Source organism: Xiphophorus maculatus, chromosome 14 (assembly GCF_002775205.1).
Source record: "Xiphophorus maculatus strain JP 163 A chromosome 14, X_maculatus-5.0-male, whole genome shotgun sequence".
NCBI lineage: Eukaryota > Metazoa > Chordata > Actinopteri > Cyprinodontiformes > Poeciliidae > Xiphophorus > Xiphophorus maculatus.
Genome location: NC_036456.1, coordinates 20,810,800 through 20,926,912, shown reverse-complemented (window position 1 = coordinate 20,926,912; position 116,113 = coordinate 20,810,800). Strand labels below are relative to the sequence as shown.

Sequence of the window (116,113 nt, the reverse complement as noted above, 5' to 3'; positions counted from 1 at the left end):
ATATTTAAAGTTTCTTCCAGCTCCAGTGTTAAACTTTCATTTTCAAAAATTGTTTTTTAGTAACTTCTGGAACAAATTATCATCCTGCAAAATTTGTAATCATGACCGGCTTATAGATTATAGATTATTGGTTTTTCAGTTAAATCCTAATTAGAACCAGGTCTTTGCTGGGTCACACCCAGTGCCGGCCCAAAGCATAACTGAACTAAGCAGCTTGAGGCCTAACAGACAGAACTTCATCCAGTGAAAATATCTGCAGTAGAATCATATTTTAATACAATCAGTGATGAGAAAATATCTGTAAACCTGGAAGGAAAAGAAAAAGATTTTAAAATAAAAACAGGAACCAGGAACCTGAGTGAGTCGGAGACGGCGTTGAGAAACCCGGAGGGTTTGTGGGCTGGACGCCGAGGCGGGGTGTGTGTGTGAATGTGTGTGTGTGTGAAAACTTGCTGCCTCAGAATGTTGTAATGTATCGTCTCTCTGATCTTCCAGCTCTGAAGTTTCGTTTTGACGCCTCGGCTGCTGCTGACCACCAAGACCAGCGGCGTTCAGAAAGACAGGAAGAGGAAATCTGCTTGCTGAGACCATGCAACGCTTTCACACGTTGCTTCAATGAGCAACGGCTCTTCATCTACAGGGTGGAGTCGTCCAGAACCCGGCTCATCCAGAACCCGTCTACAGGGTGGAGTCGTCCAGAACCCGGCTCATCCAGAACCCGTCTACAGGGTGGACTCGTCCAGAACCCGGCTCATCCAGAACCCGTCTACAGGGTGGACTCGTCCAGAACCCGGCTCATCCAGAACCCGTCTACAGGGTGGAGTCGTCCAGAACCCGGCTCATCCAGAACCCGTCTACAGGGTGGAGTCGTCCAGAACCCGGCTCATCCAGAACCCGTCTACAGGGTGGAGTCGTCCAGAACCCGGCTCATCCAGAACCCGTCTACAGGGTGGAGTCGTCCAGAACCCGGCTCATCCAGAACCTGTCTACAGGGTGGAGTCGTCCAGAACCCGGCTCATCCAGAACCCGTCTACAGGGTGGAGTCGTCCAGAACCCGGCTCATCCAGAACCCGTCTACAGGGTGGAGTCGTCCAGAACCCGGCTCATCCAGAACCCGTCTACAGGGTGGAGTCGTCCAGAACCCGGCTCATCCAGAACCTGTCTACAGGGTGGAGTCGTCCAGAACCCTGCAGCGGTACCTGCAGTCCTGCGAGGTTCATCACTCTGATGGGTTCATTGCTCCTCTTCTTAACTTCTGGGTTGATTCCTGCAAACAGCTGATTTCAGATCACTGAGAATAATCAGAGGAAGCTTTCAGGAAAACACAGAACCACAGATCTATGATCAGGTCCGGTTCTGATCCTACTGATATCTCCACTGCAACCATCATACAGAAACACAGAAACCTGAGGCTGAACAATCATTATTTTGACTGGTTTTAGTGAGACAACAGGAAACAGAGCAGCAGAGCCTCAGTTCACACTTTGACCATAAACTCAACATTTATGAGAAAAACATCAGATGGAGGTGAAGTGAACAAAAAACCAAAACCAAACATGCAGCTAAACACAGGAGACACTTTAAATGAAACTTTGAACCACAGAAACACAAAAACACTTTATAAACCATCAGGTGAAAAGTTTGAGTTACCTTCAGGTTTTCTGCAGAGGCGCCGAGTCAGCAGAAAACCAACAAGATAAATAAACCCAGAGAGGAGAGAGGAGGAGGAAGGAGGAGTGGAAGAGGAAGGAGGAGTGGAGGAGGATGGAGGAGTGGAGGAGGAAGGAGGAGTGGAGGAGATTCTCTCTGAAATGAATCAAAGGTAATAATTTATTTCTTGTCTCCTGATGAAGGTTGAAGCAGACAGAGAAGCTGCTGACCTCTGACCTTTGACAGAGATCCTGCTGGATGGAGACTCTCCATGACGGCTGATGTTACATTTATAGAGGCCTTCATCAGAGCTGGAAACATGGAGGAGGGTCATGTGACCTGATGGTCCATCACCAATGAAGGAGCCATCTTTATAGAAAGCAGCTGGGAGGTTGTGGGTTGGATTCTTTGCTCTGCAGCTCAGAGTGACGTCACCTTGTTTCTTTATGTCGCAGTGACGGCAGCCATCTTGTTTCTTTATGTCGCAGTGACGGCAGCCATCTTGTTTCTTTGTGTCGCAGTGACAGCAGCCATCTTCAATCAATCAATCAATCAAATTTTATTTGTATATCACATTTCAGCAGCAAGACATTTCAAAGTGCTTTACATCATTACAAACACAGAAACACAAAGCAATATAGAATCAATAATCAAAACACAGCATTAAGTCAAGTTCCATCAATAAATTTGTAATTGATTACATTTCAAATACAATTCTAAACAGGTGGGTTTTTAGTCGAGATTTAAAGGAAGTCAGTGTTTCAGCTGTTTTGCAGTTTTCTGGAAGTTTGTTCCAGATTTGTGGTGCATAGATGCTGAAAGCTGCTTCTCCTCATTTGGTTCTGGTTCTGGGGATGCAGAGCAGAACCAGAACCAGAACCTGAGAGGTCTGGAAGGTTGATACAACAACAGCAGATCTTTAATGTATTGTGGTGCTAAGCCGTTCATTGATTTATAAACTAACAACAGTATTTTAAAGTCTATTCTTTGAGATTCTTTGTTTCTTTGTGTCGCAGTGACGGCAGCCATCTTGTTTCTTTGTGTCGCAGTGACGGCAGCCATCTTGTTTCTTTGTGTCGCAGTGACGGCAGCCATCTTGTTTCTTTGTGTCGCAGTGACGGCAGCCATCTTGTCAAAAAGCGACGCTCAGCATGTGCGGACGGCTGCTGGGAGAATCCCGTTGAGGTTTAGTAGTTCTTGGATCCATCGCTGCTCCGTGGCATCATGACGCTGAAATTCCCTCTTTCTGATTTCAGCAGGTTTTTCTCGTCATTAACATTCATTTGATTCAGGAGTTTTTTTTAGCAGGAATGAATCCAAACACAGAAGGAAAGAGAGACTAAAGGAGGTTTTGGTTATTGTTTGCTACATGCAGGCAGCGGACGGCCATCTTTATCTGACTTTAGACTAAATCACTTGCATGTCTTTGTCTTGAAGTTTGCTGCTGCCTGACCTGCAGGCCCAGTTTTCCCCTCTAACCTGCTGGAAGCCATCATGAAACCTCCAGGTTATTCCAGCTCTCTGCTCCTCAGGCTCCTCCAGAATAAAAGCAGAAACTAAAGAAAGATTTTTAACGTTTTCAGATGGTTTTTCAGACAAAACTGTCTGCAAAATGTCCGTTAGTAGGTTTGACCTCAGCCTGTGTGTATGATCTACTGATGGAGAGTTTAATATGTCAAATGTTGTGAAAGGAGGATTTATATTTGATCTATTTGGATCCTTCAGGTTAAAAATATTTCAATAAGTGAAAAATGGTTACTGCTCAGATCTTGGCAAACAACACAGTTTGTTTCAGTGGAAATGTTAATATTATTTCTCCAGAATGTCTTTAATCATATCATTAAACAATCAGGATTGTCTCTGCAGCTCTTCAGTCTGAAGGTTTAGTGCATGGAAAAACTCCCAAACATCCAAAACTACAACAAACTACAACTAACTACAACTAACTACAACACTTCACTGAAAACAACAAATCAAAAACTTAGACATTTCCAGGCGTTTGGTTGTAAAACACAACAAAATGTCCAACATGCTGAGACAAAGACATGAAATGGGAACAGAGTTTATCACTGTAATGAAAATAAAAGATTAAAATAAAAAATTTAAACATTTGTTAAATTGTTAAATATGTTTTCACAAGCTTTTTCCAGTATTTATTCTCCTCCAGGTGTTGATTCACATAAATCCATTGTTTTATTTAACTGACTAAAGTTTGGACAGTAGAAAATAAAAACACCTGGAAATGATATGATGTCTATGGCCACCAGGTGGCGCCATCATCCCTGTTAGATGAAGACGGATGAAGCAAACATTCATTAAACTGTTGTTGATTTTAACTCTGGAGAGAAATGTGGTCAGATATACAGAAACATGTTGCTTTTTATTTCATCTTTAGGTTTTAAAAAGCATCAACCATTCAGAGGTCAAAGGCCAGAGTTCAGCCATGACCCCTTCTTCCTGACCCCACATAGCTAAAGGGTTCTGGGCCGGATGTGGCCCACAGCTGGTACTAACATCTGGTCCTCATGGTGCAATGAACGATGGGCCCCCATGGAGCAGGGCTGGTTTACCAGATGGGGCCCATGTGCCACCAAACTATATATACAGTATATAATTTATGATTTACATATATATATACAGTATATATACAGTATATACACACACTGTTGTATATGTATAGACCTTAAAGTCTCCTCCATGCTGGACGCTCAGACTTTCCTTCTTTTCCTCCTTTCGTTTCTCCCTCCGTTGCGATCGGCGGCGTTCTGCAGCCATTTGGTGATTCTCACATCGATCTCCTTGTCGGTCGCTGCTGAGGTGAGCCGATTGCGCCGCACAGCCACTGAAACAAAACAAGATGAATGAATGAATGAAACGTTGGAGCCTGGTCACAGTCCTTGGCAGTGGTGTCAGAACCTGTATTTTGTTTTTGAAAAAGTTCATTGGCATTTCAAGACTTAAACTTGAAGTATTGTTATAAAATCTTCAGTTTTGGTTGATTGTGTTGTCAAGTGTTTTTCTTGCTGTCCATTATAAAGAAGCGGCTGCAGATGTCTGGTGTTGTATAGAAAAGTTATTTCTGTTGTTGGAGGGACGTCAGACTGCAACCATTAAAGTGTGGATTCTAACATCAGTGGTGTGATTATTGGATTACCATTTTATTGATAATATATTCCAACATATATCCAAGCCTAAGACCAGGTAGAGACCAGAGGTGGCAGCATGCAGACTGCTGAGTCGGTAGTTTAATTCCAGACTGAAAACACAAATTGTCCCAGGCCTTCAGCACTAGTTCAAAATAATACTACATAAATAAATAACTGCGATGGCCTGGCGACCAGGGTGACCCCGTCTGTCGCTCGGTGACCCCTGGGTCAACAAGACCCCTCCCAGTCCCACTGGGAACCAGTGGGTGAGATATGGATGGAAATAAACAAATAAAGGAATAAAGAAATACGAAAGGCTCATATTAGTAATTTATTCATTCCAGTTCTTAAGGACTCAGAGCTGAAATTAAGTGTCTCAGTTTTTATTAATCTTAGTTTTTATTTCCACCAACTTTATAATTGTCTTATTTTTTTCTTTTTACTAGACTTAATTTTATTTTCTGTTCCATCATTAATCTACCTGTGATTGATCTGAATCGATTTGGTCGCCTGAAGTTAATATTATATATTAATGTGTTATTTAAATAAACTTTGATTTCACTAATTTAACAATCATTTCCTGTCGTTGGTGGAACTTTTTCAATATCAACTTTAATTCAGTCGTTTTTTTCTGGCAGTTCTTCTTATTTTTGATCAAAGTTTAAATGTGTAGCACATTCCAGCCTCTAGGTGGCGTCCAAGATGACAGGAGATGAAAACATTATAAAGAAAACACTGGATTGTGATGAGTGCCATCAAATGTTTCATTTTTTATCTAAATCTAAACAACAGCTTTTATAGCTACATTTTTAAAAATCAGTGTTTTGGCTGTTTTTCAGTTTTCTGGAAGTTTGTTCCAGATTTGTAGGAGCTGAACGCTGCTTCTGCTCGTTTGGTTCTGGTTCTGGGGGTGCAGACCAGAACCAGAACCAGATCCAGAACCAGAACCAGAACCAGAACTAGAACCAGAACCAGAACCAGATCCAGAACCAGAACCAGAACCAGATCCAGAAGCAGATCCAGAACTAGAACCAGAACCAGAACCAGATCCAGAACCAGAACCAGAACCAGATCCAGAACCAGATCCAGAACCAGAACCAGATCCAGAACCAGATCCAGAACCAGAACCAGATCTAGAACCAGATCCAGATCCAGAACCAGAACTAGAACCAGAACCAGATCCAGAACCAGATCCAGAACCAGAACCAGAACCAGATCCAGAACCAGATCCAGAACTAGAACCAGAACCAGATCCAGATCCAGAACCAGATCCAGATCCAGATCCAGAACCAGAACCAGAACTAGAACCAGAACCATGCTGTTGTCATGAATGACCCTGCCTCCAGGGGGCGCCCTTCAAGAGTAGGAATGTGATAGTTAACCAATTTCAACATTGTCTGAAAACAAGAAAAATAGACAACTGAAAATGAGATGCAGCTTATTGAACAAAATAGTTTTTATTAAAAATACCAACATAAACTGAAAACTGGATTATCTTTACATCAAAGCAGCTCCAGCATCCAACCAAAACTACGAAGACTGTAGTGTTTATTATCTGCTATTGTAGCAGATTATGTTTTTATCTACATGAAAATATTCCAAAATGTTTCCGTCCCAATATTGTATAATAATTCTTTATATATTAAGGAGGCATTGTTCTGGTACCACAGGTCCAGAAGTCTTAAAAAGATGGAGGCTGACATGGCGCTCATGGATGCAATAAATGTGAAATTGTTAAATATAAATTGTTAAACATTTATATGTAACAATTAATGTTAAATATTAAAACTGAAAGCTACAATTTACTGAGAAGATTTGGCCTTTACATTTTTATTGACAAATCAGAAGCATAAACAGATCTGCACAGGAAAAGCGTTGGCTTCGTTTGTTACATGTAGACAACTGGACTCCTCACACACAACCTTTTAACACCTTACACACCCCATGACTCCAGAACCAGGAAGGTCCAATCACATAAGAAGAGGCTTAGATTACAAACGGTACTAAAGTAACTCTGGACTCCAGTGAAAACTGAAAGCTCTGCATTGTGGAAAACGTCAAACTCTCTGACTCTGTTTTTGTTTGTAATAAAATAATCTGTGCTGCAGGTGTAAACATGCTGTTGGTGACTGTCAGTAGAAAATCTCATGTCTGGACCATCACTAAATGTTTTAGTACTTTCTGAGGCCAGTTGAACCAAACCTGCAGTGTATGAACAGAAGAGATGAAATCCTGAACTCACCAGTCACAAGTTTTTTAATTTGAAGATGCTGGAATCCGATCTTCCCGTTCACACCGCGCCAGTTAATCTGCTTGCTGAGTGAGTGTGTGAAGAGCGCTGCCATAATCCTTCCAACACACTCCGTCAGTGATCCTCCACCCTTTAAAGCCAGAGCTGTGATCTGTAAGCACAACAACATTTCTTCAATATTCAATCATGTGTTAATGTATCAAGGAACAATTTATTAGTCCAACAATCTTGGACTGTGATTAGTAAAGAAACAGAAATCTTAGAACTGAACTTTTTCTCAGGTCTGAGTTACTGTAGCTGTTCTTTAGGTCCATATTCAGGCCAGGACTCATTCCTACACTGAGCTTTTATTTATGTCAATAAAATACTGATACTGAATGTCCTGAACTTGAAATAAGATCATGAATGTAAGTTATTTATAACCATTTAGTGAAGAGAGCAGGTTCATGTCAGGATAAGTGAGAGTAAAAACGTTTCCAAATAAATGCAGGATGTTAGTTGCTGCTTATTCTAATATTATTTAGTATTTTCCACATATTGTGTTTCTGCTCCAGTGCAGAGGATAAATCTGAGAGTTTATGTTGAGATGCTTTAAGAAAACATCAAACCTGGATTAAAACATGAATATAGACCTTTTTATGTGTTACATGCAGGTCAACAGGCTCACTACATTTACTATATATTCCCTCCAGTTTTATTCTCATGCTTACCAGATGCTTGTGAAGTTCAGGGTTGTCATGAAGTTCAGCTTCCATCTCTTCAACAGATTGTTGATCGTTTAGAGGGAAAGAGGAAAGTAAGAACTCATCTTCAGACGGAGTTTCTAATCCTTGGATTGTTTTGTAAATTATTTTAATCTGATCCATCATAACTTCCTGGTTTATTAAAATATTTTTGAGGAGTGCTGTGAAATAAAAGAATATTATCAATGATTATTTTAACCACAACAACATTATGACTCTAAAACATGACCATCGTAGAAAACTTACAGAGATGAAGACGGGAAGAACAACGGAGGATTCCTGGAGACGGTGGAGCGTTATGCTGCGTCACTGGAGATGGTGTAGAAGGGTGGTGGCTCGATGGTGATGGAGCAGAACTACGGTGGCTTGAAGGTCGATAGCTTGATGGTGATGGAGCAGAACTACAGTGGCTTGAAGGTCGATAGCTTGATGGTGATGGAGCAGAACTACGGTGGCTTGAAGGTCGATAGCTTGATGGTGATGGAGCAGAGCTATGGTGGCTTGATGGTCGATAGCTTGATGGTGATGGAGCAGAGCTATGGTTGCTCAATGGTCGATAGCTCGATGGTGATGGAGCAGAGCTATGGTTGCTCAATGGTCGATAGCTCGATGGTGATGGAGCAGAACTACGGTGGCTCAATGGTCGATAGCTCGATGGTGATGGAGCAGAGCTATGGTTGCTCAATGGTCGATAGCTCGATGGTGATGGAGCAGAACTACGGTGGCTCGATGGTGATGGAGCAGAACTACGGTGGCTCGATGGTCGATAGCTCGATGGTGATGGAGCAGAGCTATGGTTGCTCGATGGTGATGGAGCAGAGCTATGGTTGCTCGATGGTCGATAGCTCGATGGTGATGGAGCAGAGCTATGGTTGCTCGATGGTGATGGAGCAGAGCTATGGTTGCTCGATGGTGATGGAGCAGAGCTATGGTTGCTCGATGGTCGATAGCTTGATGGTGATGGAGCAGAACTACGGTGGCTCGATGGTCGATAGCTTGATGGTGATGGAGCAGAGCTACGGTGGCTCGATGGTCGATAGCTCGATGGTGATGGAGCAGAGCTATGGTGGTTGAGATGTACAGGATAAGACATTCTTGGTGCTGGTGGTAATGCAGCATGTGTGCAAGTAAAGTTATAACTTTATGCATTAATACAATTCAATTAGTTTTTCATTCTGATTTAAAACAGAATAAAATAGAAACAGCTTCTATTGTCCCACAAAGGGACAATTTGGATGCAACAGCAACCTCAGTATAAAGGTTCACACTAGTTCACCCATTTTAATCCCAGGTTGGAATATTAACTGAGAATGAGAAAACCAAACCAGACTAAGTGATAAACTAACTCTAGATTATGCAACAGAACCAAGTCAGAACAGAACTGAACAGATTCTCTAAACATCTTCACAGGGAGAGAAAGTTTTTTCTATTAAAAGTGTTTTAAGAAAAATAACATCAAAATCACAAACACAAAGCATCAGTGATAATTGTGTATTACCAAACATGTAAAAATAAACTCACCATTTTCTTCTTTTGTGTTTGATTGGAGAATCATCATCTGTTCCAGCATCGCTGCTTCTCACGGCTGCAGGACGTTTCCACCTTGTCTCATGGTAATCATCTACATTTCATCACAAGAGCAACGATTTCTAACTATTCTGTCATTACTGCTTCACAAGTTACTAAAACATTTTTACGTTACCCAAACTTTTCCATGTGTGAATGAGCAAGTGAGCATATAAAGTGAGGGAAACCATTTAAACCAGTGGAGCCCAAATGGGTCCTGGAGGCCCGGCATCCTGCAGGTTCTGGTTCCCTCCCTGCTGGTACCAACAACATTTCAGCAGGTCAAAGTTCATCTTAGGCCTCTAATGATCATCATTGGATCCAGGTGAGTTAAACCAGGGAGAGACTAAAACATCAAAATGTACCTGGAGTGTTGCTTTGATTATTTCATGCATGTTTGAGAAATTATTTCATCTCCTGTGGCAACCATTCAACAAAAACCTTGTGGGACCAGTGTGGGACCAGTGTGGGACCAGTGTGGGACCAATGTGGGACCAATGTGGGACCAGCTCCTCCTTGGAGCTGAAGGTTTTAAGCTTCACTCCTCCCTCGTAACCCCCCACCCACACACACACACACACACACACACACACACTCAGCTCCTTCAGACTAGCCAGCAGCCATTAGCTGGTGGAATTGAACATCTGCTGAGCTCATTACACAAACTCAGCATAATGCAGGTAAAGCATTTTAAATGGAGCAATATTATGGTTTTCCTGGCACATAGTGCAGTAATCTATGTTACCTTCAGTTGTTATTAAAATGCTGTACGTGTCAAATATTACCTGAAAGAAATTTGAGTTCACAATGTAACGTCTTTGTCTCTTTAAGAAGCTCCTGCTCTGTCTGTCCCTTCAGCACTTTATCACTAAATCATTAGCAACTGTTGTTAGGAGAGTTTCACTGAGACGTTGCTCCTCTGGGCTCATTTGTTCATTGCTGCTGCCGCTAGTCTGGAGGAACTGGGTGAAGAGCAGCACAGAGGAGCAGCTTTGAAGAAACAGAGACGTTCTTCAACATCCTGTTGCTGCCATGCAAACATGAATGAATGAATCAAGAAAACACTCCAGGTGTGTTTCTGATGAGGGAATAACATTATAACATAAAGAGAAGCTCAAAACAGCTGCTTTTTATAAACCGAACCCCTGATGATTAATTATTGATCAATTGATTCTGACCACTGTATTATTTTATTGTTGAATCAAGTTGAATGTCAACAAATGTTTGGAAAAAAATGAATGAACTTTTGAAACCAGTAATGTGTGTTGATGTGTCACTGGAAACAACACAAACATAAAAGTACTTACTGGATGTGAAGGTCGTTGTGACGCAGCCTGCAGCTGCTGAAGGCCACATGCTTCTTTCCTCAACCCACTTCACTGCAGCCACCTCAACTTCATTTGTTTTTGGAAAACAATAATGTGGTACATCGCCTACATAGTATACAATTTTAAAAAAGTAATTAACACAAAACAATAAAGAACTTGGTCATCAAGAACAACATGTGAAGAAAACTGAACATTTCTTTTGGAAGCCTGGAGCTCAGCAGCATCTACAGCAGCTGGTTAGATGATAGCTACAGTCTGACCTTTAAACCTGCTGCAGGTTCATTTCTCTCCCTGGTGGAGGAAACTTCAATCTCCTGCACAGACCAGCAAGAAATCATCTGATCCAAAACTCAAACATGTAGGATGCCAGTTCCTGACCTACTGACCATCACTTCATGAAGTACAGGGACAGCAAACTATTTTTATATTCAGTCAGATGTTTTTTTAGATGTTTCTCAGTGACTAAATATTTAACATTGATGGCCAGCTGAGAAACTTTTAAAATTCTCAGCTCTCTGGACTCAAACAGGTTTGTAAAGAACGCTGTCTTACATTTACGTTCCCTCCCTGCAGCAAACAAAAAAATTTCAACAAGAACCACTTCATCTTTAATCTAATGCAGAAATCTCTGTTTGTAGTTTTGGTGATGAAACCAAAACTACTTTAAACTGTTTTTCATCTCCTGTTGAAAGCGACTCTGGTCCATCAAGGTCGGACAATTCAAATCAGTTTAGAACTTCCTCCACAAAAAGCTGCAGACGTACAAGCAGACAAAGGCACCATGTCGACTGCTATCGACGATACACACACTAACATACAGCTGCCAGACAGAAAGTCCTGTAAAACCATGTGACTTCAGAATAAATAAACTCTTCCGATGAGGAAGAAGCAACGGCGACAGTTTGTGGAGTAAGTGAGAAAAAAATGATACAAAAACGTTGGTGGGTAAAAAAGTTCTAATAGGGCGAACAAAGGATCTGAGACACTATGAAGTGTGGAGGTGCTGCTCTGTCTTTCTCTTGGAAATGATTGTTACTGCGTACAGATTGTTCTCTGTTCTGACGCTTCATTAAGCTATAAACTCACATATACTGAGCAGTTCTCCAACTTTTTCTTTCATCTCAGATATTCACCTTATTTCCAGTTGCGTCATGACTGTCCTGAATGCTACCTGCTACCTGAATGCTACCTGCTACCTGAATGCTACCTGCTACCTGAATGCTACCTGTTACCTGAATGCTACCTGCTACCTGAATGCTACCTGCTACCTGAATGCTACCTGCTACCTGAATGCTACCTGAATGCTACCTGCTACCTGAATGCTACCTGCTACCTGAATGCTACCTGTTACCTGAATGCTACCTGCTACCTGTTACCTGAATGCTACCTGTTACCTGAATGCTACCTGCTACCTGAATGCTACCTGCTACCTGAATGCTACCTGCTACCTGAATGCTACCTGAATGCTACCTGCTACCTGAATGCTACCTGCTACCTGAATGCTACCTGCTACCTGCTACCTGCTACCTGAATGCTACCTGTTACCTGAATGCTACCTGTTACCTGAATGCTACCTGCTACCTGAATGCTACCTGTTACCTGAATGCTACCTGCTACCTGAATGCTACCTGTTACCTGAATGCTACCTGTTACCTGAATGCTACCTGCTACCTGAATGCTACCTGTTACCTGAATGCTACCTGCTACCTGCTACCTGAATGCTACCTGTTACCTGAATGCTACCTGCTACCTGAATGCTACCTGTTACCTGAATGCTACCTGCTACCTGAATGCTACCTGCTACCTGAATGCTACCTGCTACCTGAATGCTACCTGTTACCTGAATGCTAGTCTGAACAGACTTAAGGATCACCACATTCATCTTCAGCAGCTTTATTAAAGACACAAATAGGTCCATAGAAAGATAATTTAAGAAAATTTAAAAAAATAATATACATGACAGGTAAATCTCTTAAAGTGCAATAGCCATGTAGACCATCAAATAGCCAGCATCATATATATATATATATATATATATATATATATATATATATATATATATATATATATATACTTAATTTTTTTTAATGTGTAAAGTATAGACACAAACTTGGGGCAAGTGAAGTAAGTTTACTTCTGCCTGCCTTCTTTTCAAACAAATAGTTATCTAAATATATGTAAAACTATTTCAATTGTGATAAATATTGTCGTATATTTATCTGTTGTGAATTAGGCATTAGCTAAGTATTTTCAACAATATACATTGTAAAATATTTCTAAAGGTTATTGGAAATTAATGTCAATACTTACTGGTAGTCAGAAAAGCTATGTAGACTAAAATGAATAATTTATTTGAGATTAAAAACAAATAAGATGTAAAAAAAAAAATAAAAATACAGTTTGAGGTCGACGTTCAGCCAAGACCAGAGAGCGACAGTCGCCATAGTAACGAGTCCGTTACTATGGAGACGGAGCAGAAGGCTGCAGTTTGTCACGTACGCCACCAGGAGCAGAGAAGCTCCTTTACCAGCAGGCTGATCATTTTATTGACAATCTTAAACTCCACATTAACATATTGATCAGTATTAAAAATGATATTTCAACCTGAACAATGCTGAACATCTGGAATCAATCTGACCAACAGCCAAAAGCTAAAGGCTCAATGCTAACATCTGAATGCTAACGGCTCAATGCTAACGGCTCGAGGCTATCGGCTCAATGCTAACGGCTTAATGCTAACGGCTCGAGGCTAACAGCTAAGTTACATTTAATGCTGAATAATATTCACACTAATAGTTAAAAATGACATTTTAAAACTATAGACATACAACAGCAGCCAAATAATGTCAGTGAAAACATTTAATTACTAAAATAATTATTAATAATTAACTAAACTAAAACCCGTTTTATACGAGTCTTAGCTAATTTTTCAACAGCACTTTAAAGGACAATAAAGGACATTGTAAATTAAATATTTCCAACCGTTGTTGAATAAATAACACTTATAGGTGGTGGGAAAAACACAACTATGAATAGATTAAAATTATTCATTTATTTGGGCTACAAAAACAAACCAAGAAGATAGATATAGTATAAATCATTTAGCCTGCAATGATTTATTTAATTTCCTTCGGGATCAATTTTGAATGTTGAATTTGTACAATCTTGGAAAACAAAAAATAAACAAAAATATATATATTTAATGAAGTTGATAGTTATTGTCCATAAACTGGCCATGTTATTGTTTTGGTTTTCTTTTGATGGTTTTTTTTTTTTTTTTAACTGTCCTTTCAAACGGTAAATATACATATCACCACTTTTCCACTTATGAGAAATGATTGTCACATGGATGACATCGCTACTTCCATAACTATCCCTCATGTTGCCGTCATGGCCCAGGTACGTCATGCCTCGTGTGACCGGTACCGGATGCGGGCCGGTGGGGAGGAGGGACCGAGAACTGGGTGGCCGCAGCAGGTCGCCTCTCCTCGGGCTTCCTGGATTCTCCTCCAGCTGCTCGGCTGCAGATGCGAAGGCAGAAGAATTAGGAGCTGAAAGTCCGGAAACATGAGGAAGATAAAATAAGATAAGATAAGATAAATGCTGCAGACATGGGCAGAGGGAGTCAACACGTGGTGGTCTGTTCTGGTTCTGTTCGGTTCTGGTTCTGGTTCTGGTTTCTGTTCTGGTTAACTTTGATTAGTTCTGTTTGTCCTTTTTTTAAATTCTGTGGGTTTAATCTTCACTTCTTGTTAGAAATATTTCAGCTCTATGTTCTCTAAGTGTTTCCGGTCCAAATCTCTCCTGTTGTTATTGATCGGATCGATAATCTCATCACGGTTGAAATGATCTAATGTGATCATCTGATGGTTTAAATCCATTTTGAAATGACTGAATGAACTCTGGAGCTGGAGGCTTTGCACACGGCGCCATCTTGGTCAGGTCCCGCCTCTCCGCCCTTCCTCAGATCAGAACAACAAACCGAACCAAAACAACCCGATCTGTCTGCAGGTTCTGGAAGTTTCCTGAAAATGTCTCCTCTCTGGGTTTTCCTCTCCTTCCTCCTGTCTGCAGTTTATTCAGAAACTCTCGGTAAGCTGCGTGTCGGGGAGGATCGGCCCGTTTTAATGACTGTTAATAATGTGAACATGCATAAATAGACCGATGTTGCATCGTGCAAAATGTAAACAGTTTAATATGCATCTTATTCGAATAAAAAAGTTGAACCTGTAGTTTTAATTTCCTGATCGATTCTTTGTGGATTTACTGTGCAAGAGGAAATGAAAGCAGGTCGAAGAGCCTTTAGAAGAACTGTTCATGTTCAAACCTGCTCATTGAGACTGTTTTTAATTTGCAGCTAAATATTTGAACTTGTTTTGTCTCTGCGGTTCTGGACCCGCCCCGTTCAGAACTTCCTGCTGCTGTTTCCTGAACCTCCTCTGACTCTATATGAATTTACCCAACATGTTTGTTGTTTATGTGTCATATTAGTTTTGCAATAATCTCAGATCATGACATCATTTCATCACAGCTGATGTGCAACATTTGTGAAATACTCAGTTTTTTTCTAATATGATGAAGAAACTGTAAAGTTAAAGATATAAACTTACAGTTAATAACAGCAGAACTGATTAAACGCGACTGGAATTAATTTTTCATCATGTTTGTAGAATCACTTCCTTGTTTTCAAAACATAATTATGTTTTTTTTTCCTTTGATGTTTTGAGTTTTATCCTCCTACTAAATTTTCTTTCTTTAAATCTGTTGGTGCATTTGTTATAAATTATTCACTTATGCATCTATGATGGTATAAACACTCAAACAAAAATTATTATTAATAATAATAATACATAATCCTGCAACATTAGAAGCATTCTGCAGACCGGCGGTTCATCTGTCCCATAAAAAGAGTTTTTATTTCTCTGAAATGAAACTCGTGGTTCTGCTCTGGGTTTCCAGTTATCAGTTATCTCCGGTTTTGGATCAGCAGCTGCTCAGGTCGGGTCCAATCAGACCTGGTTCTGTTTTCTGGCTCTTCCAGGTCAGCAGCAGGTGAACGTGAAGCTGGGACAGAACGTCTCTCTGGAGTGTCTCGGACCGTCGGATGAAGAAGTTCTGCTCTTCACCTGGACCAAAGTCGGTCTGGACTCGGATCACGTGTTTTTCTACCGTAACGGTCGCTCATACGAGTCGTACCAACACGAGTCCTTCAGAGGACGAGTGGACCTGAGGAGCTCCCTGAAGGACGGAGACTTCTCTGTGGTTCTGCACAACGTCAGCAAGATGGATGAAGGGACGTATCACTGTGTGATCATCACCCAGAGGTCAGGAGGTCATGATGGGAACCGTCACTCGTTTGTCAACCTGACGGTCTCAGGTGAGTTTCCAGCTGTGGATCCATCAGGTCAGACGGTGAAGACCGCCTAGATTCAGATTCTAAATCCTTCCAGATGCTGATGTTACTCACAGTTTTATGGTTAAAACAGTAACTGTGTGTCCTCTGGTCTGTCTGTCTGTCTGTCTCTCTGTCTGTCTCTCTGTATGTCTGTCTGTCTGTCTCTCTGTCTGTCTCTCTGTCTGTCTCTCTGTATGTCTGTCTCTCTTCCTTCGGGAGCCGAAGGATCAGGTGATCAACGTCTGTCTGGTTTCTGATCTGCAGGAAGTGATGAGGAGCAACACCAGGATGAAGACCAGACTAGGAGAACTGGAGAACTGAGCCATGAAAACGATTCACTTCCATTTGTTGTCGTCGTTGGATCTGTGCTGCTTCTTCTCATCTTGATTATTATTATTGGTTGTTTTCTCAGGAGATCTGCAGTTTTGTCAAAGTTCAGGTTGGGATCAGAGCAACAACCTAAAGATGAGCAGCAGGTGATTTGATTCTTCTCAGCCTGAATGTAGAAAAGATGATTTTTATTAAACACATTCCTGATCACAAGCGCAACTTAGTGACACGTTTAGCTTTAGGTAAATAACTCACATGTAGGCCTGTCGCGATAAACGATAAATCGATTAATCGTATGATAAATTAAAACTATCGACGTCATTTTAATTATCGGCATTATCGTCTCTTCTGGCCTTTTCCTCTTTCTGTTGATGACACTGAATGAAAAAAGGCTCAACTCCGGTGCTCTCCACTGACCTCTGACCTCATTTCCTTAGTGTAATGCCCAGCGCACACGACACGATCTTAGAGCTGTCGGACGATTGTCGGCCCATTTTCAAAACCTGACAGGCCACACATTAGCCGACAGAAATCCTAGGTATAACGGTTCCATCGGGTTCGGTCCTGCCGTGTGGTGTCCAACAATGGGCACAAAATAATGGCTACAAGTTCAGTGAACTAATTTTAAAACCAGGCATTAATCAATGCTTTACTACAATCTACCTGCAATGCATGTGGCTAGTGTCAGCGTAAAGTCCTGACTGAATGAAAATCATTAGAACCTGTTTACGTCACGTTAACGAAGAACAGCTGAAAAGCAGTGTTGTATAAAGTACTGAAATCTCAGAGTCAAGTAAAAGTACAAGTACCTCTCCAAAATATGACTTTGGTAAAAGTCCAAGTCACTGACTGAAATGTTACTTGAGTAAAAGTCTTAAAGTATCTGAAACTTCTTGTACTTAAGTATGGAAATTACTGTAAAAATGGATGTACTCAAGTAATGTAATGAAAAGTACAAGTAAAAAGTAAAACAAAGCAAATGCAGTTTGAATGACATTTTTTATATTTTGGTAAACTTGTCAAATACACTTAAAATAATGTACCCAACCAAGTGCAGGCAAAATTAAACCTGCTAATAGATATACCTGCAGGCATCATTTAGTTAAGAAAATTAGGTGCTTTACCTATAGCACAAGGTTAACTTAACCTGCTTTACAACTGAACCAGCTTCTTAGTAAACCCTCCAGGACAGAAAATACAAAGTTTTTGTAAGCCTTAAGTTTTCCCTTCAAGTAAGGTCAGTGCTGAAAATGAGAAAAATAAATAGTACAGAAAATGCGGCCAACATGAAGAAAAAGAGCTGTTACGATTACTCTACTTCACAAATCAGTGAATCAGTCAATGCTACAGTCAGTAGGTGGTGCACACAACTGGTCATTATGCAAAAGAAAAAAAGAATTGGGAGGGAAATGCAGCTTATTGGCATCTGTAAACCTGGTTTTGAACTTGCATGCCTTTCCTATATTCGTTAAATTTAGTCTAAATTGCTATCGCTATGGCTTCTGTCCCCCCTTGAACAGAGGAGTCTAGGTAGCCTGCTACAGTCAACATTAGGCCTAAGCTAAATACACCACGTATGGAACTGAAACAATGCCAAACAAAGTTCATTTATGGTCAAGATTTCACAATAGTGCCTAGCGACCAAGCTATAGTTACTGAAACAGGAGGATTATAACCATTTCATAAGAAGTTACCTCGATGTGTTTCTTCAAGTTGGACGGGGAGTTTTTGTAAGATAGAATTTCCATGTGACCGCTACTGATTGCGAGACTTGCTTTGTGTTTAATGGGAGAAGCGAAACAGGTGTATCCTAATTAAAAGTAAAGAAATCAAGAAATGGCAAAAAATGTGGAATGAAGATAAGAAAGGAAGAAGATTATATGAAGTACAAAAGTCAGTTTGAATTCGAAGCATTAATGAAAGAAACAGAAGAAAAGAAATAATAATTAGTAGATTAAGAGTAGGTCATACCTACTTAAATGACATGCTTTATAAAATAGGGAGGAAAAATAATGATAAATGTGAGAGATGTGGAGAGAAAGAAAATGTAGAACACATATTGATGAAATGTAAGTCAAATGAACTCGAAAGGGAAGAATTAAAGAGAATAGTTAGAAATATGGGGCATGAATGGAATCTTAAAGGTATATTAGGAAATGAAGGAAACATAACAGATATTCACAAATTAAGGAAAGCATTGTTTATTTATCTTAAGAATACAAAATTAAAAAGTAGAATTTAATAGATGTGAAGTAATGCTTCTACACACTCATGTACAGTAGGTGGCGGTATGCACCTTAAAGTTGCTTGTGATCCGCCATAATAGAAAAGAAGAAGAAGAAGTATCCTATTGGTGGTGATGAACAAGCCCAGGCAAGCAGGCTACGGACTTTGTTCGGTAGCCTACTTGCTACTTGCTAATCAGTAGGTGGGATCAAAACACTTTGTTTCTCTCTCTCGCTTTTTTGTAACGAGTAACTAAACCACACATTGAAAATGTATCGGAGTAAAAGTACGCAATTAAGTTCGGAAATATAGTGAAGTAAAAGTGAAAGTTATCAAAAAATTTCATACTCCAGGAAAGTATGAAGTACTCCAAAATATACTTAAGTAAAGTAGTGAAGTATTTTTACTTCGTTACTTTACAACACTGCTGAAAAGTTACCGGGTTTATCAACTGCGGTAGCAATTTCGCTCCAACTCCTCCTCTTGTCATTTCTATATTCTTTGCATGTTGAATAAACATTAATGTTGTTTCCACATATCATCTCCAATGTCCGCTGGACTTCGGGTTGCGCCGTATCAGCTGTTTGGGATTCCCATCGGTAATTTACCCTCAGAAAACACTGAGGAGAATCCGCGCTTTCTGATTGGCTGCCTGTCACATTCAACAGGCTGTGTTAAGATCCCAGTGGGGAAAAACCTGATTTAGATCGGAGCGGCAACGATGATCTACCGTAACACACCACACAATCTTAGAAAGACCAACGTTTTAAGATTGTCATAAGGGGAAAAATAGGAGCAAAAAATCATGTAGTGTGAATTATTGCATCAGGTAGTCGATGTGCCCATCTTCTCTATTTAAATCTAATTATTACTGAAGGGCAACATAATATACAGACTTCATAATCTGCATTCTTGGTTGAATGCAGTATTTATTTCCACTTTGGCTTTATGTTGTTTAGTTTTTATCAAGTACATTTTTTATTAATGGAGACTGAGAATCCATTTTATTTTTGTTTTTGGTTGTTTTGTTTATTTAGTTTATCAGTTCCAGTGTTTAGTGTTCTTTTGAAAATAAAGTGTATTTATCTTTGGCAGGAAATCGCCTGCATTATTACGTCATTTCCATTAAATCAGTGTAAAAATGTCTTCAGACAATATTATCGTTTATTGCAATAATTTTTGAGACAATTAATCGTTCAGCAAAATTTGCTATCGTGACAGGCCTACTCACATGATTTACCAACTTACAGTTGTGGTCAAAAGTTTACATACACTTGTAAAAAACATAATGTCATGGCTGTCTTGAGTTTCCAATAAGTTCTACAACTCTTATTTTTCTGTGATAGAGTGATCGGAACACAAACCTGTTTGTCACAAAAAACAGTCATAAAGTTTGGTTCTTTCATAAATTTATTATGGGTCTGCTGAAAATGTCACCAAATCTGCCGGGTCAAAAATATACATACAGCAACATTAGTATTTGGTTGCATGTCCCTTGGCCATTTTCACGGCAACTAGGCGCTTTTGGTAGCCATCCACAAGCTCCTGGCAAGCTTCAGGTCGAATGTTTGACCACTCTTCTTGACAGAATTGGTGCAGTTCAGCTAAATGTGATGGTTTTCTTGCATGAACCTGTTTCTTTAGCACTGTCCACATGTTCTCAATGGGGTTTAAGTCAGGACTTTGGGAAGGCCATTCTAAAACCTTAATTCTAGCCTGGTTTAGCCATTCCTTTACCACTGTTGATGTGTGTTTTGGGTCATTGTCCTGTTGGAACACCCAGCTGCGCCCAAGACCCAACCTTCGGGCTGATGGTTTTAAGTTTTCCTGCAGAATTTGGAGGTAATCCTCCTTCTTCATTATCCCATTTACTTTCTGCAAAGAACCAGTTCCACTGGCAGCAAAACAGCCCCAGAGCATAATACTACCACCACCATGCTTGACAGTAGGCATGGTGTTCCTGGGATTAAAGGCCTCACCTTTTCTCCTCCAAACATATTGCTGGGTGTTGTGGCCAAACAGCTCAATTTTTGTTTCGTCTGACCACAGAACTTTCCTCCAGAAGGTTTTATCTTTGTCCATGTGATCAGCAGCAAACTTCAGCCGAGTCTTTAGGTGCCTTTTCTGTAGCAAGGGCTTCTTTCTTGCACGGCAGCCTCTCAGTCCATGGCGATGTAAAACACGCTTGACTGTGGAGAATGACACCTGTGTTCCATCAGCTTCCAAATCCTTGCAGACCTGCTTTTTGGTGATTCTTGGTTGACTCTTGACCATCCTGACCAATCTCCTCTCGGCAGCATGTGATAGCTTGCGTTTTCTTCCTGATCGTGGCAGTGACACAACTGTTCCATGCACTTTATACTTGCGAATAATTGTCTGCAGTTGCTCTTGGGACCTGTAGCTGCTTTGAAATGGCTCCAAGTGACTTCCCTGACTTGTTCAAGTCAATAATTCGCTTTTTCAGATCCACACTGAGTTCCTTTGACTTTCCCATTGTAGCTTTTGTGGCTGAGTCTAATCACTGGGTCAAATGAGCCCTATTTAAATGGGCTCATGAGAAGTCAACAGCTGTAGTCAATCAGAATCACTTACAAGAAGTGAAGAGGCCATGACATGAAGCTAATTTGATTGACACAACTCTCTACATCACCAAAATTGACAATTTATGTTGCTGTATGTATATTTTTGACCCAGCAGATTTGGTGACATTTTCAGCAGACCCATAATAAATTTATGAAAGAACCAAACTTTATGACTGTTTTTTGTGACAAACAGGTTTGTGTTCCAATCACTCTATCACAGAAAAATAAGAGTTGTAGAACTTATTGGAAACTTAAGACAGCCATGACATTATGTTTTTTACAAGTGTATGTAAACTTTTGACCACAACTGTATGTAGCTTTTGGTGTAAGCTAAATAATTCCTGAAGGTTTTTTGTTCATTATATATAAACACCATCAACCCACCGGGTCCCAGTGGGTCAGGAGGTTCTGCTGCCTCTCCAGCTAACGTTCTGGATGAGAGGCGGGGTCACCTGGAGGCGGGGTCACCTGGACAGGTAGACAGTCTGTTGCAGGGCAACACAGAGACGGATGGGACACACACACACACACACACACACCTAGGGAGAATTTAGAGACCAATTAGCCTGACAGTCATGTTTTTAGAGTGTAGGAGGAAGCCGGAGAACCAGAGAGAACCCAGCATGCACAGGGAGAACATGCAGACTCTGTACAGAAAGACCCCGGGCCGGGAATCGAACCCAGAACCTTCTTGTTGCAAGGCAACAGAGCTACCCACTGCTCCACTGTGCAGCCAGATTATATATAACATTTTTCTCTATAACCTTGTGCCTGCAGAACCTTTTAGACATAATAATGTAAAAACAACAGCTGGACCTTTTCTCTCTCCACTGCTGCCAGATTCAGTCGACCAGGTCAGACACTGGGCTGCATCACTTGCTGCAGCACAGTGTCTCCGTGGTGCTGCAGCACAGTGTCTTCGTGGTGCTGCAGCACAGTGTCTTCGTGGTGCTGCAGCACAGTGTCTTCATGGTGCTGCAGCACAGTGTCTTCATGGTGCTGCAGCCCAGTGTCTTCGTGGTGCTGCAGCCCAGTGTCTTCTTGGTGCTGCAGCACAGTGTCTTCGTGGTGCTGCAGCCCAGTGTCTTCGTGGTGCTGCAGCACAGTGTCTTCTTGGTGCTGCAGCCCAGTGTCCGTATACATTAATTTGTTCACAGCATCATTATTTTATTTTTATTTTTTCTTCCCTCCAGGGTCTTTTTTCTCTTTTTTCCCTTATATGAAACTAGGCTGACAGGAAACGGGGAAGACATGCAGTAAATGTTGCCGGGTTCGGGAATCGAACCCGTGACGGCCGTGTTGAGGACTCAAGGCCTCCAAACGTGGGTCGCGCTAACCGCTACGCCACCACAGCATCATTTTAAAGTGATTGTGAATAAATGTGGAATATAATGTTTCTGCAGACCAAATAAAGCATTAAATCATTTTTCATGTGTTTATTTGTGTTAATGAAACTGAAGCTCTAATGAATGTTTTTATTCCTGTTTTATCTTTTAATGTTATAAGTCACAGGAAGTGGTTAAATCACTTCCTGTTGGTCATTTTTACCAACTGGATCAGAAACTGCTTCATGTTTTCATCTCATCTGAAACAAAATGATTTAGTTTTACATCAAATAACTTATGATTCCATCAGCAGTTTTCAGGAGTCGATGTTTGGTGTCGATTCCTGCAGGATTATGGAAACATGAAATATGAAAACATGGAAACATGAAATATGAAAACATGAAACATAAAAACATGAAATATGAAAACATGAAACATGAAAACATAAAAACATCCAGAAACATCTAAACGGATCAAAACGGTTCAATAAAACATCTGCAGCTCAGTTCTGCCTCCCAGAGCAGCAAAGTTCCTCTTATTGATGAAATATTGGATCAATAATTAATAATCGGCCAGCTGATGTTGCCAAACGTCTGAATGATGATCACAGGAAGCAGTGATGAAGTGACCCGGTCAGCAGTAGGTCAGTGATTGTTTCTTCTTGTTTTCATCATATTTAATATTAATGTCCAACTTTTACATTTTTAATTTTCTGCAAACTTCCACGTTTCTTTAAAGCTGTTTTTAACAGTCATTTATTTATGATGCCATAAATTTACTGCAGCCTGTTATTCTCCCTTTTTGCTTCCATATTTTTATCTTGGTGATGAATCCTCCTCTCGTCTGTCAGTTTGTGTGAATTTCCAATCATTTCCATTAAAGTTATTAATATTCTGTCATAAATCATCTAAGGAAACATTTAAAGTTTTTTCCACAATTTAATATTTTATTTCAGAGAAAATAAAACCAGTTGATGTTTGTTGGAGCTTCTGACACCTGGATGATTTTTAATGAACCCAAACATTTATGAATTAAACAAATCAAAATCACAGAAACTCATATGAACGTTATTAACTAATTAATGTCTTCATTAATAAAACCATCTGTTTCTAAACACACTAATGTAATAAATTTCTGTTCACCTGAAATGATCCAGACTGATTTTAGGTTTTACTTTCTTTAAAATGAAACCAAAATGAAACGTTAATCTGAGCTCAACGAGTTTCAGCTCCACTGTTTATATCTGAGACATAAATCTGTCCGTGGTCAGAGGACGGGATGTGACCCAGTCAGGCGGTTCTGGTGCCGGTTCATAACGGCTGAGCTCAACGCTCAGAGAAACTAAATCAATCATGAACTCATTTAATCTGTTGATTCAATTCTGAGTCAAAATGTGAAGCAAAGAGAAAAACGACACAAACCTTCAATTTGATTTTAGTAAGTAAAATATATAAAAACATTTTCACACATTGTAGTTTTAACTAAAGTAAAATGACTCTAATGTAGTGATTTTAGTTTACAGAACATTATAAACATAGAAATATTAATTTACATTACAAGCTGTAAAAACAATAGAGCAAACCTGTTTAAACCCACATGAGCTGAACACACACACACACACACCCACACACACACACACACCCACACACACACTGTTTACACTGAACATTTACATAAATACACTCTGATCATGACTCAGCTAACTAGAGATTCACAAATCAGATAAAACTGCAAAACAAACGTTTTAAACAGTTTCTGAAAAACCTTTTGAACTAATAAGATGATTTTCTTGTTCTCAGTTTCATACGACTTCTGTCGTCTGATGTGAACTTTTCTTTTTTCTCCTGTACAGATAAAAACCAACAACAACAACAGCAGAAACACAAAGCATGAAAACTCCAACAAGGACAAAAACGTTTGGACCTGCTGCTCCGTCTGTGACGACGCTCTGGACGTTTCCTGCTTCATTTCCTGCTTCGTTTCCTGCTTCGTTTCCTGCTTCGTTTCCTGCGTCGTTTCCTGCTTCGTTTCCTGTTTCGTTTCCTGCGTCGTTTCCTGCGTCGTTTCCTGCTTCGTTTCCTGCAGATCGGATCGGATCAGTTTCCTGCCAGCTGAAGAGGAACCACTGTGACCTGAACGTACCTGAACGCAGCGCGACCTTCAGCCTGCTGACCTGAAGGTGTTCCTTGGCCTCGGACCCAGAGCTGCTCATCAGAACCCGACACCGGAACGTCCCCCTGTCCTCCACGGAGACGTTCTTCAGGACCAGAGAGACGTCCCCGCTGCCGGCGCCGGACCGGTTCTTCAGCGCCACTCGGCCTCTGAAGGCCTGGTGCTGGTACTTGTCGTACGGCCGGCCGTTGCGGTAGAAGAAGACGTATTCGTTGGCCGGCAGGTCGTCTTTGGTCCACTCCACCACGGTGGCCGCCGCGGCGCCGGGAATCTGGCACTGCAGGTCAGCGTCTCCCCCTGGTGTCACCATCACTGGACCGGACCGCAGAACCAGACATTAGTTACTACAGAGACTCATACTGCTGAGGGACAATATGGGACACTGATATATTGTATTATAATATATTATATTATATTATATTATATTATATTATATTATATTATATTATATTATATTATATTATATTATATGCAGTGCTAGAATGATGAAGAAGCTCTGTCAGGTCTTCATTTAGTTTCAGGATGTGAGGATATAAAATTATATTAATTATAATAGAACAGGTGAGACTGATGTCAGGTTGATTTCTGTCAACGTTTCAATATTTTTTCATTATTTCCACACTGTAAGGTTATTGGTTAGGAGACGATAAGAAAAGTGTTTGAGGTTTAATAATTAATGAGTGAAAAGTTTTGCTATCAGAAACAATTTAAACAGTAAATAGAGTTGAGATGTATAATAATGTTTCCATCTGAATATTGTTAAGTTGTTTAAATTCTCATTCTGTTTGATAAAATCATATTATTTTATCTTTAGTTAATTCATATTCTGATGCTGTTCATCACTGCAGTGTCTGTTGTGAATCCATGAATCCATGAATCCATGAATCCATGAATCCATGAATCCATGCAGGAGCATCAGGCTGCAGAGGCAGAAACACAATCAGTGGATATTTTAGTTTAATGTTTGTGGCTGAAAATGACAGGAGAGAAAATCATTTATTGTTTTTATGGCTCATGGTTGGTAAGTTACTGAAAGCAGAGAGACGGAGTTAGTAGTTAGTAGTTAGTAGTTAGTAGTTAGTAGTTATCAGTGAGGAGCTAAATGTCTGTTAGACTTTATTTATTTTGTAGATCAAACTGTTGAACTGTTTGTTCAAGAACAAAACTTATTTAGATTTTATTTTTGTTGGTCAAACTGCTGGACTGAGTTTAAAACTGCTGAGTCTTATTTTATGAGCTGTTTTTAATTTAAGGTTTTAGAAAAAGGCAGAAACTGTTCAGTTACCAGGCAACTTACATTAATGCATTTTGACCAATGAAACATCAGAATCTGCTGGCCTGTTTGTGCAGCAGAGGATTTATCTGGCTGAGATAAAGTTTAGTGTTCAGTCCTGGAATAACAGTCATTTTGCTACATGGATTCATAACTTTAATCTGATTATTGGATTATAAATAGTAACGTGTTAGAACACTTGTTACTGAAACAAGGAGCCAGATAAGAGCAACGAGTTAATGACGTGGTGATGGGACGAATGTTTGACGTTTCTGCTCGAGTTATTTCCTGATCCGTCAGGTTTCTGTCCACAGACAGACAGACAGACAGAGAGAGAGACTGACTGACAGACAGACAGAGACAGACACACAGACAGACAGACAGACAGACAGAGAGAGAGACTGACTGACAGACAGACAGAGACAGACAGACAGACTCCCTCCCTCCCTACCTACTTACTTACTGAGCCCCTGCTGGTTAAAGCAGCAGAACCAACCAGCTCCAGCCTGCTCTGCTCTGCTTGGTTGATCATTTTTTAGATTTGAAGGAAAACTTTAAAATGAAGCTAAGATTATGTTTCTGTACTAAAAGATGAATAATAAATAAAACATTAGACGTCCTGCTAACATCTGTTCAGAAGTTCAGACTGTTTATCATGAAGATCCGTCAGATATTCAAACCATAATCTCACCAACATAAAGCAAACTTCATGTTTCTGAACATAAAACCTACAAACTTCATGTTTCTGAACATAAAACCTACAAACTTAATGTTTCTGAACATAAAACCTACAAACTCACCGTCAGCAGCAGAAACCTGAAGGAAACAGGCGACGAAAAGCAACACGATCATTTCTGCAGCAGAAAAATATCGAGTTACTGCAGAGAATCAGCTGCACGATCATCCAGAGAAACTGAAACTGAAGAAACGGAGTAAACAAGATACCAAGATGGCGGCTTCCGCCCCCTGGTGGACAAACAGAGGAGCAACAACCTCCAATTATTCTGCTGTTCTTCAAAAATTGATCATAAAGTTTCTGTCAGGTTGAATTAATCAGGACTTTTTATAAATCAAACAAACTGGAACTAAACGAGAAACTGAAGATGAAACCGATTCAGTGAGACTTTTATTCATCATTTTCTGTTTCATTCTTTTTATCATCTTTAACCTTCTGATTAAAAGATTCATGGATTTATTTACTGATGGATAAAAACACACAAAAGGAAATAAATGTAAAAAAGTTCATTCAGCTGATGAACCGGGACGGAAACAAGGAGGAAAATCCTGAACCTAATGAACCAAAATGAACGCAACACCTGGTATGGCAAGACATTAACAACAATAATACTGGACCCAGAAACGAGATGCAGTAACCTGTTGGCACCAGCAGGGGGAGCTCAACACACACCGTCCTGCCTCCATCTTTCCCTCCAATATTTACTGTCTAATAATCATAAAAGATCCGCATTTAGTTTCAGTTTCTACCTTCATTCATCTTAATCTTTATTCTGTATTTTGATGTATTTGATTCAAACTCCAGAAGTTTGTGACATGAATGAGGATCATCAATAAGTCCTGAGAATGGCTGAGCCGGTGATGAGGTTAGCAGTGCTAACGTTGCTAACGTTGCTAACTGTCTGGTTTTTCTGACAGGCTGAGCTGAAGAAGTGAGGCTCAGATCTGCTTCCTGTTAAAGTTTTGTAACCACAGGACAGAGGAAGGGGAGGGTTCACCTCGATGGAAATGCAAACTTCATCTAGATTTCACAGAAACTGAGAGAAACGATGAGAGGAGCATCATGGCTGATCTGTGAGTTTAATCCGATTTAACCTGCAGGTTGACCTTCATTAAATCAGCTGTTTACCAGACAAACTGAAAAATATGACAGGATGAGAAATTCACTCATTTTTATTTAGCATTTCATATTTATTTCTGTTTGTCTGGAAACCAGAGAGAAGCAGCCAGTCAGCCTGCTGGCGAAGATTTGAACTTTTTCTAAACTTCTAGATCAGGTGAACAACTCTGGGCCTGGAGGGCCTAAAAGTTTCCTGCAACTTTTAGATGTTTCTTTACTTCAACACACCTGGGTCAAATAATGAGGTCATCAGCAGAACCTGGGGAACCTGACGGCACCAGGAGGAGATTCAGCTGTTGGATTCAGGTGTGTTGGACCAGAGAGATGTTTAAGAGCTGCAGGACACCGGACCTCCAGGACCAGGACCACCGCTGGTCTAGAAACTCGTATCAAGCTGCGTTTATGAACTTTCAGTAAATATGATTAACATTTAGTATTTCTGCTGCTTGATGAGGAAGTAAGTGGTTAGAGTCTCCTGGTTGGTCTCTGCATGTTGGTTCTGTCTGGTCCCACCGAGCAAAACACAGTTAACTGCTCTCCTTACACGGTTCTTCAGTGTGGGTGTGTGTGTGTGTGTGTGTGACCCATCCAGATGGACATTGATCTCTTCCAGTGACTCTAAGAGACAGAAACTAAAATCAGACTCAGATTATTTACCACCAGTAACTGAAACATTAAACTTTTTCTCTTCGTTCTCACTGAAGGAAAATGCGACAAAAATCTGATTTTTTCACGGCGATCTGATCGGCCCGATTCTGATCGGCCCGATTCCGATCTTTTGAACCTCTAAACATCGGATCAGTTCTGCCTCCACATGTGGAACCAAACCGTATCGTCTGCAGTCTGAAGGCTTTTATAAGACTTTAATTTTTGTCATAATTCTGCAGCAGAAGAATCCAGACGGTAAAAAACGACTGAAAAGTTTTTCACACACAAATCTGACTGCGTCACATTTCATTAGCAGAAAAAATCCGATTTGAGCTTCTAGAATGAAACTGCTGTAAAACTCTGGAGGGCCTCCGAACCATCACCCTAATATTTATCTGATGTGACTCAAAGCTGGACTGCAGGATGTAACACTGACCCTGCAGGACAGCGAACGTCTCACTCATGTCTAACGTTTCGTCTCTGTTCTTTTCTTTATTCTCTCTTTAACATGTTTCTTGTTATTGTTTTTGATTTTTTATAAATTTTATTGATTTTTCAGTGCTGACATCAGAACTTCTCTGGCCATCAAGCCCAGGTGAGTAAATTCACCACAGATCTAGAATCTCAGATGTCACAGTCAGTAAATCGCTCTTCAGTTAAACACTGTTATCCTGTTTACTGCCCCCTGCTGGACATGGAGGAACGGTTCAATAATAATGTAACGTTTCTACATCTTGTTTGTGTTAAATCTAAAGTTGTACATGTTTTATTTTCTGGACCAGAACAAATCGAAGAGTTTTCACTCTGAGACGGAAACATGAAATAAATCCAAACTCTGGGTCGTTCTGACATCAACGCCTCCATATGCTGATGGTTTAACAGCTTGAGGAATTCAATAAAGTGTAAAATAATTCATAAAATATCTGTTTTCATGTTCATTTAAATCTCCACCAAAAATATTCCACAAACAAACACAAACATCTGGTTAACAGATCGATTTGAAACCAACTTTCTGAAGTAAATAATTATTAAACTGTTCTTTATGTCCAGCAGGGGGCGCTGTGTGTAGTGACGTCTCAGTTAGTGAAAGCTAAAACATGACACTCCTGGTTTGTGACGTTAAATAAATGTTTTAATGTATTTTTCTGAATTTCCAGTCCTCCCAGTTCCTCTGACTGTGAGTCCCAGCAGATCTCAGTTCTTTAAGGATGAATCAGTGACTCTGATCTGTGAGGATGAAAACGGATCTGATGGATGGACTGTGAGGAGAAACACAACCAGAGACACCAGAGCTGAGTGTGAGGACTGGGGTCAACCAGCGAACTCTTCATGTACTTTAACTGGTCTTGTCCCATTAGACACTGGTCTGTACTGGTGTGAGTCCATCAGTGGATCCTCCAGCAGCATGAACCTCACTGTTGGTAAGATCAGACTGTGGAGTTAGTGTTGCTGAAGCTGTGTGGAAATGGATGAAATGCTGTAGTTTGTCTCTGTGTTGAGGTGGATCAGTGATCCTGCAGAGTCCTGTCCTCCCTGTGATGGAGGGAGATGACGTCACTCTGAGCTGCAGAGCAAAGAATCCAACCCACAACCTCCCAGCTGCTTTCTATAAAGATGGCTCCTTCATTGGTGATGGACCATCAGGTCACATGACCCTCCTCCATGTTTCCAGCTCTGATGAAGGCCTCTATAAATGTAACATCAGCCGTCATGGAGAGTCTCCATCCAGCAGGATCTCTGTCAAAGGTCAGAGGTCAGCAGCTTCTCTGTCTGCTTCAACCTTCATCAGGAGACAAGAAATAAATTATTACCTTTGATTCATTTCAGAGAGACTCTCCTCCACTCCTCCTCCACCTTCCTCCTCTCCTCTTCCTCTCTCCATGGTCCTCTCTCTCTCCTCTCTCGGTTTTCTGCTTTTCTTCCTGTTCCTGGTTCTGCTGACTCGGCGCCTCTGCAGGAAGCCAGCAGGTAACTCTTCATCAGGTTTCTTCCTCCAGCAGCTTCCTGAGCTCCTCCTCTGTTTATCCGCTTTGTGTCTTACTGCCGGTTTATATAATGTGGCTTTTATTTTTAGCAGCAGAGTCGGGGGGGCTTCAGGCTTCATCAGCAGCTTTTGGCTCAATATTATGTTTGTGGTCAAAGTGTGAGAGAAGCTGTGGAGTTTGTTCTGCTTCCTGTCTTCTGGGCTCTACTTTCGGTTTTCACCTCAGTGACACAAACATGATTTAACGCCTGAAGCTTCTGATCTCATCATGTTTGGTTAGAAATGATTTTATTGAGGTTTTGATGTTTAAACTGTTTAATCAGCAAAAGAACCAGAATCAGCTGAAGTGATTTTAGATTTTCAGTGGCAATGAGCTGCTCTAGATTTTATTCAGTGGTCTAAACAAAGCACACGACATCTTCAGGGTTTTATTGGTAAAGAAACTGCAACATTTTCCTTCTGCTTCACCGCTAGCTGCTAGCTGTTGCTGATTTCTCCTTCCTCTAATCTGCAGCCAGAGACGCTGCAGCTCTTCATTTATCCATGAGGAGAGCAGCAAACAGGAAGGTTTGCATCAGGATGCTAACGTAGCGATAGCTGCTCAGAAACAGGATATTTCAATCAGAGGATGTCTGACTAAAATCAGACTGAGGTTGGAGCTGAAACAGAAATGTGTTTGTGTTTAAGGCTGAGGCTGTAGATGGAGCAGCTCTGTTATTTATTCTGATCTTCATTTATTGCTTCACTTCTTACATTTTGGGAAATTTATTCTTTCTGCTTTTAGTTGCTGTGCAGCATTTTTCCTTTTACCCAGTGGTGGGAACTGCTAACTAAAACGTTAGCTATGCTAACCACAAAGCTCTAACCATAAACATTAGTTCTGCTAGCAGGCTAAGGCTAAAGTGCTAACTTCAACCACGTTGATAAACATCGTTTCATTTAGCATGTCGCCCTCTACTGGATGAAACGTGTCATGGCGCCCCCGCTCTTCCTGAACTGAAACTGTTCAGGTTTCAGGAGATTTCAAACTGTTTCGCAATGCATTCTGGGAACAGGATAAACATCTTTTGCTGCAGGTGAAAAAGGTAAGGAGAGGAAATGAAACTGCTGCGTTAACAGACTTCCTCCACTTCAAAATAAGAGCATGAATATAAACGTCCAACCACCTGAAGAACCAAACCAGAGGAAATTAGCATTTCAGAATTTATCCGTAAGAATTAATTTAGGTGAAGCTAAGTGCGCTAAACTTTTCCTGCATTAACAAAAATGCTAACGTGCTAAATGAATAATTTGCTCACCTTTCAGCAGATTAGCAAAGTGTTCCCACCACTGATCTCACCCTTTTTACCTTTGAGCAGTTGTTTATAATGTGTTGCCATAGCAACAAGGAGGACTGTTCCTATAAAACTGGGATCAGCTGATTAGCTTTTCAAAAACTCAAATAACATTTTAACTACTAACTGAAATCCAGAGGAGTTTAAATGGAGCTTCATGGATGTTAGCTAGGATTAGCAGAGCTAGCTAGCAGCTGACGCAGGTCATGAATATCATCTCTGCTGCCTGGGCGTTGAGCTGTTAGCATGTTAGCATGGGGCAGTCATGCTAACATGCTAACAGTCAGATTCTTCCAGCTGTGGGAAACAATTTCACTGAATATTCATAATTATCTCCTGATCGATTATTAAGGTGAACCGATCAGAATAACTTGAGCTAAGCTAAGCTAGCTGCTGTAACGTCTGATAACCTTCGTCATGTTTTACGTTTTATTTCATTTTCTCTCAACCTGTTTGGTTTGCAGGCAGAAACTCAGCAGCTGTTTATTCACCAGACAGAACCGGGTCAGTCACTGCTGCAGGTCAGTTCCTGGGTCAGAACCACTGATCTGAAACCAGCTGACACCAGAACACAGAACCAATAACTAATCGATCATCTGATCTGACTGGATCTGAAACAGTTCAGGTTCACAAACACTCAGAAGATTTGATCAAACAGTTTGATTATTTAAACCTCAAATATAAAAATATTCATCATGTTTTATTCTCTGTATTTTTTCTCCTAAACTGTTTAGACTCAGCAGCTGATTATTCATCCACACCAGAAGCTCCAGACACAACAGGTACTGGAACATTCAGACCAGGTTGATCCAGATCAGTTTAATCCAGATCAGGTTAATCCAGATCAGTTTAATCCAGATCAGGTTAATCCAGATCAGGTTATTCCAGATCAGGTTAAATCTAGATCAGTTTAATTCAGATCAGTTTAATCCAGACCAGGTTAATCCAGATCAGTTTAATAAAGATCAGGTTAAATTCAGACCAGGTTGATCCAGATCAGTTTAATCCAGATCTGGTTCAGTGTTTCTGGGTTTGACCTCAGATCCGGTGGTTTCTCTCTCATCCTGTGAACGGTGGCAGCATCATGCAGAGGAACTTTGAGTTTCATCCTGATGGTCCAGAACCTCTGATGGTCCAGAACCTCTGATGGTTCTGAACCTCTGATGGTTTCCACCAGAACCAGCAGCTCTCCAGTTCCTGTCACTTCTAGAAACACAGATCTATGTTCCGCTCAGCATCTGGAAGCGTTTCAGTGACGGACTCTGTTCTGCTGCAGAACCCGGTCCAGAACCCGTTTACTCATCGGTGAGGAGAGAGAGAGACGTGACGTACGGGCCGGTCAGCATCAGGACCAGGAGAGGTGAGGCCGCTGCTCCGGGTGACCTTTGACCTCTCGTCCTTACCGCATCAGAATCTGATTATTTATGAAACGCAGTGAAATGTTTACAAACACAAATCCTGATTTTATTGCTCAGAATCAAATCAATTTTGTTCCAATTTGCCTAAAAAATTATAATTTTTTTAAAGGAAAATCTGAAAAACATTTTAAAGTTTGGATCTGAAATAATTAACATTTTATTTCATTAATGTTATGGAAAACAGTTTTACGTCTCGCTGCAGATGTTTGCAGCTGCGTTGCCATGGTAACAGGTGAAGACGTGAGAGCAGCTCCTGATTGGTCAGATGTTGGTCAACCCAGTTGATCCCATTAAACTTCTGAACGATAAACCAGTCTGACAGACTGGAGACGGAACGTCGTCTCCATGGAAACGGTTCCTAACCCGGGTTCTGTTTCCCTCCAGAACCAGCGGCGGTACCAGAACAACACGTGGTTTACTCCCTGCTGAAGTGGAGAGTGACCCAACCGGACCCGGCCGACCCGTCCAGCTGCTGACCTGACCTCTGACCTCTGACCTCTGGACAGCTGCGGTCCGAACCCAGAGCCCGACCAGAACCATCTGGTTCTGTTGATCTGGGTTCTGTCCTGCTGACTCATCATTTAAATTCATTATAACCTGAAAAAAATGTTAATATTTATAGAGAGAAAATATTTATGTTACCAAACCAGAGATTTCAGTAAAATTCAGTTTTTATTTTTTTCATGACTTTGTTTATTCTTCAGGTTGTTGCAGGAATTTAAAGTTGATTATAAAAGTTTAAAGCTGATTATAAAAGTTTAAAGCTGATTATAAAAGTTTAAAGCTGATTATAAAAGTTTAAAGCTGATTCTAAAAGTTTAAAGCTGATCTGGGAAGATCTTTGTGTCACATCTACTTTATGAAGTTCTAGTTGAATCAGAAAAATCAGCTTTGATTATTTATTGATGCTGAGAGAAAATCAGCAAACTGAAGAGAGACGAAGAGGAGCCAGACGAACCTCTGGAAAGACACAAAACATCTGGATTCCTGCCCCTCCACTGGGCAGCAGGGCAACAGGGAGGGGCAATAAATCCTGTTGGGGTAAAAAAGAGAGGGAAAGAAATGAATAAAAGATTTTTATTGATGTTTTGCTTCATGAAGATTTCATGTTTGGAAAATCTGGATGTTTTTTGTTGATGCTTCTTGTGATGTCAGCACCGCAGGGCGGCCATCTTGTTTTACTGCCTCTGTTTGGACTTCATGACAGAATTAGAGGCTGATTGTTTACATGATTAAATAATCATTACATTAATTAAGTCATAATGAATACAGTCGTAATATTAGAAGGATGAAATATTCATTTTGTGAGAACTCAACACAATAAATCCAAACTTTCTGTTCAATAAAATGACTTTCTCATAATTTTAATAATTAATTCAGGTAAAATTATTGAAACTTAATTTTATGTCTATATTCTGATAAATAGAGACAAACCCTTCCAGCCCGGCCCTGATGGAACCAAAAGATACTTTTTGAAAATGTTTTCTGTCATTTGCAATTTCTTATTTTAGAAAAGAAAGAAAAATTAAAACAGGATCTGGTGTCAGGTTTCATTTTTATGGCGTATCGTCCAGCTTCCCTCATGTCTTCAAACTCACTATAGTTCAATCATTTGAACTATAACAGATCGTTGCCTCGGTAACAGGAACCCTGATTGGTCCCAGGCTGCAGGTATTGGACCTCTGGTGTCGTCGGCTCCATGTGGGAAGATCCTGCCGGCTCAGCATCAGCCCTGCTGAGGTTCCCTGGGTCAGTTGCACCAGGAGCTGCGTTGTTGCTGCCGCTGGCGACGGGAGTCCAGCAGCCGGTCTGTGGAAAACCGTTTCCTTCAGGAACATTAAAGTCTGAAGCTGCAGGTCGACGTCCTGCAGCAGAACGTGTCCTGTCCTGTCTCCTGTCCTGTCTCCTGTCCCGTCTCCTGTCCTGTCTCCTGTCCTGTCTCCTGTCCTGTCTCCTGTCCCGTGTCCTGTCCTGTCTCCTGTCCTGTCTCCTGTCCTGTCTCCTGTTCTGTCTCCTGTCCTGTCTCCTGTCATGTCTCCTGTCCTGTCTCCTGTCCTGTCTCTTGTCCTGTCTCCTGTCCTGTCTCCTGTCATGTCTCTTGTCCTGTCTCCTGTCCTGTCTCCTGTCCTGTCTCCTGTCCTGTCTCTTGTCATGTCTCTTGTCCTGTCTCCTGTCCTGTCTCCTGTCATGTCTCTTGTCCTGTCTCCTGTCCTGTCTCCTGTCCTGTGGCAGGAGACAGGATCATGTTTCTGAACCGTCTTCGCTCTAAAACGGTGGGTTTTATTTAGCAGATGAATTTAAATAAATAGCATTTAACACATAGTGTTTTATAGTGTTAACAAATAAACGTACAAAAGTTGGTTCCAGTCTCACATCTAGTAAATATTCATGACTTAGTTAATAAGAATTATGTTTTCTGTGTTGCCAACACTTTTCTACTGTGGGCTGAAAAATACAACTCACCTCTACAGCAGTTTCCACAGACTGGCACCGAGTTCAGGGGCCAGCAGGGCCGCTGCCAGGAACCTGGGGCCCCATGACAAAAAATTAAATTGGCCCCCAGCAGCTGCTGTTACAGTTTCCTGAGTTTATCTGAACCATCAAAAGTGTCACAATTTTAAAGCCTTTGGTCCAATACTGATAACTAGCACAATATTTACATATTTACTGCTCATCAGTTTTACATTCTGCACACAGTTTGTAAATAAGTTGATTAATTTTTCCACCAACATATAACTTTTCCCGTTTGTCTTTGTTTTTGTCTTGCTTTATGTGCCATATTCTACCCAATGTTGTCTTTTCATCCAACTTTTTCTTCTTTTGCTCTTTACTTTGGTTTTATTTGTGTTTCCGTTTCCTGTAAAGCATTTTGTTTTGTCTTGTTGTTTAAAATGTGTTACATAAATAAAATTAGTTTTACTCAAAACTAAAATTGAGATATTTTGAATTTACTTTGTGACTAGTCATAATTTAAATGTAGATAATTCAGTAATTCATTGTAGATGTATATGACGTCATTTAGACTAATAATTAGAGATATTTTAAATTACTAAAACGTTTAGTCATAAAACAATTTGAGATATCTGGACTCTGTCCGAATTTATGTTAAAACGGCTTGCCATAGATCATCGCGGTTCTGCTCCGTTCAGCCGCTCCAGTCCTGGTTCTGATCCAAGTCCACGGTTCGGCCATGAGGTCGGCTCCAGGGGACCTGGAGAGGTTTGTCCCGCCTTCCAGACCCGGACCGGTTCTGGTACCAATCAATCAAACAACCAATAAATCAATCAATCAATCAGTCAAATAGACCAACGAGCTCTGATGATGTAACTCACCAGAACCGGTTCGGGTTCTTCTTAAACTCAGTTGCACATTTCTCTAGACTGAAGTAGTTTTTTCATAACTACATGATAGTTTTGACTAAATTTTGTTATTAATGTTTAGACTTTTATTTTATTTTTATATTTGTGAGAATTTGCTGTAATTCTTCTGCTGCTGCACAGAAAGACAAAACTTAAACATGTAAAGATTAAAAAGGAAAATAAAAATGCATTTCTGTGTTTTTACTGTTTTTACTGAATTTCTAAAAATCGCCTCTTTCATTTTTTTTTTTCATTTAAATCTAAAAAGCGACCAATGACTTCTGCACAAATGTCTCCCTTAGAGAAATATTTAATGTTCTGAATTCATCTGCGGTGCTATATTTAAATATTTTATATATTTATATATTTTATATGTTTTATATGTTTTATATGTTCATGATCAATAGATGAATTATTCCCTTTAACTAAACCGGAAGTTGCCGTTCCTACTTTCCTCAGTCGCCACCAGGTGGCGCCATGTCCTCTCCATGTTGCATTGATGACGTCATTTTGTCTTCCTGTTGCCTGCGCTCTGATTGGCTCAGTTTCTGTGTTTATTATGGATCCATGGTTTTTATTTTCCCAAAGCGCGGCTGCTGGTCACGTGACTGGCTGTGTGCGCTCTGATTGGTCCATTCCTCAGGTGTCTGACTCACCTGCAGCGTCGCTGATGTTTGATTTATGACACATTTATGAAAGTTTTCATGTTTCCAAACTAAACTCTGGACTGTCTGTTTGGACTGAAATGTTTTATTGATTTTATATTTTATTTTATTTTATTATTATTTAATTCCTAAAGATTTTCAAAATTATTTACAATTATTTTGTATTAATGTGTTTTATATTATAAATTACACAGATTTTTAAAATTTTGGTCATTTTTATGCTTATTTTAATATTTTTTGTTTATTTTTGTTTTGTATTGTTTTTTTTGTTTTTTTTATTGTTATGTTGTGTTTTGATGTACAGCACTTTGTATCAGCTGTGGTTGTTTTAAAGTGCTTTATAAATAAAGTTGGTATGGTATGGTATTATTTATATTTTATTTCAGTTTTTTTCAGTAATTTTTTTACCTCCGTTTTGTTTCATTTCATTTTGTAATATTCAGTTAATAATGTATTTATGTTTTATTTCTATTTATTCATATTTTTCATTATTTCTATTTTTATTTTTGATTTTATTTTTTAAAATCTCTTAATTTTGATTCTGCATCATTTATTCATTATTACTTTGTTTTATTTTTATTTTTGTTTTTGAATTTTACTGTATTAATTTTGATCCTTTAATTTGATGTTTGATGATAAATTTTTTTATTAGTTAAATTATATTAATTTACTGAAGTTCTGCAGTGAAAACATAATTCATCTCTTCTACAGATTCTCTGTTTTGTTTTGTTGTTTTTGTCTCATTAATGTTTCATATCAACCAAAACCAACCAGAGGATCATAAACAGCAGCTTCTGGGTTATTTGATCCATTTATTGAGATTAAAATAACAGTTTGATTTGGTGAACTGGGTGAACTGGGTGAACTGGGAATCTCCCAGTCCCTGCTGAGTCTTGCTGGTTTCCAGTCTAGTTGTTTACTCTTCATGGTTTCTGGGTACATTTTTAAATATGAGCTGTTATGTAACTTTATTTGTTTCCATGTTGAACAACTGAAGGAATGAATCACTTAATGAACGTCGTTCCGCCCAGTCCGGTTCTTGTGAACCGGTTCTTTCCCCTCAGGCTGCTGGAAACCTGCCGCTGTTGTTGTTATTATTATTATTATTATTATTATTATTATTATTATTATTATTGTTGTTGTTATTGTTATTGTTTATTATTATTATATTATTCTTTATTATTATTATTATTATTATTATTATTATTTATTATTATTATTTTGGCCTCCAGCGCCAACCTGAGGTTATCTATGACGTCACCAGTGCACACCCCTCGCCGCTCAGAGGAACCGAACTGGATCAGGAAGAACCGGACAGAAACCCGGAGTTCCCAGGAATCGGAGCTCCGCGGCTCCACGCCCGACCAGAACACGCCCCTTTCACGGAACCACTTCACTCCGGGATCCGAACCGACACCCAGAGGGCTGCGAGCGCTGCTGCTGATCGGACCGGACCGGGACTGATGGCCGGAGCGGACCGGAACCGGACCGGTACCTGGATGAAGGAGCTGCAGGCGGAACCCGCTGCGAGGCTGGAGGGTGAGAAAATCTAGATAGAAACAATCTGCACTTCTAGTATTATTATCTATGTTCAGATCCTAGAGCAAATATTTATCTGCAGATTCAATTTAGAGATTCACTGTGGAGGATTATTATTATTATTATTATTATTATTATTATTATTATTATTATTATTATTATTATTATTATTATTATTATTATTATTTTGTGCATTTATTCAAACTTTCAGAAAGAAACAACATAATAATAAACTTTACAACAGAATTAAAATGTTTCCATTCAATATTAAAGCTCAAAAGAAATCATGTTAAGTTCAAAGTAACTTTATTTTAAAGCATTTTTAGGTTAAAGGTCAAAGTGCAAACATATGGGAACTAATAACAGCAGAAATTAATATTAAACACATCAAAACATATTTTGATTAAACATATTTAACAAATAAAATGCTTAAGTTAAACATAAAATGGCTTAGAAATGAAAATGTCTTATTAAACTTATGAAGTCATGCTCAACAACAGGGACATGGAATGGGATAGTTTTTGGGACTCATTGAAAAGAACTATGGCTTCGAGTAACGTATCTGGATCAAGTCTGATTTTCCCGGACAATTACCTTTTTCTCAACTACTGAATGTTTTTGAATTGACACTGTAATATACATATAATATATGACTGTACCCTGGGTATTGGGGGGGGGGGGTGGTGCACCAGCCTTTTTTGTTTTTTTTGTTCTGTATTTGTGTTTTATGTGAGATAATTTTCAGAAAATCAATAAAAAATTTGAATTACAAAAAAAAATGTCTTATTAAAAAATATTAGAATTAAACAATATTTTGCTCTAAAATAAGAAAACAACAAAAATAAAAGTAAAAAAGTAAAAACTTGAATGACGGATTGAAATTTTCTAAAAAAGTTCATATTAATGAATAATTTAAAGGAATATAAAGACCAACCAGCTGGTTTGATTCGTCTGTTTCTGAGCTGCTGGACGGTTAAAGGTCAGTTAACTAAACTCTAAACAGCTCAGAGCCGGGGTCAGAGGTCACAGCCTCAGGTCCAGAGAAACATCATTTTATTAATGATGATCTGATTCTGATTCATTTAGAGATTATTAACCAAATAAAGGCAGAAAGCCCTGATTAGCATAAAATCAGCCCACAGCTGAACCTGAACGCAGCACAGTCCGTCAGAGCTGAACCTGAACGCATCACAGTCCGTCAGAGCTGAACCTGAACACATCACAGTCCATCAGAGCTGAACCTGAACGCATCACAGTCCGTCAGAGCCGAACCTGAACGCATCACGGTCCGTCAGAGCCGAACCTGAACGCATCACAGTCCGTCAGAGCCGAACCTGAACGCATCACAGTCCATCAGAGCCGAACCTGAACGCATCACAGTCCGTCAGAGCTGAACCTGAACGCATCACAGTCCATCAGAGCTGAACCTGAACGCATCACAGTCCGTCAGAGCTGAACCTGAACACATCACAGTCCATCAGAGCTGAACCTGAACACATCACAGTCCATCAGAGCTGAACCTGAACGCATCACAGTCCGTCAGAGCCGAACCTGAACGCATCACCATTCATTTCCATTTTATAATCCAGCTGATGAACCGTCATTCAAATCCAGAGTCCAGAACAAACCGTCTGTTTTCCTCGATGCTCTGCCAATAAAAGCTGCCTTGTTCCAACAGGCTGACCTGTTTGAACAACACACACCCACACACACACACACACCTACACACACACACACGCGCGCGCACACACACACACTCTGACACGCCAGCAGTCGTTTCCTGTCGCTTCCTGGTTCACATTTCTATTCCAGATCTTTTATCAGTTTTTCTATCTTTGCTCTGTCAAAACTAAATCTGGACCGGTTCCTGGTTCTGTTCCTTCATGTCAGAACCTGAACAGAACTATGACCTGTATCAACAGGCACATGCAGAGAGGGGGGGCGATGGGGGCCTTGAGCCCCTGCTCCTTTTATCCTTGATGCCCCTACTGGCCTTTTGAGTTGTTTTTTTTTTAATTTATGTTTAATCTGTATGTCAGAAGGCCTGCTTGTTCCCCTCAGCAATAATATTTCTCTAAATATAATAATGTAGTAAAATAAACTAGTCTGGCTGCCCTCAGGCTAATAATGACTCTCAGAGCCTCCATGTTGTTCAGACTCCATGGTGAGGAGGAGGAGGATCTGTTCCTCTATCTATCTAATTATGGGCAAGAATATTTTCATTAACTGGTTTGTGAATAAAAACGTAGGTCTGATGTTGACGTTAGAAAAACTGTTTCTATTTATATTTTTATAATCGTCCTGCAATAGTGGGACAAAACCCGCCTCACCACTAAACTCAGAAATGCTGCAGAGAAACTTCTGACTTTAACTTCATCATTCTGCTAAAAGCCCGGTTCACTACAGGCAGTCTATCAAGATGATTCTTTAAACTTTTACAGGGTAAACGTCCTAGTTAAATCCTAAATGTACTATTTATTTTTTCTCGGCTGATGCATTAAATAAAATGTAATAACATTGTTATTCTCTATAAATGATGCTACAGGTTTAGATCTATGGTCTGTGGTACAATTAGACCATTTCTAGGGGCCCCTGAATGTCTGGAGGCCCCTGAATGTCTGGAGGCCCCTGAGTGTCTGGAGGCCCCTGAGTGTCTGGAGGCCCCTGAATGTCTGGAGGCCCTTGAATGTCTGGAGGCCCCTGAGTGTCTGGAGGCCCCTGAATGTCTGGAGGCCCCTGAGTGTCTGGAGGCCCCTGAGTGTCTGGAGGCCCCTGAATGTCTGGAGGCCCCTGAATGTCTGGAGGCCCCTGAATGTCTGGAGGCCCCTGAGTGTCTGGAGGCCCCTGAGTGTCTGGAGGCCCCTGAGTCTCTGGAGGCCCCTGAATGTCTGGAGGCCCCTGAATGTCTGGAGGCCCCTGAATGTCTGGAGGCCCCTGAGTGTCTGGAGGCCCCTGAATGTCTGGAGGCCCCTGAATGTCTGGAGGCCCCTGAGTGTCTGGAGGCCCCTGAGTGTCTGGAGGCCCCTGAATGTCTGGAGGCCCCTGAGTGTCTGGAGGCCCCTGAGTGTCTGGAGGCCCCTGAATGTCTGGTGGCCCCTGAATGTCTGGAGGCCCCTGAATGTCTGGAGGCCCCTGAGTGTCTGGAGGCCCCTGAGTGTCTGGAGGCCCCTGAATGGCCCCTACCAGCAGCTACAGTTTTCTTTGCCTTGATATTCCAGTCTTATAATTCTAGATCTAGAGGTTTAACATCAAACTATTATATAGTTTTAACCCCTTTGAGTTTCTGATCTATAAATCAGTCTGCAGCCAGGTTGTTCTAGAGGTTAAATAGATATTATTAGGGCTTCATTAGTAAAATGGCAGCAAATTAGCTTATTTCATAACTTCATGACCTTTGACCTTCTCTCCTCTGGTCTGTTTAACAGCTACAGTCTCAGATCAGCTCAGCCCTCCAGGACTGTCAGCAGCAGAAACAGAAACTTTTTACCTGTTGGGGAAAATAGAGACTAGATTTGCTTTGCATTTCCTGCATGATGGCGATGATCCAGTAGGATCCAGTTAGATTCTTGGTTCATGTGGGTTGTTGCTGTGTTGTTGTACGGAGATTTTGTTCAATGGGGCCTTTTTTAATTTGAGCCCCTGACCCTCCAAAGGTCTCTGCACGGCCCTGTGCAGCAAAGTTTACAGAACAGTCCACTCAGAGGAGAAGCTGCCACTCCCCTGCTGGAAGTTTATTTACCAAGGAGACAAACAAGAAGCCTCAACGGAGCTCAAACAGTTCAGCTGGTTTCACTCTGAATGTCAGTGTTAATCTGGATCAAACACCAGATTAATCTGTTAATCTGCAGTTTACAATCCACAGCTGCACCAAATGATTCCTCCCTAAAGTCTCGTTCTGTTATTTCCACTGAAATGATGTAAATATTTGAGTTTATCTGAATCGTCCAGCTGCTGCAGTGTAAATAAGAAAGGTTGTTTTAGTGAGAAACCTGCAGAAACTGACATTAAAACTTAGATAAAATATTAAAACTGAGCTGCTTCAGTTCCTGGCCGTGTGTTTCTGGTTGTCAGACGGTTCTGTAGTTTGTAAAAGTCTGGCAGGAATCAGATGTCTGTGAAACCTGGAGAGTTAAAACCTTTTCTCATCGCGTCACGTTTGTTTGTGTCTTTATCCTCATTAAATGAAATATTTATTTAAACTAGTGGTTAAAACTTTGAGTTAATTTCAGGGTCTGTAATTAAACTATCACTGAAATGATCAACTTCTTTATTCCAAAATCTATTTTTGCTGCTAAATTATTGAATAAACAGACATTTGAACTTAATAATAAAGATATTTATAGTTTTTAATCTTCAGCCATCAGATGAATGATCAGAGTTTGATCATGGAGTTTCTTTAGAAATCTGGATGCTGACATTAGCATTAGCTGCTACATGTTAGCATTAATATGCTATTCTATACTGATAGGCTAACTGCTTTTAGCACAACAAAACTGTTGTTACTGGATGTTGCTGGAACCTTTTAATGTAAGGAAAATCTGATTAATCAAAATTTATGTAATTAATGAATCTAATTATCACTTTAGATTAACAAATGAAAACGTTAACAACATGACGACAAAAACTATTTATTGTCTTATAAAACAGAACCAATGATATGATGAGCATTTGTGACATCACTGACAGGAAGTGACATCACGGACAGGAAGTGACGGGATGTGACATCACGAGAGTAAAGCAGAAGTTTCACTGAGAAACAGTTTGAATCCTGACTGACAGAAACAGCCTGGATGTTGAAGCAGCTGGAATCGATCCGACAACCCGGCGCCTTGCTGAGGAACGGAGCTCACTGTGTTCAGGACAGAGATGAACTCAGACTGACAGAATCCCAGAGAATGCAAACATTTCATTTCAGCTTCATGCTAACAGCTGTTAGCTCCAGCCTAGAGTCTGGTAGACAGGACAAACTCTCATGGATGCTGATAAGATGAACTCTGATCATCTTTCTTGACCTTTTCCTCCATGGTTTCTGTGTGTGGATGTTTTCCAGATTGGCTGGCCGGCAACACGACCGCCCCAAACAGCAGCATCAACACGCGGACCTGTCCCCATGACGACGACGAATTCAAATACAATGCCTACATCTTGACCTACTTCCTGGTGTTCCCCGTGGCGTTCCTCTGCAACATCTTAGCACTGGTGGTCTTCTTCAGGCAGAAGAAACGCAGGTTTGACCCTGAAACACTTTAATCATAAACACATGGCCGTGGTGGCGCCGCTAACGAAAACGTTAGCTGCACTTACCGTAAAGCACTAAACATCAGTTCCACTAAAGCTACAGCACTATACCAACATGGTATTTAGCATTAGCTAGTGCTATACCAACATGGTATTTAGCATTAGCTAATGCTATACCAACATGGTATTTAGCATTAGCTAGTGCTATACCAACATGGTATTTAGCATTAGCTAGTGCTATACCAACATGGTATTTAGCATTAGCTAATGCTATACCAACATGGTATTTAGCATTAGCTAATGCTATACCAACATGGTATTTAGCATTAGCTAGTGCTATACCAACATGGTATTTAGCATTAGCTAATGCTATACCAACATGGTATTTAGCATTAGCTAGTGCTATACCAACATGGAATTTAGCATTAGCTAGTGCTATACCAACATGGTATTTAGCATTAGCTAATGCTATACCAACATGGTATTTAGCATTAGCTAGTGCTATACCAACATGGTATTTAGCATTAGCTAGTGCTATACCAACATGGTATTTAGCATTAGCTAATGCTATACCAACATGGTATTTAGCATTAGCTATTGCTATACCAACATGGTATTTAGCATTAGCTAATGCTATACCAACATGGTATTTAGCATTAGCTATTGCTATACCAACATGGTATTTACCATTAGCTAATGCTATACCAACATGGTACTTAGCATTAGCTAATGCTATACCAACATGGTATTTAGCATTAGCTAATGCTATACCAACATGGTACTTAGCATTAGCTAATGCTATACCAACATGGTATTTAGCATTAGCTAATGCTATACCAACATGGTATTTAGCATTAGCTAATGCTATACCAACATGGTATTTAGCATTAGCTAATGCTATACCAACATGGTACTTAGCATTAGCTAATGCTATACCAACATGGTACTTAGCATTAGCTAATGCTATACCAACATGGTATTTAGCATTAGCTAATGCTATACCAACATGGTGTTTAGTGGAACCTAGTGCTAAACCGTTGATTTCAGTAAGGTTGCTAATGTGTCAACGACAACACATGAGCAACATAGTATATTGCCAACAACAGGATCAGATTTGTTCTCTCTCTCCTGCCTGTTTGCACTTCAGGAAGTGATTCTTTTATTCTGGTTTCAGTTTTATAATTATTGCGTTTTGCTAACTTTCTGATTCTGCCTAATGGACCAGGATAGGAAAACAACAGGAAGTCTGTAGATTTTAAACCATTCACTGCAGTGATGCATTCTGGGTACAGAATAAATGTCATTTGTGGCAACAAACTGAGTTCACCTACTTCAAAATAAGAGCATCAATAAAAACGACTAAATAACCAGAACTTCAACACAGAGGTTGAACTTTATTCACCTGAAAGTTTACAAAACAGCCAAGCAAATTAGAACTTTAAAATGATCTGGAGAAATGGATTTAAGGAAAGCTAAGTGCGCTAAATGTTTTCAGTGCTAACATTAGCTCTGCTGTTAGCACATTTTTAGTTCCATAGGTGAAGATCACTGTTTCTGTTCGTTGCTGTTTGGAATCTAACATGAGAAAATGTTGTTAGATTTAAATATTCACACAGGCTGAAAAGGAAACGTCACCATGAAACTGCTGCAGTAAAAATTTACATCGTCATAAACAAATTACTTTTACAGTGCTAATAACACTGTATAAACTGTTAGCAGCTGTTCCTGGTCGCCATAAACCAGCAGAGCTGGAGCGCAGACATGAAGCAACCAGATACTGAAAGTGTTTTCTAGGACAGTCAAGGTCAACTCAACAAACTAAACGACCCTGAACAGAAACAGCCCGTGACCCCGTGACCTCTCCACTGACGGAAAACACTCCAGATCTCTGCGCCGACCTCCTGACCTCCTGTTGCTCTGGTTGGTGGTGCAGAGGGAGACTCCAGCCTGGATCAGCTGAGCTGAAACAAACTGAGGAACCTCATGGTTTCTGTTTGGATGTTTCTACAAACTGCTGAATAATTTTAATCTGAGTGTAGAGAAAACCTCTGGGATTCTGTTACATTCCTAGATAAAGGATGCTAACTGCCTAGCTTTATTATAGTGTCCTGTTTGCATCTCTGTGAAGAACCTTATCGGTTCTGTGATCCTCAGTGGTTCTGTTAAAAAGTCATTTCTTCCAGGTTTATATTTCCCAGATTTCTCTAGCGAGTCGTTTAGCCAATCAGGTCAGATTTTAATCCAGACGGTTCAGAATGCATTGAAATTTTTAGATAAAGAAAATAAAACGTGATTAACTGGATCTATGCTGCCAATTAGAGATTACTAAGAAATGTTTCCTTCAGCTGCCACACCTTGTTCTGATGAGCAGCTGTCTAAATGTGAACAGCTAATGAACAGCTAATGAACAGCCAATGAACAGCTAATGAACAGCCAATGAACAGCCAATGAACAGCTAATGAACAGCCAATGAACAGCTAATGAACAGCAAATGAACAGCCAATGAACAGCCAATGAACAGCCAATGAACAGCCAATGAACAGCTAATGAACAGCCAATGAACAGCCAATGAACAGCTAATGAACAGCCAATGAACAGCTAATGAACAGCTAATGAACAGCCAATGAACAGCCAATGAACAGCTAATGAACAGCCAATGAACAGCTAATGAACAGCTGTCTAATTACAGGAGCTGAAGGAACGCATCATCAGTAGGAGCTGAGTCGGAGAGTTGACGGGTCGGTCTGGTTCTGGTTAAACTGTTGGTTCCTCTGAAACAACAACATGTTGGAATAAAGGTCGTCTTTAATCCTGGAACCTGTTTGAAACCAGCTGGGATCGGACCGAATGATTCTGAAGAACCGCTTCCTAAAGTTACATTATGATCCACTGAATAAAGGCAAAGCAACACGATGGACAGATCCGGCTGGTCCTGGGGTTCATGATGTTGCCTTAGCAATGGTTATGCTGTTTCCCCCTGATGGTCCGGTCGACCCGGTTCTACTGGAACCAGAACATCTGCTCCACCTCCAGCTGCTGTGGTTCTGAGTCAAACCAACCTGTTCCCCTCCAGGCCTGTGGGGGCGCTGCACCAAGAACCACTGAAGGAAACGACACAAAAACCTCTGAAGACACTGAGAGCAACTTCCTGTTTCACCAGATGGAAACAAGATGGAGGCGTCAGATTTTAGTGTTGGAGGATTTCTCTTTAGTCTTTGGCTAAAGACCAGGAGCCATTTCTGCTGCTAGTGCTAGGCTAGCATGTTAGCTTCGGTTGGATTTACCCAGAATGCCCTGCGCTGTAGTCCACTTCCTACTTTTGGAGCGGAGTCTGGTCCGCTCGGTGTTCACATTCACATTCAAACCAACCAGAGTTCAGTTCAACCGAACCCAGACTGAGGTCTGGAGGACCAGAGTTTGATTTTTTGGTCCACATAAATGTTCGTTTACACATTCACACCTGCACAAAGGAACCAGACTTTGACTAGGCAGACGGACAGGAGTTGGATTAAAGTGGAATAAGTGTGAATGGCGCAGCCTTAAACTCCTGGGATAACCTGTCCCTGAATCAGACCAAGAAGAAACATTAAATAAATGAATCTGAAAAGGCGTAAAAACTTTGACTTTCTCCTCATTAAATAGTAAAATCCACTTTCACTGTGTTTATGGGATGCCTGTGATGAGGAGGATGATGGGCATCTTCGGCATGTGGGTGGAATCCTCATTGTGTCACATAATCATCAGGAACATAAAGAGAAACACGTTTGGTTGCATTTTAAGTTTTGCTGAATCATCAGTGAATCTTCTCCCTAAAACCTGAGAAACATCCAGCTGAAGTTTCCCTCAAGCAGCAGGAGTTTCTGCTTCTGCTTCTGTTTCTGCTTCTGTTTCTGCTTCTGTTTCTGCTTCAGTCTGACGCTGGAGGCTGGAGGCTTATTTGATTCTCGGTCATTTGTTTACCACGCTGCAGGAAACCAGGAAATGAAGCCATTAAATTATCCCAGCAGCTGATCAGATCGGAGATAAACACAGAAACATGCAGGTGTGTCAACAATGAAAGCCTTGTGGAGCCAGAGGGCAGTTTGAGCTGAACCGCATAGTTACAGGAGGATCCAGATCTGGAGGATCCAGATCACTAGGGTCCAGATAAGGAGGATCCAGATCTGGAGGATCCAGATCACTAGGATCCAGATCTGGAGGATCCAGATCCGGCGGCCGCTGTGCAGCGTTGAAACAAATGGGACTGAAACTCAAATCTCTCATTTTAACAAGAAAAACAGTCAGAAACATGTTGTACTCTGCTATACAACCACCCACAGTCGTCCTTAATCACGGTCAGACTATCTTTTGATTCCTGAAACGGATCCTGATCCGGATCTCCAGGATTTCTGGAGTCATTTCAAGGTTTTTCCAGGTGTTTTCTGTTTCCATGTCCTGTAAAACTTTTCCACAGTTTGTTACAACTTGACTGTTTTATTTGGATTCAACACAAAGTGACTCCATCCAACCTCAGTCAGGTTGAACATCGGTTTTCAAGTCTTCCCTCAGATTCCCAGTTGGATTTAGGTCTTAACTTTAACTAGGCCATTCTAACTCATGAAGCCACAAATTAAACTCACATCTCCTCATTGCATTGCTGACAATCTGAGGCTTCATTCCCTCCTTCCTGTTCAGTCGCTTTAATCCAACTCCACTCCGTCTGTGTAGAAAGTCCGGTTCGTTTTTTGGAGATGTGAATGCTAAGCTAACTCTGGTCCTCCAAACCTCAGTCTGGGTTTGGTTGAAGTGAACTCTGGCTTAGTTTGAATGTGAACACCAAGGGGACCAGAAAGTGCTCCAAACTCAGGAAGTGGACTACAGCGCCGGGCATTCTGGGTAAATACAGCCAAAGCTAACATGCTAGCCTAGCGCTAGCAGCAGAAATGTCTCCTGATCTTCAGCCAAAGACTAAAGAGAAATCCTTCAACACTAAAATCTGACGCCTCCATCTTGTTTCCATCTGGTGAAACAGGAAGTTGCTCTCAGTGTCTTCAGAGTTTTTGTGTCGTTTCCTTCAGTGGTTCTTGGTGCAGCGCCCCCACAGGCCAGGAGGGGAACAGGTTGGTTTGGGTCAGAGCCACAGCAGCTGGAGGTGGAACAGATGTTCTGGTTCCAGTAGAACCGGGTCGACCGGACCATCAAGGGGAAACAGTCTCAGTCACATGACCTTAACACCCCTCTGGGTGACAGGACAAACATCTACCGTTTTCTTTTTGCTAAAGTTCAGACTTGTGTGGTGGAAGTGAGACGGTTCTCCTTTTCATAGATTCTCCCACCTGAGCTGTGGATCTCTGCAGCTCCCCCAGAGTTTAATGCTCTCCTTGCCCAGACTGTCAGTGCAGGTGGACTCTGATTACTGAGTAACTTCTGAAGGAGGCTGGGTTTTATTTAGGTGAATTAGAGTAAAAGGGGAAAGTTAAAACCTGCTGTCCTCTGCAGCCCTTTGTGCTGGTCTGACCCAGAATCCGGCTCTTTGAGGTCAGACAGCAGATTGTGGTAGATCCTATCTTTACCCGGAAAATGATTTGGCAGCGGGATTTTTTGGAGCATTTACATGTCGACCAGCGTTGGACTGGGTGTGTCGTCTCCCAGCAGGTGACACTGTGGACAGGTGTTCAGGTCACCGCAGGGTCAAAACACCAGAACAGAACCGTTTCTCACTCAGCCCTCGGTTTGGTGTCACGTCTCCTCTGTTTTCATAGCCTTGATCAGTTTGGACTCTGAGAAAACTGGAGAACTTCCAGCAGGTGGACTTTACTGGAACCAGTCACTGCTCCTCTGTGTTGTCCTCTGTCCCAATGTCCAACAGGAAGACAAATGTCTTACAAACAGAGGTTCCTGCTACTGAGGGAAGAGATCAGGCTGTGAATTCCTACATTGCCCTGATTTTCCATCTCCTCTTCCATCCACAGGAGGAAGCCTGCCTATGTGATCATGGTGAACCTCGCGCTGTCTGACGGCAGCTTCTCCCTCACCCTGCCTCTGCGACTGGCGTACTACATGAACAAGGGCCACTGGTCCTTTCCTGACTGGGTCTGCAGACTCTGTGTCTACACCTTCTACGTCAATCTCTACTCCAGGTGGGACAGGAGACGTCCTCATGCCATAAGTTTCCCTTTGGTTTGGGGAATATTTCAGTTTCATTCCCGCTCTCTCTGCCTTTCAGCATCCTGTTCCTCACGTTCCTGAGCCTCCTCCGCTGGTTTTCCATCGTCTATCCACTACATCATAAGAAAGTGAAAAGCTTCAAGTTAGCCTTACTGACGTGTCTGGGAATCTGGCTGTTTGTGGCCGTGTCCTCTCTGCCCTTCCTAGGCAGCGGCGTTAATAAAAGGTAAGAGTCAGAGCACCAGTGATGCATCTTTGTTTGTTGCTGCCTGGGATCAAGCAGATGATCAGGGGATGCTGAAGTTTCTCTTCTGCTTCCTTCCAGAGGTGGAATACCTCGCTGCTTTGAGCCGGCGACTCCACAGTCTTGGTCCCGCATCCTCAGCATGAACTACGTGGCGTTGATTTTTGGATTTGTGCTGCCGTTCTTCACCATCATCCTGTGTTGCACCAAGATCATCCACTGTCTGACACACCCACATTATTCTCAGGACCCGAAAACGCGCATGAAGTTAAGGAAGAAAAACCAGCGCTCAGTGCACCTGCTCATCATGGTGATAGCGACCTTCCTGCTCTGCTTCCTGCCCTACCACGTGATCCGGACCCTGCACCTTTACGCCGTGAACGGCGGCTGGAACTGTGGCGTCACCAACCTGCTGCAGAGAGCCGTGGCGATAACGCTGTGCATGGCGGCGTCCAACAGCGTGGTCAACCCGCTGCTGTACTACTACTCCACCAAGAACTTCAAGGAAGACATTGAGCACACTCGCTTACATATCAGTAAACGGCTGTCTTTCAGAAGTGGCTCTTTAAGATCCACTGGACGGGCTGGGTCGTTGAAAGTTAAAACTCAACAGGGTCTGTCCATTAAAGCAGAGGATATGGAGCAGAGTCCGTTAAAAACACAACATCCTGCTACAGACCAGCAGATCCAAATGACTGAGAAACCTTTGGGATTGGAGGAGACCTGTGACTGAAATGTGCTCAGTTTTCATCCAAAATTAGAAAACTTTCAGGAGAAACTGCTGCAGACGATGGCCATTGAGTCACACCACCACAGATTGATCTCTGTCATTTTTCCATTTTCTTTGGTAATGTCCAGTTTGATGAAGGTTGAGATCAGATTATAATCCAGAGGAAGCAGGAAGGAGTCACATGTTCTCCTTCATGGTTTTCCTCCATACGGGTGCTGTTCAGGTAAAACATGTTGTACAGCAAGACAGGATCCAGTTCTGCAGGTGAACTTATAGCGCCCTCTTCAGGCTGCTTCCTGACTGGACGCCCCAGACTGAACAGGAACAGGAAACCTTCTTTGTTTCCAGGGTTTTGATAGTTTCCATTGACCTGAAGCACCACTGCTCCCTGTGCCTCCCAATCACCCGTTTATAGGGAGATAATCCCTGCAGTAATTTCCTCCTGGTGATTTTTAAACTTTGTTTATCGTCTAACCATGAAGCGTCAGAGTGAAGCACTGAAACACTTTTGGGTGGGATCTGAACATGAGGTTCATGTTCAGCTGATCCTGTTTATTTAACTGTCTTTATTATTTTATAATATGTTGGGATACAGTTCGGCTATGTAAACAGGAAGCTTAGAAATGAAGGTCCAGCTGGAAGGGTCGACCCTTCTGCTCAATGTTTATGTGGATTTTTATATAAATCATTCACTCCTACAAACTCTGTCACTGTCTGTTTATATCCTGCTGTTTAATTTAATGTTTAATTATAATGCGACTCAGAGGATGTTATTGAAAACATCAAGTGAGGAATTTAGTTCAAATTTTAATGGTTTACATTCAGTTCACTTCAGACAAATTTAGATCCATTTATAACTTGATCAGTTTGAAGTCTCTATACAGTCATTCCTCAACGCCAGATATTAAATCACACTTTTCCTTTTTTTTCTCAGTTATGACTATTATATTATTTTCATTTACTAAATGTTAAATTTTTGATAGATTTTTTTTAAAAAACTATTCAGTTGAGCTTCACCTACAATCAGCGTTTACATCCATTTCCTGGTTATTTGGGTAGGGCTGCCCTTTAAACTGCCTGACTGTATTGGGTTTCCTTCCTAATAGCAGGTTTCTGGAGTTCTGGCCCATTCCTCCCAACAGAACCAGTTGAACTGGGTCAGGTTTGTAGACCGCCTCGCTTACACACCATTTTGTAAAGTTGCATAGTACAAAATTAAGAAGAGTTATTTGGGTCATTCAGCCTGTTATAGGAGGAAAATTACATTTTATATAAAGATTCACTTTCCAAAGTCATATTTTGACCATTTTATTCATTCATTTGCAAATGTTTTAAAATAAATATTTAATCAACAAACTATTTAGCTTATAAACTATTAGCTCCAACCAACAACATTCTGTAAACAAGCTAACTATTTACCTCCTAGCTAGGTAAACACTTCGTTGGTAATTTAGCTGTGATTAGCTCTGGGCTAACTAAATGTTTAACACGCAGTATGTAGCTAGCTCACCGCTAAATATTAAACTAATCCGCAAATTCACTAGCCGATATGCGGAAGTGGGCTACCAAAGTAGCGAACATCCGTCTAATCTTGTGCTGGTGAGAAACCTTCAGTGCTGCTGTGGAGCCACTGGAAAACATCTGGATTGCTTTTAAAACGAGCCAACTTTTGTTTAAAGCTGAAATGTTGAACAAGAAAAGAGGGAAAGAAATGATAAATAGTTGACACGAAGCAACAGTTTATAAAGAGATTTACAAGACGGCTTTTAAATATTTGGCTCTGAGCTACATATTTAGCTCCAAACTAAATGCTTAGCCTGCTAACTGTGTGCTTAGTTGGGAGCTAAGCTAATTAGCCCATATCGCCTCAGCTCCCTACATTATCTATAGAAGTGAGATCTTTGTGATGCTCACTCCAACACGTTGACTTCGTTGTCCTTAAATCACTTTCTAACTAATCTGCTGGGGGACATCGTCCATCTGGACAACCGTCTGTGTCCGAGATTTAACTTCCTCGCTGATATGTTCTGATGTTGCTTTACTATTTCTACATAATCTTTTCTCCTGATGCCATTCATTTTGTGAAGTGCACCAGTTCCTCCTGAAGCAAAGCGACCCCAGAACATGATGCTTTTGGGACGGGATTCGTCCAGAATGTCAGGTTTTTGTACCAGAGTTCGTTTGCAGGCTCTAATCTGGGGTTTTAGATGCTTTTCCACCAATGGCTTCTTTCTCTGTGTGGCCTTTCATCCACTGTTGGTACCTGAATGGTTTCCCATGAAGTTTGACTCTTCTACACAAACTCTTTAGCTTTTGTTCTGCAGTTGTTTTACACCAGAACCTTTTCCCGTCTAGGACCCAGAACCTCCTTCCTGGATGTTCCTGTCCTGTTTACAGCTACAACTCAACCAGGAACCTTCAGACATCTAGAAATGAGGCTCTGAGACGAATCAGACTGGTGGAGGAAATCTTCCTGATTTTCTTTTAATTTCCATGACAAGGCAGCAATGTGTCTGAGATCTCCGTCTGGACTTTTAAAACTGTTTCAAGGAATATTAATTTTATGAATGTAAAGTCTTGAATCTGAAGAAAGTCTCATTATTCTGACCAAAGATGAATAACTTTGGTAACCCAGCAGACAATAAATCAGGAAATATTTACATATTTGTGGATAAAAGGTCCAGAGTTGTTGTTCTCGTTAACAATCCTGTAGAACCAGAACCAGAACCTTCAAACCAAGCCCTGTTAAAATGTCTTTATTCTGTTTTTACCTGTGAAAAACACTTCAGCAGACATGAGACTGTTTCCTTCAGCTCTAAGGTCTGTCAGCATCTGGTTTGAGATTATCTTTAGTCTCCATGTCTTTAGTTTGATTTATGGCTCAAATGCGCCACCTACTGGAGAAAGAGAGCTAAGAACCAGATGAAATAGTTTCCTTTCTATAGATATATAACAGATAGAAACATCCGATCCAGGAAGCATCGAAAACTTAACCGCAGTTTTTAAATTTCTTCAAACAAAATGGAAAATTAATCGCTTCATAAAATTCTCCTCTACAGTTTGTCAGAAATATTAAGCAGCAACATATTTTCTCTAAAATGTAAAACACTTAAATTATTTTTGAATGGATAAAATCCATTTGGACCACAGGTCAAAGGTCAATCTGATGAAAGATCAGTAAAATTCCCCTCACAGGGGGTTGCTGTGGTGGCGCAGGGGCAAAGCACGACCCACGTATTGAGGCCTTCGTCCTCGTGGCGGTGGTCGCTGGTTCGATTCCTGGCCTGGCGACATTTGCTGCATGTCTTCCCCCTGTCTCATTACCCTGTTTCCTGTTGAACTACTTTAAAATAAAGGCCACTAGAGCCAACAAAACCTTTTAAAAAAATTCCCCTCACATCAACCATCCAGAAATAAAAATAAACAGAAATAAAATTCAGATTAATTAATGTCAGTGCAGTAATGTGTGTTCATGACCAGCAGGGGGAGCTGCAGAGGGAGTTTCCCAAACCCCGCCCCAAGGAGCTGTGAGGACCAATCAGCACGCAGCCCAGAGGCAGCTCACATGGAGGTCAAAGGTCAGGAGCAACAGCCTTTAAAGTGAACGGGCACAACTGAAATAAGTTTTATTTGTTTTACAGCTGGGTGAGTGTGTGTGTGTGCATGTGTGTGTGTGTGTGGGTGGGTGTGTGTGTGTGTGCATGTGTGTGTGTGTGTGGGCGTGTGTGGGTGTGGGTGTGTGTGTGTGTGTGTGTGTGGGTGTGTGTGTGTTTCCTGACCTCCAGGTGTTTCCTGGCCCCTCCCTCCCTTGTTTCCACACTCACAGAACCGTCTTTGTGCCGCCGTGTTCTGGCAGAAACAAAGAGAGGCAGATCATGGGACTGGAGCTTTGATCCGGGCTTAGACCTGGTTCTGTTCACCAGGTTCTGTTCATCAGGTTCTGTTTACCTGGTTCTGTTCACCTGATGGACAGGTTCTGTTCATGAGGTTCTGTTCACTAGGTTCTGTTCACCTGGTTCTGTTCATCAGGAGCCTCATGTCTCTTAGAGGAGAGCACCTGGAACAGGTTCTCTCCAGGATCTGGATCCGGTTTCAGATCCAGATCCTGGTTCTGCTTCTAGTCCCATTCTTGGTTCTGGTCCAGGTTCTGGTTCTGGTCCAGTTTCAGGTCCAGAAATCCATCAGTTTTCTTCATCCTCAGCGCTCTGTTAGCTGTTCCCTCCATCCTGCAGCTTTTTGGGCCTCTGGCTCTCTGCCCAGGGCGGCATGCTGCCACAGGGCGTCTCTAATGTTTTAAAAACATTAACGTCTGTTTGGTCCCAAGAAATTCACCTTGTTGCTCCTGTTGTTGCAGTTTAAAGACTCTAAGAAAACTTTAGGAGCTGGTTTTGGATTTATAGATTCCTTCCTGGCTGTAAATGAAAGTCGTATTTGTAAGATGGCCGACGGGTGGGAATGTGCAGCTAGCGGCCAAATGAGCTGCAAACACATGAATGATGCAACTCCAAAAAATAAAAGCAGCAGAAAAGCAAAAAGGGAAAAACAACAAATAGCAAAAACAAAAGCAAGTATGAAACTCTGAAAACTGGCTCCAAATGTTCGACCTCCAGACCACCAGGGGGAGTCGACCGCCAGCTCTGGAGCCAGAAGACAGGGTTTGTGTTTGTAGTTCTATATTTTACTCTTTTAAATTGATCTGAAAACATTTTGGTCTTTTCAGGTTCAAAATAAAATATGGAACTGTCAGATTTAATGAACAGCTAGATTTTTGTTTTTGAGTAAAAACAAAAAGAGCAGATCCATTCAGAAAGTTACATATTATGTTAAAGTAGATTTATTCTTATGCCCTTGATTTTAGTAGCTTATTTAATGAGTTAAATGGTTTAATCACCTGTTACTGAGTTTGTAATTTTCTGTTAGTTTTTGGTTCATTAAACCAGGTAATTCCTGTAAATATAGAACAACCTGAATAAATATAAATAAATATAAGTTAAATGTAAAATATTTACAGTACGCAACCTATCGTCATATTAATGAAAACAGGAACAGCAGACCTGTGGCTCTGAAGCCACATTTAGCTCCTGATCTGTGGATCCTCGTAACTTTGGCTGGAATGAATGAATGAATGAATGAATGAATGAATGAATGAATGAATGAAGGTAAAAGGAGGGAAATGACAAAAAGCACCTCAGCAAAGGAGAGCAGATAGGTTAGGGAGCAGGAGATGAAAAAAGCACCAGCTAAATAATTAAACCTTTTCATATAAACCAGGGGGTCCAAAGTGGGTTCTGGAGGTTCTGGAGGTTCTGGAGGTCCGGCATCCTGCATGTTTTAGTCTCTGGTTTAACTCACCTGGATCCAATGATGATCATTAGAGGCCTAAGATTAACTTTGACCTGCTGAAAGGTTGTTGGTACCAGCAGGGAGGGAACCAGAACCTGCAGGATGCCGGGCCTCCAGGACCCACTTTGGGCTCCACTGATATAAAAGTATCTTAAAAATGCCACAGCAGTTCTTCCAAGATGTTTTCATCCAAAAATCCAAAATATTTTTATTTTTATTTTATTCTTTAATCTCATTAAAAGAATGAGATTAATAGTGTCAAAACGTTCTGGGTGCTTTTTGTATGCCTAACAACAAAATCCTTAACTTCCTTGATACTCTGCTGCTGTGGAGCTCTACGGAGGAATCTTCATCAGAGTGAGACCTCTGTCAGTGCAGCAGCTCTGAGAGTTGGCCCGCCGCAGGAGGAGCGGGGCGGAGCGGGTCTGACGCGGGGCGGAGCGGGCCTGACGCGGGGCGGAGCGGGCCTGACGCGGGGCGGAGCGGGCCTGACGCGGGGCGGAGCCGCCCGGCTCTCCGCTCCACGGGGACGCGCCCGCGCTCTCCTCACGCACTCACCGCCGCGCGGCCAGGCCACCGGCCAGCCTCTCAGCCTCTCAGCCTCTCTCCCCTCTCTGCTTCTCCTTCTCCTCCGTTCGGGCCCGGTTCTCCTTGACTAGTCCCCCTCCCGGTCGGACCGGACCGGACCCGCGGACCCCGGCCGGACCCGCTGACGGATCACCGACTTCCAGCCGCTTCTGTCCCGGGACCCGCCGTGATTCGCCGCCCGGCCTGCCTGGCTCCAGGTCCGGGCCTAACTTTCCCTCAGCCCGGCCCTCCGGCTTCCGGTCCCTCTGACGGCCTCCAGAACCGGGCAGTGACGTCACCCGGGAAAAGTCGGCCCGGATCCTCCGTTAGATCCGGTCGGAGTGGGAATAAAGTTTTATTCTGAGCCGGACCCCCGCTGCACCGCCCGGCTGCCCCGGTACCGACAGGCCCGAACCCAATCGGAACCAGAACCAGGATTGTTTGTTTACTTGTTTTGCTGCTGGAGGACATCATGTGGACCGAGTGAACCGACCCACGGCACTGCGGGTTTCCTCCGGTACAGGTGAGGCAAGCTCCGGTCCGGGTCCAATCGAACCGGAACAAGTTAGAAGTAATACCTTCAGGATTAATAATCAGAGGTTTAGTAAAGACAGTTTCCATAATTAGATATGAATAATTATTTCTGTAAACAGTGAAAACATTCAGAAAATAAAATCATCCGGTTATTATTTATATTTATTTATATTTATTTTCTTTATCAGACACAAAAATCAAAATCCTGCCAACATTTTTATTATTTTCTCATAAAGAAAAGTTTGATGTCAAGTAGACAGAGGACAGGAGATGAACCGGTTCTGATCCGATGTGTTGGTCCAGTCAGTCTGAATGTTCTCTGGGTTCTGTCCCGGTTCTGTCCCGGTTCTCTGGGTTCTGTCCCGGTTCTCTGGGTTCTGTCCTGGTTCTCTGGGTTCTGTCCCGGTTCTCCTTGTTGGCTGACTGACAGTTCACTGTCTCTGTTCTCTGATGGATGTTTTTATATTGTATGAAAAACAGAAACTGATTCTGGAAAAATGTTTGTTTTTCTGGATTTTTCACTTTTTTATTAATTAAAGGACCTAAAAATCCTAATAATGTAAATAACAGATCTTAGATTCACCAAATCGCCTGATTTAAAGTTTGTTTTCTTTAGTTTTGTTTTTTTTTAAACTCCTTTCTGGAAACATTTTTCTCCAGAAATCAGATTTCCAAACTTTCTGGACTTTATTAACATTTGAAATCATATTTCATGGGATTCTTGGAAAAGGAAAATAAAAGCAGAATTTATTGACGAGACGTCTTCATCGCCATGACGACATCAATCACTGTTATCAGAATATTGACATATTTCTGATAAGCCTGATCAGCTCAGACTCAGCTTCTGCAGCAGCTTTTTAAATAAAGAAGGAAAAAGTTCAATAAAATATTAAATATTTATCAACTTTATATCAGTTCAGTGATGAAAAACGTTGGTTGTTACTTCCTGTCAGGAAGTTTAAAAACAGGTTGAGGTTTAATCTGCTGCTGCTGAGCACTGCCGGTCAGCTGGCTGAAACCAGTTGGATACAGATAGGAAATATTTCCACTCTAGTTGTTATTTTTCTTTAGGAGCATGTTAAAATCCTAATAATCAATCAGATCCAGTGGTCGTGTATTAATGTCTATTTAATCATTAATATGTTTTTCTGCTGCAGCAGGAAAATTAATATTTTTCTGTTTTTAGTCATTTGATCATTTTAGACGTTTTAGTTTAAAACTTTAGTGTAAATAATGTGAGAAAGTAAAACTTTTGTATTTAATCCAGTTTATCCAGCGATCAGAACCTGATCAGAACCCGGAGCGCTGACCCGGTTCTGCTCTGAAATCATGAAAAATAATCTAATGAATAATCTGTGAAAAACTCTGAGCTCCAGCAGCTGGAATGTTAATAAAATCACATCCAGCCTGATTTTAAGAACAGCTTGTTTCTCTATGCTGTGATGTCATCAGTGATGTCATCTTCCTGCAGAATAATTCACTTCCCATCCAGTCTGCAGATTTCTCTTCAGATGGAGTTTTTCAGAGTGAACTCTGCAGTCAGCTGCTTCCACTTAGCAATAATGAGCTTCCTGATCCATCTGCTGCTTCCCGCCTCATTCCTGAGGTTTACTGAGGTTCTGAGGTTTCACCGGTTCTCTGACGTTCTGAGGTTCTCTAAGGTTCTGAGGTTCTCTGTGTTCTGAGGTTCTCTGACATTCTGAGGTTTCACCGGTTCTCTAACGTTCTGAGGTTCTCTGACGTTCTCTGACGTTCTGAGGTTCTCTGACGTTCTGAGGTTCTCTGCGTTCCTCCACCTCCTGCTGCAGAGAACCAGGTGAATCTGGAAACCCTCAGCAGAACCAGCAGTGCTTTCCTCTTTCTCTGTTCCATCATCATGAGAAAGAAACTCAGAATGTGAGAACTGCCCCTCCCTGGTTTCTGCCCTGACCTGGTTTCTGCCCCTCTCTCCTTTCTGCCCCACCCTCCTGTCCCACTGGGACGTTTCCACTCAGGTGGAGTTTCCACACCTGCAGGATCAGGTGGAGTCACTGTGGCTGCACCCGGATCACTCTGGATCAGAGCAACAGGTTTAATCCTGATTCCTGATCCGGTTCTGGTTGCTGGTCCGATCACAGCCGGTACCGTCTGCTGTTCACCTGAGCAGCTGGTGAGACTCCGAGTCCCTCCAGGTCCGGACCGGGACTCTGAGACTCGGAGCGTCTCTAAAGTTAGCTGGCATCTCAGCTGTCGGGGTGTGTGTGTGTGTGTGTGTGTGTGTGTGTGTGTGTGTGCGTGTGTGTGTGTGTGTGTGTATTTATAGCTGCATGTTGTTTGGATTCTGCTCCAGTGTTATCAGGCAACAGCTCAACACCTCTGACCAGACCTGACTGAGAGGGAGGACCAGTCGGAACTGGGACCAGTACAGTGAACTGGGAACCAGTCGTAGCTGGGACCAGTACGGTGAACTGGGGACCAGTCGTAGCTGGGACCAGTACGGTGAACTGGTCTCCTCTTGCTGTTTCCAGAGGACAGCAGGCTGCTGTGGTTATTTTCTGATGTTTATTAGTAAAAGTTTCACGTTTTCACCTGGAATCTGCTGCAGTTTCCATGCCAGGCCACCAGACGGCGCTGTTATTGTAGCATGAGGTGGAACATGCCTGCAGTTTTGACCCTTAGCTTCCAGCTCATTTATAAATCAGTAACCGATTAACAAAGTGCTCCTGTAGCAGATGGATATTCCACATCAGACGTGTGAAACCGAACAGGCTAAGCAGCTCATGTCGTTGTCCGCCATGTTTTTACGTTTGTCTGCCAAGTGAAGAATAAATCCTGGAGCGTTCTGCACATGTTCAGGAAGTTCTTCACACTCTGAGGGGGGACGTTCCCACAGCGGTTCTCTGATCTGGTGTCAAAACGGGCCGCTGGAGGCGTGTAGCGTCTGGATCGCTACAGGTTAGCATTCAGCCTTCATTAGCGGGAAAAGGTTCGTTCTGTCAGGGAACATCAGGGAACGACAGGGATCATCAGGGAACGACAGGGATCATCAGGGAACGACAGGGAACATCTGCTTATTTCAGACCTGCTGACGTTCCTGCAGCCAGAGATTGACCAATCAGACAGATTTAAACCCAGAGTTCTGATGTTAGCGTCTGATTCTAGACGAACCAGAATCGCTGAAACGTTTATTCTAATGTATTGAATATGACTGTAAACACAAAACATAGTTTTATTTTTAGGACTTTTTGGGTTTGCTTTTGAGTAAAAGTCTGTAGATTTTGTGGTTGTAGACAAATGGAGAAATAATAAATTTTTTGTACCACAAAATCCTTCAGAGGGCCACAAATGGGCCCCGAGCCGCACTTTGGACACCGCTGACCTGGAGCCTTAGCTTAGCACTGGACTTCCAGCTGCCATCATCAGAACATCAAGCAGAGGCTTGTCCAGCCTTCCTGTTCTCTGCTGGAACGTCCTGCTCTCTCTCGCTCTCCTGCAGCCTCAATGAACAGGTGCTGGTTGAAACCAGTTTATTGAAACCAGTTTATTGAAACCAGTTTGTTGAAACCAGTTTCAGTTTGATTGTCTTCGCTGCTAAACGTCCAGGCGTTCTCTGGGATCGTCAGCAAATTAGCTGAACATTTGGCCTGCAGCTGAAAATAACGCTGCTGTTTCCTACTGCACACGAAGGCAACACGGTGTCCTGTAAGCAGAGACACGGAGCTGCAGACTGGGACCAGCGGACTGGGACTGGGACCAGCGGACTGGGACTGGGACCAGCGGACTGGGACTAGGACCAGCGGACTGGGAGCTGCAGACTGGGACCAGCGGACAGGGACCAGTCGACTGGGACCAGCGGACTGGGACCAGTGGACTGGGACCAGTGGACTGGGAGCTGCAGACTGGGACTGGGTAGCTACACGCAGCAGCAGTCTGGGCGTTGCAGCGCGGCATCTATCTTTAGCAGAGTGTGTGTGTGTGTGTGTGTGTGTGTGTGTGTGTGTGTGTGTGTGTGTGTGAGGCATGAAGACCGTTCATTATCACATTCCTGCAGAAGCCTGAGCATGAGAACCAGCCGGTTCTGTTAGAACAAGAACCGATCAGAACCAGAACCAGAACTTGTCCACATCTGAAACTGATGTCAGATTAATGAACATAAATCTGATCAGATTATAATTTAATCCAGCTGTTCATCATCACCTCAAAACCCTGTTTTGGTTCTGATCCAGTTTGGACCAGCTACCAGGACAGAAAAGTTACTAATTATGACGTCAAATAACTCCTGCTGGATTATATCTGATTTTCACTAATTAATGCATAAAAACCAAAATTAGAGATTAACAAACAGATAATCATCTATAATACAGTCAGTTAGATAATTAGCTAATAGTAAAATAAACATATAAAACATCATTAACATATTTATTATAAAGACCAAACAACGAAACCAAATGGTGTCAATAAAAATGAAACTTTAACATTTATGGATTAGGATGTTCTTTAATCTGGGCAGTTATTCCCTGATTTGCATTATTATTATTTTACTTTTCCCTAATATTCCTTGTTTTGACTAATCTGGGTCACAGATATTTTGTGTAGACGTGAAAGAACAGGAGAAAAATAAAAGCCTATAATCTCTGAGTTACAGTAAAATCTGAATTACTGGAGTTCTAATAAATAATAATGATTCTCAGTTGATGCCTTGCAGGATAAAATCCTCCGTTTGGTTCCTGCAGACGATTCAGCAAAACGACAGAAAAATCACCAAAACAAACAAAAACATTTTTATAAGATAAAGAAGATCAAGAATCAGCTGCAGTCGCGCTAAAGTGGAACAAACTTTCAGTGTCCTTTAGTCTGGCGCTGGTTCTGCTCACCTCAGACCGGGTCTCTGGGTACCGGTCCAAACTCGTTCCTCCCTGGTCCTGATCTGTATCTGGGCCCACGGGTCAGAATGCAGACGGACCGGATCCCAGAACTTTTCCCTCTGGCTGTTTTCACCAAGTCAGAGCGGAGAGACGCTGACCTCACTGCAGACGACCAGAGCTCCACCCTGACCTCCACCTCAGCTCCACCCTGACCTCCATCTCAGCTCCACCCTAACCTCCACCTCAGCTCCACCCTGACCTCCACCTCAGCTCCACCCTGACCTCCACCTCAGCTCCACACTTTCTCAGACACCTGGAGCCTAAAGCCTGCTGCTAAATACCATGGTAATATAGCCTTTAGCTTTAGCTTATGCTAAATACCATGGTGGTATAGCCTTTAGCTTTAGCTTATGCTAAGTTTCTCACTGACATTGAGCTCTACCAGAACTGGGATGCTTGATTAGCGCTTTAGGGTTAGCGCAGCTAGCTTTTTAACTAGCGCTGCCCAACATTGACTTCTAGTCTAAAATCAGGGATTTAATCTCCAGTCTGTAAAGTTTGCAGCAACAGTCAGCAGGCCTGTGTTAGCATGCTAAATGCTAACCTGGTTGCTGCGTCCTGTAGATCAGTGTTTCCCAGCCCTGGTCCTCAGGCTCACTGCCCTGCAGGCTCCAGGTGTTTCCTGCTTCAGGTGATTTCAGTAAACTAGTGGTTAGTGAACTGCTGAGTCAGGCGTATTAAAGCAGGAAACACCTGAAACGGGCAGAGCAGTGAGAATCACTGGAACATCTGAACCCTGAGAAGCTGCTGGTTGTTCACCTGGATCAGACAGTGGGACGAGTTCGGCTCACGTTCAGATCTAATCAGCTCATCATGGAGCCATAAACCTTCAGATCAGCTGCAGGTCATGTGGCGGCAGCATAAAGCAGAGCGAATCAAAGCAGCTCTGATCTCTGATCTGCTGCTCAGGAGGATTCAGACGAGATAAAGAAACGTTATAGTGGAGAAAACTGATTTCCCTCAGGGAAACACGTCTCAACGGTCAGAGAAAACCTGCAGCTCCTCTTTAGTTCCAGTAAAAACTGCTGAGAAAAAAGCAGCAGATCATTTAGCTCAGACACCGAGGAAAAAACTACAGGCTGCAGCTCAGCTGATGGGTTCAGGTTGGAGAAACTGACTAATTCCTGCTGTGTTAGGGTCTGGTGTAATTCCTGCTGTGTTAGGGTCTGGTGTAATTCCTGCTGTGTTAGGGTCTGGTGTAATTCCTGCTGTGTTAGGGTCTGGTGTAATTCCTGCTGTGTTTGAGTCTGGTGTAATTCCTGGCTGCATGCAGGAATGTGATTGGCCGCCGTCTTACATCTCTGAGCCGCCACAACAACGAGGAGAACGACTGGAACGTTTCCCTAGAAGCTGTTGTCTCCAGTCTGAACAGCTGATGATTGCAGTGGTTGAACTGGGCCGACCAGTTCAGCTGCTGGGAGCTGCAGCGGTTTGTGTGTGTGTTTGCGTAGGGGTGTGTGTGTGTGTGTGTGTTGGGATGCCTGGGGGATGAAGTCAGCGCTGGGTCTGCTCGCTCACCTAAACACACACTCACAATGAGGCCGGTATCTGCTTCCACCATCTTGTCTGTGTGTTCCTGCTGTTGCCGTGTTGACAGAGCAAACACGCTCTGTGGACGGAGCGTTAGCGCTGCTAGCAACATTAGCGCAGTTAGCGCTGCTAGCAACATTAGCGCAGTTAGCGCTGCTAGCAACATTAGCGCTGTGTCAGCAGAAACGTCTCCAGGAGGGAATTTTGCTCCGGCGTTCCAGGAATCTGATCCCAGATCGGCTCTCTGCTCTGGTTTCCAAAGCGCAGCGCCAACATCGGGTGCAACAGAGATAAATGTCCTGCTGAAACGTTCACTCTCCTCCAGACGTCTGTTGTTGCCTCACTGCTTCAGATCAAACTGATTTCAACTCAAAGTGAAGATAAAAACAGACAGCCGATATTTCAGGCATTAATTAACCAACCTGACGCTGTGTGTTTGTGATTATTGATAATGATTCTTTACTGTGGAGGATTATTGATCTGACAGTTTATCTGTGTGATTTAACCATTAATCAGAGGATTATCTGACTGGACCCGAATGTTTACAGTTCTGGTCCAAATGCAACAGATTCATCTGTAGTAATAAAATATATACAACAAACAGCAATAGTTTCTTTTAGTAGTGTGTTTTATTTAGTTATTCTATATGAAGTCCACTTCATATAGAATAAATATGAAGTAAAGCAAAGTGCTTTACTCACTTTGCTGATAAAAATGACAGTTTATACGATGTAATAACAAAAACTCAAACTGTTAATAAATCATTAAAGTGTGAATAAAAGTATTAGAGCAAGTAATCAGGAACAAAAAGATAAATAATATCTTCAAACTTATAAACTTATAAGATGCTAATAATTTAAAAATGTCTTCAGAAATTGTTGAATTTTAAAAACACAATTATTGTTATTGTGGACAGATGCATCAGAACCAGAACCGATGGGGAGCCGATCCTGCTGTCCCTCACTGTCAATGTTTCCCCCGACCTCTGCGTGTCGCTCTGTAATGTTTCCCCCGACCTCTGCGTGTCGCTCTGTAATGTTTCCCCCGACCTCTGTGTCGCTCTGTAATGTTTCCCCCGACCTCTGCGTGTCGCTCTGTAATGTTTCCCCCGACCCCTGCGTGTCGCTCTGTAATGTTTCCCCCGACCCCTGCGTGTCGCTCTGTAATGTTTCCCCTGACCTCTGTGTGTCGCTCTGTAATGTTTCCCCCGACCTCTGCGTGTCGCTCTGTAATGTTTCCCCCGACCTCTGTGTGTCGCTCTGTAATGTTTCCCCCGACCCCTGCGTGTCACTCTGTAATGTTTCCCCTGACCTCTGTGTCGCTCTGTAATGTTTCCCCTGACCTCTGTGTCGCTCTGTAATGTTTCCCCTGACCTCTGTGTCGCTCTGTAATGTTTCCCCTGACCTCTGTGTCGCTCTGTAATGTTTCCCCTGACCTCTGTGTCGCTCTGTAATGTTTCCCCTGACCTGTGCGTGTCGCTCTGTAATGTTTCCCCTGACCTCTGTGTCGCTCTGTAATGTTTCCCCTGACCTGTGCGTGTCGCTCTGTAATGTTTCCCCCGACCTCTGTGTGTCGCTCTGTAATGTTTCCCCCGACCCCTGCGTGTCACTCTGTAATGTTTCCCCTGACCTCTGTGTCGCTCTGTAATGTTTCCCCTGACCTCTGTGTCGCTCTGTAATGTTTCCCCTGACCTCTGTGTCGCTCTGTAATGTTTCCCCTGACCTGTGCGTGTCGCTCTGTAATGTTTCCCCTGACCTCTGTGTCGCTCTGTAATGTTTCCCCTGACCTGTGCGTGTCGCTCTGTAATGAGTCCTACCTGGTTGGACATTAACACATTCAGTTCCACTGGCTGATCTCTGTCCTCCTTGCTGGATCTCATGTTTGGATCAGTTCAGTATTTTCTGACGGATCAAACTTCCAGCTGCTGTCAGGTCATGATAATAAATGTTGCTGGACGATAAATCGTCCCAGAAATTATTATGATAAACAATAATATAGTTGTTTTGACACCATTTTTATGTAATATAGTAATAATGTCATAAATAATACAATAACACCTTATCAAATGTCAATAAACTTTAAATTCTAAAGAACAATTAATACTGGAAATGGAAGACATTTTAAATATATAAAATCAAAAAAAGGAAACAACAAATAAAATGAATCATAAAGTCTGTAAAAAAATTATCCTTCATAAAGAAATGGCAAGTTGAGACCAAAACACCAAACTGAAAACGGTGGAAAGAGAAAAATAATAAATCATGCAAATGGGAATTATTGAGTTTGTTTTAATTTATTGTGCAGTTTATTATTTATTGTGACAGGCTTGGTGCTGATTGAAACATCCGAGTGTGTGTGTGTGTGTGTGTCTGGGTGTGTGTGTGGGGTTGGGTGTGTGTGTGTGTGTGTGCTCAGGTCTCTTCCAGAGAAACCCGCTCCCTGTGCAGACTGACTATATAACCATAGCAACACGTCTGTTTTCCGTGGAAATGAAATCAAAAGCAGAATAAATTAAATTTGCCCCAAGAATGTAGATCTTCCAGATTAGAGAGATCTGACTGCAGCAGCAACCAGCAACTATCAGCAGCAACCAGCAGCAACTCTGCTTCTGCTCACCATCAGACGGCTGAAGTGTTGGTCAGAGAAACTGATGATTAGAGACCACTCACCTGCTGCTGCTGGTTGCTGGTTTCTGCTAGTTGCTGCTGCTGGTTGCTGGTTGCTCCATCATTGCCGACCAGCTGCTTCATTTGGATGCGTTTGCATGCTGGGTGAGTTTCTCTCCTCTCTCACTGCAGCTGTAATCAGAGACAATCACTTTATATGGACCCTTTGTTACCATGGTGATGAACTCAGACACACTGGCTGCTCCGCTCCGTGTTTCCTGCTCCGCTCCGTGTTTTCTGCTCCGTGTTTTCTGCTCCGCTCCGTGTTTTCTGTTCCGTGTTTTCTGCTCCGTGTTTTCTGCTCCGCTCCGTGTTTTCTGCTCCGCTCCGTGTTTCCTGCTCCGCTCCGTGTTTCCTGCTCCGCTCCGTGTTTCCTGCTCCGCTCCGTGTTTCCTGCTCCGCTCCGTGTTTTCTGCTCCGCTCCATGTTTCGTGCTCCGCTCCGTGTTTTCTGCTCCGCTCCGTGTTTTCTGCTCCGCTCCATGTTTTCTGCTCCGCTCCGTGTCTTCTGCTCCGCTCCATGTTTTCTGGTACAAGTTACTTTGTTTCTGCTGAATAAGCAATATTTTGTTTGATTAATGAATAATTATTAGTAATTATCAATATTTACTTTTTGTTTTTAACATTTTGTGTTTGGCAGTTTGGAGATCAGAATTGTCTGAGTGTCAAAGTGAAACCAACAGATTTACTTTCATAAGTGAAGCATTGCAGCTTCACCATGAGGCTCCACTTGATCAATATATGAAACTTTATTAGAAAAGCCTTCAGATGTAATGGAGACAAATAGAAAGAGAGAAAAGTGGGAAAAGGTTTAAAGGGAACAGAAACTAACACCTTTAATCTGCGGCTACAGGAAGAGACAAAATTAAAGTCTGATTATTCATACAGAGCTGACATCTCATTAAATTATTTCCATCATTTTTATGCTCATTTTGAAGTAATGAATTAGAAATGGTTGATGGGAACATTTGAAAAGATTTGATCAATTCTGTAACTAAGTTTTTACTCTGAGGTGAATTTAGAGTTAAAGCGTTGAAGAAGTAGACGGGAAACGTTTGGTGAATAATTTGTGACGTAGCGAACGTCCCCATCCACTGGTCTGTGCCTTACCAGAGGAACCAAACTGGAGGGGAGGGCTCTCTGCTCCATGTCAGTTTACAACCTTTACTTCCTGTTTGTTCCAGCCGTGGGTGATGACAACATCTGGCAAAATCACACTGATCCACATTTTAAAATTAGCCTGACATCTGGATGGAATCATAGCTTATTTATTTCCTGTAAAACAGTTTTACAAAAACTTTCCAACATTTCCCAACTCAAGCGGTTTTTAGCATGCTATGTTAGCGATTAGCATGACTAGCATTAATAAAGCAACGGTACATGAATCCCGTAACTCAGATTTCCTAAAAGGTGGCAACATTTCTAAAACCTGAGTTTTCCATGACTGACAGGCTGAACGCTCCGACAGAGTGACTTCCTGTTATCAGATCAAACGTTCGCTCTCTCTCACAGCCTGAATGAACAGCAACAAACCCCAGCTTGAAAACCATCAGGGAGAGTTTGCAGGTCAGAGGTCATCAGGCTGGTCAGACTGGAAACCATGAATACTGGTGCTTTTCTAACAGAAACACAGAACTGGTTAAAAACAGGAGATATTTAATTAACAAAGATCAAACCAAAATCAAAAAGCTATAAAAAAAATCCAAGTTCGCCTTCTGAAACATCCAACATCTGTAAAAACGGCAATTTAAAGGGACAGGACTCCATTTATAACTGCAGTAATTAATTTTATTTTCTTTAACTTGTTCAAAGTATTCAAAACTCAAAAACAATAATCCTTAAGTTCAAAGAGGAGTGGAGGAGTGAGACATCTTCTGTTTAGAGGATCTCAGCACAGGTCAACGTAACGCTCAGATTTATTCACATCAGATCAATCAGAAGCAGTTTAAAGGTGAGGAGGTCAGATGTTCCTCCAGAGCCGATCAATAATCAATATCAGCTCAATATCATCAGCTGAGTATCAACGTCCCGATGTGGACAGAGACACCAGAGACAGAAAACAGAGGTGAAAGGAGACCAGGCGGTTTCCACGGCGACGTAACAGAGAGCAGGATGTAAAGAAAGAAGAAATGGAAACATGGAGGAGTTCAGGAGAGAGAGAGAGAGAGGATCTGACAGGAAAAGAGAAGAAAAACTAGAGAGGAAAAAACTGAGTAAAAAGAGGAACAAGGATGAAAGAATCAAAGTCTGAACAGAAAAGAGAGATGGAAATATAACAGCTTAGTTTAGAAAGAAGGAAAACAAGACGAGGGAGGAGAAAATGAATGAAAGAGGTAAAGAAAAGAGAAAAAGGGAAGGAAAGAATGTGGGAGGAGGAAAAGTTCAGCCTGGAAAAATAGGAGGAGAGAAGAAGGAGGGCTGGAAACAACCAGGGATTACAGAGGAGAGAAGAAGAAAGCAGGTCAAAGGTCAGAACAAGCTGCTGACTCTGATTGGCTGTCTGCAGGAGGAGTGGGCGGAGCTAAACCATGGCGGGCGCCTCGGTGAAGGTGGCGGTGCGAGTCCGGCCGTTCAACTCCCGAGAGCTGGGACGCAACGCCAGGAGTGTGATCCAGATGCAGGGGAACAGCACCTGTAAGACACACACACACACACACACACTGTAACACACACCCTGTAACACACACACACACACACACACACACACACTGTAACACACACACACACGCCAACACACACACACCAACACACACTGTAAGACACACACACACCCCAAGACACACACACACCCTGTAACACACACAGTGTAAGACACACACACACACACACACACACACACCAACACACACACACACACACACCCATGTACTGTAACACACTCACTCTGGTTCCTGTCCTTATTAGGCTCCACAGTTCCCAGTTGCTCTTTCTGGAGATGAACTGGGTTTCAGTTAAAACCAGTTTGGATCCAGAGACAATCTGAGCTTCCAGCCTGAAACCGTAAAACATTAATAATTAATATAATTATTGATCAGAAGAGACTGTAAATTAAAGTATCGTTTAAAATGTGTTTGCATCTTTTACATCGTTGTTTATAACTTTCTGTAAATATTTCTTTATATTTTAGTATGAAGCTGTTGTTCTGAGGCAGAAGGAAATAAAACATGAAATATGTTTTTTACTCATAGAAATCTGAAAAGTGTGGTGTGACTATAAACTACATGAAACATGCCTCATTACTATTCATACAGATTATATTCAGCTTCTTTGTATCATGTTGTTTTAAATATAAGTTTGAATATTGTATTCTAATAAAGCCACTTCTGCAAATTATTCTGCATAAAATGCAAACTTTTAACAGATTTTTACTCTGAAAAAACATTTTTATGTTTCATTTTATTCATTTGTTACATTGTATTCATGTTAAAAGACAAAACTTTCAATTGTAAAGAAATACTAATACAAAATTTATATTTAATCAGAAATCTCACTAACTCCTCTGCTGTACCTCATGAGCTCTGGCAGGGTTTAATATACCTGTTACATCTCTAATAAAGCTGAAAACTATTGATTATTAGGTTATTTTACCTGAATCATGATGAAGAGTGAAGACTGACTCAGTTAGCTGCATGCTAACGTTTCCCATTGATTCCAATGAGGAATGCTAGCAGGTTAAAACAGACCCTAGCAGACTCAGGTCGTCATGTGACCTCCTGACCTGCTGCTGCTAATAAACTGACGCTCTCACAGGATATTAATAGACGACGCTGCAGCAGGTTGTTTTTAGCTTCCAACACACCCACACACACACACACCCACCTACACACACACACACACACACACGCGCGGAGCTGCTCATCTGTTCTGGGAATGCTGGGCCAGTCACTGCCCGCTCCACCTGCAGGTCAGCAGCTGTAGGGTGTGACGCTCTGGCTAACCCTGGCTAACCCTGGCTAACTCTAGCTAACTCTGGCTAACTCTGGCTAACCCTGGCTAACTCTAGCTAACTCTGGCTAACTCTGGCTAACCCTGGCTAACTCTGGCTAACCCTGACTAACTCTAGCTAACTCTGGCTAACTCTGGCTAACCCTGGCTAACTCTAGCTAACTCTGGCTAACTCTGGCTAACCCTGACTAACTCTGGCTAAACCTGGCTAACTCTGGCTAACTCTAGCTAACCCTGGCTAACCCTGGCTAACTGGCTAACCCTGGCTAACTCTAGACCAGACGGATGTCCTCATCCTGAAACACCTGGACAGTCTCTGACCCCTTCTTCATGTGTTTTCTGCTTCCAGGCATCTCTAACCCCAAACAGCCCAAAGATGGAGCCAAGACCTTCACATTCGACTACTCCTACTGGTCACACACTACGGTAACAACACACACACCCCCACACACACCCACACACACACACACACACACACACACACACACACGCCCTGAGCCCTGGCAGCGCAGCAGCAACAGCAGGTTGTGTTTGTGTTCCTGCAGCCTGAAGATGAAAACTTTGCGTCTCAGAAGCAGGTTTACAAGGACATTGGTGAGGAGATGCTGCTGCACGCCTTCGAAGGTGAGAGCCTCTGATGTCAGCTGATGCTCCTCCAGCGGGTTCTGTCGGGTCGGGTCGAGAGGTTCTGATCCGGTTCTGGTGTCTTCCAGGATACAATGTGTGCATATTTGCTTACGGTCAGACTGGAGCAGGAAAAAGCTACACCATGATGGGACGGCAGGAGCCGGGGCAGGAGGGGATCATCCCCCAGGTTGGTGTCCTCTTCACGTGTCCTAGAACCCGGATGGGTCCACTCTGTCTGAGCCCGGATGGGTCCACTCTGTCTGAGCCCGGATGTGTCTCTGTCCTCAGCTGTGTGAGGACCTGTTCCAGCGGACGGGTCAGAACACGGACCCAGACCTGACCTACTCAGCGGAGGTAAGCGCCGTCTCCGTCTCCTTCCCGCTCACCCTGAACGGACTCTGACCGGTCCACGCCTTGCTCCGCCTGCAGGTGTCCTACATGGAGATCTACTGTGAGCGGGTCCGGGATCTGCTCAACCCGACATCACAGGGATCCCTTCGAGTCCGGGAGCATCCCATCCTGGGCCCGTACGTGGAGGACCTGTCCAAACTGGCCGTGACCGGATTCACCGACATCCGGGAGCTGATGGACGAAGGCAACAAAGCCCGGTCAGTCTGAGCGGGACCCTGTGTAGTCCAGGACCTTCTGGACCCGGCTGGAACCGGGCTGGAGTTCAGTCAGACCGCGTCTGGCTCTGGGACGTCCAACAGGACGATAGAAAACCAAACTAAACCAGTGGGAGCTAGCTGAAGCTTTAGCTGCCCTGAACGCAGACATTAGCTATGCTAACGCTCTGCTACACCAACATGCTATTTAGCAGAAGCTAGTTCTAAAGCGCTATAACAGCATAGTATTTAATGAATGCTAATGCTAATGCTAATTCAATCTGGACTTTGACTAGACCATTGACGCACCTGGATTTTGCTCCTTCCAGTCCTTGTAGAGTAGAAAAGTATCGATGAGTTCGGATCACATCGCTGTGCCTCACAGCCGCTATGAAGAGCTGCTGTGCATTCTGGGTATTTTTACTCATTAGAACTGTCCTGCTGTGACCTTTGACCTGCTGACTAAAACCTGTAGAGTCTAAAACCAGAGTCCGTTTGGTTTCTGGTCATTTCTCTGAGCTTCAGGCTCTGATCTGGGATGTCTGCTGGGAACACTGGGAACACTGGGAACACTGGGAACACTGGTCACCAGCTGGGATCTTTTCTACTGAATTTATCCTTTAAGTATTAAATTAGTTTTTCCATGACTGTCTGGAGCCTGAAATGCAGAGACAGAAATCAGCAGATGATGATTTTCCCTCTCTGATCGTCTCTAAACCACCTGATTGATTATGGGTAATGTATTGATTTCTGATTATTGGTAATGTATTGATTTCTGATGGCAGGACGGTTGCTGCCACCAACATGAACGAGACGTCGTCCAGGTCGCACGCCGTCTTCACCATCGTCTTCACCCAGAGGCGCAGAGACCAGATGACCAGCCTGGACACGGAGAAGGTCGGTGCACTCGGTCCGGTCCGGTCCGTTCTGTCCGGTCCCATGGTCCGGTCCGGTCCGGTCCGTTCTGTCCGGTCCCATGGTCCGGTCCGGTCCCATGGTCCGGTCCAGTCGGTCCGGTCCCATGGTCCGGTCCGGTCCGGTCCGGTCCGTTCTGTCCGGTCCCATGGTCCAGTCCGGTCCGGTCCAGTCGCTCAGCCTCTCCACTTCACCGCCTTCTGTCTCTGCAGGTGAGCAAGATCAGCCTGGTGGACCTGGCTGGCAGCGAGCGCGCAGACTCCTCAGGGGCAAAGGGCACCCGGCTAAAGGTCAGAGGTCACTGAAGGGCCACGGCTGGTCTGTTTTTATCCCATCGCTCATGTTTGCTGTGGTTTTCACACAGGAAGGAGCAAACATCAACAAATCTCTGACCACGTTGGGGAAAGTGATATCAGCTCTGGCAGAAATGGTAACTTAATGTTTAAACCAGTTAAATAAACCAGTTTAAGGTTTTAATGGGAAACTGACGGCTTCCTGTTTGTCTGCAGCAAAGCAACAAGAAGAGGAAAAGTGACTTTATCCCCTACAGAGACTCTGTTCTCACCTGGCTGCTGAAGGAGAATCTGGGTGAGGGTCAAAGGTCATCACGGATGATAACCCTAATTAATCATTTATAGTCAAATAATTTGTTTTACATCAGAAACAGTGGCAGAGACATTCAGACAGAATCACATTAATCCTGTTTATATTCATGAAACTAATGAATAACTGATAATAAACATCAATAACAGATTTATTAACATCAGTAAACTGGAGGCTTTTACTGTTAAAGAGCTTTTGGGTTTCCTGCAGAGTTCTGTCCAGTCGATCCGTTCGGTGTGACGAAGTCCAGCGACGGTTTCATGATTATTAAAGTTTCTCCTGTTTCTCAGGAGGAAACTCCCGGACGGCCATGATCGCTGCTTTAAGTCCTGCTGACATCAACTATGAGGAAACGCTGAGCACCCTGAGGTCAGAACCCGCTCTATTACCCCGACCCGACCCGGTCCGGTCCGTCCCGCTCAGGCCCGTCCGTGTGCTTCCAGGTACGCCGACCGGGCCAAGCAGATCCGCTGCAACGCCATCATCAACGAGGATCCCAACGCCAAGCTGATCCGGGAGCTGAAAGCCGAAGTGGACCGGCTGAGGAACCTGCTGTTCTCCCAGGGCCTGCAGGAGCTGCTGCAGAACACCGGTACCGAACCGGACCGGACCGGACTGGACCCAACTGGACTGGACCGGACCGGACTGGACCAGACCGGACCAAGCTGGAACCGTCCAGACTGGACCCGACTGGAGAGGATCCGACTGGAGAGGACTGGACCAGACCGGACCGAGCTGGACTGGACTGGAGCAGATTGGCACCACATGACAACATGAAAACATCATCAGCCTCCACATCAGCAGACATTTTGTTAAACCAGGAAAGTTTCAGCCTTTATTTAAAGCAGCTCAGTGTTTCAGGTGTTTCTCAGTTTTCTGGAAGTTGGTTATCATCCATCCATCATCTGGTTTGATCTGGTAATTTAATGGCATTCGGCCATGACTGATCATCTACAGTATCAATAACAAATCGATCAATCAATCAATCAATAGGGTTCAGACTGTCCCTTTAAATCCGGCTCAGTCAGTAACACCTGGATCTGCTGGATGGATTTATGGAATATTCTAGATGTTGTGCAGCTGATTGTGTTTGTTAGTGAGAGCAGCAGTTATTTTCAGACAGCAGCTGTGTGTGTGTGTGTGTGTGTGTGTGTGTGTGTGGGTGTGTGTGTGTGTGTGTGTGTGTGTGTTGTTAGCTGACATTCCCGCCTGTTAGCGGTGAAACCTGACCCCTGTTCTCTCCTACAGTCAACAACAACATCAGCCTGGCGGCGGCAGCACCTGCTGCCCCCGCCCCCCCGCCGCCGCTGACCCCGACAGCCAATGGGATCGCAGCTGCAGCAGACTCCGCCCCCGCAGGTCCCTCCTCTCACTGCTTCATCTTCATCATAGGAAGTTTCTGAATTAATCTTGACTTCATGTTGGATCCAGATTTTCCTTCGGCTGAAGCTGAAGCTCCACCTGCAGGAGACACACCTGCTGACTCCGCCCACCCCACCCAGAACGGGCAGGACGCAGAGGAGGCGGTCGCTACGGAAACCATCAGCAAGGAGGAAGCGGCCGAGAGGCTGATGGTGGGACGGAACCAGATTATTTAATCTGGAGCCGAGGGATCAGCGGATCGCTGACGGGTTCTGGGTTCTGTTCAGGAAACGGAGAAAATCATCGCAGAGCTGAACGAGACGTGGGAGGAGAAGCTGAGGAAGACCGAGTCCATCCGCCTGGAGAGGTACCGGCCGCCACGGTTCACCCTGTCACCACGGTTCACCCTGTCACCCCGGTTCATCACGGTTCACCCTGTCACCCCGGTTCACCCTGTCACCACGGTTCACCCTGTCACCCCGGTTCATCACGGTTCACCCTGTCATCACGGTTCATCACGGTTCACCCTGTCACCCCGGTTCACCCTGTCACCACGGTTCACCCTGTCGCCCCGGTTCACCCTGTCACCCTGGTTCATCCCGGTTCACCCTCTCATCCCGGTTCACCCTGTCACCACGGTTCACCCTGTCATCCCGGTTCACCCTGTCACCACGGTTCACCCTCTCATCCCGGTTCACCCTGTCACCACGGTTCACCCTCTCATCCCGGTTCACCCTCTCATCTCTGTGTTTCTGTCAGGGAGTCGCTGCTGGCGGAGATGGGCGTGTCCATAAAGGAGGATGGAGGAACTCTGGGAGTTTTCTCCCCTAAAGGAGTGAGTTCACCCTCTAACATTCATTCATTCATAATTCATGCTGTTGTTCCAGGAGCTGTGCTGGATTTCATCATCCTGTTTGTTTTACTGGGTGTTACTGGTAACATTCAGGTCATACTGGGATCCCTGTGGAAAACACCAGAACCTCCAGTTTGGATCAGAACATTCTGCTGCGTGTTTCCTTCAGTGACGCGCTAACAGAGGAGCTAACTCTGCTTTAGCGCCTAGCTAACTTTGAAACCTTTAGCGCTCTTAGCGTAACGTAAATATGTTTGGTCCAGATATAAAACCTAAAGCTTTAATCTGCTTGTTGTTTGTTTTTTAGTTATTTACTGGTAAAAGTAGTTAGACGTTTATATTCATGCTCTTATTTTGAAGTCTGTTCTTGCAGCAGTTCCATTTCCTGTCCTGATGGTTTTTAAAGAATCTTTATTGGGTTGAAGGTTCTGGAAAACAGTTCAGCTCCTCAGAAAGAGGAAAGTTACAATACTGGACCCCAGATAAACCGGGTCGACCGGACTGTCGGGCCTTACAGAACCACGGGAGAGCGGTTCTGTTTGGGTTCTGTTTAGTTTCAGTTTAGTTTCAGTTAAGGTTCTGTTTGGGTTCTGTTTAGTTTCAGTTAAGGTTCTGTTTAGGTTCTGTTAAGGTTCTGTTTAGGTTCTGTTTGGATTCTGTTTAGGTTCTGTAACATGAAATCCTGCTCCAGAATGCATGAACGACCCAAACAGTCGGGTTCTGTTGTGTCTAAATGGAGTCAGCTGAGTTTAGTTTCTGCTTCCTGTCTGAGCCAAAGCAGCCATGTGACGTTAATAATGGCTGCCAGGCTGACGCCAGGTCAGAGGTCACTGGTTAACCGTTCAGTTGTTTCTGTTTATTTCTGTTTTATTTTATTTTTTGTTTTATTTTATTTTTTGTTTTATTTCTGTTTTATTTTTTGTTTTATTTTATTTTTTGTTTTATTTCTGTTTTTTGTTTTATTTCTGTTTTATTTATTGTTTTATTTTATTTTCTGTTTTATTTTATTTTTGTTTTATTTCTGTTTTATTTTATTTTTTGTTTTATTTCTGTTTTATATTTTATTTCTGTTTTATTTTATTTTTTGTTTTATTTCTGTTTTATATTTTATTTCTGTTTTATTTTATTTTTTGTTTTATTTCTGTTTTTTGTTTTATTTCTGTTTTATTTATTGTTTTATTTTATTTTTTGTTTTATTTTATTTTTTGTTTTATTTCTGTTTTATTTATTGTTTTATTTTATTTTTTGTTTTATTTTATTTTTTGTTTTATTTCTGTTTTATTTATTGTTTTATTTTATTTTTTGTTTTATTTCTGTTTTATTTTTTGTTTTATTTCTGTTTTATGTTTTATTTCTGTTTCTTCCTGCTCCAGACGCCTCACCTGGTGAACCTGAACGAAGACCCGCTCATGTCCGAGTGTCTGCTCTACTACATCAAGGAAGGATTCACCAGGTCAGATGGAGGTCAATCGGGGTCAGGACGTCTCAGAGGACATCTTGGTTCTCACTGTTGTCTCTGTGTCTCAGGGTTGGACAGCAGGACGTGGACATCAAGCTGTCTGGACAGTTTATTAAAGAAATCCACTGTGTGTTTGTCAGTGAGACCAACGACCAGGGAGAAGGTCAGACACCGTCTGTCCGTCTGTCTGACTCTCTGAATGTCTGTCTGTCTTTCTGACCTTTTGTCTCAGTGTCTTGTTGTCTGTCTGTGTGTTTGTCTCAAACCGGATCCTGATTGGCCGGTTTCCCTGATCAGTACCAACAGGTCTTTCTGTGTCAGAGCGCCCTCTGCTGGTCAAACGTTCTCAGTGTTTATCTGAATCCTTCATGGACCTCAGAGTTTCTTTCCCTTCCTGATGTTATTCTAGGTTCATAGATGTTCTAGTAGGCAGTAAGTGATTCAGAGGAGCTGAGCCTCCATCATGGCCGCTAAGCTCTGCCTCCATCATGGCCGCTAAGCTCCGCCTCCATCATGGCCGCTAAGCTCCGCCTCCCAGTAATCAGCTGATTAAACTGGATTTGGTTCTGTTGGGTCTGAATCAGGCTGCCGCTGCCGGCTCTGTTCACTGACTCTCTCTTCTTCTCTCTCTGTAAAAGCTGCCAGGAAGTCTGTCAGGTATCGTCTCTTTATGATCATGTGACCTCTGACCCCTTCACCCCTCCCTCCTCTTCCTCCCTGCTGCTGCAGCATCCAAACCGATCGGCTAAACTGCAGATGAGGAGAAACTCAGAAGGTTTTCCTCACCTGGTGTTTCAGTCAGAATCTCTCCAGACTCTCTTAGATTATTATTAATATTATTATTGTTGTTATTATTGTTAGTTCAGAGTTTTGCTGAAATGTTTGCAGATTATCGTGTTAGAAAACCTCCTCATTGTTGGCGTTCAGATCTGATGGGATGAAACGTTCAGAACTTTTTCCTCTCACCAGATCTGAAGCGTTGTGATGAACACATGAACCCTGCAGACGTTTCTCTGCTGTGAAAGCTCTTCTTCTTCTCCTCCTCTCTGCAGTGGTGGTCACTCTGGAGCCGTTAGTGGGAGCTGAGACGTACGTGAACGGGAAGCAGATCAGCGAGGCGGTCGTCCTGAAGCAAGGTCAGAGCTTCAGCCATGATTTACCAGCCAGGCTGTGATTTTACTGCCTCTAAACTAAAACCATGAAGCTCATGAAGCCACGTCCTTATCAAGACTACATCCTCCTGATCCAGATATTGATCTGATTAATGATTAATGATAGGCCGACACCCCGAACTGACAGGAAGGCTACTGACTGATGCTAGCTAGCTGCTAGCTTGTCCTAATAATAAATGACCAGAGGACCAGAATTTGCCTCACACTACAGTTATTCACCCATTCACATGCACCATTCACTCGCTCATCAAAGCCTACGCTAGACTACCTTTAGCCTAACACTAGACTATATTTAGCCTAATGCTAGGCTACCTTTAGCCTAACGCTAGGCTACCTTTAGCCTAACGCTAGACTACCTTTAGCCTAACACTAGACTATATTTAGCCTAACGCTAGACTACCTTTAGCCTAACGCTAGACTATATTTAGCCTAACGCTAGGCTACCTTTAGCCCATCTGTGCTAATGGCAGCAGAGGAAGAAGGCGATCCAGTAACCGGTGCCGGCCAATCATTAATCAGTGTTAACATTTCATCATAACTATCAGTTTGATCAAACAGTAACGCGCTCCACCTGTTCCTGCTCGCTTCTTGTGTGTCTGCGTTGCTAGGTAACCGCATCGTGATGGGGAAGAACCACGTGTTCAGGTTCAACCACCCGGAGCAGGCGAGGCTGGAGAGGGAGCGCAGCGTGACGGCCGAGCAGCAGGGGGAGCCGGAGGACTGGAACTACGCTCAGAAGGAGCTGCTGGAGAAGCAAGGCATCGACATCAAGCTGGAGATGGAGAAGAGGTAGGAGGAGCGCCTGAGGTAAAGGAGGAGGAAGGAACGATTAAACGGAGAGAGAGATGATAGAGCTGATGCCTGGTGTGCTGCAGGCTGCAGGACGTGGAGACCCAGTACCGGAAGGAGAAGGAGGAGGCCGACCTGCTGCTGGAGCAGCACAGACTGGTGGGTCCATATCAGCTTACCTGCTGGCCAACAGCTGGTCCGGTCCGGTCCGGCGGTTAACCCTGTGGTTCTGTTCAGTACGCAGACAGCGACAGCGGAGACGACTCCGACAAACGGTCCTGTGAGGAGAGCTGGAGGCTGATCTCCTCCCTGAGGGAGAAACTTCCTGCCAACAAGGTGGGAGCAAACATCTGGGTTCAGCTGCACCGCCGCATCATCAGTGACCCGGTCAGACGCTGCTCTGCTTTATTCAGAACCACGTCTGAATAAAGCAGCGTCAGCGATCCGGTTCTGGGTCCATCCGGTTGGCAGAAGAACCAAGTGAAACCAATGTGTCTGTGATCTGATCGGTTTAAAGCCTGACCAACTTCATCTGAACTGACGAGTGATGAATGGTTTTGACAGATCTGTGTGTGAAGTGACGCCTGATTGGTTGGTTAGGAGTTTGTTGCTGAGTTTAGGCAGGAAAGTTGAAATGTGTGTGAATCCGAACAGAGACTGTGTGTCCAGGTGAATCATGTCGGGCCCTAACCGGCCGTTGTGTCCAGGTGAATCATGTCGGGCCCTAACCGGCCGTCGTGTGGTCGTGTCCAGGTGCAGACCATCGTGAAGCGCTGTGGCCTGCCCAGCAGCGGGAAGCGGCGCGAGCCCCTCCGGGTCTACCAGATCCCCCAGAGGAGGCGGATCAGCAAAGACCCCAAGCGGGTCACCATGGAGGACCTGAGGATGCAGGCCGTCAAGGAGATCTGCTACGAGGTCTGCGACAGACCACACTCTGTCCTCTACCAACACGTTTCACCTGGATCACGGCCTGTCTGTGTGGCGCCCCCCGCAGGTGGCTCTGGGAGACTTCCGCCACTCGCGTCAGGAGATCGAGGCGCTGTCCATCGTCAAGATGAAGGAGCTCTGCCGCATGTACGCCAAGAAGGACTCCAACGAGAAGGAGAGCTGGAAGGCCGTGGCCCAGGACGTCTGCGACACGGTGGGCATCGGAGAGGAGCGGAGCCCCCCCACCGAGGAGGGCGGCGGCGGAGAGACCAGCGAGGGAGGGCAGAAGGGAAAGGTGTACGACCTGAAGGCTCACATCGACAAGCTGACGGACATCCTGGAGGTAGGTGTTCCCCGCCGCCTCCTCGACCTCCTGCTGGGGAGGAGGAGCTGACGGAGGAGCGTCTGGGTCTCCTGCAGGAGGTGAAGCTGCAGAACAACATGAAGGACGAGGAGATCAAAGCCCTGAGAGACAGGATGATCAAGATGGAGAGCGTCATACCTGTCCAGGTGAGTTCCCACACTGCGATGCTCCAGGGCCACTCCGACCTTCACATGCGTCGCTTCTCCTCCACTCTGGAGCTAACTGGCTAACGACTAACAGCTAACTGGCTAACGGCTAACCAGCTAACTGGCTAACCAGCTAACAGAGCAGCAGTGCAGCTCTACAGAGCTCTGCTCCTGGAGCCGGTAGCAGCGCTACCATATCGATGCTAACAGGTGAAGCACAGAGAGTCTCAGGACACCTGTGAGCCCTTGAGGATCGGAGTAGGAAACCCCTGATCTCAGGTGTCTGTCGGCGTCCCGGCCCAACTCTCACTGGTCTGACTCGTTTCCAGGACGACGACATGAACGGAGAAGGAGAGGAGTCCGCGCAGAGGGAGGGAGGAGGAGGCTTCGACGACCCCAACGACCCACCGGAGGTCAGAGTTCAACGCCTCATGGACGAGGACCCTGCGTTCAGGAGAGGGCGCCTCCGCTGGCTGAAGCAGGAACAGCAGCGCATCCAGAACCTGCAGAAGCAGAACATCACCAAGAAACTGAGAGGACAGAACCAGAACCCAGGTTGGTGAGGGAGCGGGTTTGGATTGGATGGGCTAACTAGCGTTAGCTTTGTAGGCTAGTCACCACTGGACTGCCTTCTTCTTCTCCTGGCCATTAGCAGACATGTGTTAGCATTGGACGAGCTAGCTTGGCTTTGGATGGGAAGCAGCGCCAAACGATTCACAGATTTACTGAAGACAAAAACCTTCAAGTGTGAAACAGAGCAGAACTGAGAGGAAGGAGAGTCATCAACATTTTATTCTGAAAACAACCGCGCTCAGCTCAGACTGGCCTAGTCAAAGTCCAGACCTAAGTCTAGTTTAGAATCTTTAATAACAGCTGCTCTCCTCTGAATATAAAGTTCAACTATTTCAGAACGAAGGAACGGGCAAAAGTTTCCAACTGGAGAGAAATTAACGCCACACTTTTCAGATTTCTGGCTGAGGTCACAGTGAGGTCATGCTGAGGTCACAGTGAGGTCATGCTCTGTGTCTCCGCCCTCTGCAGGTCAGCTGACCCCCACCGTCCCCGTCCATCTTCCCGGTACCGGCCGCTTCATCCCCCCCCAGGAGTGCAAACTGAAGTTCCCCTTTAAGAGCAACCCGGCCCACCGGTTGTCATGGGGACCGGCCAGCGAGGCGCTGCAGGCTCTGGGTCTGGGCGGCGAGGGCGGGGGGGCAGAGGAAGACGGTGGGGGGGGCCAGGAGAACGGCGGGGGTTCCCCCACGCCGCCCCCCCTCCTCCCCCTCCCCTTCCCTATGCCCCCCCCACGCATGCGCACGCCCAGCCCTCACCGCGCCTGGCAACAGCGTAACCAAGGCAACCAGGGCGGCTTCCACCACAACCAGCCGGGAAACAACCAGAACTACCAGCGGCGCCAACGCCGCGGCTCCCTGGACGGCTCCGCCCACGGCGACGAGCAGGGCGGGGGGCCCGGCGGTCACCAGGGGCGACCGCGGCAGCGCAGGGCGCCGTCGCCCGGCGGGGAGCGCGGGGGCCGGCCGGGGGCCCGGGGCGGCAGCGGGGACAGAGAGGGAGGCTTCTACTACAACCAGCGGCAGCACCATCAGTTCCACCCACACCCCTACTACAACTCCCAGAATGCACCATTCCAGCCTCAGCCCAACTACCACAGCCTGCCGCGCTCCGGCCCCCTGCCCCTCCCCCCCGACATGCTGCTGGGGGCGGGGCCTCCGCCCGCCGGGTGGGGCTTCAGCACGCCGCCCAGGATGAGGCGGCAGTTCAGCGCCCCGAACCTGAAGAACAAGGAGAACGTCATGTGACCCCGCGCAGGCCTCTGATTGGCTGCGGATCCTCATGCTGTAGAGAACAGACCGAGCGCGTGCGTGTGTGTGTGTATGAATGGGTGTGTGTGTGTGTGTGTGTATGAATGGGTATGTGTGTGTGTATGAATGGGTATATGTGTGTGTGTGTGTGTGTGTGTGTGTGTGTTTCAGCACCTTTATGAAACAAAGCGTTGAGGTCACGTCTGTCCTGCTGTTTGGGTTTTAACCGTCGCACGTCGGGTTTTATCTTAACCTCTGCTGTCGCCTAGGCAACAGGATCCATGTCTCTTAACCGCTGGTTTAGTCTGATCAAGTTCTGGTTCTGGTCCGGTAGACGGTTCAGTAGTTAGAGCTGAGCTAACTGGAGCTTTTTCCCATCATGCAGTTCAAAATGTTCAGTCCTCCTGACGGCGTTTCTGATGCTACATGATGAGCTAGCATCTCATTTATGGGGCAGTCTTTGATTTTTCCCATTTCACCTGAACGCTGCATAGCCAACAGCTACAAACCAAAGAAAGCTGCTCTGTGGCGCCCCCTGCAGGACGTGAGCAGGAAGAGTTTGTTTTAGGAGAAGAGCACGTTGTGTTACTGAGCTGTGTGTATATCTGAAGTTTATCTTTCTGTTTTTATTTGTTTTTTAATGGAGATGAATTTTAAAAGGAATGAAATACGCTGACGGTGCGTTCAATGTCGCAGGCAATCATAGGAAATGAGAGAATAAAGTCTCAGGATGGGAGGAAGGTCATGTAGGGTTAGCAGGAGGGGATTCTGGGAGATGTAGTGAGATACAGAAGGCAGTGCAGGTTTGATGAATGTGTGTTAGATAGTGGAGGTTAAATCCAGACGCAGCAAAGCATTCTGGGAGAGGAGCACCTCTGATTGGCTGTTTTATTTCGTGTAGTTATTTGCTTTTTTTTGCTGTGTATTTTAGCCCCGCCCACATATTTGGTGATGATGTCATAATCTGTCATGGTTATGAATATTATAAAGTGTCATGACTAATGTTTGGTTGTTGGGATGCTGCTACAGGAGCTCCGCTGTGTATCTTCTGCTCTGTGTGTGTGTGTGCGTGTGTGTGCGTGTGTGAGTGTGTGTGTGTGTGATGGAGGTGTGTGAGTTTCCGGATTAATTTAGACTCATCTTTTTATTTGACGTTTAGTTTTTATTTCCTTTTTCTCTGGGTTTGTTTTGACCCTGATTCCAGAACATTCACCGCCGGCCCCGCCCACCCATTCCTCTGCACCAATCACAGCCTCTGAAGCTGTGACATCACAGAGGGGGGGCCAGAGCCGCTCGGTGTTTCCTGTCTGTCGGGTTTTGTTGTATCAGGAACGAATCTCAGGCTCGACCTGCAGACATGATGGCAATAAACTGTCAGGAATCAAAGCTGCTGCTGTGTGGTTCTTCCAGCGCTACGGTGGCTGACAGGGGTCAAAACGGGGCTTCATTAAATATCCATCAGCTGCCATCTTTACGTTTAGTCACTGAGCTCTCAGGTTGAATATAAATAGTTTTCTTTTTCCCAGGAAGCATCAGGTGAGATGAACTCCAAGCCGTTTCACAGAAACAGGATTCAGGAAACCAGGATCAGAAATGGATCCATTAGTTCATCAGATCTAAATGTCTTTTTGTTGCTGCAGCGCCCCCTGCTGGCTGCTTTCTACCTGCTCCATTATTACTCAATGAATACCTGCAGCATGAATGATGGATGTTTACTGTCATTCATAAAAGTTTTATTGGAAAGTTGAGATTTTACTGCTGACATGTTTCTGCAACATTAATATGGAAAATGTTTGTTACTGAAGATGAGAAAATAAACTTTATATTTCACCGTCAGATATAGAAGATTGATTCAAAACAACTAAAGTGAAACATCATAATAACCGACATTTATCAGGAAATATTGAATATATTTAAGACCATCAAGTTACAGAAGTTTGATGGTTTTATTGGCTTTCATTGCATCTATATGTTTATATAATAATAATAATTATAATAATAATAATAATGTGTTATTAAAATGTTAACTGTTCTCTAGTTAAAAGCTTTTCTGATCTCAGTGGAACAAGCTGCCTAAATAAAAGTTATTACTAATAATTATTATCTTACACAAACATGTAGATGAAAGGATCCAGTTTCTAAGAGCCGCTCTGATCCTCCATATCTGTACGGGGGAATTTTACTGCCATAATTGGAGAGCAGTCATTTTCAGTCTGAAGCAGAACTTCCTGTCTTCCTCCTTCAAACTTCTGCTCTCAAACTTCCTCCTGGCTTCGCCTCCAGCAGCCATTGTAATGATAAAATAATTGCCAACATCTCTGCTGAAAAAATTCATAAATGATCTGCTGTTCTTTGTTTTATAAAATCTTTTTGTTTTGGAACATAAACTGTTTTACCATTTTCCTCTTTTGATGCATCTGTAGATATTTGTGTCATATTTTCATACATTATTTCTAAATACTGATGAATAATTTGACACAAACCTCCACAGGACTGGTTTATTTATTTTTTTTGGTTTTTAAATTTACTATTGTTATTTCATATATAGTTACAGGTTTATAACTTTTTACCTTCACTTTATCCTTTCTTAGCTTTACTATTGGAGCAACGACTGAATGTTTCCAGTTCACTTTGTTTCCATATTTTATTATATAAAACTTTTAAACTATTCCTTTAGCAGCAGCTGATAACTGTTCAATCATCTTCTAGCATCTTTACCTGGAGATGTTTTCTGAACTCCAATCAAATCTTTATTCATTTCAAACAATGTAAAATCTTTATCTAAAACTCCTCCATTTATCTCTTCCCTATTTAAAATCTCTCTATTATCTTCAATCATTTTCAGTCTCCATGATAATTCTTCATTTGATACATTTTGAGAACTAAGCACTTTGACAAAGCAAACATTTCTGCTTTCTCCTCGTTTGTTGCAGCTTCACACTGATTATCTTTAATTATAGGTAAAGAAAAATCTCTTCTAATTCCTCCCATCTTTCTAATCATTCCCCAGATCTATTCTGAGAAATGATTTATTACAATTTATTACAATTTATTACAATTTATTACTTCCACAATAAATGCAACAAATTTCTTTTTCTCCACCATCATTATATTTCCTGATTTTCTGCATTTGCTCTGTTGTTTGAGACACAGAAATATTTTTATCATTAACATTAAATTAGCGTTTTAACTGCATAGGTAACTTTTTCTTTTTCGTATATTTTGTATCTGCTGCTTTTTATGAGCTTCACATCCTTTAAATGCAGAACTTTGTTCCCCACCAAACTGTAACTTGGTTCCTTCAGAACATTTTTCATCCTCTTGCTCCTGTTTCTGCATTTCTTTTACAATAATCTCTATTCGTCCTACAATTATCTGAGTCATTCATTCTTCATATTCATCCATCGAACTTCCTTGTTTAAAGTAACCTGATTAACTCCAATAAACACCAAACGGTTCTGAACAGAGAAATAAAATCAAACATCTAAACTGGAGATTCAGAAATAAACAAAAAGAAATAAATGTCAGAATGAAACTGAAACTTGTTTCTGTTTCACTTTGTGTTTCAAAAATAACAAGAATAAAATAAATAAACATTCAGTATGAAGAGTTGAATATTCAGAAAAACATGGATTAATATGAAAGTTATTCCAAATATTGACCTGCAGCCACGATTTAAAGGTTTTTAGTGCCGTGATGAAACATTTCATATTTTATTACTATCATGTTTCTGTGGATGATAACAGCAACAAAATCAACTTCTGCTGAAAATATGAACATTTATCAGATAATGAGAAAGTTTGACTTTTGTTTCTGATCCAAAACCATAAAAATCAGTTTCAGTTTGAATCATGTGGGAATTTTAATCCTCTCAGCGTTTCAGATAAATCCTGAGTCACAGTTTCTGTCAGAGGCTGAATTATCGATCAATAACTGATAATTCATAATCTGTTCATTCAACATGAAACTTTTTATATATCTGACTAAAAAATTATTAAAAGTTTCAGGGTGAAAAGTTTCTAAAACAATCTCTCCTGTCAGACATTCAAACATTTTAAAATTCTTCACAGAAATAAAAGTTTCACAATTTGAAGTTTTATTTAATATTTAATTTCTATTAAATAAATAAATAGACGAATGGAGCCGTTTAAATTATTGGGATCAAATATTTTCCCTCTAATGTAACTTTAAGGGAAACAACAACTATAGCAACAGCAACTGCAGCAGCAACTGCAACAACTGCAGCAGCAACTGCAGCAGCAACTGCAGCAGCAGCAACGAGGGAGTTGCTTCTTCCTGTTTCCTTCCCACTGTCGCCATCAGCAGCTGCAGGCCGGGCGCCGCCGTCCATCATGGCCGCCGGCGTCTCCACTGCAGAGAACAGAAACCAGCGGCTGGATCAGAACCGCTCAGATGGAACCAGAACCAGAACCGGACCCGGATCCGCACTCACCAGTGTCTGTGACGGTCAGGTTGATGGAGCGGCGGACCTCGGGGCCTGGCCCCGCCCCCTGCAGGTGACACTCGTAGGTCCCGGCGTCTAGGAAGCTGGCGTTCCTCAGGATGAGCGAGGCGTCTCCGCCCATCATGGCGGCGTCCCGCAGCATGACTCTGCCGTGGAAGAGGCTGTGCTGGTAGCGCTCAAAGCTACGCTTGTTCCTGTAGAAGTAAACGTAGCCGCCGGCGATCAGGTCTGGCCGGCTCCACTTCACCACGGAGATGTTAGCCACGCCGCCACGGCACACCAACATGACGTCCTGTAGCACGCTCACTTCCTGTTGGGAGATGCTCACTTCCTGTTGGCCTGGACGCACAAACATCAGAACGGTTTAGAGTTTATGGACAGGATGCCGACTGGAAACCACGAGAAAACCTTCTGGCTTCATGTCAAATCCTAAGTTGTTGGAGCCGCCATATTGGAGCGGCCATGTTGGAGCGGCCATGTTGGAGCGTTCTGCACCATTTCATCTCTGGAACTGGATGTTCTGGTTCTGGATCGGTTCTGACCAAACACAGAATCCACTGATGAAGAAATGATGCGTTCATGTAAATCAGAGGAAGCATCATGAGGGACGAAGGAAACGGAAATTCACTCGTTCATTTAACTAAACTTTGTTTATTATGTTGAAGGTTTTCTGTTTCATTCGGCTGGTGGAGGACGGGTCAGATGAGGTCAGAGGTCAGATGAGGTCAGAGGTCAGATGAGGTCAGAGGTCAGATGCTTGAGATGTTCAGCTGTTCGTGGCTCTGAAGATTCTTTTAGCGTCTCAGAAATCCAGAATCTTCAGCCAGAAAAAATTGAGTACATTTCTACCAAAAAACAAAACTCAGAAAATTTGAGATTGTTAGAAATTTTCTGAAGGAAAAAAAAACCTGGAAGTTTCTGAGTCGAATTTTGAAACTAAAAATTTCCAAAATGCAAAAAGTCTCAACTTTTGTCATCTGGAAGTTTCCAAGTTTTTCTAGAAAATTTCTGAGATGAATCTAAAAGTTTCTGAATTGTTTGGTGTAAATTTCCTTCTTTTTAGCCTCTAATGTCCCTGAACGCCTCATGAGGATCATGGATCCTCTGGTTCTGGTTCTGGTTCTGGTTCTGGTTCCACCAGGATCACAGTGACACTGAAACTGTTATTTTCTTTATTTTCTATGATGCAACAATAATTTTCTTTGACTTTGTGAACTTTTGCTCGTCTTTCTTTTTGAATCTTTTCCGTTTTATTTCCTGGTTAGTTTAGGTCAGGGGTCGGCAACCGCATGCGGCTCTTTAGCGCCGCCCTAGTGGCTCTCTGGAGCTTTTTCAAAGAAATGTTTGAAATTTGAGAAAGATGGAAAAGTGGGAAATATATATTTTTGTTTTAACATGGTTTCTGTAGGAGGACAAACATGACACAATCATTCTTAACGTTTTCCAATTCTATAAAAATGTGCAGAATAAATATTAAATTTCAACATTTCTGTCAACAAAGATTTGTGTCATAGCCTGCAACGTTTCTTTCAGCTGGGCGGAGAGAGGCAGGTGGTAAACAAACTGACATGTGTGTGTGTGTGTGTGTGTGTGTGTGTGTGTGTGTGTTGGTCATGGAGAGCAAAGAGAAAAATAGCCGAGGAGAAATTCTACAATTCTTGGAGCGAATCATTTGCATTCATTGCCAAAGCAGAAGGTTTACCTGAATGTTGCTCTGCAGCGAGAAGTTGTCAAATAACAAAAAGAGCAAAAAGAGTACCGTACTTTCTGGACTATAGAGCGCACCTTACTATAAGCCTCACCTACAATTTCTTTTTTAAATAACTGGAAACATACATACATAAATCTCACCGGGTTATAAGCCACATGGTTCAAAGCGCGGGGACAAAGTAGCGGCTAATAGTTTGAAAAATCTGGTAATATGGAAAAACATTTTCAGGGAAGGTTTGTTACATTAGCTGCTGCGTCAAGATTAAAGTTTCATCTTACAATGTTAGGATGTTGAGAATCTGTCAGTGATGTCCATAAACAGAAATCACATTAAACACGAACATAATCCTGCCATAGGTACATATATTTAGTAACAAAGTTGTTGTTTTATAAACTGATTAATGATTTTTGTCAGTATATATTTAAAATGACACTTAGCGATATTATTGTGTTTTGTTGCTCAGGATGGCTGCGTGTCAAAGAGAAGAAGAAGCTGCTATATTTTATCCACTGACCTGCTTGGTATTTGCACAGAAATCAAAGTTAAACTTTATTAACTTAATTTTATACTTTACCTTTTCAAAAGGCTGCTGTTTAATTTTATAACTGCAGGTTGTGTTTTATTGCGTTTGTTGCCCAGATAAGAGGCGCGTTGATCACGTTCATATTTAACGGTGATTATTTATAAAGAGATCGTCGTTATGGAAACTGAAGATTTTCAAGGTTCCAAAAGGAAAAATATCTTATCCTGTCGATCTTCATAATAAAAATGACATCAAAAGTCAGATTTCTTTATTTCATTTCTTTAATTTTATCAATGCAACGAAACATAAAACATTAATATTGTAACTGAAGGTAAACTTAAAGCTCCATCGTACAACAGAGTCACGTGTCATTCCTTCCTGGACGCACAGCAGGGAAAATAAACATTTAATCACAAATACCAATTATGTATACACTTAATCATTTTGATATTAGGCTAATATAAACACGTAAAGCTTGTTTTGCCTTCATTATAAACTTTATATAAGGCTTTTATTTTTTTGTGGCTCCAGACAGATTCGTTTTTTGTTCTTTTGGTCCAAAATTTCTCTTTCAACATGTTGAGTTGCCGGTTTAGTGGTTTAGTGACTCAGAGGCTCCGTTTCCAGTCTTCACCTCCAAACGGATCCTTGGGATCCAGTCCTGGTTTTCCAGGGATCTGAGCCTTAAATGTGACTTCCTGTTAGTGATTATTTGGAGAAACTGGACCAATCAAAGTCCAGACTGACCTGGTGGGAGTTAATGCAGCCTGGCGGCGAGACAGAACCACATTCATACAACACACACACACACACACACTGTCATAAGGTGTGGTGTAGAGGTGGTGAGGCAGACGCTGTAGACCCAGGTAAAGTGAGAAATGATGGTTTTAATGATGAATATCCAGAATAACAGTCCAATAATGTCCAGAATGCCGGGCAGCACGGCTGAGCGGAAACCAGGGCTCAACGCCGGTAGCAACCGGTTACACAAACGGACAAGAAGACGGACTGGATACACAGACGACAGACTAACAGCCAAATGAGACGAGGATCCGACAAAGACACAGAGACACAGGAGACACTAAATACACAGGAGGTGATCAGGGAATGAGACACACCTGGGAGTAATCGAGGGGAGACAGGACAACATGGAGACACAGAAAACTCTAAATAACACACATGCAGCCCCCCCCCCCCCCCCCCCCCCCCCACACACACACACACACACACACACATGCCCACACACTCCTTCTCTTCTCACATTAAGGTTTAGCTGGTTTTGTAATTTTATGATGTTAATGAAAGATGAAGACGAGGCTGGAAATCGACTCACCTGTTGCCAGGTAAATGAGGGAAGCAGCCAGAAACCAGCAGCTGGTCTCCATGGTAACAGGAGCAGGTCTGCAGTCCAGACTGAGCGGTGAGGAAAATGGATCAGCTTTAAATAACTGAATCACTTTCACTTTTAGTTTCAGGAAGGAGGATCAAAATGTTTCCTGTAAGTCTCTTCATTTACTGTAACTGTTTTTTATTTTTACTCTTATTTATTTTTATTTACAGTATTTATTCTAAATATTTATTGCTGTGACATCAGAAACACTGATTGATCACTGAGTTTAATTTATTCACACATTTAAAACATTAAAATGTTAAAATGAGTCTCAGCTGAATTTAATTTGACTCATTTCAGAAAATTTAAAACTGAACCTTTAGCTCTGTTGCAATAATCAATAATCAATAAATCAGATGATAAATCAAAAATGATTCATCAATTTTCTCTTTGCACTAAAAATCTGGATGATAAAAGATTAAAGTTTCCAGTTTGGTGTTTTGGTTCCAAGCGGCTCTGCTGAACTCGAACTGAACGTCTGCAACTCCAGCAGAGGTCAGAGGTCGTTCGGGTCAGAGGTCATCCGGGTCAGATCAGAGGTCATCTGGGTTAGAGGTCATCTGGGTTAGAGGTAATCTGGGTCAGAGGTCATCTGGATTAGATCAGAGGTCATCCGGGTCAGAGGTCATCCGGGTCAGATCAGAGGTCATCTGGGTTAGAGGTCATCTGGGTCAGAGGTCATCTGGGTTAGATCAGAGGTCATCCGGGTCAGAGGTCGTCCAGGTTAGATCAGAGGTCATCTGGCTCAGAGGTCGTCCAGGTCTTTTGCTGCTCTGAAGTGTTTCTGCAGCAGTGAGATGAAACGTTGGCGTGGAAACCAGAGGAAGTTCTGCTCTGGTGACCTTTCACCTCTCTGGGTTTCTGAGAAACCAGACGACCTTCTGGTAAATCTCTGCAGGCGAAGGTTTCCTCAGGGTCAAAATGTTTTTCCTCAGATTAAGAGCAGCTTCACTGATATGGAGGTTCTGATGGTTCTGGACGGATCGGTCCAAAGTACAAACATCAGAACCTTTGTGTTGGTCCAACATTTTAAATTTGAAACTAAAACTCCAACAGAGAGAAAATAACATCAGGTGGATAAACCTTCATGAGAAACCAGAACCGGGCCGACAGGTTCTGGTCCGGATCAGAACTCCAACATGGAGGCCAATTGGATCCAGTGATGGAGAATATTTCATTAAAGCAGCAGAACCTTTGGGTTCTGGTTCCATTTCAAAGCTTCCTGATCAGAACCAGAACGGGATTCTGATTCAGCCCGGTTCTGATTCGGCCCGGTTCTGATTAGGCCCGGTTCTGGTTTGGCCCAGTTCTGGTTAAACCCATCTCTCTCTGGCGGTCAGTGAAAAACCTTCAGAACTTTTCTTACTTCCTGGTTCTGCTGAACAGAACCTCCAGCTTCCTCCTTCTTCTGTCTATCTTTTGGACCTTCCAGAACCAACTTGTGAGATTCTTTAGAACCTTATAGAATTATAGAACAACTCAGGAGAGCAAACTGTTGTTATTATTATTGTTATTATTATTTTATTATAATATTATTATTGTTATTATTATTATTATTGTTATTAAGCCAACCTGTTAACATATTAGCATTTCCAGCGCCGCCTGTTGCCGTTAGCGACCGCCTGGTGTATTTTTAAAGGATCCTGAATGTCATTTTTTTCCGTTTTCTCAAACATTATGATTCAGTTTTAGTTTTATCATTATATGACTAATGATGTGACTCAAGGTTATTATCTGCTGCCATGGCAACAGATAACTGAGCTGTAATCATAACTCTGTTCTGAACATTTCATTTTTTATCTTTCATGCCAAATCTTTTCCTTCACAAACGAATGTTTGTAAACGTTCCTGATATTGATATTGATTTCCTGTCGGAACTAAAATCTGATTGAACTGATCAATAATAAAATGATCAATCATTTGTTTCTTTGCAATTATGAAACTATTTTTTCTGAAACCTCAGATTGATTTTTGGTCATTTTTTCCTAATTCATTTATTTTGTATTATTTTATTTCCTTTCCCTGTCAAATATATTTATTATCATAAATCTAATTATAATTTTGCTTAAATGTGTCTTTTGATGCACATTTTTATCCTCTGACTCTTAATGATGTAAAAGATGTTCAACGTTTTAATTCAGTAAAGATTAAAACGTGTTTTAAAGATAAAAAGTTAAAGTGAAAATCTTTTTCATTTTGTACAGAAACGTTTCAGAGACAGAAGCTCATTAACGTTATTTCTGCTTTTTTCCATCAACCTGCTTTTACTCAAACAATTAAAAGTCTTAAAACAGGAAGTGACAGGAAGTGACATAACTTCCTGTTCCTATTTATAGATCCTGCAGGCAGGAAGCTCCAGGTCCTGAACTCACAGTTTCTAACTGTTTGTCTTCTGTTGACCTCTTGACCTTCACAGTCAGTCCAGAACTGGACCCTGGGTTCTCCAGTGATAGTGTGTTTGTTTCAGCTCAGGGTTCTGGTTCTGGTTCTGGTTCTGATCGGGTCGTTCCTGAGCGCCGGGCCGCTGCCCTGATCACAGCCTGCTGTAAAAACTCGCCTCCGTTTCCAGTCAGAGGGTCTGAGGACAGGAAGTGGTTTCAGTCTGCAGCCAGCAGAGCTGTGAGGTTTACAGCTCTGCTGCTTTCAGCAGGAATTTAAATCTTTCTGTTGTTTTTGGATTTATTGATCGTATTTATTGATCGTATTTATTGATCGTATTTATTGATCGTATTTATTGATTGGCTGGTTGATGGAAACCTGGAGCAGCTTCTGTTTACCAGGAGACAGGAAGTGGTTTTTCCTTCCATCATAAGAAAATCTTTATTCATCAGAAGAAACCATGGAGGTTCTGTCTCTGCTGCGGCTGCTCAGTGAGTACGACCCGGTCTCTGAAAGGTTCTGGTCCGATTTATGAGGTTCAGCTTCAACCGGCTTTCGACTTTAACATCAGAGACGCGAAAGTCAGAAACAGATTACGGAAATTTATGTTTTATGTTTCTGAGGCTGTTTCCCTCCTGATGGTCCGGTCGACCCGGTTCTACTGGAACCAGAACATCTGCTTCACCTCCATCTGCTGTGGTTCTGAGTCAAACCAACCTGTTCCCCTCCTGGCCTGTGGGGGCGCTGCACCAAGAACCACTGAAGGAAACGACGCAGCTGGAGGAAGAGCAGACGATGAAGTTCTGGTTCCAATAGAACTGAATCTACTGGACTTTCAGTTTTAATTCATGTTTAAAACTATTGTTCTGATCTCCAGTGATGACCTCATCACTGACCTCATCAATGACCTCATCACTGACCTCATCACTGAGCCACAGAACCAACAAAGGTGGGTAAAGATTTCCTCTTCATCTTAACTCCCTGTTGGCATCAGAAACTCCTGAAGTTTCTGCTGAGTCGAGTCCAGAAGAGAAAGTTTTTCAGTCCAGAAAGTTTTTCAGTGTCTGAACTGATTGTTCCTGTTTTCCCTCCAGTTCCTCTGACTGTGAGTCCCAGCAGATCTCAGTTCTTTGAAGGAGAATCAGTGACTCTGATCTGTGAGGATGAAAACAGATCTGATGGATGGACTGTGAAGAGAAACACAAGCAGAGACACCAGGACTGAATGTGAGGACTGGGGGGAACCAGCTGGTTCTTCCTGTGAGGTCAGTCACATCACACCATTTGATACTGGTCTGTACTGGTGTGAGTCCATGTCTGGATCCTCCAGCAGCAGCAGCAGCATCCAGCTCTCTGTCTCTGGTAAGATCAGACTGTGGAGTTAGTGTTGCTGAAGCTGTGTGGAAATGGATGAAATGCTGTAGTTTGTCTCTGTGTTGAGGTGGATCAGTGATCCTGCAGAGTCCTGTCCTCCCTGTGATGGAGGGAGATGACGTCACTCTGAGCTGCAGAGCAAAGAATCCAACCCACAACCTCCCAGCTGCTTTCTATAAAGATGGCTCCTTCATTGGTGATGGACCATCAGGTCACATGACCCTCCTCCATGTTTCCAGCTCTGATGAAGGCCTCTATAAATGTAACATCAGCCGTCATGGAGAGTCTCCATCCAGCAGGATCTCTGTCAAAGGTCAGAGGTCATCTGAAGCCTGGCCTTCCACAGGGTCGTGACCTCAACCCAAATTTCTTCTTTTGAGCTTCTTTTAAAGTTGTGTGATTTCTTCCACCAGTCTCGAAACGTGTGGAGGCTGGTTCCAGTCCCTCCCTGCCTCCCAGTGAAGTGTCCTTGAGCAAGGCACTGAACCCAAGTTACTCAGATATTTGGCTAATGACTGTGGGAACAATAATTAATGTGATTTAAAGGGGACATTTTGTGCAATATCCACGTTTTAGACCTAAACTACATTCTATCGTCTTCTTGGCAGAGCAGTTGGTCTTCGTCTCTTCTGGTCCTCAGATGATTCGGTATCTTTGGGTTTGGATCTTATTGTCAGTCCTGACTTTTCTCTGTTCCCTGTTATGTTTTTATGTTCCCATCACATCACAGTATTTGCTGTGGAACTGATAAAGTCTTGGACTTCTGGTTAACCAGTTTGGAGAATCGGCCATTTTTATTTTGTAGTTTAAGTTGAAGGTGCTGAGTGGATCGGTCTAAACGCTGGGTTGCTCAGCAGCATCAGGAAGGAGTCACTGAAAGACTTCGTCTGATTGGCTCAGTTCCTTCTGTCTCCACGGTAACCATGACACAGCAAAGCGCTAAGCTGCTAAAGACGCTAATATGACAACAACTTTTATTTTAGACATGACTTCATTGTTGTTTGCTAGCAGTAGCATGGTGCTAATGTTAGCACTGTGTGCTAGCGGTTAGCTCCTTGAGGACAGAGCCGTGCTGTGAATAGTTTTATTCCAGAAACAGTTTGTTGTTGTTCTCAGTGGTGTTCTTGGCGTTAGTGTTAGCTAACAGGCTAACTCTGCAGAGGTCTTGTTTTCTGGCTCCATCATGTGAGGCTGACTGGACCTGTTATCAAACTACAAAGATGGCCGAAGAGGTGGAACGCTGTGGGAGGTGGAGGGGGCGGGGCCTCATTTAAAGAGACAGTAGAAAAGAGCTGCTGTCAGACGGAGCTCAGAACGGGTCAAAGAAGATCCTGAAGAATCAGCAGGAAGTCAGACCAGAGCATGACACTTCCACTTCCTGTAGAGCACAGCTGGATGGTTCAGGAGAACAGGAAGGACTTAGCATGGTGTTAGCATGATGTGTTAGCATGATGTGTTAGCATGGCTGAGTGGGTCGGTTCGGTCCAGATCAGTCTGACTATAAATCATAACCGTAAGGATAACGATTATAACGATGAGCTGTTTCCTGTCAGTTTCAGGTTCAGCGCCCCCTGCTGGCCGGCTTCCTCTGCTCCTCCTGTCTGTTCTGGTTCCAGCCGGTTCTGTTCTGGTGTTACTGGTTGTACTGGGGAGACGATGCGTTCAGGGGAAGCTCCGAGGTCAGACACTCTGTGCTTTTAACATTTACTGTATTATTGTTCTCACTGTGAGCTTCAGTCAGAGGTAAAGCTGCTGTTTCTCCTGCAGCTGCAGAGAAAGATTTCATCACCTACAGCGAGGTCCGGATCGGCACGGAGCCACTGGACCGTCTCAGAACAGGTCCGGCCGGGTCCAAACCAAGAGCCAGACTGATTCTGGTTCTGTTCTGGTTCTGACCAGTCTGTGTGGTTCTGTTCAGGTTCTGGTCCAGACACCGTCTACACCGAGGTGAGAAGGACCGGTTCTGGTCGGGTCGGACCCAGAGGAACCATCAGCTGCTGATCTGCACCGAATTGAACCTGGAGACAATCCTGAAGCTGTTTGACTTCAGGATTGTGACATCACAATCCTGTGACATCACTTCCTGTGACATCACTTCCTGTCACTCATCTGTGACAGGAAGTGTCAATGGGAGCCCATTGATTCAGAATGTAGCAGAGGTTCTGTTGGACCTCCAGCAGATTTCACAGCTTTAACACTTGAAGCAAGAAAAGTTTCAGTTTTATCTTTTTAAAAAGTTTATTATATTTTTAAAGTTATTCCAGTTCCTTCGTTTTTATTTAAGGTGATTTGGAAATGATGGTTCAGCCTGGTTCTGATGGTTCAGCTCGGTTCTGTTTGTTGTTTTCGTTTGTATTAAAGATGGCGGATCAGGCTGCTGCACGCAGGAACGAGAGGGGAGGGGGGTAAAAGGGGGCTTGAGGCTTTTTTTTTTCCAAAAATTTCTTTTTCATTTTTTAATTAATTTTTAATCTGTATGTCAGAAGGCCTGTTTGTTCCCCTCAGCAATAATATTTCTCTAAATATAATAATGTAGTAAAATAAACTAGTCTGGCTGCCCTCAGGCTAATAATGACTCTCAGAGCCTCCATGTTGTTCAGACTCCATGGTGAGGAAGAGGAGGATCTGTTCCTCTATCTATCTAATTATGGGCAACAATATTTTCATTAACTGGTTTGTGAATAAAAACGTAGGTCTGATGTTGACGTTAGAAAAACTGTTTCTATTTATATTTTTATAATCGTCCTGCAATAGTGGGACAAAACCCGCCTCACCACTAAACTCAGAAATGCTGCAGAGAAACTTCTGACTTTAACTTCATCATTCTGCTAAAAGCCCGGTTCACTACAGGCAGTCTGGGTCGGAACCACCGACAGATAGAAAGAATATCTGTCTTTATATCAGACATCCTGATATAAGACACTGAGACTGTCACCGCGAGTCGCAACGCAGCTCAAAGCCCCGGTACCACCTGGTACCACCTGGTACCACCTGCTCTCTGTTCTCTGCTTCTCCTTACCGTTTCTACCAGGCGGGTTAAAGCTGCTGGAGGTTCTGGGCTGTAAACAGAAGTTACTGCAGAACCTCAAGTGTTAAAGGAAGATTCGGCCCAATTAGAGTTCATGAAATAAACATCAGAGAAAATATTGTAGCAATAATCAGAACCGCAGCAAAAAGCCAAACATGCCACAATGAAATGAACCAAAATGTCTCCAAAGCATCGGGGGACTGACAGGGGCCACCGGGGGATTCCAGGTGGATTCCAGGTGGATTCCAGGTGGATTCCAGGTAGATTCCAGTCCAAAACGTCCAACAGCAAACAAAGGACAGAGCTGCAGATTAGCTTCTTCTTCTTCTTGGTGTTTATTAAAGGCCAACAGTGACTTGGTGCGGTACCGCTTCATTTAAGAATATACGTTCCTTGTGATATTATATTGTAGAATAATGTTCTTTTCTCTGTTCCTGATCAGAAAATCACAATTTCCTGTTATCTGTTTGTTGCCATGTCCTCCACCTCTAACCGTGTCCATCTTCCTCTGAGTTTCATTTCATAAACTTTTTTTTTTTATTGGAAAACATTTATTTGTACATGAAACACGAAGTTGGGAAGTAATTAGTTACATTTACTCAGTTACATTTACTTGAGTAACTTTTTGGAAAATAATATCTTCAGATCATCTGCTGTGTGTTCGCAGCCCATCAGCAGCGACTCAGCCGTCCGCTGGAGTTCAGCCCACAACACAGAAAACGTCTGGAGACATTTCTGTGTTTTTTAGGCCTCATAGTTGTTCAGGCCCAGTGGATCCGTTCAGTTTCTCCACCACTCTGAAGATGTGACTTCACCTAAAAAATCTGAATCAGTCCTTTCAGAGGACCAGTCTGTGACATGGGCCTGGTGCAGATCCACCACAAAATACTGCTGGGTTCCAAAACCAAGGCTGTTTCCCTCCTGATGGTCCAGTCGACCCGGTTCTACTGGAACCAGAGCATCTGCTCCACCTCCAGCTGCTGTGGTTCTGAGTCAAACCAACCTGTTCCCCTCCTGGCCTGTGGGGGCGCTGCACCAAGAACCACTGAAGGAAACGACACAAAAACCTCTGAAGACACTGAGAGCAACTTCCTGTTTCACCAGATGGAAACAAGATGGAGGCGTCAGATTTTAGTGTTGGAGGATTTCTCTTTAGTCTTTGGCTGAAGATCAGGAGCCATTTCTGCTGCTAGCGCTAGGCTAACACTTTAGCTTTGGTTGTTTTTACCCAGAATGCCCTGGGCATTCTGGGTAAAAACCAGAGTTCACTTCAACCAAATCCAGACCGAGATTTGAATGACCAGAGGTCAGAGGTCGATTAGCGGTCACACCTCACCAACCTGGTACCGATCCCCACTAAGACTGAGCAAATAAAAATAGTTTTCATCCTGCCAGATCCTGAGATTTCACTCTGATCCAAAGTCAGATGGATTTACAGTCAATGATCAATATGTCGATCAGACAGCTTCTTCAGTCATGAGAGGAGTCGGATCACCAGAACCACGTCTGGTCCTGATGTCCTCCAGCTGGTCCTGGACCGGGACAGTCCCTGCAGAGGAGACAGAGGACAAGTTAGAGACAAGAGTCCAGAAACAACCAATCAGCTGGAGACGATCTGCTCAGTTCACACAGAACCTCCTCTGTTCAGTTCCTCTGTGTGAACTGAACAGAAATCAATAATAGATATTTGACATGAAAAGAAAAACTGCTTTCATATCATCGGAGGCCTCTCCCAGTACTTACTGGTTATTTCCATTCATTTCCATTTTATCCTTCAAAACTTACTGAGGAAAAAAATAATAAAGTGTGTAATCTCAACATAAATTCAGTTTTACTTTACATAAAGGTTATAATCCCAGAGTTCCAGGTTTATTTCCCTGGACCTAAATGTTGTTTCAAGGTCATTCCATGTCCTACAGGAGACTTTCCATCAAGGTCAAAGTACTTTAACTCAGAAATGACCCAATGCTTCCTGGAACGCAGCTGGTCTGCAGGTTACTTTCACAAAAACCACCAATTATTTTGATTCAATTTACTGGCTGTCAAAAATTACAGGTTGTCTTCAGTACTGGATATGTTGTCTAATTGTTTTAAATTAGTATCCCTTCATTATTTAGTAATTCTTAATACCCTATTATTATTATTATTACTTAAAAACTATAACTTTTTACTGGACAGTACTTTGAGAGATATCTACCTAAAGATATATATTATAAATCAGTGAGGTTCTGACTTAATCATAAAAACATTTACAAATATTGACCCCCTGCATGTTGTTGTTGTTTACATGAGGAAATTTCAGGCTGGAGGGCAAAAAGACAAATCTACTATTTCTACATCTACAGCCGCAGAATAACTCAGTTCATTAATCAAACTTGGACGTGTAGATATTAATTTCATGCTAAACAGCAAAGAGAAAAACCGTTAAAGTAAAACTCAAAACCATCAGCGCAGCTACGCACAGACTTGTTGCCATAGCAACTGACAACAACGCCACAAAAAACCACAAAGAGCAAAACATTCAGTCTGTTCAGTAGTTTGGTTTTAGGTTTAATGTTTATTTTGTGATTATTAATAAGTGATTGTTGTGGTACGAGGAGAAAACTATAAATATATCGCTGCACTTGACTGTATGGCTAGCACCAAGGCTAGCTCCACGGCTCGGATAGCACCACGGCTAACTCCACGGCTAGCTCTACAGCTAACTCCACGGCTAACTCCACGGCTAGCTCTACGGCTAACTCCACGGCTAACTGTACAACTAGCTCCACAACTAGCACCACGGCTAACTCTACAGCTAACTCCACGGCTAACTCCATGGCTAGCTCTACAGCTAACTCCACGGCTAACTCCACGGCTAGCTCTACGACTAGCTCCACGGCTAGCACCACGGCTAACTCCACGGCTAACTCCACGACTAGCTCTACGGCTAACTCCACGACTAGCTCCACGGCTAGCTCCACGACTAGCTCCACGGCTAACTCCACAGCTAGCTCCACGACTAGCTCCATGGCTAGCTCGCTGTTACTGTCTCTTACTCTGTGGAGTCTCAGTGTCTGGGATCATGAGCGCCCCCTGCCATGAGGCCAGAGAACTGCCTGCCTGCCTCACCTCCAGTCTGTTCTCTGGTTTCTGATGCTGCTCAGCACAGAAACACGTCACACACACAGCTGGTGACAAAAACACTGAACATTATATATATAAGCTAAATGATGGACAATCAGTTCAGACATTAAATGTTTTTAACCATTTTATTAGCTGTGTTCAGACAGGAGGATCCTGGTCTCATAGAATAGCAGCCAGTGCAGTTAGTCAGAGGTTGATCAGTCCAGGTGAGGCTCAGCTGCTGCTGCTGCTTCACCTGCTGAGTGTTTGAATGGCAAAATGCAAAAATTCACAGATTTTGAAGAAAAAATCATAAAAATTGGTTAAGTTAAATGAAAAATAAATACTTTATCTTACAAACCACAGAGTGAAAATAGCAATATAATATAAATTATTTTATTATTATATTTTTCCTTTTGTCAGGTGAGGCTCCACCTCACTTGCCCCCCCTGACCGCACATCTCTGATATATATACAGTATATATCTGTAATATATACTATTAAAGATACAGTATAATAGTTGACATTTATAGTGACTTAAAACTTAATGCTAGCTAACCTACTAGCTAAATTCTATATATTTAGTTTTAATAATTAATAGATAAATGCCTTAACCATTAAATTAAACTATACCAAATATTTAATATCTTAATGTCTAATTAACGTCTTTTTATGTATATTAAAGAGTGTTTTATGGGGACGGAGATGACTGTCTAATAGTTAGGCTAGTACTTTATCTTAACATGTAGTATTGTTACCTAATGTAATGGGTTAGTTTGGTTTGGGTTAGGTTGGGTTGGGTTAGTTTGGGTTGGTTTGGGTTGGGTTAGTTTGGGTTGGGTTAGTTTGGGTTAGTTTGGGTTGGGTTAGTTTGGATTGGGTTAGTTTGGGTTGGGTTAGTTTGGGTTGGGTTAGTTTGGGTTGGGTTAGTTTGGGTTGGGTTAGTTTGGGTTGGGTTAGTTTGGGTTAGTTTGGGTTGGGTTAGTTTGGATTGGGTTAGTTTTGGTTGGTTTGGGTTGGTTTGGGTTAGTTTGGGTTGGGTTAGTTTGGTTTGGGTTGGTTTGGGTTGGGTTAGTTTGGGTTGGATTAGTTTGGTTTGGGCTGGGTTAGTTTGGGTTGGGTTATTTTCTGTTGGGTTATTTTCTGTTGGGTTAGCCACTGAGGTAACTATGGTTCAGAAAGACATAATCAAAACGAGACAAACTGACCTTTGACTTTAAGCAGAACCTTTTTCTTTCTCCAGATCTGCCCACTCTCTATACAGGACTCGTACTGTCCACTGTCTCTCACTGTGGGACGCCTCAGAGTCAGACTGAGGTCTCCAGATGTCAGCAGGTTGTCAGCCATCTTGGTTCTGGTACTAAAATACTCATCCTGGTCATCAGGCTGATCAGAACTGCTGTAGTACATGTGAACGATCATTTTTGGCTCTGGATCAATACGTCCCCACACCACTGTAGCGTCTCCAGGCAGGTCAGGTGTTGTTCTGAACGGCAGCAGGACAGACTCCGCCCCCTCCTTCACCTCCACCTGACAGACTGAGAGAAGAAAGACAAATATATATTTAGGATTATATTTTCACATAACTTTATTTTTTTTCTGTTTGATGATATTATAAATATTAAATCAGAAGTTATGGTCTTGAGTTGCCATTTTACTAAATGCTTCTTTACTCTTACTTGTGTCGAACGTCCATTTACCCAAACACACTGATTGGACCACATCTCCCAGCATTCATAGTGTGAGACGACATCTTTGTTAACATCACAAAAGTTACATATAATGTAGTTCACCAAGAAGCACCACCTTTAACCTTTGGGACCCATAGACTCACATGTGGAGCCTTTTCTCCTAACCTGCAGGACAGAAAGAAGATTTTCTCCAAACATGGAGGATTAGCTGGAAAACTTGAGACCTGAAGTTTGTTTAACCAAAGGTCCTTTAACTGTGGCAGAAATGTTATTACTCCTGTATTTATATTGGGAAATTTCTTGAAACTCATTGTCTCATTTACAAGACAAACTTGTGTAAATGTGTAAAATCCTTGAAGGTCTAGCCTCTCATGCTGCCCCCACAAGATGCCGCCCTGGGTAGCTGCCCATGTGGACCAAGCTGAACGCCTCATTCAAGGACTGAACCCTGGTTTTTACAATCTGTTGCTATGGAAACTTCTTCTCAAAGGCTGATCCCACTGGCAGCAGAGGAGATAAAACGCAGCACATCAGACCATATCGGAGAAAATCTGTAACTTTGACTGTAAATGTTACCAGAGAGGAGCAGAGAGCTCTCCACTGGTTCACAGCAGCGGCAGGTTTTCTCCAGAGTTCATGTACAGATTGATTCTTTAGCTCAGACAGACAGACAGACAGCAGGACATGAGAATAATCAGACATCTTGGCGCTAACAGGGCTACAGACCTGACATCAGAGAAAACATTTATCAGAAGCACCATGAGGAGGCGCTGCAGGAAAAATCTAAGATTCTCATCTTAATGTTCTTAGAAAACTATTCTGCCACATTGCACTAAAGACTGTTGTGTTAAATGTATTTAAAACCTGCAGCATAACTGATGGATTTTAAGGTCTTATAGTCCTGATTGTTGACGTTGGCCAAGCTAGCTGCTGCTGCTGACCCAGGGAATAAAGGACACTGTGTCTGCATGCATCACCTCATCAGTCTGTCTCCCTCTGTTAATGAATTAAAATCCCACAGTGGCAACTTCTACATTTGAGTGAAAAGTTGGGGAGCAGAAACAAAAGTTAGCTCCAGTACTGGTACCTTTGACCCCACTGACCTTTGACCTGGAGCTTTACTTGTTTCTTCATCAGGATGTCTCCGTCCCCTTTGGAGACGCTGCAGGTGTAGATGTTGCTGTCTTCGTCAGTGGGTCGTCTCAGAGTCAGACTGAGGTCTCCAGTTCTCAGTGGATCTTCCTCCATCTTGGTTCTGGTTCTGTAGGATCTGTTCTGTTCTCCAGGCTGATCAGAACCGTTCTGATACACATGGACCGTCTTGTCGTCTCTGTCCCTCCACTCCACTCTAACGTCTCCAGGCAGATTCTTTCTGGTTCTGCAGGGCAGCAGGACAGACTCCACCCCTGGTTCCACCTCCACCTGTGGGACTGAGAGACAACAGAGGACAAGATGAGTTGGACAGACAGCAGCAGCTCTGAGGACATTTCCTCTGACTGGGTGAAGGTCCAACATGTTGGACTGGTTCCAGCCTTGCTGTCCTTCACACCTACCAGCTTTACTCTCTGAGTGATTCTGGGAAGTAATGAGCGTAACATGAGCCAGGAAGAAGGCAGCATCAGGACGAAGGCAGCGTCAGGAAGAAGGCAGTCAGGAAGAAGGCAGCATCAGGAAGAAGGCAGCATCAGGAAGAAGGCAGCGTCAGGACGAAGGCAGCGTCAGGAAGATGGCAGCATCAGGAAGAAGGCAGCATCAGGAAGAAGGCAGCGTCAGGACGAAGGCAGCGTCAGGAAGAAGGCAGTCAGGACGAAGGCAGCGTCAGGAAGAAGGCAGTCAGGAAGAAGGCAGCGTCAGGAAGAAGGCAGTCAGGACGAAGGCAGCGTCAGGAAGAAGGCAGTCAGGAAGAAGGCAGCATCAGGAAGAAGGCAGCGTCAGGACGAAGGCAGCGTCAGGAAGAAGGCAGCGTCAGGACGAAGGCAGCGTCAGGAAGAAGGCAGCGTCAGGAAGAAGGCAGCGTCAGGACGAAGGCAGCGTCAGGAAGAAGGCAGCGTCAGGACGAAGGCAGCGTCAGGAAGAAGGCAGTCAGGAAGAAGGCAGCGTCAGGAAGAAGGCAGTCAGGAAGAAGGCAGCATCAGGAAGAAGGCAGTGTCAGGACGAAGGCAGCATCAGGAAGAAGGCAGCGTCAGGAAGAAGGCAGTCAGGAAGAAGGCAGTCAGGAAGAAGGCAGCGTCAGGAAGAAGGCAGCGTCAGGAAGAAGGCAGCGTCAGGAAGAAGGCAGCGTCAGGAAGAAGGCAGCGTCAGGACGAAGGCAGCGTCAGGAAGAAGGCAGCGTCAGGAAGAAGGCAGCGTCAGGAAGAAGGCAGCGTCAGGAAGAAGGCAGCGTCAGGAAGAAGGCAGCGTCAGGAAGAAGGCAGTCAGGAAGAAGGCAGTCAGGAAGAAGGCAGCGTCAGGAAGAAGGCAGTCAGGACGAAGGCAGCGTCAGGAAGAAGGCAGTCAGGAAGAAGGCAGCGTCAGGAAGAAGGCAGTGTCCGGACGAAGGCAGCATCAGGAAGAAGGCAGCGTCAGGAAGAAGGCAGTCAGGAAGAAGGCAGTCAGGAAGAAGGCAGTCAGGAAGAAGGCAGCATCAGGAAGAAGGCAGCATCAGGAAGAAGGCAGCATCAGGAAGAAGGCAGTGTCAGGACGAAGGCAGCATCAGGAAGAAGGCAGCGTCAGGAAGAAGGCAGTCAGGAAGAAGGCAGTCAGGAAGAAGGCAGCGTCAGGAAGTAGGCAGCATCAGGAAGAAGGCAGCGTCAGGACGAAGGCAGCGTCAGGAAGAAGGCAGCGTCAGGAAGAAGGCAGCGTCAGGACGAAGGCAGCGTCAGGAAGAAGGCAGCGTCAGGAAGAAGGCAGCGTCAGGAAGAAGGCAGCGTCAGGAAGAAGGCAGCGTCAGGAAGAAGGCAGCATCAGGAAGAAGGCAGCGTCAGGAAGAAGGCAGCGTCAGGAAGAAGGCAGCGTCAGGAAGAAGGCAGTCAGGAAGAAGGCAGTCAGGACGAAGGCAGCGTCAGGAAGAAGGCAGCGTCAGGAAGAAGGCAGTGTCCGGACGAAGGCAGCATCAGGAAGAAGGCAGCGTCAGGAAGAAGGCAGTCAGGAAGAAGGCAGTCAGGAAGAAGGCAGCGTCAGGAAGAAGGCAGCATCAGGAAGAAGGCAGCGTCAGGACGAAGGCAGCGTCAGGAAGAAGGCAGTCAGGAAGAAGGCAGCGTCAGGAAGAAGGCAGTCAGGAAGAAGGCAGCATCAGGAAGAAGGCAGTGTCAGGACGAAGGCAGCATCAGGAAGAAGGCAGCGTCAGGAAGAAGGCAGTCAGGAAGAAGGCAGCGTCAGGAAGTAGGCAGCATCAGGAAGAAGGCAGCGTCAGGACGAAGGCAGCGTCAGGAAGAAGGCAGCGTCAGGAAGAAGGCAGTCAGGAAGAAGGCAGCGTCAGGAAGAAGGCAGTGTCAGGACGAAGGCAGCATCAGGAAGAAGGCAGCGTCAGGAAGAAGGCAGTCAGGAAGAAGGCAGTCAGGAAGAAGGCAGCGTCAGGAAGTAGGCAGCATCAGGAAGAAGGCAGCGTCAGGACGAAGGCAGCGTCAGGAAGAAGGCAGCGTCAGGAAGAAGGCAGTGTCAGGACGAAGGCAGCGTCAGGAAGAAGGCAGCGTCAGGAAGAAGGCAGCGTCAGGAAGAAGGCAGCGTCAGGAAGAAGGCAGCATCAGGAAGAAGGCAGCGTCAGGACGAAGGCAGCGTCAGGAAGAAGGCAGTCAGGAAGAAGGCAGCGTCAGGAAGAAGGCAGTCAGGAAGAAGGCAGCATCAGGAAGAAGGCAGTGTCAGGACGAAGGCAGCATCAGGAAGAAGGCAGCGTCAGGAAGAAGGCAGTCAGGAAGAAGGCAGTCAGGAAGAAGGCAGCGTCAGGAAGTAGGCAGCATCAGGAAGAAGGCAGCGTCAGGACGAAGGCAGCGTCAGGAAGAAGGCAGCGTCAGGAAGAAGGCAGTCAGGAAGAAGGCAGCGTCAGGAAGAAGGCAGTCAGGAAGAAGGCAGCATCAGGAAGAAGGCAGTCAGGAAGAAGGCAGCATCAGGAAGAAGGCAGTGTCAGGACGAAGGCAGCATCAGGAAGAAGGCAGCGTCAGGAAGAAGGCAGTCAGGAAGAAGGCAGCGTCAGGAAGAAGGCAGCATCAGGAAGAAGGTTAATATCAATTCAGAAAAGCCAATGAATCGATTAGATCTCCTTTTGCACCATGGGAACAGAAGCGTGACGAGCAGAACGCACTGTCACTACATCACTACATTGGCTCAGTGTCGTATGAAGCAGCTCTTCATCTCGAGGTTGTTGGCAAACAACTATTGGTGGGAATTAAACTGAACATATTTGATTAAACTGAACATATTTGATTAAACTGAACATATTTTATTAAACTGAACATATTTGATTAAACTGAACATATTTTATTAAACTGAACATATTTTATTAAACTGAACATATTTTATTAAACTGAACATATTTTATTAAACTGAACATATTGTACATATTATTGACCTAAATCAGCCGATTAAAAACAATATCAGCTGTTCAGACGTTTCTCCAAAACACAGATTATTGTTGCTGTTGGTCCAAACCTGAACCAGCCGCATGAAATGTAGGAGTTTGATATTGTTTGTTACCAGGTCCATAAGAACTAGTTACATCTAGACAATAACCAGTTAATCCTCTGAAATGATATCAGATTTAACTCACCAGTGACCTGCAGCTTCACTTGTTTCTCCATCAGTTTTTCTCCCTTCCTGTTGGAGGCGCTGCAGGTGAAGGTGTTACTGTCTCCATCACTGGGCCATCTGAGAGTCAGACTGAGGTCTCCAGTCCTCAGCGGGTTTTCATCCATCTTGGTTCTGGTTCTGTAGAGCCGGTGTTGATCTGCAGGCTGATCAGAACCGTCCTGATACACATGGACCGTCCAGTTAAATCTGTCCCTCCACTCCACCTTAACGGCTCCATCCAGATTCTCTGTGGTTCTGCAGGGCAGCAGGACAGACTCCGCCCCTGGTTCCACCTCCACCTGTGGGACTGAGAGACACCAGAGGACCAGGTGAGTTGGACAGACAGCAGCAGCTCTGAGGACATGATGAAGACGGTAAAGACTGAAATTCTGCCAGAGAAACAGGCAGGTTGGTAGTTTTCTGGTTTTTAACCAACATGTTTCATCAGGACAGAAAAACTCTGAAACATTTAATATTGGCATTATGGAATGTGATGTTATTGTTTTCAGCAGATGATGGAGTTTAATGTGTTTCTATAGAAATTGGTTAAATCACAGTGACATCATCACAGTCATCAATATGTTGGTCGATGTTTCTAAACCAGCTGGTTTTAAAGGACCTCAGTGTTTCAACTGTTTTACAGTTTTCTGGAAGTTTGTTCCAGACTCATGATGCATAGAAGCTGAAAGCTGCTTCTCCATGTTTGGTTCTGGATGCAGAGCAGAACCAGAACCAGAACCAGCAGGAGATGGTAGTTTAGTGAAACTACATCTGGTTTTAAAATCTCTTCTCTCAATGAAGGACTGTAGAACTGGATGATATAGAACTGGTTAATGTAGAACTGGATGATATAGAACTGGTTAATGTAGAACTGGATGATATAGAACTGGTTAATGTAGAACTGGGTGATGTAGAACTGGGTGATATAGAACTGGGTGATATAGAAATGGTTAATGTAGAACTGGGTGATATAGAACTGGTTAATATAGAACTGGTTAATGTAGAACTGGGTGATGTAGAACTGGTTGATGTAGAACTGGTTGATATAGAACTGGTTGATGTAGAACTGGTTGATATAGAACTGGGTGATATAGAACTGGTTAATGTAGAACTGGTTGATGTAGAACTGGTTGATATAGAACTGGTTGATGTAGAACTGGTTGATATAGAACTGGGTGATATAGAACTGGTTAATGTAGAACTGGGTGATGTAGAACTGGTTGATATAGAACTGGTTGATATAGAACTGGTTGATGTAGAACTGGTTAATGTAGAACTGGTTGATATAGAACTGGTTGATGTAGAACTGGTTAATGTAGAACTGGTTGATATAGAACTGGTTGATATAGAACTGGTTGATATAGAACTGGTTAATGTAGAACTGGTTGATATAGAACTGGTTGATGTAGAACTGGTTAATGTAGAACTGGTTGATGTAGAACTGGTTGATATAGAACTGGTTGATGTAGAACTGGTTAATGTAGAACTGGTTGATGTACAACTGGTTAATGTAGAACTGGATGATATAGAACTGGATGATATAGAACTGGTTGATGTAGAACTGGTTAATGTAGAACTGGTTGATGTACAACTGGTTAATGTAGAACTGGATGATATAGAACTGGTTAATATAGAACTGGGTGATATAGAACTGGTTAATGTAGAACTGGTTGATGTAGAACTGGTTAATGTAGAACTGGTTGATGTAGAACTGGTTAATGTAGAACTGGGTGCTATAGAACTGGGTGACGTCACCTGGTGACATCATAATGTAGAGCTGTGCACCATCTGTGTCGTCATGGTAACTAATCTTGCTTCCTGTTACAACCTGAGCCAGTTAGATTGTAGATGTGGAATCAGAGGATCCTGGGTTTAAACTTTGGGTTGTGGAATCAGTTTCTCTTTACGATCCGGCTCTAATGCCAAAGACCTTTAAAGAAAAAGGTTGAAATGGACTTTACAAAACCAGCTGTTTGTATTTCCAACCAACCCACTAACTAACCCATTAACCGGTCAGGATGAACCTCGGGGTTTCCTGCCGGTGGAGCATTTCTGGGTCGGACGCCTGAAAGTGTTCCTGTACCTCTGACACGAAGCTTCACATCCTTCTTCAGCAGGATGTGTCCCTCTCCGCTGCAGACAATGCAGGTGTAGGTGTCTCCGTCCACATCTAGGGGGCGCTGCAGCGTCAGACTCAGGTCCCCGGTTTTCAGCGGGTCTTGGTTTATCCGGGTCCGGTTGCGGTAAGCCCGGTGCTGCTCCTCCGACCGATCACAACCCTGTAGATACACGTGAACCTTCAGGTTGGTGCTGGTCCTCCAGTCCACCTTGGCGTCTTCGGGCAGACGGACTCTGGATTTGCAGGGCAGCAGGACAGACTCCGCCCCTGCATCCACCTTCACCGTGTAGACTGGGAGGAAAACGGAGCACAGCATCAGCAGCCGCCCTGAGGCTCGGACCGGCCGAGGACTTTCTGTCCGACTCACTACAGAACTGAAAACTGGGTTCGGGCTTCACATTTCTTTGGCATCGACCGACTGGCTGAGTTTGTGGTTTGGTTGCAGGACAGACTCACCTGACAGGATGTAGTGTCGAAAATAATAGAGAAGAGCGCCAGAGGCAAAGAGAGCAGCGAGCAGGAGAACCGGGAGAACCAGCAGAACTTTAGCCTGCAGGGGGAACTGTTCTGCAGAGACACGAGACAAACATCATGCAGAACTGAATGCGTTACAGTTTCACACTGCGTGACCTTTCTGTGACCTTTTCAAGTGGCTAGGGGTTAGGGTTTTGAGTGGCATTTTGTGAGCAACAGCGAGACAGAGACGAACATTAACACAGAACAGTCTTCTTGTGTGCCTTTGCCTGATGAAGACTCATTAAAAAGTCGAAACGTTGCGATTGGCACACATTTATTTAATAAATTCATTTAATTTTGTAAAACAAAAATTTTTTTATTTTTTCAATTTTTTTCATTTTTTTTCATTTTTTCTTTTTTCTTCTTTTTCCTAAAAAAATACTAAAGACAATAAAAAAAAAAATAATAAAGACAATAAAAAAATAATTATAACTAATTAGAACATAAAAATAATAATAACATAAATACAGATTATATATAAACAAATAATTATAGTTCACATATATTTTTTAAGTAATAAAGCCTAACGGGAAACATAACGGAAATGTGGCAAGAGAACGAGTGGCAGGTGGTGCGGTATGGGAGGAAACGCAAACAGCGTCCCCCTACCCGCACGCACTTTGATGGGACATGGAGAAGGACGGACCGCGCAGCTCCTGTTCCCTTTAGGGAGCAGGCTAAAACCTTTTTTCCTAACCCTAACCCTGACCCTAACCCTGACCCTGACCCTAACCCTGACCCTAACCCTGAGAGGTTCACAGAAAACTGGATCTATATTCGGCCCAAAAGTAAAACTTTATTCAAGGTTTATGTTGAGTTTCTGTATCAATCAGAACAGAATAAGGTTGACCTCTGACCTGTGACGTGCTGCAGTACCACAGCCCGGCTCAGGACGTCCTCGCCGCGGTACACGGTGCAGACGTAGCGCCCCCTGTCCCAGGCGGTGGGGAACCTCAGGGTCAGGCTGAGGTCGCCGGTCCGCAGCAGGTCCTGCTTCATGTGGGTGCGGCTGCAGTAAAGGTCATCCTGCCTGGTTCCGGGTCGGCTCGTGTTCTGGAACACGTGGACCAGCAGAGGTTCTGGTTCTGAGCGGGTCCACTCCACTCTGCTGTCGCCGGGCAGATCAGGCGGCATTCTGCAGGGCAGGACCACAGAATCGGCTCCTTCCACCGTCTTCACCTCCACCTGGTCGTCTGGGGAGATCACATGATCACCTCTCACTAGGCCAGCTTAGAGACCTGGTGACCTTTGACCTGGAGCTCACCCTGCTCACCTCTGACCCTAAGCTGACTGACCCTGAGTGTGCGGCGTCCTCTCCCGTCGCTCAGGCTGCAGGTGTAGGTACCTTGGTCGGCGGATCGGGGGTCACTCAGGGTCAAGCTGAAGTCGCCAGAGTCCAGCGCCCCGGGCGCCATGCGTGTCCGGCCCCGGTACCGCTCATGCTGCGTCCTCAGGTCGTCCTGCTCCCGTCTCAGGTGGACGCAGGCGGGACCCACGTCCCCAGTGGTCCAGGTGACGACGGGCTCTTCAGGTACGATGCCAGAGTAATGACAGGGCAGCAGGACAGACTGCGACCCCACGGTGACCTCTACCACCCCACACAGGGCATGCTGGGAAACTGAGGACAAAGCGCAGAGACGAGTCAAGCAGAGAGTCAGCTGGACGCAGCTGGATGAGGTCAGAGGTGAAAACCTCCTGGGTTCAGTCAGGACGACGATCTGACCCCAACAACGCCGATGTGTCAGAACCTTTCATTTCTCCTGAAGACGTTTACAGACAAAAACTATATTATTATTAAAAACTCATATTTTAAACTTTTAAAACAAAAACTGGCAGAATCAGTTAATTATCGGTTCAACATCATATCACAAAATGGTTTTTCTGAACTTCAATCCTTCTCAACTCTTTACAGTTGCTGCATCGTTTTTATCGTCTCTTATTAGAAATTGTTTTCATGTTCAAACATTCACATCTTGCACATTTTTAATTAAAGATTTTTACGAATGTTGAACATAGTGCAGCTTTTATTTTTAATAACTGCACAGTATTTATGTTGGCATTTTAACCTTTTTATTATTTATTCTGTTTTATATATTTTATATATATATATATTGTTACTTTGCTGCTGTTACACAGAAATGTCTCCATGGTGGAACAACAAATAATATTTCTATTGTTTTTATAACATTGTTCTTTTTTATTTTCCCTCTAAAAAACAACTTCTGTTAAACTGGCGATGCCAGTCCATCGCAGGGCAACACAGAGACACACACACACACACACACACACACACACACAGGGAGAAATCAGAGGAACCAGTTAACCTGACAGTCGTGTTTCTGGGAGGAAACCGGAGAACCGGAGAGAACCCAGCATGCACAGGGAGAACATGCAGACTCTGTGCAGAAAGACCCTGGGAATCGAACCCAGAACCTTCTTGCTGCAAGGCAACAGCTCTACCCACTGCACCACTGTTCAGCCCTTACTGGAGTTTATTAATACAGAGAATAATAATGTGACTGAGCCTCCTTCACCCTCTTCATAAAAACATTTTTATAAATAAGCCGTCCACATAGAACAGGCTGGTTTAGTTATTAATCTCTGCTCTCTGTCTTTATGGTTCATCTGTTGATGCCCCGCCCCCAAACACTTCCTGTTGATGCCCCGCCCCCAAACACTTCCTGTTGATGCCCCGCCCCCAAACACTTCCTGTTGATGCCCCGCCCCCAAACATTTCCTGTTGATGCCCCGCCCCCAAACATTTCCTTTTGATGCCCCGCCCCAAACATTTCCTGTTGATGCCCCGCCCCAAACACTTCCTGTTGATGCCCCGCCCCCAAACACTTCCTGTTGATGCCCCGCCCCCAAACATTTCCTGTTGATGCCCCGCCCCCAAACATTTCCTTTTGATGCCCCGCCCCCAAACACTTCCTGTTGATGCCCCGCCCCCAAACACTTCCTGTTGATGCCCCGCCCCCAAACACTTCCTGTTGATGCCCCGCCCCCAAACATTTCCTCCTGTCATGCAGCTTTATGTTGGTTTTATGATCCAGATCAGAGTCGACCCAACAACCACAGAGCTTCATTTTAGCTTCACTTCAACATCTTTACGTTATGAAGCGACTTTATGAGGAAAAACATCCAAAGATGATTATTTATTATTCAAGTCTTTGTTAAAGTTAAATCAATAATCAGTCATTGTGATCACCAGCTGATCAGCAGCTTCCAGAGAGGATGAGGAGCAGAGAGAGGAAGGTGGCCTTACCGAGCAGGAGGACCATCATCATCATCATCATCATCATCATCATCCTCTTCCTCTCAGAGAGAAACCAGAACAAACTGAGAGGTTTTCTTCATCAGCTGCTCTCCTCTGTCACCAGATCACCGTCTGAACTGGAACCAGAGATCCTCCCAGTGGCCCTGGACTCTCAGCTGATTGGCTGCTTCGGGTTCTGCTGAACCGGTTCTGTTGGGTCCAGTTCAGTTCTGAGGAAAGGCGAGGAGCTTCAGTTTCCTCATAGCTTCATTCCTGTTGATCCAGTTTGTGATTTATTTAATAAAGGCCTCGTCATCAGTGGGTCAGGTGACCTGCTGGCCTCTTTCCTGCGCTCTGATTGGATGAACTCAGGCTGATAGAGAGAGCAGCTCTCTCCATCAGAACTGGATCAGAACCAGCCTGACCTGAGAAGTTCCTTCTTGGTTTTATGTTATTGTCAGATGTGAGAGCAGGAGCTGCTTTGTGGAAAATAAATCTGAGAAGAAAAAGGCCTAAAGTCCAAGGCTAACATCAATCTTATTAAATATTATTCCAGTTGAACCTCTGAGTCTCACTGGTTCCAGTCTGCTTCTCTAACTGGTCCTAGAGAACCATCCTGGTTCTGTTGGGTCTCCTCTGATGCTCCACTAACTGCTTGTTGCAGGTCCCAAATCAGAACCGCAGCAGCAGTTTATATTTTTATGTTTGTTTTCACTCACAACGTTCAGAGCTTTAAATGTCCAGAACAAATGATGAAAACTGAGAAATATTCTGATTTCTCTAATTTCTCATCACTCAGAACCATAACTGGTCTTTTCACCGGTCCAGGTAACTCTTTGACGAGTTCTGCTAAATAACACCTAATGACAGGCTTCTGTTTAAAACAGTTACTGTGGGTTCAGATTAATATTTATAATTGTTATTAGCACTTTATAAACTCACTTCCCTGACGCAGCAAGTTAACACGGACAGCCTGGAATGAACATGAATCTTTCTGAAACTGTGCAGCTTTCTCCGTTTAGAAAGCTGATTCATGACGTCACACTAAATCAACTGAAGTGAATGCAGATATGAACGATTTGATTAATATTGTAATTTTGGTTTTAATAAACATTTTGGATACTAATTACCGCGAGACTAGCAGGGCTCCACAGTGCTTTATAAAAGTTTCCTCACTAATGGCTCAAATCATCAGTAACTTCCTAGAAGTGAAACAAAACTCAACATTAACCTCAGGATGGTTTCAACCGCAGACCGACCTGTAAAAGAAACGTAGAGGAAGAGCAGGAACCACAGCAACAGTTTCTGCCTGCAGACTGCGAGGGAACAAGAGCAGGAAGTTGCTGCGGTTTACGCTGCAGGTGTTGCACCTGATTCTGTCACCATCATACTCTGTGACTGCAGGGGGCAGCAGCGTGCATTTCTCTGCATCCAGAGTATTTACTGCCTCACAGCTTCACAGCTTCCATCGCTGACGGAGAAAATCTAATGTATTTTTTGTATTTGACCTAGAAGACTGTTTGTCATTAAAATATGTAAACCACCTGGAGCCGTTCAGTAAATGGATAAACAGTTAATGAATGATTCTGACTGTGGGTTGAACAAGGTTTTTAATGTTTCCTTCATCTCTCATCTCATTTTAAATAAAACTTTTGGCCCTCAAATCGCCAGGATCACACAGGTCAAAGTTCTGGTGGCCAGGATCCGTGACCTTTACTGCACAGGCCTAATAAAAATGTCTGACATCAAAACCAGGGATTTTCAGAGTTCTGCCACCTCTTCACTACAACCTGCATTCATTTAATGTAATATTTAACCCTCACAGGTAACAATTATAATTAAAGCTGCAAGCAGCCTCGGGCGGCCCTCGCAGCAAGCGCCGCTCCGGCCTATTGGCCACCGCGGGGGTTCCAGCCACCGCAGAAACTCTCGCACGTTTTCCAGAGCCGCAGCCCGCTCCCCACCGCAGAAGCTCCGCCGCAGTTTCCAGCACCGCCGCCCGCCAGCCGCCGCAGAAGCTGTCGCGCATTTTCCACGCCCGTCCACCGGGCGACAGGTGTTAGTGCGTTCGGCGGCGCTCCCCGACGGCTGTCGAAAAATCTGGCGCAGATCGGTCGATGCGTCGAGGAGATACGGCCGATGTATTAACTTAGGGGGCGCAGTGGAGTCAAATTACATCTCAAACCCGTTGGGCTCTTTAGAGGTGAACAAAGGTCATACATATCCAGTTTGGCGCCAATCGGATGATCCATGCGTGAATTAGAGCCAAACGTATGCATATGGCGAGGGACTGATATTCGCCGTTTGGCCACGCCCACACGGTTCAGCCAGCAGCGAGCATTGACAGAGTTTATCATCCGAATCATCGTGATTAGGTCAAGAGAGCCATAAACAGAGCTTTCCAAGGAAAAAAATGGCACTTCCTGTTGTGAGGGGGCGGGGCTTAGATGACGTCATAATGTGATGACGTAGGATCGACGGGCATACCACCAGGATCACTCAGGCCAAGTTTGATGCAGCTCGGTCAAAATATGTGGAATGTAGAGGCAAACGTATACGAACGGCGTTGCCGCCATTGAAAACACTTGGCACTTTAAAGCAAGCGAGACCAACTTCCTATCTGTCATCCAACACAGAATCACCTTGATTAGGTCAAGAGAGCCATAAACAGAGCTTTCCAAGGAAAAAAACGGCACTTCCGGTTCCGAGGGGGCGGGGCTTAGATGACGTCATAATGTGATGACTTAGGATTGACGGGCAAGCCTCCAGGATCACTCAGGCCAAGTTTGATGCAGCTCGGTCAAAATATGTGGAATGTAGAGGCAAACGTATACGAACGGCGTTGCCGCCATTGAAAACTCTTGGCACTTTAAAGCAAGCGAGATCAACTTCCTATCTGTCATCCAACACAGAATCAACTTGATTAGGTCAAGAGAGCCATAAACAGAGCTTTCCAAGGAAAAAAACGGCACTTCCGGTTCCCAGGGGGCGGGGCTTAGATGACGTCATAATGTGATGACTTAGGATTGACGGGCAAGCCTCCAGGATCACTCAGGCCAAGTTTGATGCAGCTCGGTCGAAACATGTGGAATCTAGAAGCAAACGTATGGCATCGGCGTTACAGGTCACTTCGCCACGCCGCCACGCCCAGCTGCTATCTCAAAGCCGGTCGGGGTTGGAATCCTCAACACACCAACATGTCTTCTGTGTCTGGACACAGTTTCATGTTGATTAGGTCAAAGGGCTAAGAGAGCGACCGTTCACAGTAAAACATGACACTTCCTGTTCTCAGGGGGCGTGGCCTAAGTGATGTCATCATTTGACCATATGGTATTGTAGGGCACCCGATGCCGATCAATCACTGAAAGTTTGGTCCCTCTATGTGCTTTTGTATAGGAAATATAAGAGTTTCGTGTTTCATGGCGAGTAGGTGAACTTTGACCCCTGCTAACCCCCCTTCAACATGCTCCAAAACTCACCAATTTGATAACTTTAAATCAGACATGCCTTATGATCAG

At 43.4% G+C, this 116,113-nt stretch overlaps 8 protein-coding genes across 12 annotated transcripts; 5 read left to right on the top strand and 3 right to left on the bottom strand.

Moving 5' to 3' along the window:
* The first annotated feature begins 14,110 nt into the window (after window positions 1-14,110).
* On the top strand, window positions 14,111-16,743 carry LOC102221264 (butyrophilin subfamily 2 member A2-like). Of its 2 annotated transcripts, none has more exons than XM_023346090.1 (3): window positions 14,111-14,776; window positions 15,726-16,061; window positions 16,299-16,743. In XM_023346090.1, exons 1-3 carry the CDS (start codon window positions 14,716-14,718, stop codon window positions 16,334-16,336), a joined length of 435 nt encoding a protein of 144 aa, XP_023201858.1. In that variant the 5' UTR covers window positions 14,111-14,715; the 3' UTR covers window positions 16,337-16,743. The 2 variants fall into 2 exon arrangements, with proteins under 2 accessions (XP_023201858.1, XP_023201857.1); XM_023346089.1 differs by having other exon boundaries at window positions 14,116-14,776; window positions 16,344-16,743.
* Window positions 16,744-23,960: 7,217 nt separating this feature from the next.
* LOC102224981 (butyrophilin subfamily 2 member A1-like) lies at window positions 23,961-26,911 on the bottom strand. The gene is made up of 3 exons (XM_023346084.1): window positions 26,788-26,911; window positions 24,685-25,026; window positions 23,961-24,621 (listed from the first exon to the last, which is right to left on the bottom strand). The coding sequence occupies exons 1-3, from the start codon at window positions 26,837-26,839 to the stop codon at window positions 24,344-24,346; spliced, it is 672 nt and encodes a 223-aa protein (XP_023201852.1). The 5' UTR covers window positions 26,840-26,911; the 3' UTR covers window positions 23,961-24,343.
* An 816-nt stretch (window positions 26,912-27,727) lies between these two features.
* Window positions 27,728-34,311, top strand: LOC111610935. 2 transcript variants are annotated; one of them, XR_002753817.1, is made up of 8 exons: window positions 27,728-27,796; window positions 29,050-29,085; window positions 29,648-30,236; window positions 30,318-30,458; window positions 32,273-32,433; window positions 32,543-32,590; window positions 33,085-33,168; window positions 33,611-34,311. XR_002753817.1 is itself a non-coding variant. In XM_023346086.1 (8 exons), the coding sequence occupies exons 3-8, from the start codon at window positions 30,029-30,031 to the stop codon at window positions 33,700-33,702; spliced, it is 630 nt and encodes a 209-aa protein (XP_023201854.1). In that variant the 5' UTR covers window positions 27,741-27,796; window positions 29,050-29,085; window positions 29,648-30,028; the 3' UTR covers window positions 33,703-34,311. The 2 variants fall into 2 exon arrangements, 1 of the variants encoding a protein (XP_023201854.1); XM_023346086.1 differs by having other exon boundaries at window positions 27,741-27,796; window positions 32,273-32,329.
* A 4,259-nt stretch (window positions 34,312-38,570) lies between these two features.
* LOC106700152 (cysteinyl leukotriene receptor 2-like) lies at window positions 38,571-51,872 on the top strand. The gene is made up of 5 exons (XM_014474538.2): window positions 38,571-38,789; window positions 43,840-44,017; window positions 49,979-50,146; window positions 50,233-50,400; window positions 50,500-51,872. The coding sequence occupies exons 1-5, from the start codon at window positions 38,714-38,716 to the stop codon at window positions 51,149-51,151; spliced, it is 1,242 nt and encodes a 413-aa protein (XP_014330024.1). The 5' UTR covers window positions 38,571-38,713; the 3' UTR covers window positions 51,152-51,872.
* A 5,113-nt stretch (window positions 51,873-56,985) lies between these two features.
* On the top strand, window positions 56,986-83,667 carry kif1c (kinesin family member 1C). The gene is made up of 28 exons (XM_023346057.1): window positions 56,986-57,581; window positions 69,198-69,325; window positions 70,986-71,062; window positions 71,182-71,260; window positions 71,350-71,450; window positions 71,552-71,617; window positions 71,693-71,871; window positions 72,654-72,765; window positions 72,996-73,073; window positions 73,148-73,213; window positions 73,293-73,371; window positions 73,677-73,755; window positions 73,830-73,978; window positions 74,635-74,745; window positions 74,818-74,960; window positions 75,036-75,115; window positions 75,508-75,583; window positions 76,975-77,054; window positions 77,129-77,223; window positions 78,113-78,196; window positions 78,841-79,021; window positions 79,108-79,180; window positions 79,259-79,357; window positions 79,775-79,936; window positions 80,016-80,291; window positions 80,369-80,458; window positions 80,788-81,013; window positions 81,500-83,667. The coding sequence occupies exons 2-28, from the start codon at window positions 69,220-69,222 to the stop codon at window positions 82,273-82,275; spliced, it is 3,723 nt and encodes a 1,240-aa protein (XP_023201825.1). The 5' UTR covers window positions 56,986-57,581; window positions 69,198-69,219; the 3' UTR covers window positions 82,276-83,667.
* A 2,170-nt stretch (window positions 83,668-85,837) lies between these two features.
* Window positions 85,838-90,378, bottom strand: LOC111610936. Its single transcript, XM_023346088.1, has 3 exons — window positions 90,311-90,378; window positions 86,732-87,082; window positions 85,838-86,649 (listed from the first exon to the last, which is right to left on the bottom strand). Exons 1-3 carry the CDS (start codon window positions 90,360-90,362, stop codon window positions 86,426-86,428), a joined length of 627 nt encoding a protein of 208 aa, XP_023201856.1. The 5' UTR covers window positions 90,363-90,378; the 3' UTR covers window positions 85,838-86,425.
* Window positions 90,379-93,147: 2,769 nt separating this feature from the next.
* LOC111611099 (high affinity immunoglobulin gamma Fc receptor I-like) lies at window positions 93,148-94,473 on the top strand. Its single transcript, XM_023346730.1, has 4 exons — window positions 93,148-93,237; window positions 93,624-93,695; window positions 93,841-94,107; window positions 94,187-94,473. The coding sequence occupies exons 1-4, from the start codon at window positions 93,207-93,209 to the stop codon at window positions 94,471-94,473; spliced, it is 657 nt and encodes a 218-aa protein (XP_023202498.1). The 5' UTR covers window positions 93,148-93,206.
* A 3,897-nt stretch (window positions 94,474-98,370) lies between these two features.
* LOC111610930 lies at window positions 98,371-112,901 on the bottom strand. Of its 3 annotated transcripts, none has more exons than XM_023346069.1 (9): window positions 112,605-112,901; window positions 110,613-110,957; window positions 110,197-110,532; window positions 109,280-109,390; window positions 108,788-109,114; window positions 106,685-107,011; window positions 103,047-103,373; window positions 101,461-101,790; window positions 98,371-98,696 (listed from the first exon to the last, which is right to left on the bottom strand). In XM_023346069.1, the coding sequence occupies exons 1-9, from the start codon at window positions 112,645-112,647 to the stop codon at window positions 98,605-98,607; spliced, it is 2,238 nt and encodes a 745-aa protein (XP_023201837.1). In that variant the 5' UTR covers window positions 112,648-112,901; the 3' UTR covers window positions 98,371-98,604. The 3 variants fall into 3 exon arrangements, 2 of the variants coding, with proteins under 2 accessions (XP_023201837.1, XP_023201838.1); XM_023346070.1 differs by having other exon boundaries at window positions 110,685-110,957; XR_002753816.1 differs by lacking the exon at window positions 98,371-98,696 and having other exon boundaries at window positions 101,711-101,790; window positions 101,932-103,373.
* Window positions 112,902-116,113: the final 3,212 nt, after the last annotated feature.

What these genes read in the sequence shown, in the direction of transcription:
- LOC111611099 (XM_023346730.1), top strand. Translation starts at nt 93,207, where the DNA reads ATGGAGGTTCTGTCTCTGCTGCGGCTGCTCA. An exon ending in GTCTCTGCTGCGGCTGCTCA is followed by an intron (nt 93,238 to 93,623) that starts GTGAGTACGACC and finishes TCTGATCTCCAG; the next exon opens with TGATGACCTCATCACTGACC. An exon ending in CATCCAGCTCTCTGTCTCTG is followed by an intron (nt 94,108 to 94,186) that starts GTAAGATCAGAC and finishes CTCTGTGTTGAG; the next exon opens with GTGGATCAGTGATCCTGCAG.
- LOC106700152 (XM_014474538.2), top strand. Translation starts at nt 38,714, where the DNA reads ATGGCCGGAGCGGACCGGAACCGGACCGGTACCTGGATGAAGGAGCTG. An exon ending in ACCCGCTGCGAGGCTGGAGG is followed by an intron (nt 38,790 to 43,839) that starts GTGAGAAAATCT and finishes GATGTTTTCCAG; the next exon opens with ATTGGCTGGCCGGCAACACG. An exon ending in TACGTCAATCTCTACTCCAG is followed by an intron (nt 50,147 to 50,232) that starts GTGGGACAGGAG and finishes TCTGCCTTTCAG; the next exon opens with CATCCTGTTCCTCACGTTCC.
- LOC111610936 (XM_023346088.1), bottom strand. Translation starts at nt 90,362, where the DNA reads ATGGAGACCAGCTGCTGGTTTCTGGCTGCTTCCCTCATTTACCTGGCA. An exon ending in CCTCATTTACCTGGCAACAG is followed by an intron (nt 87,083 to 90,310) that starts GTGAGTCGATTT and finishes TTGTGCGTCCAG; the next exon opens with GCCAACAGGAAGTGAGCATC. An exon ending in CCTGACCGTCACAGACACTG is followed by an intron (nt 86,650 to 86,731) that starts GTGAGTGCGGAT and finishes TGTTCTCTGCAG; the next exon opens with TGGAGACGCCGGCGGCCATG.
- kif1c (XM_023346057.1), top strand. Translation starts at nt 69,220, where the DNA reads ATGGCGGGCGCCTCGGTGAAGGTGGCGGTGCGAGTCCGGCCGTTCAAC. An exon ending in CCAGCCTGGACACGGAGAAG is followed by an intron (nt 72,766 to 72,995) that starts GTCGGTGCACTC and finishes CTGTCTCTGCAG; the next exon opens with GTGAGCAAGATCAGCCTGGT. An exon ending in GAAACGCTGAGCACCCTGAG is followed by an intron (nt 73,756 to 73,829) that starts GTCAGAACCCGC and finishes GTGTGCTTCCAG; the next exon opens with GTACGCCGACCGGGCCAAGC.
- LOC111610935 (XM_023346086.1), top strand. Translation starts at nt 30,029, where the DNA reads ATGGAGGGAGATGACGTCACTCTGAGCTGCAGAGCAAAGAATCCAACC. An exon ending in CGGGTCAGTCACTGCTGCAG is followed by an intron (nt 32,330 to 32,542) that starts GTCAGTTCCTGG and finishes TAAACTGTTTAG; the next exon opens with ACTCAGCAGCTGATTATTCA. An exon ending in AGAAGCTCCAGACACAACAG is followed by an intron (nt 32,591 to 33,084) that starts GTACTGGAACAT and finishes GTTCTGCTGCAG; the next exon opens with AACCCGGTCCAGAACCCGTT.
- LOC102224981 (XM_023346084.1), bottom strand. Translation starts at nt 26,839, where the DNA reads ATGATCGTGTTGCTTTTCGTCGCCTGTTTCCTTCAGGTTTCTGCTGCT. An exon ending in TCAGGTTTCTGCTGCTGACG is followed by an intron (nt 25,027 to 26,787) that starts GTGAGTTTGTAG and finishes GGTCCGGTCCAG; the next exon opens with TGATGGTGACACCAGGGGGA. An exon ending in GAAGGTCGCGCTGCGTTCAG is followed by an intron (nt 24,622 to 24,684) that starts GTACGTTCAGGT and finishes TCCGATCTGCAG; the next exon opens with GAAACGAAGCAGGAAACGAC.
- LOC111610930 (XM_023346069.1), bottom strand. Translation starts at nt 112,647, where the DNA reads ATGATGATGATGATGATGATGATGATGATGGTCCTCCTGCTCG. An exon ending in TGTGAAGCTTCGTGTCAGAG is followed by an intron (nt 107,012 to 108,787) that starts GTACAGGAACAC and finishes GGTGTCTCTCAG; the next exon opens with TCCCACAGGTGGAGGTGGAA. An exon ending in AGTAAAGCTCCAGGTCAAAG is followed by an intron (nt 101,791 to 103,046) that starts GTCAGTGGGGTC and finishes TTCTTCTCTCAG; the next exon opens with TCTGTCAGGTGGAGGTGAAG.
- LOC102221264 (XM_023346089.1), top strand. Translation starts at nt 14,716, where the DNA reads ATGTCTCCTCTCTGGGTTTTCCTCTCCTTCCTCCTGTCTGCAGTTTAT. An exon ending in AGTTTATTCAGAAACTCTCG is followed by an intron (nt 14,777 to 15,725) that starts GTAAGCTGCGTG and finishes TGGCTCTTCCAG; the next exon opens with GTCAGCAGCAGGTGAACGTG. An exon ending in TGTCAACCTGACGGTCTCAG is followed by an intron (nt 16,062 to 16,343) that starts GTGAGTTTCCAG and finishes TCTGATCTGCAG; the next exon opens with GAAGTGATGAGGAGCAACAC.